This window comes from Lycium barbarum, chromosome 7, assembly GCF_019175385.1.
Source record: "Lycium barbarum isolate Lr01 chromosome 7, ASM1917538v2, whole genome shotgun sequence".
NCBI classification, from domain to species: Eukaryota; Viridiplantae; Streptophyta; class Magnoliopsida; order Solanales; family Solanaceae; genus Lycium; species Lycium barbarum.
This window is the reverse complement of record NC_083343.1, coordinates 126,376,148-126,489,871: the sequence shown is the minus strand read 5'-3', so window position 1 is coordinate 126,489,871 and position 113,724 is coordinate 126,376,148. Positions and strand designations below refer to the sequence as shown.

At 34.1% G+C, this 113,724-nt stretch overlaps 8 protein-coding genes, 3 non-coding genes and 2 pseudogenes across 15 annotated transcripts; 4 read left to right on the top strand and 9 right to left on the bottom strand.

The window, feature by feature from the left end:
* Positions 1-6,091: 6,091 nt before the first annotated feature.
* LOC132601911 (uncharacterized) lies at positions 6,092-9,232 on the bottom strand. Its single transcript, XM_060314961.1, has 9 exons — positions 9,141-9,232; positions 8,745-8,890; positions 8,462-8,541; positions 7,653-8,013; positions 7,397-7,527; positions 6,784-6,948; positions 6,605-6,714; positions 6,395-6,475; positions 6,092-6,263 (listed from the first exon to the last, which is right to left on the bottom strand). The coding sequence occupies exons 1-9, from the start codon at positions 9,230-9,232 to the stop codon at positions 6,092-6,094; spliced, it is 1,338 nt and encodes a 445-aa protein (XP_060170944.1).
* A 1,220-nt stretch (positions 9,233-10,452) lies between these two features.
* On the bottom strand, positions 10,453-13,540 carry LOC132604252 (large ribosomal subunit protein eL13z-like). The gene is made up of 5 exons (XM_060317678.1): positions 13,388-13,540; positions 11,836-11,948; positions 11,599-11,732; positions 11,018-11,176; positions 10,453-10,896 (listed from the first exon to the last, which is right to left on the bottom strand). Exons 2-5 carry the CDS (start codon positions 11,939-11,941, stop codon positions 10,675-10,677), a joined length of 621 nt encoding a protein of 206 aa, XP_060173661.1. The 5' UTR covers positions 11,942-11,948; positions 13,388-13,540; the 3' UTR covers positions 10,453-10,674.
* A 997-nt stretch (positions 13,541-14,537) lies between these two features.
* Positions 14,538-18,515, top strand: LOC132604250 (pentatricopeptide repeat-containing protein At4g38150). Of its 4 annotated transcripts, none has more exons than XM_060317673.1 (2): positions 14,538-14,670; positions 17,180-18,515. In XM_060317673.1, the coding sequence occupies exon 2, from the start codon at positions 17,275-17,277 to the stop codon at positions 18,301-18,303; it is 1,029 nt and encodes a 342-aa protein (XP_060173656.1). In that variant the 5' UTR covers positions 14,538-14,670; positions 17,180-17,274; the 3' UTR covers positions 18,304-18,515. The 4 variants fall into 4 exon arrangements, with proteins under 4 accessions (XP_060173656.1, XP_060173658.1, XP_060173659.1 ...); XM_060317675.1 differs by lacking the exon at positions 14,538-14,670 and adding an exon at positions 14,671-14,812; XM_060317676.1 differs by lacking the exon at positions 14,538-14,670 and adding an exon at positions 14,798-14,816.
* A 5,432-nt stretch (positions 18,516-23,947) lies between these two features.
* LOC132604718 (small nucleolar RNA SNORD96 family) lies at positions 23,948-24,039 on the bottom strand. Its single transcript, XR_009568821.1, has one exon. It is a non-coding gene; the product is annotated as a small nucleolar RNA SNORD96 family (small nucleolar RNA).
* Positions 24,040-24,946: 907 nt separating this feature from the next.
* LOC132604831 (small nucleolar RNA snoR143) lies at positions 24,947-25,116 on the bottom strand. Its single transcript, XR_009568925.1, has one exon. It is a non-coding gene; the product is annotated as a small nucleolar RNA snoR143 (small nucleolar RNA).
* Positions 25,117-27,691: 2,575 nt separating this feature from the next.
* Positions 27,692-31,919, top strand: LOC132604249 (ubiquitin-fold modifier 1-like). The gene is made up of 4 exons (XM_060317672.1): positions 27,692-27,851; positions 28,566-28,663; positions 29,588-29,620; positions 31,677-31,919. Exons 1-4 carry the CDS (start codon positions 27,781-27,783, stop codon positions 31,754-31,756), a joined length of 282 nt encoding a protein of 93 aa, XP_060173655.1. The 5' UTR covers positions 27,692-27,780; the 3' UTR covers positions 31,757-31,919.
* A 547-nt stretch (positions 31,920-32,466) lies between these two features.
* On the bottom strand, positions 32,467-44,861 carry LOC132604248 (protein BREVIS RADIX-like). 2 transcript variants are annotated; one of them, XM_060317671.1, is made up of 7 exons: positions 44,591-44,861; positions 43,923-44,015; positions 39,704-39,860; positions 35,079-35,428; positions 34,478-34,607; positions 33,662-33,924; positions 32,467-32,947 (listed from the first exon to the last, which is right to left on the bottom strand). In XM_060317671.1, exons 3-7 carry the CDS (start codon positions 39,797-39,799, stop codon positions 32,869-32,871), a joined length of 918 nt encoding a protein of 305 aa, XP_060173654.1. In that variant the 5' UTR covers positions 39,800-39,860; positions 43,923-44,015; positions 44,591-44,861; the 3' UTR covers positions 32,467-32,868. The 2 variants fall into 2 exon arrangements, with proteins under 2 accessions (XP_060173654.1, XP_060173653.1); XM_060317670.1 differs by having other exon boundaries at positions 43,923-44,012.
* Positions 36,074-36,158, bottom strand: TRNAM-CAU (transfer RNA methionine (anticodon CAU)). Its single transcript is given in 2 exon segments — positions 36,074-36,109; positions 36,121-36,158. It is a non-coding gene; the product is annotated as a tRNA-Met (tRNA).
* Positions 44,862-55,934: 11,073 nt separating the features above from the next.
* LOC132602592 (mitochondrial import receptor subunit TOM6 homolog) lies at positions 55,935-56,280 on the bottom strand (annotated as a pseudogene).
* An 18,124-nt stretch (positions 56,281-74,404) lies between these two features.
* On the bottom strand, positions 74,405-75,172 carry LOC132604246 (protein PAM68, chloroplastic). Its single transcript, XM_060317669.1, has one exon. The coding sequence runs from the start codon at positions 75,077-75,079 to the stop codon at positions 74,480-74,482; it is 600 nt and encodes a 199-aa protein (XP_060173652.1). The 5' UTR covers positions 75,080-75,172; the 3' UTR covers positions 74,405-74,479.
* A 1,652-nt stretch (positions 75,173-76,824) lies between these two features.
* Positions 76,825-84,283, top strand: LOC132604245 (cadmium-induced protein AS8). The gene is made up of 4 exons (XM_060317668.1): positions 76,825-77,018; positions 79,712-79,958; positions 80,399-80,671; positions 83,933-84,283. Exons 2-4 carry the CDS (start codon positions 79,718-79,720, stop codon positions 83,944-83,946), a joined length of 528 nt encoding a protein of 175 aa, XP_060173651.1. The 5' UTR covers positions 76,825-77,018; positions 79,712-79,717; the 3' UTR covers positions 83,947-84,283.
* A 2,515-nt stretch (positions 84,284-86,798) lies between these two features.
* On the top strand, positions 86,799-92,867 carry LOC132604244 (UDP-glucose flavonoid 3-O-glucosyltransferase 7-like; annotated as a pseudogene).
* A 5,311-nt stretch (positions 92,868-98,178) lies between these two features.
* On the bottom strand, positions 98,179-104,596 carry LOC132604243 (growth-regulating factor 4-like). The gene is made up of 5 exons (XM_060317667.1): positions 104,360-104,596; positions 103,757-103,997; positions 101,288-101,666; positions 98,769-99,238; positions 98,179-98,685 (listed from the first exon to the last, which is right to left on the bottom strand). Exons 2-5 carry the CDS (start codon positions 103,923-103,925, stop codon positions 98,678-98,680), a joined length of 1,026 nt encoding a protein of 341 aa, XP_060173650.1. The 5' UTR covers positions 103,926-103,997; positions 104,360-104,596; the 3' UTR covers positions 98,179-98,677.
* Between the last annotated feature and the right edge of the window lie 9,128 nt (positions 104,597-113,724).

Below are 113,724 nucleotides of genomic sequence, written 5' to 3'. Positions count from 1 at the left end.
TGGAAAATCAGATCACAACTGGAAAATTCATAAAACAGTTACAGATTTGAAAGTGAGTAAGAATCAGCTTTTGGTGGGAAAATAGTTACAAGTAGTTAGGCTTCAATAATTCAGTTTTCCTATAAGTAGTTGATTCCTATATGCATTGTATTCATTCAATTTCATATACATTGATTCTTAATACAAGAGTTCTACTTTCTTTGTCATTTCTATCTTTTCCATCAAAATTGTGCTAAGTCACTCGAGTTCTTCCATTGAACTCCTGTTTTAGCTGTAGATTTACTCGAATTACTGTGTATTCCTGTAAATTTAGTAACATTGGTATCGGAGCTGACTGATTCTCGGCATCAATGGCGAAAGGAACACAATCCAATGGTGATCCTAGCAATGAAAATACGACAGAAGGTATTGATCTGCGTGAATTCATGCAGAAGGTAGTTACAGAACTTGGAATTCTCACTGCAGAAGTGGCCAGTTTGAAGAAATTGGATCAAACAATTGCGGAATTGGAGGAACATATTGAAGGGGGTAGAAGTGAAGGATCTCCTGTGGAACATGTTGTCGGATCTTCAAGAGAAAGAAGGTCAAAAGAGAGACTAAATGCTGAGGAGGAACTGAGAGACAAGAACACTGCAAATTTCCACAATTAGGGATTTCCAGGTACTCAAAACTGGATTTTCCAAGGTTTTTTGGGGATGATTTGAAGTCTTGGTTATTCAAAGTGGAGCAGTTCTTTGATTTTGATAATATTGCCATAGACAAGAGAGTGGGGTTAGCTGCAATGCACTTTGAAGGAGAAGCAATCCAATGGCACCGGTCCTTCATGAGGTATAGGCAATATACTTATCCCCCTACTTGGAATCAATATATAATGGCATTAGTAGAAAGATTTGGGGCTGACTATGATGATCCTATGGAAGAAATTAAGAAAATCAAACAAACTGGTTCTGTGAAGGATTATCAAGCTGCTTTTGAAAACAAGATAACTAGGGTCAATCGGTCACAAGAAAATGTAATGAGTTGCTTTGTGTGTGGGCTTAAAGATGAGTTGAATAGTGCAGTCAAGTTGACAAGCCATACCACACTCTCTCAACTATTTAGAACTACTAGGATGCAAGAATCCTTCCTAGAGGCTCAAGCTAAATCTTACAGACAAACTGCAGTAAACAGCAGTTTTGGCTATGGATTTAAAAAGATGAATGAGCAAAGGTCCAAAACAAACCCTTATTACCTACTCCTATGGGTGATAACTCAATGGGCAATAAAGGAGTTGTTAGGAGAAGGTTAAGCATAGAGGATATGAATGAAAAAAGGGCTCAAGGATTATGTTACTTTTACCCAGAAAAGTATGTAATGGGGCATAAGTGCAAGAATTTGAAGCAACTTTACTTGTTAGAAGTGGAAGAAACAGTAGATGACAACTTTCATATTACTGAGGATAAGGGGGAGGATGCAGGTTTGGAGATGATAGAATTGAACAAACCTTTAGAACAGATGGAAATTTCTATTCATTCTTTGAATGGTTCTCTAGGTTTCAGATGTTTGAGAGTTACAGGTTATAGCTCAAGGAAACCATTACATATATTGATTGATACAGGCACCTCTCATAACTTCATAGATCCTACCCTAGTACAGCAGTTGGGTTGTGGTACCAGACCTACTACACCACAAATAGTTGTTGCAGCTAATGGAAATGACATGAGAGTGGATCAAGTATGCAGGATCATGTGGTTGCTCCAAGGTGCTGAGTTTTCAGCAGAATTTTTATTGCTTCCATGAGGATCATGTGGCATTGTTTTAGGGGTACAATGGTTACTCACTTTGGGTGACATCAAGATGAACTTTAGCAAACTAACCATGGAATTCTGGTACAAAGGTGAGAAACACCTTCTCAGAGGAACTGGGAAGAAAATTACCACTTCTGGATCTGGAAAGCTTTAGAAACTCTCAGGTAATCAGTCTGAAGTTTGTATAATACAAGTAGTTCCTTTTATGTGTCATAACTACAATGGAATGCATAAGAAACTAAGAAGGATAAAGAAGTAGAAAAAGGTCACTAGTACATCTTTTAAAAGAGTTTGTTGATCTATTTGTTGACCCAACCACACTACCACCTTCTAGAGGGGTCTTTGATCATAGGATTGTGCTGCAACAAGGGACTGAACCTATAAACAAAAGACCATATAGATATCCCTCAGTCAAGAAGGACATTATTGAAAAGTTAGTGAAGAAAATGCTAGACCAAGGGATTGTGCAGCCAAGCTGCAGTCCATTTGCATCACCAGTTGTGCTAGTTGGTAAGAAAGATGGATCTTGGAGACTATGTGTAGACTACAGAGATCTTAACAAACACACTGTTAAGAATAAGTTTCCTATTCTTATTATAGAAGACTTGTTGGATGAGTTGGGAGGCTCAACAATTTTTTCTAAGATTGATCTTAGAGCTGGTTACCATCAGTTAAGAATGGCTAAGGAAGACATACTAAAGACTGCTTTCAGGACCCACTCTGGTCATTTTGAGTATCTAGTAATGCCATTTGGCTTATCAAATGCACCAGCAATATTTCAAGGATTGATGAATGTTGTGTTTCAGGAATTTCTCAGAAAGTTTGTATTAGTCTTTTTTGATGACATTTTGATCTATAGCAAAACAGCCCAAGAGCATGTAGAGCATCTTATATATGTATTTATAACAATGAAGAAACACTATCTGATTGCTAAGGAGAGCAAATGTTTCTTTAGAGTTTAAAGGATTGAGTATTTGGGGTATTTTATCACTGAGGAGGGAGTATCTACAAACTCTCAGAAGATCCTAGCAGTACGGAATTGGCCCACTCCTACCACTATTAAGCAGTTAAGGGGATTCTTGGGATTAGCAGGGTACTACAGGAGGTTTGTTCAAAGTTTTGGCATCATTAGCAAGCCTTTAACAGATTTGCTGAAGAAAGACAACTTCAAATGGTCTTCTTCTGCAGATGCATCTTTTAATCAGTTGAAGAATGCTATGATTCACCTTTCTGTATTGGTACTTCCTGATGCCAATAAGACATTTGTTGTGAAGACTGATGCTAGTGGATATGGGATAGGTGTTGTCTTAATGCAACAAGGGCATCCTATTGCTTTTTTGAGTAAAACTCTATCAAATAGGCATGCTGCATTATCTGTCTATGATAGAGAGTTGTTGGCTATGGTACATGCAGTCACTAAGTGGTCTCAATACCTACTTGGGCAGAAATTTATAGTCAGAACTGATCAAAAAGCTCTAAAGTTCCCGATTGAGCAAAAGTTACACACTAATTCTCAGTTAATATGGTTAACTAAGTTAATTCCATTTGATTTCACCATTGAATACAAAAAGGGGTCTGAAAATAAAGCTGTTGATGCACTATCAAGAGTGACAGGATCAGAGCTAATTGCTTTGATTATTACTACCACAAGTTCTGAGCTATTCCAAGCTATTGAAGCTTGTTATACCACTGATCAGGAGTTACAAAATCTCATTACTCAGCTGCAAGCTAGTCCTACAGCAAATTCTCAGTTTACTTGGTCAAACAACCAGTTGAAAAGGAAAGGCAAATTGGTGATTGGCAAGGATGAGCAACTCAAGAAAATCGTCATGACACTTTGGCATTCTACTGCCCTGGGTGATCATTCTGGTGTGGATGCTACTTTAAAAAGGGTAATGACTTTATTCTATTGGAAGGGATTGAGAAATGATGTTAAATCTTTTGTCCAAAAATGTGATGTGTGCCAGAAAAGCAAAACTGATCTGGCTGCTTCTCCTGGTTTATTGCAACCCCTTCCAATCCCTCATGTCATATGGTTTCAAATCAGTATGGATTTCATAGATGGCCTACCCAAATCCCATGGTTATGAAGTTATCTTGGTTGTGGTACACAGACTTAGCAAATATGGTCATTTCATACCTCTCAAACACCCCTACACAGCTCAATCAGTTGCTTAAAACTTCTTAGATGTTGTTGTTAGGTTACATGGGTTGCCTGATTCTATAGTCAGTTATAGGGATGCAGTTTTTTTGAGCACCTTTTGGCAAGAGTTGTTTTCCATTCAGGGTGTGCACTTGAATATGTCCTTAGCCTACCATCCTCAAACAGATGGACAAACTGAGGTCTTGAATAGGTGTTTAGAGACTTACCTAAGGTGATTTTGTGCTGATGATGCTGCTGGATGGTTTTCATGTCTACCTATGGCTGAGTATTGGTATAATACTTGCCATCACTCTTCTATTGATATGACACATTATGAAGCTGTCTATGGAAGGCCACCACCCCTATATCTACCCTATCTACCTGGTGAATTTAGTTTTGCTGAAGTGGATAACACATTGCTCAATAAAGAGTTGAAATTGCAATTACTGAGGCATCATATGCTTAGGGCTCAGTTGAGGATGAAACAACAAGCTGACAGTCACCGGAGTGACACGGTTTTCAGTGTTAGGGATTGGGTTTACTTCAAGGTGCAGCCTTATAAGCAAGTTATTGTGTCTCAACATCCCTTTCACAAACTAGTTGCTAAGTACTATGGACCATTTCAAATCATCAGGAGGGTTGGAAATGTTGCTTATACTCTCTTATTTCCGAATGTTGTTAAGATCCATCCCACAGTTCATGTGTCATTACTAAAGAAGTGTCATGAGGTTCCTCCCCAAATTGCCTACCCACATGTTATTGACCTTGCTAGCCCTTATTGCTCAGATCCTGAGTCTATTTTGCAGAGGAGGATGATCAAGAAAGGACACAAGGTTGTTCCCCAAGCACTGGTCAAATGGAAGGATTTTCCAGCTGATGCTGCTACTTAGGAACTTGTTAATGTGTTGCAACCCAGATTTCCTAGTTTTGATCCTTGAGGTCAAGGATCTTTCACTGGAGGGAGTACTGATATAAGAAAGGAGAAATCAGAAATGACAGCTGGAAAATCAGATCACAGCTGGAAAATTCATATAACAGTTACAGATTTGAAAGTTAGTTAGAATCAGCTTTTGGCGGGAAAAGTAGTTACAAGTAGTTAGGCTTCAATAATTCAGTTTTCCTATAAGTAGTTGATTCATATATGCATTGTATTCATTCAATTTCATATACATTGATTCTTAATACAAGAGTTCTACTTTCTTTGTCATTTCTATCTTTTCCATCAAAATTGTGCTAAGTCACTCGAGTTCTTCCATTGAACTCCTGTTTTAGCTGTAGATTTACTCGAATTACTGTGTATTCCTGTAAATTTAGTAACAATCCTATTGATGTTATTGTCAAAATATTATAAATCTTCGAATTTCTGGTATTACGTAGGAGTAGATAAGAAGTTTGGTACCTTGTAATAAACCAGAATAAGCTTAGCTACGCAACAAGTTACAAGAAACATTTTTATTTTACTTAATTAGCCCACGTTTAAGCTGCATAAGATAGGTTAAGTGCAAAAAATAGCTCCTACAAATAACCACTCATCACAATAGTAAACCATATGCTTCATATTTTTGCTACAAGGAACCAAACCAAGGTTTGGATCTTGACATGTCCGTGGCTCTTAAAACCTTAGTTATTTCGCCAGGAAGTTGGTGGACTTATCTTGAATTAGGTCAGGTTGGTAGCATTTGTGGGCTCAGTGCGAAAATTGTTAGAAATTAAATCGCAAGAAACTTTTGAAATAAAATATGAGTTTTCCGTGGCGATTTGCCCACTTTATGTGGTGATTTTAGTCTCCAAAATGGTGTCATTTCTTGTAGCGCATTTAGGCATGTCTTGTGATGACCACATGAATAAGCAGTGGCGTAACAGTGAATGGTGGTCAGTTCTTCGAAAAATATAATGTGTATATAAATAAAAATATGTTCATATATAAACTTTGGATGCTCTTAGCGAAATTCCTGGTCTCGTTGCTGCTGAGAATAAACTGCTGGGATCTATTCAAGTTAGACCATTCTTTGAAACAATGCCGAGAAGCTTGGTCCAAGGGAAAATATTTACAAAAGTCAAAAAGAAAACTACAGCTAGAATTTTATTGGTTGTGTTCTTTATACAACTCTATAATGGTCCAACCAAGTCATCAATAAGAGCTCATGGTTTTCCCAAACAAGTCAAGGAACTAAGTGATCTTTATGTCCAAGAGACTTCTTCCATGATGATTCCAAACACAACAAGTGTAATTTCTCAACAAATGGCTCTAATATTTCTGACTCTTCTTCTGGTGCAAAGGCCATGCAAATGCTTAGCTCCTTGACTGATTCCTCATATTCCCTGTTATAATAGCTTTTCAAAGACTGTTATAGAATAGCATAAAAGAATTCAACTTATATACATTGATATTGCAAAAAATTAGTCACTCCATCAATGTAATTTAGTTTTGCGCAATATGATATGTGCTGTGACCTACTTAGTACAACATCATGCCATGGTCTCTCCTCAAAGACCAGTTGTGAGGCTGCAGAATCAGCAATCTTTCTGAAGCCATAATAGACAGCCTAAAAGATATAGTACCATCCCATATTACATTATGTCATTGTAAGGGACACATATTATGCACAGAATTAATGTTGTTAAACTAATAAAAGTAGTAGTAACAAAAACATAAAAGAGTACAAGATTGTTACATCAAATCTTGAGGCGTCAACAAATGTACATTTGAACTATCAATAGACCTAAGAGGAGAAGTCAGCATTAAACCATGATTTGCTCTTGAAGCACATTTCCAGTAAAGCCTCTGAAAAAGAAAGTAAAAAAGTTGAACTTATATACGCTGATATTTATACACAAGCTTCATTGATCTTACCATAAGATTTGCCAAAGCAATTCCAATAATATCTCTGTTCGTTGCAATCTCAAGCCCTGACAGTGAACTGCTATCGATATCTGAAGCCTTTGTTCTGGGGTCATTCACACACTCGCCGTTAACAATACCAAACAAGCTGTGACCAGAAGTAATCTTAAATAGCTCCTACAACAGTACCAAAATGTAGACATTTCAACGCACAGTGCGATATATAATATCAATATATTGTACTTTATGGATTCTTGAGAGAATATAGTAATTGTGATGTCTCTGACCGAGGGCAGGGTGACGAGGGCGGGCCAAGCAGAACTAGCAGACTTGTAGGCTAGCAAGCTTCTGAAGATGAGGTGTGCATGACACCATAAGCGAATCACACATAGGAATGGGAGAGGAAAATAAAGAGATTTATAAGGCATAGCTCAAGTTCACATGGTGCACCCGCTTTTGAACTCAATGATGCATAGCCTAGAGACAAATCCCTGAGATCTGTTGAGCCAAAGTGGATAATACGTGTCATGGGCTTGGGTCGTGACAACAACATAACTGAAATGGTAGTGGATGCACATTTCAGTACGAAATATAAGACATTGCCCGTGTGTTTAGATCAATATACCTCAGGGCTTCTAGTTTGAGGCCATATCAGAAAATCTTCTCCAACAGGCGATCCCACAATGGTCACATTAAGTCTTCTACAAACTTCAATGTAAATTACACTAAGCAAAATTGCTGTATGAAAGATGAGCACTCTGTCAGATTATGACATAAAACATCAAGTAAATAAAAAATGTTTGAAGTTTCGGGCTTGCAAAAGTACGAAAAATTGACGATGATAGTGGACCGGAGATGAAGATATACTACCACTAGTCCACTACAATATCCAGAGCTTAATGCTGAATGCAGGTAAGAACACTTTGAATCCATTAGAACAGAAGTCCTTTTGAAACCCCTTGACTTAAAAAGAACTGTGTTAACTGCATCCAGAACTTTAACCAAATTGCGCCTTATTTCTCTTGAAATTAACTCTGCTTCAACTTCCTTTGCAATAGCATCCAATTCAGTCATCCATTCATTCATAGTCTTTCCAGCTAGAAGCATAGCCTCCATACATGTCGACTCTAGTGATTTGGGTGGCATTGAAGTAGATTTCATTTCATTTTGAATTGAATAAGCATCCATCTCGTGGTTAAAAACCATAAATGCCTCATCCTCAGTGGCAACGTAAAGCAAAGCCTATGTCCAATAACAGACGGTTTAAGTTCTATGCACACATAAAAAGAAATGTTTTCTCAATCAGGGATCACTTACAAGGTAACTCTTGATGAAAATTATTATAGTAATTAGCAACTTAATAAAAATGGTAAGTAACGTGTTGTAATAGGTTAAATTACACTCATAGGTACATCATTTAAATCCATAACAAACGGCCAAACATAGCAACAACAGAGTAAATACAAGAATAAAGAAGATAGACGATGTGGTATACAATCCGAAAACATTCATGAACAGAATATCCGAAATTGGAAAAGAAGCTTAGGTCCTGTTTGTCCATAGAATTTGATTTCAAAACTTCAACTGTATTTTCATGTTTAATACAGCTTCAACTTCCAAATACCCTTTTTAACGTAACTTCAAATACTAGTGCTTTTTTTCAAATATCCACCAATTCGTGTTGAAAAACCTTTGCCAAAGAAGTATCTTTGTCCTTTGACTGGAAAGATACCTCTTGAGTGAACTTCTCCCTAGCATCTTTTTGGACCTGCCAAATTGTTAAAAAAAAAAAAATTAAAACAATGCACTAAATATATAAAACGTAAAATACTCGAATTCTCAGAAGGGATAGGACCATTTCCATATATAATGATTGGATTTATATATAGCAAGGTATCAGATCACTATTTTAACAGCAAGAAATGATTAAACAATTAAGTAGAACATATCAGAATCAAAAATAGTGCCAATCTCCTGATATTTTTTGGCCTTAGATGAATGTCCAGTTTCTGCAAGAGCAGAAAAATCCAGAGGAAAATTTCTTAACGTTTTTCTCTTGGGTGCATTTGTACTTGCAGTAGCCAAGTTCCTGCACCTTCTTTTCCCATTCATGGTCCAACTGTCGAAGACATAATTAAGTAAACAAAAATGTACCCTCTCTAATAGGTTAAGATAAGATGATCCACTCAAGGTCCTCAATTCAAGTCTCACCGCCACTCATTATAAAAAAAGAAAGTTTTCGCATGTTTGGCTGTGAAAAAAGAATAAATGGGAGTTACCTAATACTAGCAAAAGTACACAGTGAAACTAAACAAGAACCAAAACTCAACATTATCCAATTGAATTCTTGTATTGGAAAGTAAGATAACCTGCTGCAAATATCTAATGCCATAGATGCTTTAACAACATTACCCACCATCATGGGTTGCTGACACACCCTTTGCAATGATGCATACAGCATTTTTTAAGATTTAAAGATTCTCAAGCCTCCAAAACAAAAGGTTAATGATAATGGCGGAGCCACAATTTTCACTAAGGGATCCAAAATATAAAGAAGTAAAAGCACGAAATATCCAAGAGGAGTCAACTATTTATTATATATACATAAACAATAATTTTGATCTTGTATATACAATGCAATTAACCAGCCAAGGGTTCGTCATAGATAATAATATAAGGCCCCATATAGGCAGTGAAACTGGATTTGCAAAAAGACACAGAGACAAGACAGCAAATAATGATGATTAATACAAATAACTAAAAATTTTAATTTAAAAGCATAAGCATTATAGTGATGACACAGAAGAGCCAAAATTTAAAAAAAAAAAAAAAAAAAAAAAAAAAAAAAAAAAAAAAAGTGTGTCGTAAAATTTAATTGCTTGATAGAAAAGTCATTTGTTAATTTACTCATTTGAAGATTGAGGTATTAATAGTGTATTTCGCAATTCTTGTGGAGTATTTGACAATTTGGACTTTGGAGAGGAAATATTCAATTAATTACGTAAATTAATATATGATACAAGTTTTTGAGTTTATGCTGAATATTAAAGGCATTGGAAAATTTAAGTAATTTTCATATTTCTGTCATTTGTCAACTCAGAGAATGATTGATATATAGACCCGAATTGTATTCATAATTGGGATGCTGAAATCAGGACAGTAGAGTTATATTTCACTTTATTTTCACTTTAGCTTGTGTAACTCTTCAGATTTAATTATTTAGTTCTATATAAACATAGAGTGCGATACATTTTCTGTTCAGCATTGAGATCCTATAGTTTCGTGTCCTTTGTTTTCTTATGCTTCCTTAAAGTTTCGCACTATGTGAATCAAATTAAAACAAGAATACATTTATTTCAGCCTCTTAGAGCAATCAGCAAGTGGTAAATGTACTTCGTCTTATGACTTCTGGTCAAGTACTTAATCGACTCAAATTGATAAAATGTTCACCTTATGACAATTCGACTGTCAATATTTAACCACAAATGTAGATAAAATCCAATGTACAACCACACACCGTCAATATCTGTCACCTGGAACTGTCAGAAGATTTTTTTTTAAAAAAAAAAAATATGCCACGAAACTAAAAAGAGCCTTGATCTGTATGAAGCAGTACTAATTAGAGAAAAAAAACATGAAGCTGAATGTTTAATCAAACACAAATCATCCAAGACGGCCATCGAACGTTTAAAACACCTCTATTTGGATAATTATCAGTGCAGCGCTAGAATCAAAAACATCAAGAGCAATAAAATAACCACAACTTACGCTTTAAGGATACTACTACTATGGGAGTTATAGTTTGACTAGAGCATAACAGACTCCAACAAGTACAAAAAAAAGTAAATTCTTGAAACAATAGACTCGACCAAAAAATAGCAAATGCTATAAGACTATAATGTCTTATTTCTTCTCTTCCTTCTGTGCTTCAGCCGCTCTCTTCAACCTCACGCCGACATGACGAGCATTAGTACGCTCAATACGCAGCTTGCCATAAGCATTGAATGATTTCATTTCATCTGTGACCTTAACAAGCTCAACAGCTGGCTGCTCTCTAACAATAGGCAAGTAAGGACCCTGGACTTGAGTGGCATTGGCAAGTTCCTCAGCACTAGAATCACCAGCCTGTGCAATCATGTTGAAAAGATGTAAGTTCAAAGATAATCCAACAAAATAACAATAAGCAAACAATAAGTTTTTCATTGTCAATAGCAGACTGGTAGGATTACAATAGTTTCAGGTTTACCTTGACTTTCTTAGCGTGTCTTGGGAAGATGACTAGCTTAGCTTTGTATGTCTTGAGCCTCTGGACATTGGTCTGAAGACCTTCTAGGGATCTGTTCCTGCGCCTGTGATCCACAGCAATGCCTATAGTTGGAGCAAGTTTCTTGGGAATACCAGCAGCCTGAAAACAACAATGTTCTTAATATATGATTAAAATCTTTAGATATGAGTACCCGGTAAAGAAGATATTTTTTGGCAGCTCATATCGAATAAAAAATGAAGGATATGATCTGGAACGACTTCAAAAGTCATAGTTGCAACTTAAGAAGAGAGGTATAAAATGGAACCTGCCCCACTCAAAAGGATAGGTAAGTAAAAAAGCTTATTGACCCATGAACTTGATTGCACAAGAACCAAATTCTATGTAAGCTCGACATGCCAAACTCTAATATAAGCTCAGCATGAAACATAGATCCCAACAAGGAAACAAGTTCAATTGAACCAGGCACACATACATTTTTCCCATTTCAGGCAGGTTCTTTTTTCTTTTTTTGGGAGGGGGGAGCAACAATCTAGAGTAAGATTAGATAGAATGAATCTTACTTTCAGCTCTTCTAGAGAAAATCCCCTGCCAGCTCTGACTTTCATGTTGTATTTTAGTGTTTGTCCATGAACAATAGGTCGGAGGGATCCCACTGTTGGCCTAGGGAAGATTGTTGCAGCTTTATTCTGCCTAGCTGGAGTTAGCAAAAGCAAAAGAGGTCAGGAAATGTAGGTATTCTATTCTTGAGCCAAAGTTGAATTTGAGACTTGAAGCCATCAAAAAAATGGGAAACTCACCATTGCGTCTCCTTGTTTTGCGAGCAGGTTGGTTAAACCAAGTCTTTACATAGTTTTGCCAGTGCTTCTTAAAGTGACCATTGGGGATAACATTATTATGCTTCATGGTTTACCTGTATACACGATCGACAGGTAAATAATGAGGTTTAACAATTGGTAAAAAAAAAATTGAGAAATTTATAATGATGCCAAAGAAGCACCAATGCAAGAAGTAGGTCTATATGATTAGAGGCTGCCTTAGGAGGCGATATGAAAACATTATGATTCAAACAACAAGAAATTACTCAGGTATAATAGGGTAAACATTTTAAGAAGTTAATATTGAAAAGGTAAAAGCTTAGCAAACTAGTTTAACATTATTTAAAAGAAACAACAAGAAGCATTAGCAGTAGTTATGGTTCAAACAAGAAATATCTTTTTTAGTTTGAGAGCTGTGTGATTTCAAGACACTGACTCCTGAGCATTTCTTGTCCTACATTCTATCCATACAGAACAGGACGCACTTACAGCAGCTTCAAATACACTGAATACCAGGCCCTTTTATAGAACAAAAAGAGCAAGCAAAACATAAATTGCACCGTGACAGTAAAAACATTTTCCTTTATCTCCATCCACACACCAATATGACATCATCCCTTCCCATACAAAAGAAACTATATCAATATAAAGATGGCATTTCCTAGAGCAAAATGAACCAAGATAGCATAGAACTATGGTTGATTTATTAAGAGGATCCGAAAGAGCGGATCTTAAAAGGCTTATGCTATAGGCAGGGGTGGATTTACAGCCCATTGAGGGTGTAATTACACTGTATATATAAGGTATTTTTATATGTTTTATGTACATATATAGATTTCAAACACCCTGAACACAAGAGTAGGGGTTGGTTCAGTGGTTTAGGGGGGTCAAAATTCACCGTGAGGTCCCAAGTTCAAGCCTCGGGCACTACATTTTTATTTTTCAAACCCCCTCAGAAAATATCCCAGATCACCACCACCCCCCCTTTTCCTCCATCCAACTGAACTCAAGTTTCATAAATAGCCTAGTTTAAACACCCACCATTATTTACAAGCTCATTAATTTGCTAACAAATCTTACACTCCCACCACTCACTTTTACTTCTCAAGTTTCGCTTCCTGAGAGTCATCAAACCACATGGAGATGCATTTTTTTCCCATCATATTAACATGAGAAAGAATTACAACTTATAGCAATTTTTTCGTATAATTTCTGAATATCAAATTAGTCTAATTCAATTTAGCTCCAAAGATTAGTGAAACTGTTCGAGAAGTGAAACGTGACAAATAAAAGTGAACAGAGGGAGTCTATTTAACTAAAATAACATCTCAAAAAAAAAAAATACGTAGCTCATTAATAACAAACAGATAAAAATCACATATCAATATATTCCAGTATTTCAGTTTACATTTTTTTTTTTCAAATCGTCTAAACACTTCCAATCAGACAGAAACAATAGAAATTATTGAACGAACAAAAATTTGCATAACCAGAAAGAAAATGAAGAAATAATAAATCAGTAAATCTTACGTACTTTGAAGGAAAAAAAACAGGTAAAATTCTTCTTTCAGGATTTGGAACAATAAGGTGGGAGTAAAAGTTTGCTTTTTATTTGAGAAACCCTAGATTAGAGACATTTTTTGGGCTTCTATAGGCCCAGGCCCAGTATTTGTTAGGATGACTTATGGTAAATAATTTACGGGCTAGCCAGAGAAATAGTCAGAATTTGAAAATTTTGTTAAAAAGAGCTATTTTTTATGCGAAAAATCATGACGAGATCGAAAAACTTTATTATGTGTTTGACACAACACTTTTTTAGGTGAATGTGTATAATTAAAAGGAGATGATATATGTTTATGTGATTGAATTAACTATCTAATAGACGAATACAAGCAAAAAGAATTCAAAAAATTTGAACTGAAAGATCTATTGAGGTATTCAATTGGAATAGGATGTTGTTCAAATGTCTAAATAGAATATCCCGGCAAATTTAAGAGGCTGACTATGTAAGATATTATTATGGTTTTTAAACTCATGTCACTGTCATGAATTTCAACTTTAAAAATGTGAAACTCTATGATATTGTCTAGGATTTCACCCAGGATATCAAGATAGAGTTTCAATATTTAATGTTTGAAATCAATAACACTGTCATGAAAAGTAGCTACTTCAATGACTTTTGAATCTATGATTATTTTCTTAATTAATTGCAAGTTTGAAAAATGGGTTAAGTCCACAAATAATTTTCACGAGGGTGGTCTTGATTTTTTGAACCCGCTTAACCCTTTTTTTTAAAAATAGCCTATGCTTCAGAAAATTCTCTAGACAAAGTTTTTATTCTCATCCAACATAAATTGTGACTTGTGGACATAAAATAATTTAATGAACCGCTCAATTGATCACTAGTCATGCCTTATTAGCAATAATTAGAACTTATAGCTAATGGACAACATAGGAAACTTTTGTTGCCCATAAGGCATAACTTCTAGCTTTTGCCTACAAGGCAGAAGTTTAGGATATTCAGGACAATGAACCGCGCAATTTACTTCAAGTTATGTCTTATAGGCAAAAGTTAAAACTTATGCAACAAAAATTCAAGACCGGACACTTTGGGGACACCACACGTCATTTCCTGTTGGAAACTGGCTATTTTTTCAGTTTAACCAGGAATTAAGAGAATCTGGGCTATGATTCAGTAAAGGCCCATAACTAATTGGACTATTAACTCACACATGCTAGCCCAAATCCAACACTACTAGAACATTTCGTAATGTGCTAACTCCTCGTAACCTCTTTCTGCGAAATTCATCTGAAACTGTAAGTTCACTTCTTTATTTTATGCTTTCTTTGCATTTCTCTTTATAATAAGTAACCAAAAAAAAAAAAAAAAACTTGGGAAGAGATATTATTTTATGGCAATGATAAATTTCTCGTCTTTTTTGGAAGAAAGATAGAATTAGTAGGTCATTTTTGCCAAATCCAACAACGAATTGCAGTTTCTGATTATTTAGTTTTGTGTTTTGTATTTTATCACAGATTATTACTAAGCATAAAATTCTGCAGATGAGTTTAAATTATTTGACATACTTGAATTGGTTGTTGGATATTGTGTATAATTGCAACTCAAGCTTCTGTTTGTCTCTTTGTTACAAATTAGAGCCTGTTTGGATTGGCTTATTTTAGGAGGAAATTAGTTACAAAAATGAATAGAGGTACATGACCCTATGTATATATGGACGATTCTGAAATAACACAGAAGCAATCCTTAATGGACATTAGAGATGTTCACTTTTTTGACAAATTTAAAAATATCAAAAATGATCAAGTAATATTTAAGGGACTATTTTAAACCTATCACCAAAGATAAGAGATTATTTACAAAACCCTAATTCTCAAATCTTTCAGATCTCCCTTTTAACACACTTTATATCAACTATAAGGTAAAATCTCCTCTTCATATTACCTTTGTTGGGTCCATTTTATGTGTATCTGTTGGATTTTTATATCTGTTTTTTTTTTTTTTAGTTTAAATGGTGTTTTGAGTTCTTGATGATTCATTGGAGTTAAAGTTGTGATTTTTCTACATTTGGGTATTGTGGGTTTGACGCTCTTGCTCTTCATTAATTTGAGTTTATTTTAGAGGAAATGAATAGAGGTATATGACAACCCTTTGTGTATACATGGGCGATTCTGAATAGAGGTATACGTCCCTCTGTATACTTGGGCGATTCTGACATACTTATTTTAGGTGTTTTTAAGCCAAAATAGCTTTTAGGCACTTTTGTAGTGTTTGGATAAGATTAAAAAAAATGTTTTCTTAGCATTTGTTGTTAAGCCAAAATAACAAAACTAAGCCAAAAGCCATAAGTTAGGATTCGCACCTTATGTCTTTTGGCTTATAAAGTCATAAGCCAAAAGCCCATCCAAATAGGCTCTTTAGTTTACAAAGACAAAAGTTTGGATAGATAGGCAAATAAGTTTTAGAAAGAAAAAGGAAAGAAGGAGACTTTTCCCCCTTTGGTAAGGAGGTAAGTGAATTGCGAAAAGCCATCAGGTTTAGGCCGTTTGTTTGAGGGGTATTCTTGAGAAAAAAACAAATGTTGGGGTATTTTTAGACCCAAAGGTGTTGGAGGGTATTTGTGAGTCATTTTTCATACATGAGGGGTATTTTTGGCTCTTTTACAAATAATTTATGTAACACTCGAATCTAGAGATTATGACTCTCCAGTGCTGCAAAGTATGATGTGAATTACAAAACAAATGTGTGACCAAATAGATACATATGTCTTTCCGACAGTGTGTTATTATCAAACTAAATACCAGAAAATAAAAGGAATCAAGATCCTTTTTTATTGTTTATTTGTAGAACAATAAACCAAGGTCTAGATCCCTCTTCCGTTCAAATCTATTAAATGCAATTTTAGTCGAGATATGTATACATTCATTAAGTGGAAATCATGATCCTCTTTTCACTTCATGAATGTGTAATCGATTTCGAATTATACTCTTATTCTGCCGTTGCTTTACACAATGGTTAACATGAATGCTAGCAAGTTTATATGTCATATAATCTGAAAACTTGTCAATTTTGACTCTCGATAAGCAAAAGTGCCGAACAAATTGGGACTAAGAGTGTAGTTATCAGTGAGTACAATGTAATATTCTCCCCACCAATGTAAAACTATTATAACTGATTTGTTGATTGAAGTTATCTTTTTGTGGCCTTTTTGAAGTTACATCTCGATGATGTTTATTTTGAGTTGTTGGATTAATGTTGTCATTATCACTGGATATAAGCGGGGTATTGACAAAACATTTATTTTTAGATATATCTTAATTTGGCTTAAAAGGACGAATTCTTTAGTATTGCAATTGAATGAATCCAAATAGAGTAGAATGGAAACATACAATTTGTGTAGCCGACCGCTATTGGTTTTGAATTGAAGTGTAGTTGATTGATTAATTTAAGTGGAGACAAGTCACTTGTAGCGTAAACAATGGAAATAGAAGTAATTTGCTTTGTCCAACAGTTTTCAGGAGATTATATTGGTATTTCCATGATTTTGCTGGACTTGTATGCTCTTGGCACATAGTTGATTGATGTTTTGTGATATGCTATTTTGCTCATTTTTCCTTTCTTGTTATCTTCAACATCATCATTTTTATACTATCATTACAGGTAGTTAATCCTTTATCCATTTTTTAAACAATGCCCTTTGTAGGTGAAGAGTAAAAGAAAGTGCATAAGAGTGCTTTAATAGTTTAATGTCTTTGATTGCATGGTATGAATGTTTATTTCAACTGAAGTTCGTTCTTTGCTCTACAGCTGTCTTGTCCGGAATAGCAGGATAAAGCCATCTTTTGCTGCCTTGAAAATCTAGGTAACGCTGGGCGTTATTTTGGAGCGCGTAAATAAGCATTATGAGAACAACATTAGTGAGACAGAAGGGTGTTAGCAATTATTGGAAATATTACAGCAGTCTCTGTTGTCCTAAGTTGAATGTAGATGAGACACTTCCTTCAACAAAATTACGCTCATTTAGCAGCTCCAACAAATTCAGCAATTACTCTGATGAATCTACTCAATCCAACTATCCTCCTCCTCCTGAACCTATACCGAATAGGCCCTTAAGAGCTGATTCCAGAAGGCCCTTTAATCCATCCCAAAGACAGCGGCCTCCCATCAGCAGCAACCCCACCCATTCTACAACTTTTAGAAGACCTGGTGAGAACAATGAAAATCAAATGAAGTCCGCGGATAGCGAAGATTTTCTTAAAAGGTTTCAGCTTGGATTTGATCGTAAAGAGGAAAATCCAAACACTAACACAAAAGGTGAAAGGAGTGATGCTCCTGCCTCTGAGGCACCTCCAGCTCCACCAGAAGATGCAGATGAGATATTCAAGAAAATGAAAGAAACGGGCCTAATACCGAACGCTGTAGCAATGCTTGATGGGCTTTGCAAGGACGGGTTGGTCCAGGAGGCCATGAAGCTCTTTGGCCTGATGCGTGAAAAGGGTACAATACCTGAAGTTGTTATCTACACTGCTGTAGTAGAAGGCTTTTGTAAAGCCCAGAAATTTGATGATGCTGTGAGGATTTTCCGAAAAATGCAAGGCAATGGCATTATTCCTAATGCCTTTAGTTACGGTGTCTTAATCCGTGGACTCAGTCAAGGTAAAAGATTAGATGATGCCCTTGAGTTTTGCTTAGAAATGTTGGAAGCTGGACATTCCCCCAACTTAGCGACTTTTGTGGGTTTGGTTGATGAATATTGCAAGGAGAAAAGTCTTGAAGACGCCCAAAACATGATTAAAATGGTGAGGCAGAAGGGATTTATCCTTGATGATAAGGCTGTTAGGGAATATTTGGACAAGAAAGGGCCGTTCTTGCCACTGGTTTGGGAGGCAATCTTGGGAAAGAAAGCTCAACAGAGGCAATCTATTTTCTAAGTTTTGTTTTTCTTTTTTCCATTTGAAATTTTCTACAGGCTAATCAACATATGTAGTAGCTATGAGTTATTATCATGTTATTCAAATATTTAGTTTTGAAGTGACTATTTAGACTGTTTCCAAGTCTAAGAGCTTTGTATAAAACAGGTCATTTCAAGAACTTGTTTGGTTTTCAATATTGGTTCAAGTTTGTGCCATGTTCGCATGGTTTGCATTAGTGGCTTTGATGTCTTATTTTCTGAGTTTCTACATGATCAAACTCAGACGTTGAGCTTAAGAGATGCAGTTTTTGTCCCTCATAGAGATGCAGGAAGCACACAGAGTTACTGAGAGTGAATAGGTCAAAGAATGTTAGCATTTCTGTATATCATTTAATTAGATGGTCTAATACTTATGTTCCTTCGAACAGAGAACTTACAAATAAAATTATCATTAAGGGAGTGATCCAGGTATGCAGAGATAAAACTTGGAGTTTTCTTTGTCAACATCTTACATCTTGCTTTTGTTTCTACATTTCAGAAAAAAATTATTATGCATCTGGTATTTTGCCTCCAAAGGTGGGCAAGCTTTCTTCTCCCCTTTTGTTGTAGGACACATCTTGTTTAATACCATTCGTGTTGGCTTACCAATTTTCATATTGAAGTGCTCTAAGACACATTCAATGTACTTCTCGGACAGTATTCACGATTTTCTGTTTGCTCTATTGACAACAATCTCCATCCAATAATTGTTGGACCCAAGTTTTTCATGCCAAATGGCTTGTATCTACCTTATTTTAGTTCGGCATTACTTTTGCATCTACCTTATCTTCATAGCTTTTTACTCAAATAGTGTATTTAACTCATGCGCCTTCGACTGCCTATCAACGCTATTGTAATGGTGAAGTGATGGTACTAAGGGTACTCCTGAGTTTGCAAATTGCAAGTAAAGGGTGATGATGGATCTTGTGCAATATGGAGAATTTCTTCCGCACTAGGTGTCAAGTAAAGGGGAAGATTTATTCCATGATTATTGAATGGAGGTAGTTATACAAATATAGCATGAGCAATTGTGGTTGAGAAATTGGGTTTACATTGCTTAAAATATCTTACTCCTGACAAGTAACATTGGTTGAATGATAATTCAATGTACTTATCTTGCAATATTCACGATTTTCTATTTGCTCCATCTTAAACAATTTCTCTTACAATAGTTTGTCGTGTTGGACCCAGGTCTTTCATGTCGAACTTTCATAGCTTCTTCCTCAACTAATATATTTATCTCATGGGCCTTAAACTACCAATCAACATTATTGTTAATGGTGAAATGATGGTACTAAGGTGAGTCCTAAATTTGCAAGTTAAAGAGGATAATGATCTTGAGCAACACGAAGAATATCTTCCACGCTAGTTGCGAAATTGGGTTTACATTGCTTAAATATTTTACTCCTTACAAGTTGAATTGGTTGAATAATAGTTCAATGTACTTCTCTTGAAAAATTGTTGTTTGTTCTCTCTTGAACAATTTTCACTATTTATCGTGTTGGACGCAAAGTCTTTTATATTACTAATTGTATTGTATTTGCTTTGCTTTAGTAGCACATAACTACTCTATCTGCCTTATTTCCACAACCTTTTGTCAACTAGTGCATTTATTATAAGATCATTAGATGGAGATAGTTCAAACAACATAGGCATGACTATAGTAGATTCGGTCAAAAAGGAAGAAACTTTCGTTCATGGTTATTTTGACCATTGATCTTTCAATGTGCTAGTATCGACAACTCTCGTTGACCAATTGAGTTTACATTGGTTATCTTTTTCCTTAACAGTTACAATGGTTGAAATATATTAGAGAAGTGAATGTGAATAAGCAAGTGATAGCGCCATTCTGCAATAGGGGTGTACAAATTTCAATTTAATTGATAAATGTTACTTTTTCAATTTGTTTGTCTAACTTTCATTTTTGATCCGTTGTTACTCACTTCGTTTCAAAGTCACAAATAGACCCTCAAACTTGTCCATATTTTTCATTTGGACCCCTCAACTGAGCAGCGTACCATCTGAACCCTCCAAGAAGGCGTTTACTGTGCCATATAGACACATGTCACTGTGTGTGTTGCCCACTTTTTTTAAGGAGCGTGAAAAGCATTTCAAATGCTATTGATGTGGATCCCAGTTGACAAGTGTCAACAGAAAAACATTTAACTAATAAAAAGTAAACTTTAGATGATATTTTTATTAATTAAATAAAATAAATAAGAAAAAGAAAGGAATCAAATTGAAAGAAGAAAAATTATTTTCCAAATTAGCCCCTCCATTTTAAATTATCCCAACTTTCACCACTTTCTCTCTTACTGCTACTTTTCCATTTTTTCAATATCTCTCTTAAATTCTCTCTTATTTACATTTCTCTCCCTCTATTTTCTCCCTTTGATTGCCGGAAAATCCTTTTCCGTCCGATCACCGTTCATTTTCTCCTCTCTCTACAATTCTCTCACTAGATCCACATTTCCAAAAAAATTACAAAAATTAGCACATTTTGAAAAAAAATCAAGTGCTCGTAAATCGTAATTATTGTTAATCCCAACAGAAGGAGGAGATTATGTTATTGGTTTTAATGTTTGATATGCTAAGAACTTAGGTTTTTTTTTTTTTGAATAAAATGTTGAATAAAATCATTAAGCGAGGGCAGAAAAAGGTTCCGAAATCGGATCCATCATTGGATTTCGGGTCGGGTCACCGGAGATCCGGTACAAATGTAGTTGTCGTTAACCACTCTTCTAGATAGGGCTGTGCATGTTAACGGTTAAACCAATAACCCGAACCGGTTATTGGGTTATTGGGTTAATGGTTCGGGTTAATGGATTACCGATTCGGGTACCGGGTGGTGTTTTTGGGTTATTGGCTTATTGGGTCGGGTCGCGGGTTGACCATTTTTGTTAACGGGTTACCCGATAACCCGATAACAATTTAATTAATTACACTTCTACCCTTTCATATATATTAAGTCACTTACACTACAATTAGGATTACTTCATTTCATTTCATAAAACAGCCTCTCTGCCTCTCTTTAAGTCTCAAGCCTCTCTTTAAGCCTCTCTTACGTCTTACCCATTCAATTACAACAGGAACCATTAGAGTACTCTAACAAGAGGAAGCAAGCCCCTAATTTGAATGAAATATGCACTTCAATTTACAAAGATATAATTGACACATCACCTAACAGTTTGGGTCATTATGCAAATTTAATTATGCAAGCTCCATTGATGGTTTGCCTTTGTCGCTGCTGCCTAGTGCCCACACGATGCAGCAATGTTTTGAGTATGATAGAGCAGTAACAAATCATTAAATTTCTCGTAGTAGTAAATGCAATTTAAGATTATTCTGAGATCTTGGTACAAGAAGTAGTTCTCTGCGCATGATTTTGCTTGTACAAAGTGGTCAAGCCATTTTTTTGTTGTGTGAAATCTTAACGGTTAAACCGATAACCGAACCGATAACATACAACAACCGATTAACCGATAACCGATTAATCGATATTTTAACGGTTTAACATGTCTACAAACCGATAACCAATAAGTTAAACCGATAATTTTGAAACCCGAACCGAACCGACCGATATGCAGCCCTACTTCTAGAAGCACCGCCGGAATAATTAATGGTCCATGATTTCTCCATTAATGGACCAAAAAAATCAATATAAATTGGTAATTCCTATGCTCTATGATATCACTTCTTTCACTTTTTTTTGCAGCTTCGTTAGGTGGAAGAAAACACCAACGGTGGAATAAATAAGGAAAAAAATACATGAGAAATCCACTCAATATTTTTTCCTTTTATTGGTCTAATTGAAAGAAAATCACGCAAGATCTCTTCGAAGATATGATCTGGATGGCTAGTGGAGCAAGAAGCAAAAGAGAGGAAGGAGAGGGGTCGGGCGCGGGGGGGGGGGGGGGGGGGGGGGTTGGGGAGCTAAAGAAGATGACTATTTTTGTTTTTACTCTTTTTTTTTTTTGTAAAATCCTTTTATTTATTTATTTTAAAGCTAAAATCCACGTGGCTCCGTCTTATTTGTTATTTTTGCGTGTGAATTACACGCACCATTTGTGTGTTGTTGCATATTTATTTTGTGTTTAAATGGCACATTAACAGTTAAGTTGAAGGTTCATATGGTACAACCCTCAGTTGAGGGGTTAGAGGGTCTACATAAAAAAATCAGGACAAGTTCAGAGATTCATCTATGACTTTGACCATTTATTTATCACACTTTACTTTTTAGTTCCAAGCCTCCATCATCTCTTCCAAATTTATGTTTCAATATCTTCTTGTCATTTCTCCCCACATTCTAAGAAAATTGGAAAATCAAGCAAGGAAAAACCTTTTTTATTTTATTCTTCACGTTCAGGATTACGTTTGGAATGATTAGATTACGTCCGGAATGATTAGATAGGAATCCAAAGATGAAGAGAGAAACAAAAAATATCACTACTGTAAACGAAGAGTTTGAGACAATCCAATGCCCTTTCGTTTGGTCCCCTGGATACCTTCTCCGCACTTAAGGTGGTAAGCATTAAAAAAAATGCATCTTTTCATTTTTACTTCTTAATTCCAATTTTCCACGTGTTATATTTAAAATCACAAAATTAAAAAATATTTTGATAGATTCCAATGATTGTGTTTTTGCTATTGCCTAATTCATAGCTTACCCAATAAAAATATTTACTAAAAGTTGTGTTTTTTTCTTTTATTCCCACAATTTTAGAGGTTCCTTGTTCCCTTAGTTATATAAAAAGTTAGTTTTGGATTTCAAGTAGTTTTGTACTGTTCCAGTCCTACATAAGTACTTAAGATCCATGCAATTTTCCAGTCCTGTGTAAGTTCTTAATGATCCATGAAGTGAAAAAAAGATATGAAGAAAATGTTATTCTCATGGCCAGCCAATGTGGTAATTGCAGACTCTGCTAACCAAGGCAATGGAATATGAGACTGCCCCTTTCGGATGATTAAAACTTAGATTCTTTCTTCTCATAAAGAGAAGAAAAGACTCAAATGCCTTAAGAATCAACAAAAGGAGCTTGCTTTGTGATGATTTTTCCACTTTGGGTTATACAAGTACAACAATAACTTGCCCCAATTCAATGTAAATCATCAAAAATTGTCCAACAAACTGAAATAAACAGGCACAACATGGTATTACAAAGCAGTACCAAAAAAAATCAAGATAAAACTTGACAGGCATGAAGTGACAAAAACCACATTCTTGTGATACTAAGTTTTCAACAATCATAAAAGAAAAATCTAAGACACTAAATTATTAAAAAAGTTTACATCTTAGTTCAAGTGAAAAATCTTTTCAACACACAAAATTTTTCAACTTTCACATCTTATTAGTTCAAGTGATAAATCCTTTGCACTCACAGAAAAGTTTAAATTTTCAAGTAAATGCATGTTAAAACACAAACTTTATTTGTGGCGGTAAATTATCATAGTAAAAGCGGAAGTTTCAAGTTAAATTATTCCTATATAGAAATGTATCTTTCTTTTTTTCTTTTTTGGAAGAGACTAAAAAAGAAAAGCATATCACATAGTATTACTTTTTTTCAAATACCAAATTTGTATGTCCAAACACTTAGCTAAAAATAAAAGGGAAACAAATTAATAAATGGCCTCAGAATTGCAGAATTGACAACAAGGCCTTGAGGGCCATTCAGTCCCGAAAGATGGTGTTATTTATAATAGATTTCATCATAGGCCAAAAACATTCTATACATACAACTAAAATCAACAAACAATTAATACTAAACTAAAAAAATAAATATGGATTAAATGTATATGTATTTCTCATGGTCTGTCCCAAATAGTAATTGCAGAGATTCTGCTCTACAAGGCGATAGGATATGAGAACACACTCTTCGGATTAAATAACATGATTTTCCCTTTTTTCATAAGGAAAAAAAAAGAATAATCAACTGCTAAAATCTCAACAAAGAGGGCTTTTTATATGATGATATTTACACACTTTGGGTTATGCGAATACTGAATAAACTCGCCCCAATTAACGTGTACCATCAAAATAAAATAAAATCATTTCACAAGTATAAAATAAAAAAGTTCAAGACTAATAAATTGTTACTCACCCTGTCCCAATTTTACATGACACAATTCAAATTCCGAAAGTCAAATATTTTTGTAAGTTTTTTGAAAAAATAAATTACATATTTAGACACTATTTAAAAGACATACCAATAAATCGTGTTTTCTTCTTGTACTCTCAAAAAAACTAAAAGTATCACAAAAACTAGGACAGAAGGAGTACAAAATATAGAAAGGTACTCTGTCCTAAATTGTTTTGACACTTTTTACATTTCGAGAGCCAAACTTCTTAATTTTAATCATGTGTTTGAACATAAAACCTTTAATTTTTTTTAAAATAAAATTTACATAATTGAAAACTACGAAAAAGTACAAGTCACTATAATTAATAACTTAAAATAGTTTGAAAGGCATATGAAACAATTAGGGTCAAACAACAACTCGTTTAACCCTCCAAAAACGAAAAGTGTCAAGTAAATTGGGATGGAGGGTTTACTAATGAAAGAAAAGAGTGTAACATAACTTAGGACAATTGGAGTAATATTATATAAACAGAAAGAAAAAAGGATTAATGTGAGATGAAATTAGTAGACAGGAACTAATTGGAACCAATCTGTGGATTCATCTCAACGGTTGTCTGGCCGCCGCTGATAAATTCAGCTTTTTATTTATGCACTAATCGCTAAAAAGACTGCACTATTTTGATAATTTAGCGAAGCCTATATAATTGCAAGTGCAAAATGTATAATTAAGTTTAACAATCATCGTACCCAGTGTAATCCCACAAGTAACTACAACAAAACAGTATGCTAAGCGAATAACAAAAGACAACAGATAATTTAGCGAAGACTAATAAATATTTGAAAGAAATAATGTGAATAAGCTGATGCTTTATAGATAATAAAAAGGGCGGCCATTGAAGTAGCAGGAACAGAATTAGCTATGAAGAAAAACCCTAGGTCGAAATGGAGGAGAGTGAAGACGAGCTTTTATAGATGGGGTTCGGTGATTTAGGTCTTTAAACTGGGCTTACTTTTTTGTTCTCTGCTAAACTTAAATGTGGGCCGGTTTTTTCCAATTTTAGCATAGGAGACTCGGAAAAAATAGGGAAAAGAGTCAAAAAAAAAATACCTCTATACTTTAGGAAAAGGGCTAAAAAATATCATTATGGATTTGGGTCAAAATATATTCCTTCCGCCATTAAAGTTTTCAAATATACCTCTCTCTTAATGAAAATCCCCAAAAAAAATCTGATTTTATTTTTTAAATTTGTTCCATTATTTAACCCAATCCAACTAAATAATAACCCGATTTCGTTTCTTTGAGATAATTGGAGGGGAATAAGGGGATAGTATAGGTTATTATTTAGTTGGGTCGGGTTAAATAATGGAGCGGGTTTAAAAATGAAATCGGGTTATTTTGGGAGATTAGAGAATTTCCGTTAAGAGATGGGTATATTTGAAAACTTTAATGGCGGGAGGAGTATTTTTGACCCAATTTCGTAACGGAGAATATTTTTAGCCCTTCTCCCAAAGTAGAGGGGGGTATTTTTGACCTTTTGCCCAAAAAAATTCACAAAGTTTTGAGAGTGATTTGCACACAAGAGATACGTTGTCTATGATAAGTGTATAATGTTGTATATCGAGTGTATAAATATAGTTCCTAAAAAAAGTTGGCTATGAGGATGTAAAGTCGGCTGATAATGGTCGCATGCAAATCATGATAAACCAATAGGATGATATGCTATATTTAACTTAACTATCATATTGGATTGCTCACAAATCATACAAGATCTTGGTTCAAGTCAACTTATTTCCTTTAACAATGGTGGATTCTTAAAATTTAGCCCCAAAAATTATCGGATAAATAAATTCAGATGGATCAGTTATAGGGCATTTCATAATTTGTTTAAAACGAAAGACATTATTTTAATCTAAGAAGGCAATTGTGATTTGATAGGTGGAAGAAGGGACATTTTAGCTAGTATACCACAATAAGCAACGACAGTGATGGAAAAAGACTAAGATATAGAGCTGTTTTATGTATTTGTAATGGCCAGAATGTTGACACAAATTATGGTTTTCAAAGTTGAGAGGAAATCATTTGGAGTGTAGGATCGTATCTTTGTAATTAGAAAATTCCATAAAATCCATAAAGATCATCAGAGAGTCGTGTAAAATGAAAATCACGAGTGATAAGCTAAAAGCATACAAATGCCTAATTGTTGGAAATTATGGAGATTCTTCTAGCTTGAGGTGTGTCTATAATACTATCCTGAGGATATTTCACCGTATATGTGTATCCTCAAGAATTCAACAAGCTCTTCAAGAGAAAAATATATGTTTGATAAATAGTTGATAATAGTTCAGGCAAGAAAACTTAACAACTAATAGTTGAGTTGTGCTTTGATATATAGTTGATGATAGTTCAGGTACAAAACTCGCATAACTGATAATTCAGATAGAAACCTCACAAAAAATGATAATTCAGATGTGTTTTTGACAATTATCTCTATATATAAGGCAACAAGATATTATTCTAAGAGGTGTTAGGAATATAAGGCGATTTTAACTTTGTCTAAACATTAATATTTAATTCATAATTCAAGAAAACATTATTAAAATATATACAAGGTTAACAATATATTATTTTTAAATATTATCAATTTATACTCCCTCCAAAATCCCAATTTTTGTGATTCCTTTATCGTTTTCCAAAATTCAATTTGATTAAACTTTAAAACTAAATTGAATTGGATTAATTCAATATTTAACGATTAAAATTTATAAATTTAAAAACTACATGAAAAGTGTGATAGGTTGCTAACTTTTCTCGTATCAATTTGGTGAAAAAACTACATCTTAAAATGTTTGTCAAAGTTCATTTAGTTTGAATCCCGAGAAGTGAAAAGTATCACATAAATTGAGACAGATGCAGTAATTATTAATAACAGATACACGTGTCCAGATACTAATATATACTCCCTCCATCCCAATTACGTGGCACCTTTTAGATTTCGAGATTCAAACAAGTTTTTCTTTGACCGTATTTTCATATATCTCTAAATATTTTGAATTGTCAATTATATAAAACTTTTTACGTAGTTTTCAAATATATTAATTTTAAAAACTTAAAAATTTCATACTCGATTTTACGCTCAAAATTAAATTATTTAACTTTCAAAATCCGAAAAGTGCCACGTAAATTATAAATATCGGTTAGGCCTGCCTTACCAGGTCCAACTCTGAGATTAAAAAAAAAAAAAAACTAAATTATCCTTTTGGTAGTTAGATTAGAATTTAAAAACACAATAACAACAGCGTGGTACGCTGTGCTGTACTTTGCTTAATCTTTACGCCTATAAATCCAATTCCGTAACGCTTTTACCCGTCGCAAATAAAAAATGGCGACCGGTGGAGGAAAAGTTTCGTTCAAAGTCACTCTTACTTCCGACCCAAAATTGCCATTCAAAGTGTATGTATTACTCATCCAACTTATCTCAATTTATGTGATACAATTACGAATTTAATATTTTCGATCGCGATTATTTATATGCCCTTTAAATATTTTAAATTGTTAATTATTGTGACTGATAGTATTTTTTATGTAGCTCCCTCTGTCCAAATGTCTCAATTTATGTGATACTATTTGGATTTCGAGAGTCCAACAAGAAAATCTTTGATCGTGATTTATTCGCATACCCTTTGAATATTTTAAATTGTTAATTATTGTGACTTATAGTAATTTTTTATGTAACTTCTTCTGTTCCAATTTATGTGATACAATTTGGATTTCGAGAGTCAAAACAAAGAATTTTTTTATTGCGATTTATTTATATGCACTTTAAATATTCTAAATTGTTAATTATTGTGACTTATAGTAAATTTTTTATGTAGCTCCTAAGTTCCACTGTCCCAATTTATGTGATACAACTTGGATGTAGAGAGTCAAACAGGAAAATCTTTGACCTTGATTTGTTCGTATGTCCTTTAAATATTTTAAATTGTTAATTATTGTGACTTATAGTAGCTTCTCAATATGTAATATATTTAATAAACTTAAAAGATTGTAGGTCCGAATTCACGGTCAAAATAAAAAAGTTTGACTCTCGAAATCGAAGCTGTTATTTTGATTTCTGAAATTCTTGTTTGTCTTTGTACTTATTATTTGTGTGTTTTTTTAAATCAGTTTTAGTGTTCCGGAAGCTGCTCCGTTTACGGCTGTTCTCAAATTTGCTGCGGAGGAATTCAAAGTGCCTCCACAAACTAGTGCCATTATCACTAATGGTATATTTACAGTTTTAAACCCTTGATTACTTGTGGTTAACTTCTTTATCTGTTGAATTAGTTATTTTGTTTGTTTAGGTTAAGAAAGAATGATAAGAATTTGCTTGTATTAATGCAAACTTAGCTAAAGATACGATACATACGAAAACAAATCCATATAGGTGATAGCTACTAATTGAGGATAGGTTTTAGACTTGTGAGAAAACTTCAAATATATACAAACAACAACAACATACCCAGTGTAGTCCCACAAGTGAGGTATGGGGAGGTAGGATGTACGTAGACCTTACCCCTGCCTTTGTAGGGTAAAGAGGTTATTTCCGATAGACCTCAGCTCGAAAGAAAAGACAAGGATGTGAAGCATGGTATCATGAAAACTATGACAACAAAATAGAAAGATAAAAAGCAAATGTGACAACAAATAGTAATACACCTTGAAGAAAAAAAACTACGCGGTTACTAACTAATACTACTAATAAGGAGACCACTCGTCTACCTACTAACTTCGAATATATATATGTACCTGTTGTTGTTGCTTGAATCAAATCAAGAGCAGTAACAAAACTTGTAAAACTTGTATTTTGATCCAGGCGCCTGGTAGTTTCACCTATAACCCTGTAGAGGATTATTGTGAGTTTGTTAATCACCTCAGAGAAAGCAAAGAGTTCATGTTTAGAAGATTGATTATTTCGATTGGGAAAATAAAGATATCCTCCTTATGTGCTGTGAAGATAATAGTATATGGGGTTTATTTTTTACTATGGTTTTCTATTTATTAGTCTAATGAGAAATAGGATTCAAAAGCAATTTGGAATTTATTTTCTTACTTATTGCCAGTATAATTAGAAAAAAAAAAAGCATGGGCTTACTAAATGTATGTCATGTTTTGACACTAATTCTCTTTCCTTTTTACCTTATTTGCAGATGGAGTGGGGATTAATCCTCAACAAAGTGCTGGTAACTTTACACTTTACATGAACTTTTTAAAAGTTACTTCCTTTATGCACTTGGCCTGTGATGGTTTATTTGTTTTATGGATGATAAACAATCTGTGAATTGGGAGTTAATATATTCTCCTATGTGTGAGCGAAATTTAGTGCATTAAATAATGTCATATACTCATGGATTGAGCTCTATAGTATATTATTGACCGAATATATATAAGAAGTTTAGCTAATTTCTTCCTCAAAAAAAATATATATATAAGAAGTTTAGACAATCAATGAGTCGTTACTGAGTTAATTTTCAGAGTGTTGATGAAAGTGACAGAGAGTAGAAAATAGTCAAGAATCAATAGTCAATTCGAATAATCTATGTTTATAATGTGAAGTGCTAGAGTAAGCTTCTCATTATGAAGTTGTCTTCTTGAACCCCTTTCTTAGACTATGATCTGTTTGTTTCCCAAGTTTTTTGCACACTCTTTAACTGTTCTATGGGTAGTTATCTAAGTGAGCTTCGTGCCTTCTGACTTGAATTTATACTTAATTCAATGTCTGGTATGAGTGTGACCTTAAGATATATAAGATCAAAAAGAAAGGATTCTGATCTGTGAAGGATGCTTGCAGATGCATACTAGACCTTAAATTTAACACTTCACAGCTAGAAAAGGGTGGCTTTGATTCATGACATGACTTTTTTAATGCTAGTGTGAGAACCCAGATTACGTTCCAGGTTTCCCAGATATAAATCTACTACTCCCTCTTTGCCACTGTTTGGTGTTTATCTGCCCAAGATCTTAGTTCTTGTTTCTTCAAGTTCTGTAGTTACTTTCTGGATCTGAGCTTATGAACGGATATGTGTGGTACCTATTCTTTTTTCCTGTTTTCTCTTTATAGTAATATTTATCAAGAGGCTCCATCATTAAATTGCAACGACATTACTTTTCCTGTTGATTGACGATTGATAGCACCTTGATCCACTTGGGGAAGTTTGTCTTTTTGACTTCCACAGTGCATAAATTGGTGGAAAAGATTCTTCTTTCTCCATCAGTCTAACAGCCTCAAGTTATGCAAATCTTTGCAGAACAATTGATGTCCATTCCAGTTGTGCAGTCCTCCAGTTTTCTCTCCACCAAGTCAGGAATCTGACATCAACCGCCTTCTTTTAGAAACTTTCAGAAGGCAAAATCAGATCTTTCTATTTCTAGTCCTTTCCCATCTACAGGCTCTACATCTTGCCTCTCTACACCTCCAGAATGTTGTTTTACTTTTTGGAAATATTGGTGACGATTTGCCAGTCTTTGCCAACTAAACAACCTTTACTCTTAGGTTGCCTAGTCATACTTGACACACCTACAGAGGTTGAGAAGTACACAGAAAATGCATATAAATTCTGAGGTTGATTTGTGTAACATGCAAATATTCTGTATAGGAGTTTTGTGGAATATTACGAGTGCAAGGGGAATCTGAATTTAAAAGTCCAAATTGTCATTTGGAAGAGTTCTATGCCTGAGTTGTTTAGGTCTAGTCATGTTTTGTGTTTGCATTTACTTTAAGACTTGGTAGGTTCTGTTTTTGCTTTTCCTTTCCCCCCTTTGCGTATTTCTACTATGATGTATTTTGATTGTCTTACCTCCAAAAAAAAAAAAAAAAGTATCTTGATTGTCCGTGAAGTCAAAACGTGGACCACACCACAGTCTTATGAGTTACTGGTAAGTGGAGACAAGTTTAATTGACTATTGAAGAGAAAAACTCAACTTCCAACAGTCGTCCTGCCTAGTTACCAAGTAATCTTGCTTAAAAAGGCCTATGAACCTTATGTTCTCAGACCATGGTTCTCATTTGCTTACTCGGGTGACTTTATCTTTACATGTTTCTAACAGTGCAGTGCATATCACCTATAACTACAAGTGCATGCACTTGTGAAGTAGAACTTCTTAAATTCCATCTCTTTACTGCATTAATCCGGAAATTGATTTTAATTCTGACGGGTGCTGAGATGCTGCTAACCCTTTCTGTTATCCAGTTTGAGTATCTGGTTTTCTAATTTTATATCCACTCAAATGGCTTTTCAGGTAATGTCTTTCTTAAACATGGCTCTGAACTACGACTGATTCCTCGCGATAGGGTTGGTGCTTGCTGGATGTCAAACTGAGCATATATACCCGTGTATTTACATAGGCTTCTTTGCCCTGTTGAGTAGCACTTTATGTTGATATGTGCTGCAACTTTCGATGTTGTAATATCGAGTATAGTTGAATGTCAAACGAAATGAATACTGCTTTTCCTCCATGGACTAATAAATATATTTTGGATTACATTTTTGTTGAAAATTTTAATTGGTGTTCATCTGCAATATGATGTGCCATCGACAGTTTCACTAATAATTTGATGTATTGGTTGTAGTCAGTCTATCATTTAGATAGTTTTGATGCTTAGTGCATGGAGTCTACATGCTTGTAACTTTTTAGCTTGAAGCTCCGCTGGTTCAAGTAAGAAAAGTGGTGCAAGTTGCAGACTCACAGTATATTAAACCAGTAAAAGATTAATACTAAAATATGTCCCCTCCAAGGCTTCCGGTTGCAGACAAAAGCCTCGCATTTATGTGGAGAATCCATTAAGACATTTGGCTCTGGGGTGGCAAGAATCGTAACTGAAATCATCCAAAGTGCAGCATACTTTGGCACTTAGGAAAAAGGGAACAACTATGCCTTAATTCCAAATTAGTTAAGGTCATCTATAATTTTACATGAATCCTCAAACATTTATTTCATTCTATGTAGATTCGTTTCGTATCAATACCTTAGAAAATTTGAAATTATGAGATCCATGAAGGCATAAAAGTAAGAAACTGAGATAAGCCCCAAAAGGATTTGGCAAAGACGCATAATTAGAGATCAAAAAATGTCATGAAAAAACTGGGTTTTTCCGTGGAATGGAACCATTCCCCACTGAAGACTATGTACATTAAACATGTTCATCTCTTTTACCACTGAACTCACCTTGCATGGGCGGAGCTAGAAAGTTACGTAAATCCACTAAATGTGTACCAAAATTTAGCTCTGAACCCAGTTACTAACACCTGATGTTGCTATTCTAAAATTCAGAACTCACAAAGTTCAAATCCCAAGTCCACCTTTGTCAGCCTATCGCCTGTCATATCATCCAAGGTGATTTTAACTTTGCCTCGAGGATGGCGAAATATTCCGGTTTGAATATCCTGATATGTTGTGGAAAATACTGATAATTTAATATGGAATACATGATCTAAAGATATTGTTCTTGTATTCTCTCCCAGTTCTTCTCCCACCACTGTTTCGCGTTCGCCTCCCCAAATTTTTCACGGCTGAATAAACAAAGAAAAGTTAGAGAAATACCAGTCGAAATTGCAATGGCTTAGATGAAGGTTCTACACAAATTTGAGTAAGCATCTTTGAAGAAATCCCAAAACTTGCACTATTAACACGTAAACTTGTCCAGACTCTCTGAAACAAAGTGGCCAAAATGACTTCCATCATACCACGCATAAAAATGAAAAAGAGGTAAATTGAGCATCCTATTATTCACTTTAAAAAATGGAAGTTAAATGAAAAGCAGGCAGAAACTGACTTAACCGAGTTGGTCCATAGTAAAACATAGTATAGGGAAAACTTGAAACAGATTATAGAAGACGTCAGTATAAGGTAGCTGGATATATCACCATCCGGCTAAAGTGACCTTATGAGTGAAATAGCAAAAGATAAGTAACTTTTCTGATAAAAAGGATACAGAAGTAACTCTGTTCACCTATTCCAAAAGTCCAGTAACCCCCTATTCCAAAAGTCCAGTATCCGTTTAAGCAATAAACTCAGGAAAAGCTTAGAAACAGATTACAAAAAACTAACATAGATATGATAGAGATGAATCACAAAAATAATTCTTGTTTTTTTTTTTTTTTAAATATTTGGCAGTAGAAAGGACTGAGCAAAGAAATGTTTACTCCAGGTTTCCTATGCTAAATCTCATGTTCAGTTGAACTAATGTGGCACGACAGAATGAAAAAGAGCAGAACTTGAAATACCTGAATCTGACGCGGCGTAGCTCTCTAGTGCCATCAGCTAATTGTCTGATGGTTATACACACTCCAGGTTCATCTTGCTCTATCCATTCTGACTCCATGTCACTTGCATTACTTACAGAAACTAAAGTCTCGTCTCTGGAGGAGGTTGTCGTTCTTGATGCCTCACTACCCTTTGGGAAACCAGGTGCATGAGCACCTAAGCCAGCATTATATTGTTGGAAATCCCTTGCAGATACAGGCCTTGAAGAATAATTTGAATCTCTCTGCAGAAAAATACCTTAAATTTCAGTTACTTGCGCGTTATGATAAGTTATATTACAAGTATAACTATGTGTATTTGATCTTTGTTGAATATTCCAAGTTTCAGTAGCTAATTGAGAAAGTAATGGAGGTACTGCCGGAGGCGAATGTAGTCATTACTCAAGGAGCTCAATTGAACCAAGTATCTTCGATATAGAACATAGATATATACTCAACAAAACCAATAGACTTTAAGCAAATTTCAAATTCAAAACCCATATTTTCAAAGGCACAACGAGTCCAGTGCCAAGAACCTTCACTACAAGTTTAACAACTCGAGTTGTATTCAGTTTAAGGTAGAAGGAACACAGCAGTCAATGATAAAATTCACTTAGTAAGTTGATAGTTTTTAATATGACCTTCTTCTTTAACAGTCCACTTTTAACAATTGAACTAAGACTTAAGTAAAACTAACACCTACTTTCTACGAAAAGTAGATGCACCGATAAACTATGGCTGTTCATGAGTATAGTTTTAGCTAAACAGATAAATTACAAGAAGGTGAAGCAGCCATACCCCATCCTCAGACTGTGAGGGTGTGTGAAGAGCTTGCTTATTGAATCTCTGAACATTGTAAAGCTCCATAATTCTGTCATAATTCTCACCCCACCATCTTTGAGCTTGCCATTTGTTGAACACGTCCCGACTTCAAATTAAAATAACAAGTCAAATTAATGTCAAACAATAACGTATTGTTTCAACAAAGAACAACAACTACACTTCTATTCGAAGCTAGCTGGGATTTGATAATATGAATCTCTGTTACCCATTTATCAACATTATTCAGGGAAGATTGTTTCCTTCCATATCATGTTTCCCATGTTCTTTAGTTTACTAATATAAAATGATATTCTCTCTGTTCAATCTTATAGGACACTATTTAATTTTTGATCTATGCTTTTCAGTATTTGAAAGTTGTCCAACTCTAAACTTGCAATTTTACTCTTAAGGACATGTTCTTATAGCTATAGAAATGTCATAGCTTATTGAAGACCACAAGTTCTAAGGTTACTTCAGATATGTGCTTAAGATCTTCCGTTTTTTCTTAAATTCCGCACCTTGTCAAACACTGCCATATAAAATGAAAGCGGGGGAGTAAGAGACGATGAATGGATACCTAAATCTGATTCTTTTAAGATCATTTCCACCATGAGGAAGAGAACCAAAAGAAATCTGAATTCCAGGCTCCACTTGTGCTGTCCATTCTTTAGTCTCCTCTTCATCTTCCAGCATCACATCACTTAATCTAGAATCAGTTGTAGCTGGTGTTTGGAGATTACCAGTACTCGTAAAATCCCAACCTGGAGTAGAATTTGAACTTCCTGTTTGGTAATTGTATAAAACTCCCCCTGAGATAGCATCAAAATCTCGATATGGATATGGTCCATGCCCTTTGTTGTAACTGTTGTTGGCATTACTTGGCTTGCACCTATAAGCACCAGAGACCTTCAATGCTATGTCCCTTATCTGCAAATGATTAAAACAGAAGTTTCATAATAACATATAGAGTACTGAGCAGTAGGTCTCTAACAGTCAAATGAGGAAAATGGGTGCCAGAAGGGTGTGATCTAGCGGAGAATGAAGTGAGTGAAAGTTCAAAGGTTAAATTCTAACAGAAATAAGAAACAAATGATTTCTTTTCATCAACTTAAACCTTGGTGCAGATTTTCTCGGTCCTTATGCTAGTATAACTAACGTACTCAATCAAATTGTGCTCAAGCTGATCAGGATACTACAATTATTAAATAATTAGGAAGATGGGTCTTGATAAGATGACGAACTAGAGATATCATATCCTAAGGTTCTTGTGACAGTAAGGGACAGGTAGCAAATCCCATGGCCAAAATTTGGTCAAATCCATGTAGGAAAAAGGTTCTTGAATCACACAGTTGAACAATATCTCTTATAAGCATCTACTTAAACTTAGATTACACTAATGTCACAAGAAAATTGTACCTTATACTTATGCCATCAACTCGAATGAGCAACAAAGATGTTGTGATCGAAGTAGAATATATTTTCAACATTACAGAAGTAATCCTGAATTCAATAACTATGGCTAATGAAGAAAAAAACAAACGGTATTAAAAATAAGAAAAAGACAACGTTTTATGGGGTGAGAGAGGCTCGAACTCTCGACCTCAGGATAACTCAGAAGCTATGAGACCTACGCGCTAGCCAACTGCGCCACCACCCCTTGTTGTTTACTTTCAGGTATATCAAGATTTAGATGTAAATAGACACTTGCTGCACATGCCATCAAATTAACCAACAAAAAGCTTATACTCCCTCGTCTAAATTTATGTGATACCTTTCCTTTTTGTCTGTTCCAAAAAAAAGAATACATTTCTATATTTAGAAATAATTTCACTTAAAACATTCCATTTTACCCTTAATGAAATGATTTACAGCCACAAATATTTAAGGCTTGTTTTAGATCACAAGTTTCAAAATTCTTCCTTTTTTTGTTAAACTTTGTGCATAATCAAATTATATCACATAAATTGAGACGGAGGGAATAGCTAACAGCATTTCCCTGTCAAACTGAGAATACCAATGAAGCAATGTAGTCATATTGTATCACATACCGTCATCTTATTTTTTTTTTTTATTTTTTTTTTTTTGTTGATTTGTACTCCAACAGAAGTGGACTATACATTTTCTTCAGTAGGATTTCAAATCTTAAGTTACGGGAGATAAGAGCTTTTGTGAGAACGGAACTTTACATTTAAATAATACATCAAGTTGCAACAACTAATTAAGTTAATCCCTACAAACATAGAGCCCGTTTGGATTGGCTTATAAGTTGATTATAAGTTGCTTATAAGTTGTTTTCAGTTTTTTTGAATGTTTCGCTGGCCAGCTTAAAGTCATTTTGTGCTTAAAATAAACTCAAAAAAATAATTGGCCCATTTGACTTACCTTATCTAAAACAGCTTATAAGCTGAAAACAGCTTATAAGCCAAAAAAAATAAGTTAGACTACCCCAACTTATTTTTTTTTTAGCTTATAAGCTGTTTGCAGCTTATAGGCATAAGCCCATCCAAAAAGGCTCATACTCATTTTATGCTACACTTTGAACTTTTAAATCTATCTAAAAAGGAATAATGGCATTTTTATATTCAATAGCTATTTAGAGCCTGTTTGGATGGGCTTAAAAAAAAACAGCTTATAAGTTGAAAATAGCTGGGCAATTTGCAGGATTGCCCTTCGCTGGAGGTAGTCTTTAATTTTTACCCCTCAAAATGGTGGTCTTTAAAATTTGCCCTTCAGGCAGAAATTCTGCCCGAAGGCCCAAATTTTGCCTTAAGGCAGCATTCACATGGGCAGATTTGCAAAAATTCTGGCCTAGCGAAATTTTGGCTTGCGTTTTTTTTTTAACTGAGTTGGGGTTCGAACCCACAACCTCAGGGTGTTAGGCGAAGGGCAATACTTAAAGACCACCAATTTGAAGGGCAAAAATTAAAGACCACCCCAAATGAAGGGCAAACAGCTTATAAGCTATTTTTTTTAAGCTAAACCAAACGGGGCAACTTATTTTTTTGGACTTATTTTAAGCACAAAATTACTTATAAGCTATTTTCAGAACTTATAAGCTAAGCCAAACGGGCTCTTAATCTGCGCATTCTCATTTTACCTTTATTCACATGACTTATGCGGATCCACTGGATATAAAAACAGATTTCTTATTAGGCAAGAGAATAAGGGAGAGAACACATCAAACTCGTACCACATTTTAGGCCGACAAAAACTCTACCACCTAGTGTCACTAAAGGTGGTGAAATCAATAGAGACCATGGTTTAAATTACTGTGAAGGTTTACAAAAATATAAATTCTATTCATTCGTCTAAATCTTGTCGAATACTATTGCCCAATAAAATAGTCAAGGTGCCAAGCTAACCGGACATCGATTAACAAGGTTTAATGCATAGGTAGCTCTTTAAATTTGCCAGAATATTCCATTTAGACACCTGAATTAAGATTTGTTCCAATTGAACACAATAACAACAACATACCCAGTGTAATCTCACAAGTGAGTCTGGGGAGGATAGAATATATGCAGACTAACTCTACCTTTATGAGGTAAAGAGGCTATTTTCGATAGACCTTACCTCTTATATTGAACACCTCAACTTCTAATAAAGTATTCCAATTAAACACTTTCGGTTTAAATTTTGAAATGTGTTTTCATTTGTTTGCTAGGTAGTTAAGTTAACTAAATAAAAAATGTCATCTCAATTAATTAAACACAATTCACCTCAATAAGTCGTAAAACCCCAAGCATTTCCTACTTAAGGTTGATGCGTTCAATTAAAAGAGATGACATATTTTATCTGATAACTTAACAACCTAATTGACGAATGAAACACACACAATTTTTTTTCCAAAATTTGAATCGAAAGTGTCTAACTGAAACACTTTATTAGGAGTTGAGATGTTCAATTGGAACAGGACTTAGTTCGGATGCCTAAATGTAATATCTTGACAAGTTTAAGGGTTATCTATGTATAATTAAACAACGGAAAAGGGTCAAATATACCCCTGTACTATCAGAAAAGGGTTATACCCCTGTACTATCAGAAAGGAGTTAAATATACCCTTCGTTATACTTTAGGTCCAAATATACCCTTTCTCCGTTAAAATTGTCCAAGGTGGACATGAGATCAGACGTGGCATTGACAACTCGACGATAGACACCACATGACATGCCACCTCACCGCCTAACTCATTTACCCCTCTCTTCCTCTTCTTTTTCCACCACTACCATCTCCTCCTCCTCCTCTACAACCTTTCCCACCATCAGCACCACCACACAACCATTAGCACCACCATACTTGCTGATAACCATAAATGTAAGGGACTAGATCACCTCCCCCTATACCAAAATCTTCACTTAATTAGAGGGGCCATGTCCATCATTTCATGTGATAAACTTAATCATTGCTGCAACAAATTAAAAGCTGCTGATTTTAATTGATGAGATCTAGTGGGTCTATCACACCTATAATTCTTTTTTCAAATTTCTAATCCAGATAGCTTTGTCTGTGACTTCTAAAGGACAAGTAATTGTAAAATCCAACTAGATATATGTATATTTCACTGTTTGCCTTCGTATTAGGCTGTCATAAATAATCTTAGATCGATATCGAAGTAAGCTGTCATAAATAATAATATATCGATGTCGAAGTAAAACTTTTTTTTTTAATGTCATGTAAGATCTGACATTAATTTATTAGGAAAAGAGGACCCCTGTTTTCCTATTGTTAAAGGCAGAAGATTGTGTGTTATGTGTCAATTACTATGTCATACATAGTACTGGTTATGACAATTCAAACATATTATTATCTTAGTTGTTGGATAATGGAGATGGTGGTGCTAATGGTGGGAAAGCTATGGAGGGGCAGGAGATGGTAGTGGTGGAAGAAGAAGGGGAAGAGAGGGATAAATAGGTTGGGCGGTGATGTGACATGCCATGTGGTATCCATCTCACCGAGTTGTCAGTGTCACGTCAGATCTCATGTTCATTTTTGACAATTTTAACGGAGCAAAAGTATATTTAGACTCAAAGTATAACGAAAAAGGGTATATTTAAATTCAAAATATAATTAAGGATATATTTAATCGCTTTCTGATAGTACAGGGTATATTTGACCCTTTTTCCATTAAACAGTTACAATAAAAAACAGAAGATGAAAAGTGCTAGCAGGAATAGGGTAGGGGAGGGTGTAGGAGTAGAGAACCTGTGCCGTCAGGCTTTTGACAGAATCTTTAGTATTGGGAGTACCTTCTCCACCATCATCTTCTACTTTTTGCTTACATGTGATACATGTCAACATTTTAATTCCCTTCTCTTCTGTTCCTCTTTTCTACTCTGTGTATATTTTCCTTTCTTTCTAACTGCAAATGAAAAATAAAAAATCATATAAAACTATGATATTCATTTTGTGTGTTTTGCTGAGAGGATCAATTTAGATCTTCCATTTCAAATTCAAATTACAAAAATATAACTTTCCTTTCATGACAATGTAGAACTGTGAGATTGAATATTTTAGGAGATATTGAGAGAATATGCATTTATTTCCACTCACAATCTTTTAAGGTAAAAACATTATATAGCAATAAATATTATTTAAAACAGAAACGTTGGATAAACTTTAGATTTGTAAATTCAGGTGTGTGAAAACTATCCAGATTTTATGCAACTCCGTCCACGCTTAGACATTTAAGGACGGATTTGAAAGGAATGAAATCCAAATTAATCCCGTGAAAAAATGTATTTAAAAAATTAACTAAAATAAATAATTCAAGTATTCAACAAGTTAGTTATTAACGTACTATCTCACTTCATTGACAATTAAGTTACACTCTTTAATATAATTGGTGGTAAAAATTTATCCGCACCTGGTGACTGGTGTTACCCTTAATCTACTTTACTATAATTAACAAAATACGTAAGGTGAAATTGCACATTAATTAATTATAATCAAGTGATAAAAACATATGCAGAAGATATATATATATATATATATATATATACTATCATTGGTTTCATGTAAATAAGTTTTTACCATGATTGGGTGCAAGGACATTTGTAATAGTTCGGACCACTATGCTCACTTGTTCAAGAAGATAGCAGGTCAAGTAAAATAGGAAACTAGAGAAAAGGACAATATATATTGGACAGCATATATTAAGAGGAAAGTTTCCTGAAATTATCTTCCAAATCGAAAAGACTGAATTTTTTCATTCACACATGTTTAAAAAAATTAAAAACGTTTAAAAGTTTCAACGAAAACAAAGTAAACAAACCAGTTTAATATCTCGATAATAGCAAATTAGTAGTTACTGTGTTTATCAAGTTAAATCGTAATGCATAATCTAGAAATTTATTCTTAATTATCTTATAAGTGATCTGGTTAATGTGTAAATATAGGTTACGGTCGAACCGGGGAAGCAACCATTAATGCTTGCATTAGGGTGACTATCTACATTACATCCCTTGGGGAGGCGTGCAACCCTTTCTCATACCCTGCTAATGTGAGATGTTTCTGATGTATATTCATCACCATTCTTTTTTGAGCCCATTAAATTTAGTTGTTTAAAAATAGCCAATAAGTATTAAATGCTGAAAGTATTTTTAGATAAAACATAATTTTATAAATAATAAATTATATATTTGAATGAATGTGTTGAAATTGATAATAGACGGTTAGCATGTATGGTAAAATGTATTGATAAGTATTTTTCCTATGTTAGAAAATAAAATATTCTTAAAGCTATTTTTTTTATAAAATATCAAATCAAAATTGTTTATAAACTACATAGTTATAAATTAAAATGACTAACTTATGATTTTATCTATCAAAGGTGATGTGGAAAGAGGATGTTCAAAGCTATCGATCCAATAAGGACATTGAAGTTAGGAGGCCAATCCCCAAATTTTTTCTAATCGATCCGCAATTATAGCATATAAATACTTAACTTATAAGCACTGGGTCATTTGGTACACAGGATAAGATGGATATTTCAGAATCAAGTTTGACAGGATAAATTTATATCTTCTACCAAACAAAATATTAAATGAAGTCTAAACTTAATTATGAAATATCCCACTTTATCCCATCAAACATGAAATTAATTTATCTCACTTTCGAGATGGAATAAATTAGCCTCGGGACTATAATATCAGGATTATAATACATATACTGTATAAACTAGTTTTATCAACTTATAAATTTAGTCATACACGTTTTCCCCTACCTACTGGCTACAACATGGCACTATCGAGAGAGAAACTAAAGCAAGTAGAGGCAAGAGAAAGAGAGAGGGAAAAAGGAATTAAGTAGTAGTGGCAGCATGCAGTAGCAGCACTAACAGCAGAGTAGAAGAAGAGACGTGGAAGCTGATTTGGTGAATACCAATCGCTTTACAAATGAATAAACAGTAATTGTCGACCATTGAAAGCGGCCACTGAATAGACAAACAGACAATAACTTCTGTATTTAACAATTCCGTACTCTGTCGACAGTGACTAACCTAACCACAAAACTAAATACTAACACGTAATAATACCATCAAACCAAAACAAGCACAAAAGATTTATTAGGGGTTTGGCCATGCGTTTTCAAACACCCAAATCATTCAAAAATAAAAATAAAATATGATTAGGGGTTTGAAATCATGATTTTAATTTTTTTAAATATAAAATTTAATCCATAAATTTATATTTTGTAAAAAAAGATTCATAAGTTGATATATATTTTTAATAATTACCCCAATCAATCATTTATCAATCTTATTAACTTTCACCAACCTTTATTTATGTCTACCAACCTTTAATTTATGTGGAAGGATTATATTAAAAAGTAGTTACAGTACTATTCATGTTAAATTTTTATTTTTATTGAACTAAAATTTGATTAATTGATGTTGTATTTTTTAGAAAGGCCTTCTAGTAGTGTGCTAATTTTGTTATGAACTATGACTTGTTCATTTGGTAAGATTGTATAAGAATTGAGAATATTTTGATAGTTTTCACAATTTGTGATTTTTATGTCTATAAGAAAAAAAAATATAACTTAAAATATCCAAATTACATGTCCAAACATGATTTAAAATCATGATTTGAACCCATGATTTCAAACTTGGTTTTAAACCATGTCCAAACGGGGCCTAAGGTGAACTTTAAAAATTCGTAATACTCAAATCTAGCAGGTGAACTTTTCTATTGATTGATAGTATAAGAGAGGGACGGAGCCAGGGGCATAAGGAGGTTTATTCAAACCTTCTTTATCGAATAATTTATGTTATTTTTTTATATTTTAAATTTTAAATTTTCTTAGTAAATAATCCTGACTTCTGCGTGATGCAATTTATATGTGTTGCGCTAACCTGAGGTAGTAAAAACTCAATAGATTAATGCATGTAAGCTGTTTCAGACCATTATCTCATCGCCAAAGGATGTGGTGCAACGGATGAGTTGTTTCTTCTTTAATCAGAGGTTTCGGGTTCGAGTCCTGAGTATAAAAAAATTCTTGATAGGGAGCGCTTCCTCTCAAAGGGGACCCTATGCGTATCAAATCGGGATATAGTCAGGCTCCAATGAGGGGTACCGGACACCAGATGAAAAATCAAAAAAGCAAAGAAAAAGAGAGACCATTATCTCATAAAAATGGTGAAAAGGAATTACTCCCTCCGTTCCAATTTATATGGCACTTTTCGTTTTTCTCGAGTCAATTTGACCAAATTTTGAAGCTAAATTGAATTAGATTAACTCAATATTTTAAGATAAAAAATTATATATTTAAAAACTACATGAAAAGTACTATAAGTTGCAACTTTTTGCATATCAATTTGGTGAAAAAATACATCTTAAAATGTTGATCAAAATTCATGCAGTTTGAATCTCGAAAAACGAAAAATGCCACATAAATTGAAACAGAGGGAGTACGTAATATCATTACTCCCTCCATCCCAAAAAAATTGTCTTCTTTTATTTTTTAGTCTGTCTCAAAAAGATTGACACCTTTCTATATTTAAAAATAATTTAATTTTATGAGATGATTTACAGCCACACAAATATCTAAAGCTTATTTCAGATCACACATTTCAAAAGTCTTCTTTTATTTTTTAAACTTTGTGCTAAGTTAAACTAAAATAATTTTTTGAGACGGAGGAAGTAATATTTTAGGATTTAGTACTTCTCCCTTTCACTTTTTATGTGGCTGTATTTAGAATACGATATTCAAACTACACAATTTTTGCCCTTTAACGTGAATTCAAACGTAAGATTCTTCAAACTTTTTCAAATAAATTTAGATATTCAAAAACTAAATACTAAAGTAAGAAGTACTTAAGTTAGGAAAATAAAAAAGCGCAGTAATAAAGCAGTCTCTGTTTCTCTAAATAGCAATACAACAGTGACATAAAGTGAAATAAATGGAGTGCGAAAATTCATACCTCAAATGGCCGCTACTCGCCGGAGTTAATAATCAGCTAAAACTCACCGGTAAAAATGGCGTCCAGAGCTATAATCTGCTGTGCTCTGTTCTTCTTACATATTCAGAAACGAGATAAAAAATCAGCGGTAAAAAAAAAAAAAAAAAAAAACAGTTGGCGCTCTCTAAATAGCAATAGTATCACATAAAGTGGAGTTAAATGTAATCTTTCTATAAATTTTTTGGAAATTAAACAAACAAAACCATAATGCAGAAGAAGCAGAATAAATTCGAGTTCACTGAATTCACAGCGTTTCCTTAAAAACTTAATCCCCTCCTAGACTCCTAGCACCCGAGGTTTAGAATTATTTCCTTCTATATAATAGAACTGATTACGGTATAGCAGTACTTCAAACACCAGTTTCAGCAAATTCAAAGATCGACCGAATCACAGTTCGAGCTTACTATTTATTGCAGAAAGAAGAAGAGTATTTCAGAATTTCGGTATGTAAAATCTGAGAAACAAACATATATTTATAGCCAACGAAGGGTAGCGTTTAAACAGGGTGAACAAGTGTCATTCAAATAACATCATTTCACCTTATCTTTTTCGGAAAAAACACTTATTCATTTCTCATTAACACCTTTTAAAAACCCAACATTAAATAAACGGCGTAGGAAAATCCATACCTCAAATGACTATTAACCGGAGCTATTAATCATCTAAAATCCACCGGTAATAATGACGTTTAGAGTAATATAATTTTTTTTGCTCTGTTTTTCTCACATATTCAGAAACGAGAGAAAATGCAGACGAAAATCCTTAAACAAGTCGTTGAGATGTTAAATCAAATCAAATTAAATATTTTTCTTTTATTTTAAGGAGGAAACAAAAAAAAAAAATTAGAAATAGAGACAAAAGGAAGATAAAACAAGTAAACAACTCGTGGGAAGTGATGAAAGGAATTTATAGAAGGATGTGACGCCGTCGACATTTATTGTGTCGTTATCCAACGGAAAACGTGTATATAAACAGTGAACAAAAAGAGCAACTGTTGCATTGGGCGACTTGTACGTTCTGCATTAAAGGTTGGGCTTTTTTGTGGGATTAATTGTTGGACCTATTGGGTTATATGTGGTCTTGTTCATGGTAGGCATGGATGGTCCCAGCTGTCTAGTTTATTAGTTTTAAATGGTGTACTAATTTGGGTGGTTTGGGAAAGTATTATGTGACAAGATTTTAGTGGATTAGAACCATTAGGGTGGGGTCAACCTTTTTGCCCTTTTAATTAGGGTTGGATATTTATCTACTTTAGTGGAAAAAAAAAATTATCAAGAAATAAAGCTAGTAAGTGTTTCTAATTATATCCTTAGCATTAAAGAAGTATTAAAAAAACATCTAATGGATATGACTAGTTTGATAAACTTCACATTATATTTATTGATTTCTAACATGATTTCTGTTAGGATGACACTTATTTTGAGACTAAAAGAGTAATTATATTGATTTTGAGGGCTGTGCATTGGGCACCGGCCTTACATGAGTTTTTTTTTTACAAACATCACATTAAGAGCTTATTTGCTCAGACTTCTAAAAACTGTTTATGTTAAAAAAAATATTAAAATGATTTTTTTTAAAAACATTTGTTGGAGATAAGCGGTTGCGTTTGGCCAGGATATTTTAAAAGTTTTTTTTTTCGTATTTAATGAATGAATTATGCTTGGTGAATCTTTTCAAGAATTATTTTTGAGCGTCAGTTACGAAAATTTCTATTTATCAATAGATAAATGATATCAAAATATCATTTATAAAAGACTTTAACTTAAATTTAAAACATAAAATTAAATATATATTAATAATTTTAAGCAATATAAATATAGTTAACCAAATAAAAACTAAGGGAAGAAGAGGTGGGGGTAGTATTTATATTTGAGAGATATATAGGTTAACTTAGTGATAGATAGTGGTGAATGTAATGTTTACATAAGGTATTTTTGTTTTGGAAAAAATAATTTTTTACTCTGGATAGAAACGTAAAAAATTTGCAATTTCCCCTCAAAAGCACATTTCATTTTCTACCAAATACCTCAAATCTCCTCACAAAAAAAAAAAAAAAAATTAAGACAATAATTTTGTTTAGTTTTTTAGAAGCTTGACCAAAACAAATTATAAGTTGATTTGTATTAACATGTAAATTTTTATACTCATAGCAAGTTTGATATGTAAACATAGAATATAAAAATATATCCAATTAAGTTGTACTGACATAATTAAAAATTCTTTACAGTACTACGTAAACTCATTAAATATTTGGTGGGGAGGTATGATAAATGTTGAGTTAGTTTAAGCAAATGATCCCGTACTAGATCAGATAACAATCAAATCATTATGTTTCTCTTTGTTTTCTTTTGGTTAGTGCTTTGTCATAAAAAAAATCGAGATGGTGGTTGTATCTAATCACAATGTATCAAGATGATGTCTCCTTTTCGTAATTTTTAAATTTTTTTATTTTATTTCATTAAGAGTTTGAATGACATAACATAACCCATGTCTGCTGCAACTTATTTTATTGTTTTAGCTAATTAGATCCTTTTCATTTTAACGTAGGTAATCTTGTTAACTATCCTTTATAATATAGATATGCTAATTAACATGCTATTGTTTTATTCTCATATGATAGTAGTAATATACGTTAGAGACCGAATCGAAATTTCAATAAGATTAGTGTACTATCATAATTGGCGGACCTATGCATGTTTGGAGTTCAGCTGAAGCACCCATTGTGAATTAGCCAAATTGTATCTATGTATGCATAAATATATTTAAAAACGTCAATGATCATGAGCACCCATGTTTGGTTTATGATCATTGTAAAACTTATACCAGTGAAGCACCAACGACTCATAAATTCTAGATCCCGCCACTGAACACGATGAAGGGGTGGTTCTAAGATTTATATTTGACGGGTTCAATTTTTAGATTTTTATCATGAACTTCTTGTATTTGTAAAAACAAGTTTATACTTAATATTCTTTTGCAATTTCAGTGAATTTTAGTTTATGTGTCAAAATTGTTGGGATTAGTTGAAACCATTGACTATAGACATTAAGTTCAATTATACAAAAAATTGCAATGAAAATAAAAATAAAAAAGGAGAATAGAGATTTTAGTGTGTCAGACCCCATTGATTTTTAAAACACAAGAAGGGGCACTAGACATGCCTGCCAACATGAGATTTAAAAGCCAGTTCACTTCAAGAAAAAACGAAGAAGAATGGAAAACCAATAAATAAACGTGAGATTTGAATCCCCCAACTTCACTTGTATATGTACACTCAATAATCACTGTACCATAGAATTCTTTGAGTTTCAATGCTGACACTTGTATACGGTAAAAATTGGATATATGATAAACAATCGAAGATCGAGGGAAGAAAGAAGCAAGCACGAGCATGAAGACTTTCTTTCGGGACCGGAGGAATGCTTGAACCGAAGAAAGCGAAGAACATTGTTTGGTCTGGTTTCTCCATAGCCGAGTTGATCGTGGCCGTTGACCAGGTTGATCGTGGCCGTTGGTCCGGATAATCCGTTATACAATTGCCACGCGTCAAGACCGTTCTGCCACATTGTACTGCCAATCGTACGGGTGTCAGACCGTACGACCAACCTTATCCTTTTAGGATTTTTCTCTATTCAAAAGGGTTTTATGTTGTATGAGGCCCATATAAGGCAAAAATTATAAATAGGGGCCATTACCCTACTTTTAAGGGTTGGCTTCTTGAGTTCTAGAACATTGTAATAGCAAAATATATCAAATCTCTCTCTCATTCTCTGATTTTGGTCCGGATTCAGTGTGTTCTTTAGCTTTGTTCAATCAAACAAGTACTCAATATATTATTTAATATACGCATTCAATACAAAACATCGATTGCTACATAGATTATCATTTACATATTCATATTTATCTTTCTTCAACCAAATATATTAAAGTTCAACTACATATCCTATACCTCATTTACAAATTCAATTGATTATCCAAATTCGGGATAAACAACACTCATATTTAAGTAGTCTTAAAAAATATAGCTCATATTTAAGTAGTCTTAAAAAATATAGCATTGCCTATACATGCATGGCACACAGCGAGAAGCATCATGAGTGCACCACACCGCTCCACATAGACACGCCTCTAATAGTTATTAATGATAAAAGAACGTGTGTTTATATTAAATCCTGTATTAATTTTTTATGATTATATATTATACATTATCGTCTCCAGACCCACTTGTAAAATTATACTGGATTTATTATTGTTGTATATATAAAGGAGGAGTTAGAACTTTCTGTTTATGAATTATGTAATATAACTTTATTTTATTTTACTTACTTAATTCTGAATAAATTATTTATATCTACTATATGAGTTTTGCCAAACTCGTGGCAAGGAGCTAAAAGAGAGAGCAAATTGTCTAAAGAGAGCTAGATCTTGTTAGGCAAGAAAAGCATAATGAAGGTTCCAAAGTTTTCTTTCTATGCTTCCTTAACTCCTTGTCTGGCAAATACCCCATGTTGTCCAATGCCATTTTGGGGGTGGCAAACGGTCATTTGTTTCTTTGTTTGCTCCTAATCCAACACTCTAAGAATTGAGGACCACTGAGAGATGCATATTAAAATATCAATTTACGCATTTTAGCTCATTTTAAAATTATTTATACATATTAAATAAAATTTTTAACACATATTTGGATCAAAATTAGTGGATTTTGTCGTACCCATAACTGTAACGACGACCCCGCTCTTAAAAAAAAAAATTGAAAGTCTTGAGAATATTAAATAATTTCTTGGTAAGAAGCATTTTATTCCTTAATGAGTTTCCTGACACGAATTCAAATTAATTGAATTACCAAAAAAACTTTTCAATTATGTCAACTTTATATTCTCTTTTATTTACTTATGCAGATCTTTGCCCACGTTAAGTGTGACCAATAATGTGAGCGAAAGCAAAAACACACTGCGTTAGTCTTACTATGTTGTCTTTGCCTTGTGGCAAAGGGACCTATCAAAATACTATCATGTGCCCTTGCCAACATGTGCAATGTCTTTTACTTCAAACTTTGGTTTGGCTAATTGTAGTTTAGCACCATCATTAAGCAATGATGTGAACTTTTTCTAATAAAAAATTGTGTTGATGAAGTTCTTCTTTTAGTAATTTAAAATAACGTTTTTTTGGTGATTAATGTATAGTTTTTTCTATTCATTTTACTGTTTTTTATCTTGTCAATTTCTATAAATTCCTCGAGAAGGTCGGGATCAATTGCAGGAATTGCTCTAAAAGTGGAGGAAAGGTCTTAATTCGTGTTCAACGCATGCTTGACTAGTTCAAGAGGAAGCAGTTGAAGTGTATGAATGGTTTTAAATAATAGTCGAGTAATTTATTTTCAACAATAAGAAAAATGAATGATATTATGGATTAATTGTTCGTCGAGAAAATTATCAAGGATGACTTCTTTGTTGGTGGAACGAAGGGTCAAATAATGAGAGTGATTCTTTGAGCTGGTCTGAATTTCTAATACCTCGAAAAACAGATCTAGATAACTGAGAACACTTTTTCTTCCTTATCAATAGGGAAATCTTCTCTTGTGGCCTTCACCCCGCCCAAAAATAAAGAGCTAGGAAAGCTTGCCTTATTCTATTAAAGAAAGAGAAAACACTTTTTCCTGGCAAATAATCTTCATATATAAGACAGTAAATGAATAATGAGCCTGTTTGAATGGGCTTATGCCTATAAGCTGCAACAGCTTATAAGTTAAAAAAAATAAGTTGGGGTAATCTAACTTATTTTTTTTGGCTTATAAGCTGTTTTCAGCTTATAAGCTGCTTTAGATAAGCTAAGTCAAATGGGCTCAATTATTTTTTTGAGCTTATTTTAAGCACAAAATGATTTTAAGCTGGCCAGCCAAACACTCAAAAAAGCTGAAAACAGCTTATAAGCAACTTTTAAGCAACTTATAAGTCAATCCAAACGGGCTCATAATCATATTTGAGCTTTGAATCAACACTTTGATTTAGCTTTACATCAATTCTCTCTTTCATTTTCCTCTTTATTCTCCACCCATCACAAACAAACAAATCAAGTCTTCTTTTTTTTTTTTTTCAAGAAAAAAAGGACAATCGTGATTATGAAGCAGCTGAAGTCTTTTTCTCACGACACGAGGTCACATCCACGCCAACAAAGCCAAATCTAAATGATCTCATATAATATGCATTGTTGATGTAAAAAAAAAAAATTGTACAAATGAATCATTTATAAAGTAATTATATATAACTTTTTATGATAAATATTATTAATAGCATAAATAGAAATAACTAACATGCTATCATCGGCAAGGGCGGAGTTAGAGTGGAAACGGAGTTCGGAGGGGTCCCAACCCTTTCTTCGGAAAATCAACAGTACATATAAGGTTAAATTTTAACAACAAAGTACATGTTGAGAAGGGGAGTCTTGAACCAATAATAAAAGTTGCCTCTCATGTGTTCCCTATGGATCACTAGTTTAAGTCGTGAAATGATCAGCTGCAATTGATACTTTCGTTAGGATAGGCTTTCTACATATTATATCGACCCCTTCCCTTCATGCATTAGACTGTCCTTATATATAGTGTAGTAGATGTTGAACCCCATTGATAAAAATTCTGCCTCTTCCACTAATCATCAATAAGATAAAACTTTCTTTACCGTCACGTACTATATCTAAAATTATACTATCTAAATAGAAATGTACAAAGGTGTTAAGCTGGAGGGAACATGCATGAAAAGCAACTGTCGAGATTAGACTTTGTTCTAACGTTAAGAATGTTCCTTCTGTAAGCCAAAAAAGAAGAAAAAACAAACTTAAACATAACACAACATAATAATGCAAAAGTTTGGGGAAGTACTGATCTGCGGAAAATTAAAGCCCATGAGTTATTTTAATAAAAGTAGCAAGTGTTTGAAATTATTATAGTCTCTCAAGTCTCAATCTTTCCCCATTTCCCAATGTTTCTTTGATTATTCTTCTCTGTTGCTTTTCTTTCAGTTTTATAAAGAATGCTTGCTGTTAAAAGGAGAGACCAGGTGCCATACTCTTTTCCTAACCATCATCTCATAAGTTTAAGTTTTATGTACGAACGGTTTAAGCATTTTTAAACCATTAGATCACTTCTAAGATAATTTATAGGCAATTTTATTAAAAATTATTAGTATTTGGTAACCTAAATTAAATAATAAATAACTTGTTATAACAGGCCAAGTTGTTGAAATCAATTTATTTTGAGAAGTACTTTGTATATATAAAAAGTATTTTAATTTGCGGAGCCATTTGGTATGATGGATAAAGGAAAATAGTCATGGGATAAAAATTTAATATTGTTCTGTCTCTTGGTTGGTTACTAATCCCGGGATAAGTTATTTCAGGATTAAAAATAGTATCAGGATAAGTTATTCCTGACAGAGGGTGGCATAACAATCTCATGATTAGTTATCCCAGGATAAAAGAATAAAAATGACAAAAATAGCCTTAAGGTCCCTCAAACCCTTTTTCTACTAAATAAGGTGGAGGGTATTATTGTAAACAAATAATTTTTTCTTAGAAATTTTGCAATGCATATTACTTTTAATATGATAAACCAAACAATCAATAAGAAATAATACCAGAATAACTAATCCTAACATAAATAATCCCAGTATAACTAATCCCAACATAACTTGTCTTCAAACCAAACGACCCTGAGAGAGTAGCGGTCTATATTTGGCTAAATCTTTTGAGAAGTGTTTTTGCTAGTAGTTTGTGTTTGACCAATATCTTTTAAAAGTTCTTATAAGGAGTCGGTTGGTAGGAGGGATGTGATGAGATTATTAGTCTCACGGGATTGGAATTATCCAATATTTAATTTGATTGGTGGGATAACTCCTTTGGTATCCTACTCAATTCTATTTATATGGCGTAAAGTGTGGGATAAGTTATCTCATATAAAGAGTGGATAAGTTATTCCACTTATCCCACCCAATTGCATCTATTCTACCAAACGACCCCTAAGTGTCAAATTATGGAAAATGAGGTTACTATTAATTAATTTTGGTAAAGATAAATTTTTAATACGGATAATCTTGTCCTGAAAAATCAAAATAAAGAAGATACATGTAATATCTCAAATCATAAGAGAGGTTAGTGTGACGAATCGGAGAAGGTCTCTCAATTAAACCACAAGGGAGGTTACTTTCTTAATTATGTTTCTTCCTCTTTATTTTCTTTGTTGTCTCCAAGTCAACTAATGGGCTTATTCTGCACATTATAGATGGACACTACCCACTCAAAATGAGCTAGGCCCAGCCCAATTATGTGTTCTATTTGTTGGCGGATTTGGCCACCAGTATTTATGATTGGGTAAACTACGTATATATACATATTAAGGAGAAATATTTACGAAATGTGACGATAGTTTTCTATTTACAAAACAAGCATTACAAAACCTATACAAATACACATTCTACCAAAAAACCATTCCAACACCCAAACGGGCAGATCTGGTGGCCAGATCCTCCAGATCTACGAGTTCACTCTTAAATTTGCTATTCCCATTATTATTATCAACGCACATATTTGGACTTCACACTCTCTCTCTTTCTCTAGCCATTCAAGGGGTGCCCTGAGGTAATTCATTTTCTCTTTTCTTATTCAAAATTTCTGTTCTGAATTAATTTATGTTTTTCGATTTATGCGAGTGTACGATGCTCTATCATGGTGACTTTTGACTATTCATTTTCACGCTGATTGAGATAGCGGGAGTGGAGGCGTGGTGCTGTTAACGTTGTTGCTTCAACAGCGAAACGCCGGAATAGACAAACACGGCCAGATCTAAATATTTTCCGGTGAGCATGAAAAATATGTGTGAATCGTGTATGAAAGCTGTATGAATATACGTACTGTATTCATACACTTCGGCGTGGTGCTGTTAATGTCGTTGCTTCAACGGCAAAACGCCGGAGCAACGCCGAAGATCTGGTGGCAGAGGGAAGAGGATAGCGGGGGTGGCGGCATGGTGCTATTAACGGCGTTGCTTCAATGACGAAACGCTAGAATAGACAAACAGGACCAGATCTGACAATTTTTCGGTGAGCATGAAAAATATGTGTGAATCGTGTATGAAAGTTGTATGAATATATGTACTGTATTCATACACTTTGCAGAGAAAAATAAAATTTCTGGACTCAATATACTTGACTTCATACAGTATTCATACACTGTCAAGTTTTGTAATTATTCTTTATGTTTTGTAAATAAGAAAAATTATCGTCACGTTTCGTAAATATTTCTCCTTAATATATATATATATATATATATACACACGTAGTTTTCCCTTCATGATTTGGTTGTTCTATTGGCCAACTTACAGGAATAACTACTTTTTAAGTGATGTTAGCAATTAGTAGCTATCTTTTATCAATTCAAAATTCGTAGCTAGTTTATAGCAAATTCGCTGTATTTGAGTGTATTTGAATACACTGTTCAGTTGTATCCAACCTAATCTGGTTTTGCATGTATTTTACTGTATTTGAATACACTGTTCAGTTGTATCCAACCTAATCTGATTTCGCATGTATTTGACTGTATTTGAATACACGCAACCTTAATTTCTCTGAATACATGTGTATTCAAAATGATTGTATTGCAGTGTGTTTAAATACACAACAGAGTTGTGTATTTTATTGTATTTATATATTGATAAATCCTCTTGTTTTGGCTGTATTTGAATGTATTCGAGCTTCGATCCGCAATGTGACCACCAGCGTCGCAAAGTTGAAAAATTGTATACAAAAATATGTATATAGATCATTCAAACAATACATACAGTCAAATACATCTAGTTTGCCCCCAAAATACAATAAGCCAAAGACATATAACTTATATTTACACTTAAAAAAATAATAATGAATACACTCAAATATACTCAGATCTAAGATACAACAAGGAGAAGAAGCCATGGATTCTGGTATCCGTCAGATGAGAGAAGCGTAATGGCTTCCTTTTTTCTTTTGTGTTCTTTACAAAAAACTTCTTCCTCCAACTACGACAAATTCCAATTCGTCTTCTGACAACGAAGGAACACAAGCGCTGAAGCTCGTTAGGAGTGACGGCTATGGTCATCTGGTGGTGCTCCGACTAGCAACAGTGAGCCGTGGTGTCGCTGTGGCGGAGGCAGTGGCGTTTCTCAGATTCGGTGGTGTCGCTGTGGAAGAGGAAGAGGCGGAGCTAGATCTGACCAGATTTGGCCGGAGAGAGAGAGAGAGAGGGGTGAGGGAGAGCACGATGTAGTCCTTTTCTAAATTTAGGTGACAGTGTTCAGTGGCGCGTTTAAAAGATATGCTTTAATTAAGTTGAGGTATTTGGATGCAAACCAGTGAAGTTGGAGGACCTAACATCAAAATGGTACAAGTAAAAGTGTCTATAAGGCCAAAAAAGAAAGACCTCGTCATATAAACTAAACGTACATAATATAATTTCAACAAGTCATGTTAATTCTTATAAAAGTGTCACTGAAAATCAAAATAAATATGTTATGATGAAGTTCAATATAACATATGTGCATATGTGCGCTCATTAAAGAACAATCATCAAAACAGTTTCACTATATAATGATAGTAATATTTACAAAGTAAAATAGCAAACGTAGTTCATATTGATGATATTTACATTAACAAAAAGCAAGTCAAACCCATTGCCAAAATCCCAAAACTCAACTTCTTATCCAATAGTGGTCCCAAAATAATGAAAGAAAAGAGCATCATCAAAAGTCTCACTATATAATCATAGTAATATTTACAAAGTAAAATAGCAAACATAGTCTATATTGATGATATTTACATTAACAAAAAGCAACTCAAACCCATTGCCAAAATCCCAGAACTCAACTTCTTATTCTATAGTGGTACCAAAATAATGACAGAAAAGAACCTCTAAGGCACAGCATTGGCTAGCCCTACTTCTTGATATCTTACCTAGTAAATTTGCTGCAATCAGACTCTCATCCTCTAAACCAACCCCAATACAAAGAGAATAGCTGACGGCGACGGAATCACCGGCCTGGTTATCATAGAGGACTGGGAATTAATGAATTTCTTGAAGGAATTAATTAGTCCAATGTGATACCCTATTAGTATATGATATATACCACGTGGGTATCATAGAGGACTGAGAAACGTCTTTTTTTTGTTTACTTTTAAGAAATGATTTGTATTTTTCTCGAAGAATTGAACCAGTCCTCTATGATACTCTGTCAGTATATGAATTATGTCATGTGATTATCATAGAGTGTTATCTATTAAAAGAATGAACGAGTCATTTGCGATACTTTGTTAGTATATGATATATACTATGAGCCCATTTAGATTAGCTGAAAAAAAAGTGATTTAGCATAAATGCTTAAAGTACTTTCTAAGTGCTGAAAGTTATTTTATAAATAAAAAATTACGTGTTTAGATAAAAGTTTTCTCTCCATCCATAGCTACAATACCTTCTCTCTCCATAGCTACAATTCCTTCTCTCTTGCACACTGTAATAAACCCTATCCCTATCAGTCATGTATCCTGAGCCATTTTCGTACGAACAAGCCGAACTGACGGCAACTGAGTACCAACAATCCCGACTAGAGGCAAGTAAGTACCAACAAGCCGAACTGACAGTCATACTCAGAGGGGACGCAGCATCATTCGAGAACCTAACACAATGTCCAGTGAAGAACAATTCCAAGCAGAGTCGATCATTAAACTCATGAAGGAGAACGAGTAGATTAGGATCGTTCTACTTCATGAGTTTAAAGATGGACTCCGCTTGAAATTGTTCTTCGCTGGACATTGTGAGCTTGAAGATTAGGCTCTCGAATGACTGCGTCCCCTCGGAGTATGGCCGTCAGTTCGGCTCGTTGGTGCTGACCTTTTTTTTTTTTTCGAAGATAAACGTATCACTAAAACCGACAAAGGAAGAACGGTTTACCACAACTAGGTTACTGATCTCCAATTACATTACATGTCAACAAATTTCAGAATAGTGTCTCGCGTGAATGAAAGGACATGAAAGAAATAGGCAAACTGAGGAAGGAGATGTTGACAGAGGCATACTTCTGAACAATTATTTCTCGTGGGAAAGTGAGAAGAAAGAGAAGGTGTAATCTATAAGTCGAGTTTGAGTTCTTCGGTCTGATCTATATATGGAGGATGTATGGAGCGACCCGAATAACGGCGACCCAAGTACCGAACAGAACCACGTGGGTCTTCAACTACTTCAAAGCAGCTGCCTTGTCAGGTTTACGCATGAACATTCCTGTAAACATTTTTGCTTCTGAGATTTGAGATTGAAGTTGAGAACGCTAGATTCCAACTGAGTCGTGAGTATCGGTGAGGGTTTTAGGTCGTTGGTACTGACTTGCCTCTAGTTGAGCTTGGGCTTGTTGGTACGGAAATGGCTCAGGATACATGACTGATAAGGTTAGGGTTTATCAAGTGTGGAGAGAGAAGGCATTGGCCTACCATCTGTAGCCTTGGCATGCAAAAACACACCAAGCTTTGAAAATCCATGTGCAAAATTCCCATTTGTTAATAAAGTAGCAGACGGACAGCTAACCTAGCAAACAATTCCCATGATATCTACCGTTAACACCAACCAAATTTCCTTAGGAAATAAACATGTATAGTTCATGCTCGCATTTTTTGTACGGTAAAGGGCCAAACATACCCCTGTACTATCGAAAAAGGGCCAAATATATACCTCATTATATTTTGGGTATAAATATAACCCTGCCGTTATACTTTTGAATCTAAATATACCTCTATCATTATACTTTGACAAAAATATACCCCTTATTTTGACGGAGGGACACATGTCATCATCCTATTGGCCTATTTTAAATTATCTCTTAATTAATTAAATCCAACCCATAAATTATCTTTTAATTAAAAAACCCATACCCATACCCGAAAAATTTGAGTCAAGCTTCTTCAATCAGCTTTCTCTCTTTCACTGAAAAATTAATCTGCTTCTTCTCTTTCAGTGGCTGCTTCTTCTCTTTCAGTGGCTGCTTCTTCTCTTTCAATGGCTGCTTCTTCTTCTTGAATACAAAGCAATGTATCCACGGTTTTGTCTTTATCCTTTAGATTTTACTATTTCTTTTCATTATTTTCTCTTTAGGTTTTTTTTTTTTTTTTTAAGATGAAAAATTTGAAATATTAGCTAATTATTTTTAAATTATAAAATATAGAAAACGAAATAAGTAGACTACAACAGGAAGGAATTAAGAAAAGACTAAAGTCCGTCATTTATTTATTAAAATCTTAATTAATAGAAAATATATTTTTATGAAAGTAATTATTTTACAAATGAAAACAAAAATTATATTTAAATATGACCATACCTTTTTTAGTTTTTCTCAAAATTAAAGTTTGCTAAAAATGATATAAAACTAACATACTAAATTTTATTTTATTTTATTTGTATTTTTCTTTTATAATTTTTTTTTTTAACAAATGAAATTTTCATCTATGATATCATGTCAATATATGATATATACCATGTTAGTATTATAGAGAATTAATAAATTTCTTGAAGGAATGAATTAGTCCAATGTGATATCCTGTTAGTATATGATATATACCACGGCGGGTGTCATAGAGGACTGAGAAACGTTTTTTTTTTTTTTTTTACTTTTGAGAAATGATTTGTATTTTTCTCGAAGGAATGAAAGTCCTTTATGATACTCTGCCAGTATATGAAATATGTCATGTGAGTATCATAGAGTACTGAGGAGTGTTTTCTTTTAAAGGAATGAACGAGTCATTTGCGATACTTTGTTAGTATATGATATATACTATGAGCCCGTTTGGATTAGCTGAAAAAAAGTGACTTAGCATAAATGCTTAAAGTATTTTTTAAGTGCTGAAAGTTATTGTATAAATAAGTAGTTACGTGTTTGGATAAAAGTGCTTAAAGAGTTTTTAGAAGTAAGGGTAGTATTGGAATTAACAGAAAATATAAAGGATAAAAGGGTAAAATTGTTAGTCAAACCAAAATGGCTTTTAAGCCCAAAAAAAAAAAAAAAAAAAAATTGGGGTTGAGCAACTTCTTGGTTTTGGCTTATTTTAAACACTTTTTAACTTAATTTAAGCTGTTTTCTATTTTACCAAACAACCAAATAAGTTTAAAAATAGCTTATAAGCTGGTTTGACCAGCTTATAAGCCAATCCAAACAAGCTCGATATGAGTATCATAAAGGATTGAGGAGTTTTATTTTTAGAGGAATGACCAGTTGATACTCTATCATCAGTATATATATATACAGACACACACCTTGTGGGTATCAGACGATTGAGATTTTTTCTTTTTAATTTTGAAGAAATGAATTTTGTTTTTCTTGAAGGAATGAACCAGCCCTCTATGATACTCTGTCGGTATACGAATACACCATGTGAGTATCATAGAGGACTGATGAATGTTTTCTTTTGAAGGAATGAAGAAGTCATTTATGATACCTTGTCAGTATATGATATACCATGTTTGTATCATAGCCCGACATACCCCTCGACCGAACCCCTTCATCGGTGATACCATCACAATATATTTATATATCACAACGGTATCATGGAGGACTAGGAGAAGGATTGAAACAGTCCTCCATGATACCATCTCACTATATTTATATACCATGATGGTACCATGGTCCTGAGGAGTGTCTCGTTGAAGGACTTACTTATTAGAAATGAAGAAGATACTGGAAAATTTCTGTTGTATTTCTTAATCCTCAAATCTGTACAAGACTGTGCATTTATACACTACCTAGAGCATCTAAGAATATTCAAGGAATATTGTATTGATTTGTACTACTACACCTGTCCCTATACTATTTGTTGTTGTCTAACAAACCAAATGAAATATTTACAAGTGTCTACTAAAATAAAATGTAAATACAGAAAATAAAATATAGGTTGTGTACATGTTGTATTTTGTTTGTATCTTGATCTGATGGACATGAGCCTGTACTGTGTTGCTGAGACTTGGGCCAAATAAATCATATGTTGTATCTGTTGAGACTTGGCCCAAATAATTATAACCCAAAGCTGTGTAGGCCCAGGAGTATAAATAGAAAATGATGCCTCAATTTCAAACCTAATGTTCCATCAAGTACTACGAACTCAAAACAGATCAAACACTTTGTTCTTCTTCTGTCTTCTTCTCTTTCCCTTTAGCTGTAGCAGTTTCCATTTTCTCTTCTTCTTCATTTCTGTGTAAATCGTTAATGTCACAGGAATATGACATATGTATGGACGGATTTTTTTGGTATAATCTTCGATTTGATATTTTCTGTCGAACCTAAATTATCAAACAACACTTTTCATTTACTTTTACTATAATTAATATGACATACAAGCCGTATTTATATTTTTTAAACTTTTTGTCCAATCAAACTCGTTACATAAATGAAAAAGGAAGGAGTATATTTTATAATGTGTCAAGTGGTATTGAACTTGACCAAGTCGAGCCAATAGCGTAATTAACTGCTAAAATACATAGCTGGATGGCCAAGCTTGATAAATACTAGCACTCTTTCCCTACTTAATCAAAGGTACCGACAAGTTTTTCATTATCAAATTAAAATACCCTTGAACTTAGTAACAACTAAGAAGCAACTTAAGAACTAAGAAGCAACTTGATTTACTTTACCAAAAGGGTGAAAGAAATGTCATCAAGTATGCGAAATTCATCAAACTTACCCTTCGTTCGTTAATAACAGTTTGGCCTAAAAATGTTCCTGTCGTTATTTAATTGGGTCAAAAATGTCTTTATATCACATAAAGCTACAGAAGACTAATAAGAGAATATTTGGACCTAAACACTTACTTTAAGGGCATATTTGGTCTAATTTAGTTTCCAACTATTAATTTGTACGTGAAGTTGTATTTATGAAGAAATTTGGTTAAATTATAGTGAATATTTCACCAGTTTAAGGTATCACATAGACACTTTATGAACCATTTTTAAGCTACTTAAATGTGCCATTTTATACAATATAAATTAGAACTTATAGGTAAAGACACAACAATCATAACGTCATAAAACAATAAAACTCACTACCTTGTGTTTTGAAGCATATTTTAATTTTCTACTCCAGAAACTATCTACATTTCGGAATGTGTATGTAAATTTGAGATTTCATCAAATGCCACTTATAATCGCTTTCTTCAATTATGACTTATAAATTGCTTTCGCCAAGTTTTGGAGGATTAGGCGACAGTTGAAAGAGCTGCTTGAGAGCTTGATCAACAAGCGAAAAAAGCATATATGTTCTATTTTCTTAGCTTAGAGCTAAGGGCTGCTATCTTGCAAGTGATCAAGGGCCGGAAGGTAGGGCGCTATTCGGCAAAAAAAAAAAAAAAAGATTTTTGCGACTTTTGCCTTGTATAACCAATTCGCCTGTCTATCCTTATGCCTTGCATATTTGTGATATTCTTATTAATAATAACAAATCATTGGAACTTTTTGGCCCAAAATTAAGTTTTACATTTTGAAGAAAAATGAATCTAGTAGTTCGGTGTTTGTTAGCAGTTGGACGAATTTTAATGTAGTACTACGTATTATGATATCCACACTTTTAATTTGTCACATCTATGTGAGAAGATGACGAGAGGTCTTAATTTTAAGTAAAAGTTGGTTTCTCTTTCTCTTGTAGTATTTTTTGTTCACATAGCACAATAAAAGCTCATTAGATAAGATTGAGTTAAACGAAAAGTCAAATTCCTATATTTGGGATTAAATAATACTCCCTCCGGCCGCCGTGACGGTCTTGAAATCCATCAAATTGTGAAAACAGCCTTCATAAATAGAGATTTGGAGGAAGAAATTTACATGGAACACCTGAAGGGTTTGTAGTTCTCGGGAAAGAGAAGAAGGTGTGTCGACTTGTTAAGTCTCTTTACGGACTAAAACAAGCACCCAAATAGTGGCATGCAAAATTTGACCACACAATGCTGTCAAATGAATTCAAGATAAATGAGTGTGATAAATGTGTCTACATTAAGAACACTCCGAACCACGTCATCATTGTTTGTCTGTACGTGGATGATATGTTGATAATGAGTAACGACATTGCTAACATAAATGCTACTAAACGCATGCTTGCTAGTAAGTTTGATATGAAAGACTTAGAAGTTGCCGATCTAATTTTGGGAATTAAAATCCAAAATACTTCTCAAGGTCTACCATTGTCTCAATCTCATTATATTGAAAAGGTACTTGAAAAGTTCAAGTATTTGGACTTTAAAGTTACAAAGACACCAATTGATGTGAACCTTACTCTTGCTAAGAATAAAGGTGAAAGTCATTCTCAATTGGATTATGCCAGAGTGTTGGAAAGTTTGATGTGTATCGTGAACTGTACGCGACCTGATATTGCATGTGCTATAAGTAAACTAAGTCGCTGCACTAGTAATCCCTACCAAAATCATTGGTTGGCAATGAAACAAGTTTTGAGGTATTTGAAACATACTCAAAACTTTGCTTTGAATTATAACAGGTATGCTGTAGTTATTGAAGGATACAGTGATACAAATTGGATCACTGTATCAACTGAAACAAAATCCACAAGTGGATACATGTTTACCATTGGTGGAGGAGCAGTGTCTTGGAAGTCATCCAAACAGACATGTATCGCCCGCTATACAATGGAGTCTGAGTTCATAGCTTTAGACCAAGCCGGTGAAGAAGCTGAATGGCTCCGAAATTTCTTAGAAGACATTCCATTTTGGCCCAAACCGTTAGCTCCTATATGCATACATTGCGATAGCCAAACGGCAATAGGAAGGGCCGGGAGCGTTATGTACAACGGAAAGTCTCGCCACATATGACAAAGACACAATACCGTTAGACAACTACTCTTTAGTGGAATTATCACAATTGACTACGTAAAGTCAAGAGATAATGTGTCGGATCCACTAACTAAAAGCCTAACTAGAGAGGTGGTTAAAAGATCATCAAAGGGAATGGGACTATGGCCGAGGACAAGTCATCGTGTAACTCTACCTAGAAGACTGGAGATCCCAAGATCTAGGTTCAAAGAGATCAAACAAAGTCATTGATGACGGTTCAACATTGTCAAAATAACTTCTTTTTTGGTCCATTCTCGTGATGAGACAATGTTCAGTACCAGGATAAATCATTAAGGCTTTTTAATTGTTTCTAAGTTTGATACGGGGTATATCAAATAGTGTATCTGTGGGATAACACATTTAGGAATCACCTATGTAAGTGTGAAGTGTAAGCCACTTCAAGGAGAATTCTGTGAGGCCAATTCTCTACGTACTTATGAACCAGACAGTGTTCATGGCTGAAACGAACAAAACAATGAGAACCAAAGACGGTTAAAGGGTTAATTGTGTGACATGTGGTTGTCTAGGTATACGCCAAAGCTCGACGGATCAAAGATATCAAATTTACTGATTGACCGAATATATCCGACATATGTTCACTACGGAAAGTTCAAAGAGAAAGCTACTTATCGAGATGCGATTAATCCTTGCTTACGAATCACACAGTTTTTTGTCATGCATGTTTTTCATCATATAGCCATTCCCCATTCACGTGGGGGATTGTTAAAGCTAGTTAATAATTGAAGCTAGCTAAGTTGGTGTGAATGAGAAATGGAGGGAAAAGACAATGAAAGCAAAATGAAGTTTAAAGCATAGTTCCTTTGGAAAGGAGCTTTGTACCACATTGGTGGTAGAAAAGGAAAGTTATGTGCTTATATTATAAAGCACTTCTTCTAGCTCTTAAAGGGTTGAGAAGAGGATCCCTCGCGCCGTCATCGTAGCTCAGCTCGGATTCGGCTTCGGCTTCGGATCCAGTCTGATTGATTGATAATCTTTTTAGACCAAATTTATTTAAAGTCAATTTTCATTTTCTGATATTATTTTTCATTTCCGCCGAAAATATTAACTGATAATTAAATTTCGCGGAATAAAAAGAAAAATAAACTCCCAACGTTCTTTTTTTTTTCCTGAAAAGGCAAGGCCTTTCCGAATAGTCACCAACCTGTTCTGAACAAGTATTTTCGCGGCTATATAAACTGAGGCAATGCCTCATTTTTAACTATTGAAATTTTTCATACTCTGCATTCTTTTCTGAAATTAAAAACGAGTCTCTGTGTGTGATTTGTTGCCTAATTTGAGTTCGACGAAGTCGTAGAAGTTTGAGGTACCGCTACATCAGCGACATGTATATCCGTTTTATCTTGGAAGGAAGTAATTCATAACCTTGGGTACAGTGAGGGGATTAAATTCCTTAAAAACACACAGTAAATTCTGTGGTATCGGGTATTTCTTTGTTTCTGCATTTTTTTCGAGTTTTCACAGTTTCTGTTTTATCTGTTTTATGGTTTTCATTTTCTGGTTTCTGTTTCTAACTTTCTAAACACAGAATACTAACAATTATATCATATTATCAATTGACGTTAGTCGATAAAACATGCACTCTTCATGTATCTTAATTTTTTGTGTGATCTTATATTAGTACTCCATATTATTTATGTCGCATTCCAACTGTTGCTTGTCATTTTTAATTTTGAGTCTTATTAAAGTGAACTCGTTTAGCCGCATCGTTTCATTATAAAGTTGGTTTTTAATGCACTGCATTAATCACAGACAAGTTGATTTGACACTCATTTAAGATACTAAGTTAGTCAAACTTATTGGTGATATATAATATTTAGAAATTCAACATTATTTCGATTTTATAACTACACCAAAATTATAAGATAATTGAAAAAGTCGCAAATTTCAAAAGATCCATACCCACACAAATACTATACTATATGTCTTAGATAACATTTTTAAAAGTTAAACATTTTTTTCTTAAACTTCGTGTCGATTAGAAGTTCACCGAATTAGAAGTTCAATTTATTTTTTCAAAAAACTAAATCTAGAGATCTTAAACAACAAGTGAATATAAGACGTGAGAATTTTGTGATCTTGAAAATATTCCATCTAAGAGAGTAATAATAATCAATGAAACGAGTTGTAAAATCTTAGTTATTACGGGCTGCTTTCATTGACCCTGGATACCAGTAACTGCCCAAGTATCAATCATGCGCTTACATCGAGCATCAGAATTAGGCAACGTGGAAAGGTTAATCTTGTTTTTACAATATGGGGCAATGCAAGCTCTTCTTGGGGTTTTGAATTTGTCCCTTATGCATTAGGAGTTGTACATAGGACCCAAATAAGGAAAAAAAATCAACTTTGCCAATTGAGTTTTTCTTTTGTAAGGTTAAATCTTGTTTTTACCAACATGGGGTGATGCAATCTCTTCGTGGATTCTTGAATGTGTGCTTTATGCATTAAGGGTTGTACAAATCACAAGTTCAAATAATGAATTTGCGGTATAATGGAGGTATTTAACTAGCCACCTTTTTCAATTGGGGTTTTTATCAACATGGGGCAATGCAATCTCTTTTTGGGGTTCTTGAATTTGTGCTCTATGCATTGAGAGTTTTGAATTTGTGGTATAATTTAGTTATGTCAATTGTTTTTTTGGTAAAGGTTAATCTTGTTTTTACTGATACGTGGCACCAGTGGTGAATTTAGGGAGTAAAAATGGGTCACGTGGACACATGGTCACTCAACTAAATTTGGTATATTATGTGTATAATTCTTAAAATATATCTAATATTACATTTTGGAACACAACTACAAAAGGCTTGGTGGTGCACTTGGTTGAAAGCTAAGTTATTTAGCTTGTGGTTCAAGGATCAATCCCCACTTGAAGCATTTTTTTCTCCTTTTTTTTTAGTAGTAAACTCATCTTTTAGAAATCCTAGATTCACTTTTGTGTAGCACTACAATCTCTTCTTTTGGGGTCTTGAATTTGAGCTTAAGCATTATGGGTTGTGAATTTGTGGTATAATGTAGCTTATGTCAACTGGGTTGTTTTTCTTTTCTTTCGTTTTTTTGGGTAAAGGTTAATCTTGTTTTCTTACCAATATGTGGCAATGCAATCTCTTTGTGGGGTCTTGTTTTTTTTTTTTTAACCCCTCTCCCCAAGAGCTCCCCCTTTGCTCCCTGGTGACTCGAACTCCCAATTTTCGGGTGAAAAATGGAGGGCGCTTACTATCTGTGCAATCCCTCTTGTCAGGGGGAGGGGGGGGGGGGGGTCTTGAATTTGAGCTTTGAGCATAATGGGTTGTGAATTTGTGGTACAATGTAGCTATGTCAATTGGTTCTTTTTGGAAGGAAGGTTAATCTCTATGTTGCTCGTACTCTTCAAAAATATTAACGGGTGTCCATCAAAAGTAGTGTATTTTTTAAGGCCCCGACACGGGTGCGACAACATTTTTGGAGAGTTCTAGCAACATAGGTTAATCTTGTTTTTATCAATATGTGGCAAGGCAATCTCTTCTTGGGGTCTTGAATTTGAGCTTTAAGCACTCTAGGTTGTACAAATTCAAAGTCTTTAATAATTAAGTGGTATAATGGAGCTATTTAACTAGCTGAGCAAATTAAAAAGAAACACCTTTTTCAATTGGAGTTGTTTTGTTAATATATGTGGTAAATAAATGTCATTTATTTTTTTTACCAACATTTACCTAAATATCGGAAAATTTAAGTGACGTTTTATATATGTCGTAAATAAATGTCGTTTATTTCTTACCGGCATTTACCTAAATGTGGGGAAATTCCCGACACTGAAATTTACGACATTTGATGCAAATGTAAATTAAATGTCGATAAATGAATTTGTGACATTTAAACAGCTTAATATGACATTTATATAATGTCGTTATATCTCTACTTTCTTGTAGTGGATGCATCCACACTTAGAGCCCGTTTGGATTGGCTTATAAGTTGCTTATAAGCTGTTTTCAGTTTTTTTGAGTGTTTGGCTGGCCAGTTTAAAGTCATTTTGTGCTTAAAATAAGCTCAAAATAATAATTTGGCCCATTTGACTTAGCTTATCTAAAGCAGCTTATAAGCTGTGTTTCACAGCTTATAAGCCAAAAATAAATAAATTAGACTACCCCAACTTATTATTTTTAGCTTATAAGCTGTTTTCAACTTATAGGCATAAGCCCATCCAAACAGGCTCTTACATAGGATTATTTTGCATGTGCTTTTATACATCATATAGTTATGAACCCTCTATCACCTCTCTTTGTTTCCATTTCCTTAAATTTTTTCTTCTTTTTGATGACGTGGCAACCCACAGCCTCACCCGATTTCGGGTGCGCACAGGGTAAACCCTGCTCGTGTGCAATAGCTCGCAAACCACACAAGAGAGATAACCCATACTAGGCAAGCCCCGTGTGACGAGCTCGACCCAGAAGGCAAATCTCCTGCTGTCATAGGCAGGGGCCATTTCCTTAAAATTAATGTATTGAATAGAATATGTTACTTGTAAACATCGATTTGTGATTGATATGCCACTTGTGGTCATGATCCGGTTTCCCTTTCTTGGTCCTATTTGTTCAGGTTCATTTTTGGTTTATGTAAATTCATGAGTTCCGTCGCATGAATCTTAAAGGTGCATTATTCATCAAAAGTCAAGTCTACAACACGTCTTTTGACTTTCAGGTTGAAGGGACACCCGAAAGACCAAGATTATGTGTTTTCCGTTCCAGCAAGCATATTTATGTTCGAGTCATTGATGACTCCAAGATGCACACACTGGCTTCAGCTTCAACGATGCAGAAACCAATCTCTGAGGAATTCGACTACTCTGCTGCTCCCACTGCAGTAAATTCTCAATTACATTTTTCTCAAAACGGTTAAAAAACATTATCTTTTAAGGGAAGTATATCTGAGAGAGTGAGGCGTAGCAAGAGACGAAATTATGGAAAAAAACAACTATGGAGAGGTCTCCTGAATCAGTTGGATTTGAGTTGTGTTCCTAGAATTCAAGGGAACTTTTCCCTTTGTGCTCTGGAGTACATATTTTTTGATCTTCTGTGTTTTATACAAAAACTTGAATGAGTAAAATCTCTTGAACTGAGAACTGATAAGTGCCTAAATTCCTGATTCATTTAGCATTAAATTTGAAAAATACATAAAAATGTCTTGTTAGATCGAGGTTCTGAGAAACGAAATATGCAAATAGATTCTGAAATAGTTTGACACTGAGTATTTCCTTTAATATGCTAAAATAGTTTGACCTGTAGTTCAATGATCTCAAGCTACTTTTATCATCCAAAAGAGAAGTAGAGAGTTGAGTTGAAATTCAATGTCCTCAAGCTAAGTTTATCATCAGCAAGAGAAAGCGAGAGCAGTTTACTTGCATAGATGTAAGTACAGGAAGACTTAAGGAATTAGGATTGGTCATAGATTACGATATACAAATTATTTAACAAAAAGTACAGGATCAATATAATGATCACAATTAGAAAATGTAAACTAGAAATAAGAGGAGGACATATGAGCAAACCTCTCTCAAGTGAAAAGGGCAGAAAGAATATGAAGTGGGAAAATGAACACAATCAACATCTTTAGTAATTGGCAGCAGTCGCGAGTTCTCTGTCTATTTGATTAGAACCTGATGTAAATAGAAGTAAGCTACAGAATGGGAGTAAATAACTGTAAAAAATGTAGAATGACTAACTGATCATAGCAACTTAAAGAACATGGGTAAGAAATATAGAGTCGCAACAGTTGAATGCTTTACTGTTAATATGATGAGAAAAAAATATACTTTCTTCAGCTAGAAAACTAAATAACTTGCTATTTTGGAGATTGGAGCAGAAAAATTAGAGAACTGGCACAACTTGGCAAGAAAAGTTCAACCCAAGATTTTTCACTTCATTCCTGGTTTTGCAGTATAGAAGAAGAAAGAATATACCTATGATTATTTGAAGTTCTTCAATTGTCTGTTGTGATAGAAAGCGTCAGATTGTACGACAAATACCATCCAGAAATGTTGCTCTCTCTACAATATGGTTGCATGTAAACTATTCAGTTTATATTTTTGTGGTGGAGGTGCAATTACAAAAACCTGCCTTCAGAAGAGGACCTTAACTGTAATTTTAGATAACCTGCCCCTTAGAAGAGAAATTCCTAAACTTTCTCTTTAGTTGTTTGAATACTTGTTATGCTGTTTGTAAACAGAAGGCTCTATTTAACAAGTTTTTTTTGTTAGCAGGAAGTGGCAAAGAAAGTAGAAGTTATAGCTAAGGCCTGTCTAGAGAAAGGGAATACTAAACTTTGAATCAGAACTTGGATTCCTTTGTACTTCAACTTTGGCTTTAGTTGTTGCTGTCTGATTTAGAGAAACTTAACTAAAGTAATCATGGCTAATATGTTAATACATACCTCAGTTATATTTATTTGGAGATTGTTGGGATTTTATGAATCGGTGTGAATGGTAAATGGTCCTTTGCACCTTTTCATGGAAAAGACTTCACATCTTTTCATTCCTTTATTTTATTAGCTATAAATACTTCATTTTCATAAGATTTTCCAGTAGAATGAATTTTCTGATCTTCTCTTCTCTTCTTCTTCTTGCACTTCATAAAATATTCGTGTGATTGACAGCCGTCGAGTGAGTTCGCTGTCACCGGAGTTTGTTGTACCGCTACAACGATGAGTAAATCGTTCTATCATGGGAGGATATATTCCAACATCTTGGATACATTGAGAGGAATAATTTCCTTAAGGACACACTGTGCATTCAGTGGGCTCGATTTAATTCCTTATATATTTTAAAATATTATTCTTCTAAGTTCCAGATTCTGCTTTGTTTATTTTTCAGTCTTTGGTTTAAGTATTTTTCCGAATACAGATTAATAACAATCTTAAGGAAATTACTAATTTTATATAATATATTCTGTATTATGTTAATCTACTAGAATCTTACTCTTTTGACAAAGAAGAAAGTATTTTTTTTTTAGAAAGAAATGTACTCTTTTCTGAGTTATAAAAGTATTCTTTCAGAAATAAAAGTACTTTTTCAGTGATTTCTACCCCGTTTTGGAGACTAAACCTGGATAAGATTGGAGAAGAAAGTTACTCCTTTCAGGAAGAAAATTACTCTTTTCAAAAGAGTAAAAAAATACTCTTTTCAGAAGGAAAAAAATACTTTTCAGAGATAAAAAAAGTACTATTTTCATAATATAAAAATGTATTCTTTTGGAGACTAAAACTTTTGTGGTTTTCAGTCCCCAATTTAGAGATTAAAATATGTGTGATTTTCTACTCCAAGTTACTATTCAGTTTAAAGAATATAAAAACTTTACCGATTTAGTAACTTTTAATTGGCTTGAAGTTGAAGATATAAAATCTCCGTTGGTTGTTTATTCAGTTTGAAGAAGATAAAAACTTCACCATTTTATTAAATCTGTTTGTGTTAGAGATTATTCAGTTTGAAGATATAAAAACTTCGCCAGTTTATTCTCTGATTAAGAAAACAGGTAGATAAAAATCAAAATTTAATTTCGATAGACGACATTAAACAAAACTGTTTGTCCACGGAACAAGTTTCTTCATTGCTGTATTAATGAGCTTCCTGACACGAATCCAAATTAATCGAAGTACGGGAAAACTTCTCAATTGTGTCAACTCTATATTCTCTTTATTGCCTTATGCAGCTCTTTGCCCACATTAAGTGTGACCAATAATGTGAGCGAAAGCAAAAACACACTGCATTAGTCGTAGAATGTTGTCTTTGCCTTGTGGCAAAGGGACCTAACAAAATTCTGTCATATGCCCTTGCCAACATGTGCAATGTCTTTTACTTCAAACTTTGGTTTGGCTAATTGTAGTTTAGCACCATCATTAAGCAATGATGTGAACTTTTTCTAATAAAAAATTTGTGTTGATGAAGTTCTTCTTTTAGTAATTTAAAATAACGTTTTTTGGTGATTAATGTATAGTTTTTTCTATTCATTTTACTGTTTTTTATCTTGTCAATTTCTATAAATTCCTCGAGAAGGTCGGGATCAATTGCAGGAATTGCTCTAAAAGTGGAGGAAAGGTCTTAATTCGTGTTCAACGCATGCTTGACTAGTTCAAGAGGAAGCAGTTGAAGTGTATGAATGGTTTTAAATAATAGTTGAGTAATTTATTTTCAACAATAAGAACAATGAATGATATTATGGATTAATTGCTCGCAGAGAAAATCGTCTAGGATGACTTCTTTGTTGGTGGAAGAAGGGTCAAATAACGAGAGTGACTCTCTGAGATGGTTTGAATTTCTAATACCTCAAAAAACATATCGAGATAAAAGAGAACACTTTTTTCCTTCATCCTTATCAATATGAAAATCTTCTCTTGTGGCCTTCACTCCACCTGAAAATAAAGAGCTAGGAAGCGCCTTATACTATTAAAGAAAGGGAAAACACTTTTTCCTAGCAAATAATCTTCATATATAAGACAGTAAATGAATAATATAATCATATTTGAGCTTTGAATCAACACTTTGATTTAGCTTTACATCTAGCTTTACATCAATTCTCTCTTTCATTTTTCTCTTTATTCTCCATCCATCATAAACAAATCTTTTTTTTTTTTTTTGGGGGGACAATCGTGATTTATGAAGCAGCTGAAGTCTTTTTCTCAAGACACCACATCCAAGCCAACAAAGCCAAATCTAAATGATCTTATCTAATATGCATTGTTGATGTAAAAAAAAAAAAGGGTTGTACAATTGAATCATTTATAAAGTAATTATATAGAACTTTTTATGATAAATATTATTGATAGCATAAATGGAAATAACTAACATGCCATCATCGGCAAGGGTGGAGTTAGGGAGGTCGGAGGGGTCCCGGCCCTTTCTTCGGAAAATCAATAGTACATATAATTTTAACAACAAAGTACATGTTGAGAAGGGGAGTCTTGAAGCTATAATAAAAGTTGCCTCTCATGTGTTCCCTATGGATCACTAGTTTAAGCGGTGAAATGATCAGCTGCAATTGATACTTTCGTTAGGATAGGCTTTCTACATATTATATCCCTTCCCTGTACTCTACATGAATACGAGATGCTTCGTGGATTAGACTATCCTTATACATAGTGCAGTAGATGTTGAACCCCATTGATAAAAATTCTGCCTCTGCCACTAACCATTAATAAGGTAAAGCTTTCTATACCGTCACTATATCTAACTTAAATTATACTATCTAAATAGAAATGTATAAAGGTGTTAAGATGGAGGGAGCATGCATGAAAAGCAACTGTCGAGATTAGATTTTGTTCTAACGTTAAGAATGTTCCTTCTGTAAGCCAAAAAAAAAAAAAAAACTTAAAAACAACACAACACAACATAATAATGCAAAAGTTTGGGGAAGTACTGATTTGCTGAAAAGCCCTTGAGTTATTTCCATAAAAGTAGCAAGTGTTTGAAATTATTGTGGTCTCTCAAGTCTCAATCTTTCCCCATTTCCCAATGTTTCTTAGATTATTTTTATCTTATACTTGGCTTCTCTGTTGCTTTTCTTCCAGTTTTATAAAGAATGCTTGCTGTTAAAAGAAGAGACCAGGTGCCATACTCTTTTTCCAAACCATCATCTCTTAAGTTTAAGTACGCCTTGGCCATAGAAACCAAAAAAAAATTCAATTTTTTTTGGAAGTTTGGAGTTGGAGTTGTGTTTGGTCATAGTTTTTACAAATAGAATTTTTTTTGGTTGAAATGTACTTGTTTTGATTGTGAAGTTTTTCTTGTTTTTCAAATTTCAAATACAACTTCAAGTTGTATTTGGAATTTTCATGGCCAAACACTAATTTTTGAAAAAAGTACGTGAAAAAAAGTGAATAATTCTTATGGCCAAACGGGTCCTAAGTTTTATGTATGAACGGTTTAAACATTTTTAAACCATTAGATTACTTCTAAGATGATTTATAGGCAATTTTATTAAAAAATATTAGTATTTGGTAACTTAAATTAAATAACAAATAACTTGTTATAACAGGTTAAATGCTTATTAGGCCAAGTTGTTGAAATCAATTTATTTTGAGAAGTACTTCGTATATATAAAAAGTATTTTGAGAGAGTAGCAATCTATATTTGGCTAAATCTTTCGGGAAGTGTTTTTGTTAGTAGTTTGTGTTTGACCAATATCTTTTAAAAGTGTTTTATAAATGTCAAATTATGGAAAATGAGGTTACTACTAATTAATTTTGGTAAAGGTGAATTTTTAATATGGATAATCTTGTCCTGAAAAATCAAAATAAAAAAGATATACATTATATCTCAAATCATAAGGGAGGTTAGTGTTACGAATCGGAGAAAGTCTCTCAAATTAAACCACAGGAGAGGTTACTTGCCTAATTATGTTTTGTTGCCCTTTATTTTCTATGTTGTCTCCAAGTCAACTAATGGGTTTATTCTGCACATTATAGATGGACACTATCCACTCAAAATGAGTAAGGTCCAGCCCAATTATGTGTGCTATTTTGTTGGCTGATTTGGCCACCAGTATTCATGGTTTGGTTGTTCTATATAGTTTATTCTTGTTAAAGTGACCGATTCCGATTGGTGATTAATCTAGCTTGTTGTGGCATATTTTAGGTTAGTTTTTTCATATTATTTTGTGTGAACAAATCTGATGCATAAATTTTAGTTGCAACCAAAAAAAAATAAAAAAAATAGAGCATAATCGTAAACAAATATTAGCCTTGCAAATCTAAAAATGGTCGTCTTATCTAACACTAAAAAAAATATGACATGAAGTCAAACATGGAGTAGGATTAATGATAAAGGATCTGGCTTAAACATATAAAAATGACTAAGCTTCAAAATCTTGTATGTCTTCCATATTATCAAATTGTATTTTAAGAATAGGGGGCGCGGGGTGGGGGTGGGGAGGTGGTGGTGAGAATTGGAGGAAATGGATAGAGCCAATCAAATTCAATGGCGGAGACACCCTTTAGCAAGGAGTATCGTTCAAAACCTTTATCATAACATTTTCAATTTTTTCCATGCATAAATAAAGGACAGCTCGGTGCAAAAAGCATCCCCTGTTAGCAGGGTTCAGGGAAGGGTCGCACCCAAAAGGGTGTGATGTAGACAATCTACTAGGTAAATAAATTATATATATAGACACACACTATGCAAATATTGAAAGTCCTATATACTTCTTTCAATATTGATGAAGTAAAGCCTTAAAATCACCGTAATCTTAGACACAAACAATTTAAATGTCAACTTTGTGATAATCGGTCGACACCATTTGAGAGAAATTCTACATACTCCACGAAGAAAAAAAATACCAACTAAATCTTAAAGAATCAGTCTTCTAAGCAAGAAGGTTTATAACAAGATCAAAATATAAGACATATTTAAATAGATGCATAGCCAAATGTCCTTACTTCTTTCAATGTTAATTTCAAACATAAAGTAAAACCGTAAAATCACCATTATCTTAAACACAAATAGCTTAAAAGTCACTTTGTGACAATAGGTTGAAACCATTGTTACAAAATTCTACATATCCCACGAATTAAGATAACACCTAAAATGATAAAGAAGCAATCTAAATGAGAATTTTATAACAAGATCAAGATAAAAGACATTCAAAGAGAGATGCATATATAGCCAAAAGTCAAATACTTTTTTCTTGATCCACCACCTGAAATTGAGTGCCCAAAAAAAAGGCCAATTCTTCTTAGCTTCATTCCAACCCAAGAGTGAAACTTCTCTCATTGGATCCCAACTAGATGAAAGTACTATCACATAACTAACTCCTAATAAGGCAGTCCCAAAGAAAATAAATGACACAATAAATGGCGCCCATGTAGGTACATCAATCTTTAATCCAACCTTAAGATAATAAAAGAAAGGGGAAAAAGAAAAAAGAAAAAAAGCCAATAAACAAACGGATACCTACTTAAATTAATACTCCCTCCGGATCAATAAAAGAGTCCACTCAACCATTTGCACACCCCTTAAGAAACTACTCACTCCAAGAATTTTTTTTGACTAAACTACCCCTAATTAAATAGGCATTGAAATTTGATCACATGACACTTAATAGGGGCAAATCCGGAAAGATAAGATTAATTATTTCATAATTTAATAAGTGGACACTTTTTTTTACCCAAGAAAAAAAAGCTAAATAGACACTTTTCCTGATCCGGAGGGAGTACAAAGTAAATATTAATTTTAATGCTAATTTCAGACAGGAAGTAAAGGCTTAATATCACCATAATCTCAAACACAAATACACAAATACAGTTAGACCTCTCTATCACGGTCATTCTCTACAATAACAATTCATTAGAACAATTAATTTTATTTTTTTTAAACCGGTTTTTCATGTTATGTTATATCATATGTTCTTTATAACAATATTTCGTTATAGCATAAAAAACTATCGAAACAAACGACACGTTATGAATAAGTTTGATTGTAACTTATAGTCGATTTGTACAATAAACCGACGCCATTTGCGCAAAAATCTATATACACCACGAATCAAGAAAACACCTATAAATCACAAAGAAGCAAGCTAAATGAGAAGATAATATAATAAGACCAAGATTTAAAAGACATATTCAAAGAGAGATATTGCATAGCCAAAAGTCCTAATACTTCTTTCTTGATCCACCACCTGAAATTGACTGCCAAAAAACAGGCCAATTCTTCTTAGCTTCATTCCAACCCAAGAGTGATCCTTCTCTCATTGGATCCCAACTAGATGAAACTATCCCATAACTAACTCCTAATAAGGCAGTCCCAAAGAAAATAAATGACACAATAAAAGGTACCCAAGTAGGCACATCAATCTTTAATCCAACCTTAAGATAATAAAAGAAAGGAAAAAATAATAAGCCAATGAACAAAGGTATACCAACTGATAATCCTATTCTGCTTATCATTCTATTAGTCACTATCTCTGGTATAACACCTCCTTCTTGATTCCCATCATCATGATCATCATCTTCTTGATCATCATCATCTTTATCTTCATATTCTTGTTTTGGTTTCTTGTTTTTTTTGGTAATTTTCTTAGGGGAAGGTCCAAAACCTTTTGGAGAATTTATAGTTGCAAAAAGAGGTGTCAAGTTTGAAGTTTGATGTAGTTGTTTGGATTTGGAAATTGGGAAGTGAAAGGAGTGTTTGTTTTTTGAGGTTAATGGAGTTGGAGATAGTACTAGTCTTGGAAATGAATTTAGTGTTTCCATTATTCTTTTTCTTCACTGTCCTGTTTACAACTTCACTCTTCACATTGTTCTAATTGGTTGGTGGTGGTGAGGCCTTCCTTCAAGATTTTTGGAGGAAGCTTATCTATTAGCTGAGATGATGTCCCTTTGGTAATTTACTATATTGCCCATGCTGGCAAGTTACTCCCAAGTGCCCATAACTAGGAGCCTGTTTGGATGGACTTATGCCTATAAGCTGTTTGCAGCTTATAAGCTAAAAAAAAAAAGTTGGAGTAGTCTAACTTATTTTTTTTGGCTTATAAGCTGTTTTCAGCTTATAAGCTGCTTTAGATAAGTTAAGTCAAATGGGCCAAATTATTTTTTTAAGCTTATTTTAAGCACAAAATGACTTTAAGTTGATCAGCCAAACACTCAAAAAAGCTAAAAACAGCTTATAAGCAACTTAGAAGCAACTTATAAGCCAATCCAAACTGGCTCTAAATTGTTATAAGGTCCCAAAAAAGTATCACATGATAGTGTAAATATTCTTTTATTTGGTTATAACATATCATTAATTTTTTTTCTTTTTTGCAGGTTACACGTTTATGCTTGGTTTAGAAAGTTAATTTGGAAGTTAGAACTAGGAAAGATGGATTAAAAGGGGGAGGGGGGATAAAAAAAGAAATATACCAAGGGTTGAATTGGTGATTTCCTCATTCAAGCTAAGATATACCCATTCGCCAAAGACAAAAAGGGAAGGTTGCTATACTTTCTTTTAAAATTTTATATAATATAGTTTGACGAGATATGAAAATTAAAAGAATAAAGAAAAATTTGAAACTTATGATATTAAACATAGCATTATATTATTATTTGAGTGACTATAGAACTTTTGAAAATTATGATTTTAAACTTATCATAACATTTGTGTGATTATAAAAATTTGTATTAAGGATAAAATGAGAATTTTTACGTTAAATTATTTCTTAATTTAAAATCTATTATTCTTTTTGAAACATATTAAACTAAATATGCCACATAAGCTAGAAAGAACTGAAGTATAAAATTTAGTTAAAGGGATAAAGTATTTACCAATTATGTTGGGATGATATTTCTGCTCCATTCTTAACTAGAGGTCTCAAGTTCGAGTATGAAAATAAAACATCTTTTAGCTGGGAGTGTGTTAATGTCTAAAGCAGACTTTTTAAAAGCAAATTCAAATTAGTCAACTCAAAACGAATACAAGACGTAGGTGAAAACCCCCAAAAGCATATATTTTTTAAAAAGAAAAATTTGCATGACGTAGCTAACTCTAAGAGGTATTTATGGTTAATAACTACTATTTAAGTTAATTACATTTCGTAGCCACAATTTTCATTTCGTAGCTATATACAATTGTATATATGTATTTGAATGTAGTTGGTTTACGTACTGCAAAAGGTGAATACAATTGTATGTGTATTTATATTCATATGTATATGGTTGAATACATATTTTGACTGTATTATTACTGTATGTTTGTCAAATGAATTGAATTTTTGATTTTGTGTTATTTGTTTCATTTATATACATATGTATATGGCTGAGCAGTGTATTCAAATACACTCAAATACACACGGGATACCTAAAATCTAGCTACGAATACAACTGAAAAATGCATTCAAATACATGCGAATACACCTAAAAATCAGCTACGAAATGTAAATATACAAAACATAGCTGTGTATTTTTGGAAATCATGGGTAATTTTTGGAAAATTTACTCTGTATATTAATGACCAACTCATAAATGTGGATAGAACACATTGAATCAATTTTGGCCATAAGAGTTAGTACTGTTAGTTTTGATAGCCAACAAGGGCTGGTATATCATTACTCCCTGTTTTACCCCAACAGAATATTACTACAATATTCCAATCAGTTTCAGGATATGTCCCCTCCAAGACTCGAGAGTATTGCACTGACACTACCTTACTGAGCAGGTATAACCTTAAATCTCTTTACTCCTTTTTTTTTTTTTTTTGGCTTTTACTTTAGTATATCATGTATACACACTGACTTGTCCATTTCATTTTTAGTTGTTTCTGCTTACTTTGAGGTTTTATTGCTTAAAGAATGCTATTTTGTGCTCTTTTGTTCTTGAGGGGGGGGGGGGGGGGGGGGGTTTCTGATTGTTGCTGCTTGTTTTAAAGTTTCATTGTTTAAAGAATGCTATTTTGCAATATCTTTTCCTGGGATGTTCTTTAATTTTTAAGGGCATAACTTGTCTGAATCAAGGATACTGATTTATCCATTTCATTTCTAATTGTTGCTGCTTGTTTTAAAGTTTCATTGTTTAGAGAATGCTATTTTGCAATATCTTTTTCTTGGGATGTTCTTTAATTTTTAAGAGCATAACTTGTGTGAATCAAGTATATTGATTTATCCATTTCATTTCTAATTGTTGCTGCTTACTTTGAGGTTTTATTGTTTAAAGAATGCTCTTTTGTTCTTTTGTTGTGGGGGGGGGGGGGGGGAGGAGGCGGGGTGTTTCTTTAATTTTTATAAGCATAACTTGTGTATACTGAGTTCTCCATTTGATTTCTAAGTGTTGCTGCTTACTTTGAAGTTCCATTGTTTAAATTAGGCTATTTTGTTCTTGGGGTTTTCTCTAATTTTTAAAACCATAACACTTGTGTGAATCAAGTATACTGATTTGTTCATTTCATTTCTGATTGTTGCTGCTTACTTTTAAGTTTCATTGTTTAAATTTGGGTATTTTACCCGCAAGGTGGCTCAGTTGGTTGAGCATGGGGCTTTCATAATGGAGGTCTCAGGTTCGAAACCCCCTGCCTACGAAAGTAGGGGATTTGCCTTCTGGGTCGAGCTCGTTGCACATGGCTTGCCTAGTGCGGGTTATCTCTCCTGTGTGGTTGGTGGCTATTGCACAGGAGCGGGGTTTACCCTGTACGCACCCAAAGGGTAGCGGCTGGGGGTTCCCTTGTCATAAAAAAAATTAGGCTATTTTGTTCTTGGGGTTTTCTCTAATTTTTATAAGCATAACACTTGTGTGAATCAAGTATACTTATTTGTCCATTTCATGTCTGATTGTTGCTGCTTACTTTGAAGTTTCATTGTTTATATTAGGCTATTTTGTTCTTGGGGTTTTCTCTAATTTTTATAAGCATAACTTGTGTGAATCAAGTATACTGATTTGTCCATTTCATGTCTGACTGTTGCTGCTTATTTTAAAGTTTCATTGTTTAAAGAATGCTAATTTGCACTATCTTTTTCTTGGAATGTTCTTAAAGTTATTTTGAAGAGCATAACTTGTGTGAATCAAGGATACTGATTTGTCCATTTAATTTCTAGTTGTTGCTACTTACTTTGAGATTTTATTGTTTTAAGAATGCTATTTTGCTCTCTTTTATTCTTGGAGTTTTCTCTAATTTTTAGAGCTTAACTTGTATGAATCAAGTATATTGATTTGTCCATTTCATTTCTAAGTGTTGCTGCTTACTTTGATGAGGTATCGTTGTGTATTTAAGGTTATTTTGACCTCTTTTGTTCTTGGGGTTTTTTTCTCATATTTTTAAGAGCATAACTTGTGTGAATCAAGTATACTGAATTGTCCATTTCATTTCTAACTGTGGCTGGTTACTTTCAGGTTTCGTTGTGTAAAGAAGGCTATTTTCCGCTCTTTTGTTCGTGAGATTTTCTATAATTTTTAAGAGCATAACTTGTGTGAATCAAGCATTGCTTAATTGCCCATTTCGTTTCTAATTGTTGCCACTTACTTTGAGTTTTCATTGTTTAAAACATGCTCTTTGCGCTCTTTTGTTCTTGGGCTTTTCTCTAATTTTTTAAGAGCATAACTTGTATACTGAATAGTCCATCTCATTTCTAATTGTTGCTGGATTTTTTTTTGCTTCGTCAATTGTTGCTAATTACTTTGAGGTTTCATTGTTTAAAGAAGGCTATTTTGCACTCTTTTTCGTTCTTGGAGTTTTCTCTAATTTTTAAGAGCGTAACTTGTGTTTTTCTACTTAGTTCGTTTAACTTTTAGCGTTTCATTTGCCAAGAGAGTAGCTAGCAAAATCTTCTGGTTTGTGAATAAAGGGCCACGGAGAGAACTGGGAATATAGGGGTTAATTTTCTGGTTTAACTTTCGAATTATTGAAATAGCTCCTTTTTTTCTCACCACCAACTTGATGGTTAACTGGGATTAGTGGGGAGAATTAGTACAAAGATGATAGAGACAATACTCCTTCTGTCCCAATAGTTTAATACTTTCCTTTTTGGTATGTCCCAAAAAGAAAGTCATATTTAGCAAAAAATAACTTTAAACTTCTCATTTTACCCTTAATGTGATGGTTTATAGACACGTCTATGATTTGTTTTATACCACAAGTTTCAAAAGTCTTTCTTTTTCCTTGAACTTTGTGCCCAGTCAAACATCGCAACATAAACTGGGACGGAGGGAATAGGATATAGAGCCCCCGAAGAAGTAAATATTATTCCATTATATTCTTCCAGTCTGTTAGAGAACTTTGAGAGGATATCTTGCAAAAATAACATAAAATTTTACCTTATTGCCTAATGAGAAAAGCCTGTCCTGACTTGGGATTTTCCGATTTGGTAATCATAGTTCTCTCGCAGAATTTGATAGACTTACGGGGCTTGTGATTAATTGTAGGTAGAAATGATTATAAAGGGCATGCTCAGACGATATGAAAGATGGAATCCAGTGCATCCTACATATGGAGCCTTCTGGGGCATGGGAATAGGTATTGGCTGTGGGGTCGGATGGGGCCCTGGATTTGGTCCTGAGGCTATTGGTTATGTTGGATCTGGTTGTGGTGTTGGGTTCAGCGTCGGCTTCTCTCTGCTTGGCATTGGCATTGGCCTCCCTGCCAACTACATCTACACAGTTCCTTACAACAGTAAAAATTACCAACTTTTCATATTCAGCTTCTTAATAATTGCATACCTTAGGGGTCATTTGGTTGCTGGTTAGACTTATGCAGGTTTAAGTTATGAGTTTAATTATTCATGTATTACTTATTTCATCTTTTACCCTGCACAAATAATACATAGATTCCCCATAACTATACATGTATCAGTTATGCGGAATTGTAAACTGGTAACCAAACCCCATACTTGGTTTGCTGATTTTATACATAACACTTAAAATGCTACCAAACGTGGTACTAGTTATGCTTGTTTTAATACATGAATAACTCACTTCCTAACCAACAACCAAATGACCCCTAAGTTTTCTGTTCTTTTTTATTTTTATTTGACCAATATTGCCAACTATATATGTGAGATTTGAAACTGCTGTTGAAGTTGATTTACTAATTTACTTGTATATTCTTTGTAGCCTTCACAGCTACCAGAAATGGTGCTATAGAGATGGCTCGATCCACTGATATACAAAGCATGAGAAACATTGTAGAAGACAATTGGTGTTACCTTGATTCAAGTATTTCTGGGCTGCAAGAAAGGGTGATTCAGACTTTTTCAACCTTAAGGGGCAAAGAATCGTTAGGGAAGGCGGTAGATTTGTCCGAAAAGTCGTCCAAAATGTCCTTTCCTGATCAATGCATGGATCGTCTAAAACAAGGCATCAATGGCTTATTTCGTCCTTTAAAAGGTATGCTACATCGTGCTCACAAATGGATGTAGTACCATTTTGCAATTTAACCATGATTAGACCTTTCACACCACTTTGTTCTAATTCTTAAAAACACAGTTTAATATTGGTCATCAATCTATGTTCTACGTGTTGGTCATTTTGCGGATTTTGCTGCTAGTCCCTGTCATATCTGTTCCTTTAAACTAATGTAGATAAGTTTGCCAATAAAGCATCAATTATTAGGTTCCAATGCTGCTCTTTGGTTCGAAGATGGAATTAAATGTGATTGTTGACGGAAAAGGAACTTGATCTACCCTCAGTTAAAATGGTTATTAGTTCATATTCGTGTGCAATTTGCAACTAAAATTCTATTTTCAATTTGCAATCATTTTAACCGTTTTTTTTTTCATCGTCAACTCTCTCCGACTGCATCATGTTACTATGATTAAAGAAGTACACACCAATCATATTCATTTTTTTGGAGCACAAAATTACTTATAGATGGCATTTTGGAGATAAAAGTGGGAAGAAACAAAAAGTCAGAAAAAAGAGTGTGTGTGGGGAGGAGTGGGGGATATAAAGGATTAGGTGGGATAAGGAACAAACCATGACTCCTAAGCAGGTATAAATTTTATAATAGACATACTTGGCAAGATTTTGTATTAGGTCTAGATCCTTACATATTCTGAATACCTGGTGTAATCTGATTATCTGAACCTAAATAACGATGTTACTGTTTTATCGACTTTTTAGAATTCCTTCAATCATTGGGGATAAGGAAGTTCTGTTCTGATATACCTAATTTTTGGGACCTTCTCGGTCCATCTTTTACTTATCAAAAAGAAAAAATTTAATAGCCTATTCATTTCCTAACATTGGAGTTATATTGACTGCAGCAGACCTTTTTTGTCAAGGAAACTCTAGAGCTATTTCCTTGGGATAGAAATAAAGATCTCTAGTGGTCAGTATATGAAATTTTTACGAATGGTTTAAAACGTTTTGTTTAATGGTAAATGGTTGTATGACGAAGTTTATAACTGATATTCGTTATTATTTGAGTTTCTTTAGTAAGCAATTTACGGTGATCTGACTGTTTCTCTGTTTCCACAGTAATTTTTCTTGAAGTAACAAAGATTGTAAAAAAGAACTAGCAGAGATTAAGAGACCAGTAAGTGTTCTAGGAATAGATTTAGTATCCATTCTAAATAGCATAGATTTGGGAGGAGTCGGCCCGTGACAGTACGTTGAGGGATGGAAGTACGTTGCGAGGGCTATGTTTGCCAATGCCATGGGACAGCCATAGGCACATAGAAGAGGACCGCACATGACGAAGGCCAAGGATTGGAAGTTGCCTACTCGGGTGCGACACAAGGCAAGTGTCAAGCTTGAGGATAGGACTGTGCGCGCATGAGCGACGCTCAGTGCCAGGCGAGGGACATGCATGTCTGTAGCCAACCCATGGGTTGCGCATAGAAGAGACCCAGCATATGAAATGCGCCACAAGGGTATGGAAACAAGACAAGGCTAAAGCCTTGACATCAAACGGGCGGCACAAGGAAAGCTAAGCCTCTGAGGCAAGCTTCATCATAGGCATCGGGTCGTGCCAAGAAAACCTGGGATAGAGAAAGGCTGGCTTGTAGTCAGGTGGGACTACAGGCGCCACACGGGCTATTTGTGTGCCGCTGCTCTTAGGAGGAGTCGGCCCGTGACAGTTACGTAGATGAAGAATGGGCTACTTCCTCACAGATTTCAGACTTTAATACCTTTTAGCACCTAAAATGCTTAGAGTTCTAAGATTTTGACACTTGGTGATAATAGAACTATAGCGAGTGACCTACTATATTTCATCCTTACGTCAAATAGTTCATACAATTGAGCTACTTGTGGCTCAATTAGGATATGACTAGATTTAATATAAGGGTGACACGATTCCTGTAGAGGAAATGTTTGGGAGGTAATCTTGCGTGTAATGGTAATAATGTTACTAAGATGTATCCAATGGTGCGGCCTGGTACCCAATGAAGTGGGTGCAAACCTTAGAGATCATGGTTCAAATTCGAAAAAGACAAAATACTAGGTGATTTCTCCCATCTGCCTAAGCCTTGGTGGGCAGAGTTACCCGGTAGGCCGGTACCTATACTGGTGGGAGGTAGCAATCACCGGATGGAATAGTCAAGATGTGCGATGTCGACCCAGACACCACCGTTATAAAAAATGAAGTTACTTAAACTCATGAATTTGGATAACCAGCAAACTGCAAGTACAAGGACGATAAACTCAGAAAATTGTTTTTATTAAAGATTTAGGGACAGGAATGGTAATGGTTGTTTGCGCCGAAACTAAAGATTGAAGATGGAAATTCTACAAGTGTCAGAATAATGCTATATGCTTTTGGCCCTGCAAATCTTCGTTAATCAAAATATTCTCTGGATAAGCCTCTTACACTTTTTTGTGGAGGGATTTACCTTAGGATGCTAAGGAGTAAATTGCTTATATGGTCCTTGTCTAACTTCCAGAATTAGTAGGGAGTAGTAGGGACCGTCTAAAGCAATTTACTTGGATGCTAAGAAAAGCCTGGAAGCTGGAACTATCAACATGTTCTTTATATGTTAGATGTCTTTATCATATAGTTGAATCACCAAACTGTCCATTCATATATCAGCCTTACTTGTTGTCTTCAAACCTACCTCCCTTTTCTTGGCTTTTCTAAAATTCCTTTAATCTGGCTTTAACAAGAATCTGCGTGATTGGGGATCGTTGAACACAGTTACTGTTTCTTTCTGGTACACTGAAACTGCCTTATAGTCTTATCCAGAATCTGTGTTAAGGTTCTTGAATATGGAAGCTGGGACACTATTTGGAATTATGTGTTCCGATAAAACTAAGAAAAGGGTCCATAATAGAAAATTGAATGTTCTTGTCAACGTTCTCTTTGCTGACACTTCGATTTGTATTCACACTAATATATAATGTGTTGTCATCTCCGCAATGCTATCATTTAGAACCGTTGCCTTAAATTTGTTTATTTGGGAAATAAGTGTTCTGGAACCATGACCTACCGGTCAGTGTTGAGTAAGGTGTGATAAGAGTCGTGCAGATCCTTCAGAATATACTTAAAACTAGAACAAAAGGAAAACTTGATGTCCTCGTACTAGATACGTGCACAGACTTGTATCTGATATATACCATAAACGAATCCGTGTAACGTATATGTATCCTCCTTTTGAAGTACGGAGAACTTCGAAAACTTATCATGTGTCGTGTATTGACTTCGTGCAGGTTCAAAGGATTAGCAGCATGAAGGGAAGCACAATGTTTTTCCAGCCCAGAAGTGTCAATGTACACATTATAGTATTGGCCTTTATTTTTTACCTCACAGCATTCTGTTGGCTTACATAAACAACTATTATGGAAATCCACCCCCACCCTTTGTTTTTTTTCTTTGCTAATTTCTTTTTGTTCCTCTTCTGGGGATGGTGGGTGAGCTTGTGATAGTAGGGAGAGTAGGTAGAAGAGAGAGGAGTAGTTGAAATTATTAGGCTGCTGCTATATGTGTAAACATATTCTGATTTCTTTTATGTTGGAAAACATTGTTCAAATGAAAGTGAAAAAGAATCTGTCTTTTTTTTTTTTTTTTTTGTAGTACCTGATAATATTACTCTCTCCGTTTCAAAATGTTTGTCTTACTTTTCTTTTTAGTCTGTTTAAAAAATAACGTCTCTTTCCTTTTTTGGCAACTCTTTAATTTCAACTTTTTACATGGAATGTTCAAGACCACATGATTAAAGGGCATTTTGGTACATTCTAAATATTTTTAGTTAACAATCACAAGATTCAAAAATTTTCTTTATTTTCTTAAACCCAGTGCCAAGTCCAAACCAGACAAATATTTTAAAACGGATGAAGTATGTAGTCAAATTCTATGCATCATTACAAAATAAGTCCATGTTGTTCAAGGTTTCAGTAGCCGAGTACCCGTTAGTTATAAGCAAACAACAAATAAGAGTCCATTTGATTCTTTGCTGGTGTGAGATTCCTAAGTACTTGTAAAATTAATCGAGTTGCAGGCAAACTGGCTCGAATACTATTATTATAAACACATGAGAGAATAATTCTAGAGGTGACAGATTTACTAGAAGTGGAATTGTGTGCGGTGTATGATTCCTCCCACCAACCACCCCCAAAACATGTGGTGCAGTGGATGAGGCTACTTCATCCTTAATCAGAGGTCTCAGATTCGAGCCCTGGATTAGAAAATTTTTGATAGGGAGCGCTTTCCCTGAATGGGTCCTACGCGACGCGAATCTGAAATAATTGAGCTTCAATGCGATACCGGACCCCGGAGGAAAAAAAAAATCCTCCCACCAACCACTTTCCAAATATAGGCTTGTGAAAGTGCCAAACTTGAATGGTGCGTCAGCATATTAGATGATTGTCAACACAAGTACTATATTTAGGCAGTTGTGGGCATGACACATCAAAGGCCTTCATTAAACATCTCCAACAACTTCACATATGAAACTAAACATCACGACACAAGTATGCTGTTAGTTGAAGTAACCCATCTCGTGTCTCTATGGAATAAAATAAAATCTCAAATTAAAATTGACAAGAAAAATAAATTATATATAAAATGTATGAATACTCTAAATAAACGTTTTGTTGGAAGGATTTGAAAAATTAATCCTAACATAAGTTTCTACATAAAATAATATCGCTTTTGGTTCGAGAGATTAGAAAAGTAACCCATGAATAACTTAGTAGCATTTGATTGGCCATATCAAATATTACCCACCAGCATAAAGTTATTCCACAATCTACATATTATATTATGCGGAATAGAACGCGTAATAAAAATATATGTATTACGAATATAATGAGTCCGGAGCCAAAATGAGTTATTTTTGTAGTTATTAGGCCAAAATAGTATGCTTTTTTTTTTTAGACCAAAATGGGTATTTCGTTGGATAACCAACGAAATACCCACACTCACACTGTTCCGGTACCGAATGAATTGTTGCATTTCGTTGTGCAATTCACGAAATGCAATAATTTTTTTTTGCAGTTCGTGAAACTAATGAAAAAAATTGCTTTTTTTAATTATTTTTTTTGTTTTGCATTTCGTTGTGCAATTCACGAAATGCAACAATTTTTTTTTTTTTTTTTTTTTTTGCAATTCGTGAAACTAATGAAAAATATTGGTTTGCATTTCGTTAATTGATCAACAAAATGGGTTTTTTTTTTTTTTGCATTTCATGAAAATAATGAAAAAAACTGTTTTATTTTATTTTATTTCGTTCATCTAAAAACGAAATTGGAATATATATATATATATATTTTTTTTTTTGCATTTCGTTGGTAGATCAACGAAATAGGATAATATATATATATATATATATATATATATATATTATTTTTTTGCATTTCGTGTATTAAAAAACGAAATAAGATAAAAAAAAAATTAGTTTTATCCTATATGTTGAGAAAATTAGTGAGCTTTATTTTCAAAAATTGAAACCACATAAGTGAAATTGACATTCACAGCTACATTACTCCGAAATTTTTATGTTGAAGTCTATTGCGCATCATCATATTATAAGTAAAGAAAACTAAAAATTTCCCGCCAATTTGGGGGAAAATTAAAATTGGAAGGGAAAAAAGAGGTTTTCTAGAAAATCGGCCCGGCCAAACCGCCTTACGGCCGTTTGCGCTGCTAGATATCGGAAAAATATGCAAAATCAAATTTTTTTTTGCATAAATCGGATATCCGAGCGCAAAGTTATGACTGTTTAAAGTTTCACCAATTTACAACTACTCTTTCACCAATTTACAACTACTCTTTCTCCTATATTTTCTAACTATGTTTTTATCTAATTGAATTAGATTTATATTCAAAATAAAGTTATGTTTTGATTAAAAAATAAAACACTTAAACAGTTCATTCGGCACCAGAACAGTGTGAGTATGGGTATTTCGTTGGTTATCCAACGAAATACCCATTTTGGTCTAAAAAAAAAAAGCATACTAGTTTGGGCTAATGGCTGCAAAAATAACTCATTTTGGCTCCGGACTCCGAATATAATGATCAAAGTATTTAAAGACAATAATGTCTTTAATGTAAGTAATCCATGCATAATACAAGCCCTTAATTCATCATCAACTATGATATAACATTTCATATATCAGCAATCATAACAATTCCTCCATTGTTATTCACCTTTTAAATAGTTCATATATTATAAACACATAACTAACAAGTATGAAATCTTTTTGCAAGAAAATTATAAAAACAAAAGTATTACACCGTATTAAGAGTCTTATCTTCTGCTAACTAACTTAGCATAGAGCATTGTTTTGATAACGTTTTGTTGGAAAACATGCATAAATAAGAGAAATAAGAAAGCCAAAGAGGAACTACACCAACAAAGAAAAAGTAACCAAAGCTCACAAACATGGAAGAGGCTATTGGTGAGATTTTAGTAGTGCCATTCTTTGGACAAGGCCATGTCTTTCCATTAACAGAGCTTTGTAAAAAACTCTCCATTTTTTATTTCAAAACTACACTCATTCTTTCTTCTGATATCTCCTCCTCCATCTCCTCCTCCTTGCTCCGCCACCCGTTTGTCCACGTGGCAGCCGTTGACGCCCCCCTACCGCCACCTCCTCGACCAGAAAAAATTGACCCTCAGTCTCTTATGTTACATTTCAAGCAAATGAGACAAGGCATGGAAAGTATTTTGAAATCTAACATAGCTAAAAACAATAAGTGCACAAAATTTAAAGTTGTTTGTGCTATAGTTGATTCCATGATGTTGGAACGTATTGGAGATGTTTTCACAAAATTTCAAGTGCCTGTTGTGGCTTTCTTCACTTGTGGTGCTGCTTGTCTTGCCATGGATTATGCTGCTTGGAAAGCTGATGTAGAGTGCATCAAACCAGGTTAGTCGGTTGATTCGGAATTTAAAGTTTGATGAGTTATTTTTAAAGTTTTAACACCAAACTTATTGTGCTGGTATTCAGGATCTAATATGGCCCTACAGTTTATAATATCAAAGCGAAATAATATCAAGAACTATTTTTAAATACCAAGAGAGATATTTATGTAAAGAATTATATCTCTTATGAAAAAAGTTAGTTTGTAGCCAGGGGCGGATCCAAGTGTAGATCAGGGTGTTCATCCGAACCCCCTTCGCCGGAAAATTCCATTGTATTTGTAAGGTCAAATCTGAATATTATGGATATATGTGCTATAATGAACCCCCTTAACGCATTTGAAAATCTTAGCTCAATGGTTAAGGGGGTTCAAACTTGCCGTCAAGGTCGTTGGTTCGAATCTCGACACACGCAATAATTTGTCGTTTTTTTTTTTTCTTTGCTTTGGCTTTTCCACACAGCAGAGACGGAGATGACTCAGTTTTTGGGCTCAAATTCCCCTAACGCAATGAAAAGCCTCATTAATTGTGGGCTCAATTTGCAGCTTTACTCTTCTACTTCTTTTTTTTGTTATTTTTTTCTTCTATTCTATTTCTCCTTCTTCTTTTTTTTCCCCTTCCATTCAGAATGAGTAGGAGATTGTTATTCTTTCGTCCTTCTCAATTTTCCTTTGTTCAAATTTATTAGGCATATTCCTTTTTATTTTTGCCTTTTATTCTTCTTATCTTGATTGCTCATTTTGTTTCTACGTAACTCTCTTTGTATGTGGTAACTCGAAGAAACTCTTTAAGAAAACGATGAATTGTTATTAAACTTGAAATTGAGATAGAATTATTTAAAAAAAAATAAGGTTAATTATTTTTAATCGAATAAAGAAATTTAAAAATTGTGAAGATCCTTTAATCAAAACTGTTTAATTAAAGTTACTTTCTTTGGTTTCATGGTATTTCTTTCCTATATTTTCTAATTCTATTCTTGAGAGAGGAAAACTAGAATTATTTTAAAAAAAATAAGGTTAATTATTTTTAATCGAATAAAGAAATTTAAAAATTGTGAAGATCTTTTAATCAAAACTGTTTAATTAAAGTTACTTTCTTTGGTTTCATGATATTTCTTTCCTATTTTTTCTAATTCTATTCTTGAGAGAGGAAAACTTAACTAAACTAAACTTCTTTGATTTGTTCGTCATTTGTCTTTTTTTTTTCTTCAAATGAATAACCTAGTAAACTGAACTAAACGAACTCAAAATCGGCGATGCCATTTAGTTAGCCTATGAATATGTATTATAATATTAGTAATCCAATCCCTACACCGTTTTAAAGAATCTTCGCGATTTTCAAAGTAATATATGATTGAATGACCGCTAATTCATAATAAAAAAAATTAAAAAAAGTAGAATACTGCAAAGTAAAAGTGAAAAAAACACACGAAAATTTAAGAAGGCTCGATGGAGCAGGGTGAAAGTAGGAAAATATGCTAAATGGCGCATGATAAGGCAAGTTAAATTTAGCGGGTTAAGGTTAGTCTTTTCCTTTCCCGCCTCACTTGTAGTTTTTGCGTGTGTGCTTCTTTATATTTGAACCCCCTTAGCAAAATTCCTGGCTCCGCCACTGTTTGTAGCATTTCAAGAAAGTAACAACCTTATAGTATATTTGAAATGTACATGTTCTCGATCTATAACAAGAGTCGTTATTCACTACTTCATGTCGGTCCCTTCAAGTTCAACTATTAACAAGTTCTTGTACTTCAAAGAAGCGTTGTTTTTATGCTAATTTTGTAGATAGACGATCACTCTTTTGAGACAGTAATTATAATGTGCCTCAAATATTTTCTTCATCTAGTTTCTAACAAATATCTATTAGATTCACGTGAACCCGTAAATTCCAATCTAGACTGGACATGCATGTCTATATTGAGAAACATTTTTAATTCTTAAATTTTTTATCTTTCCATTCTTATATATATAATAGTCGCTCCACAAGTTCTAATATACTTTTTCTATGTGATAAAGTCTTTATTTTTTTCTTAAATTTAACCTTCTCTTAATTTAGTAGGTGAAACCCGGTTTCTTCCGGGTTTACCTGATGAAATGGGCATGGATTACGATGATATAGTAAGGAGATACAGCTCAGAGGAACCATCAATTGTTGCTGAGATTCCACGTACCAAGAAGAAATCTTTTCCAACACAACCTGGTGATGAGCCACCATGGATCCAAGCGGTAATATAATATTAAAACACTACTCCGTCAATTTCAATGTATGTGATACAATTTTTCGTACATCAATTTAATGAATATTGGATAGTATGTGTTTTCTATACTCACGTTTTATAAGTGGTTAAGTGATATATATTCTCGATTTAAATTTAGTTATTATAGTTAAATTGTGTGGTTGGTGTAAACACTAAATGTATTTACCTTTAAATTGTGTAGTTGGTGTAAACACTAAATGCGGATAGGTATTTATCTTTCTTATTTTGGAAATAATTTCATTTTAAATTATTCACTTTACTTTTAATAAAAGATTTATAATCACACAATTACTGCTGACTTATTTTAGATCGCGAATTTCAAAAAGAAAAAATTAAAATTTATATCCAATTAAACAACACAACATTAATTGTGACCGAAAGAGTATCTAATACTCTCTCCGGTCCATAATAAATGTCTTTTTGGTCTTTTTGTTTTGGTCCAAAATAAACATATTTTTGCATAATCAAAAAGGTATTAATTGTTTTCTTTTAAATTTACCTCTATTTAAATAAGTGTGTTTTTATGTAATAAAAAAACTATACTCCCTCCAGATCAAAAAGAGTGTCCACATAGCCATTTGTACACTTTTAAGAAAAATAATAGCTCCTAGGCAAAAATAGGTAATTTAACTAAATTATTCCTAATTAAATAGGTATTGTCATTTGATCACTTAACACTTAATAAGCGCAAATCTGAAAAAATAAGGTTAATTCTTTCTTGATTTGGTAAGTGGACCCTTTTTTTAACAAAAAATTAAAGGCTAAGTGGACACTCGTTTTGAATCGGATGGAGCATTGAATAAGTATCATTTAATTAAGGGTAAGTTAGTCAAAATACTTATTTCTTTTAGGAGTTAATATTTTCTTAAGGGGTGTACTAAAGATCAAAAGGTTCCTTTCACTTTCTTTTCTTTTCTTTCCTTTTCCTTTCCTTTCTTTGAGCCAAGGATATTTCAGAAACAACCTCTCTATCCCCACTAACGTAAAATTAAGGTTTGCTTACATCTTATCTTCCCCAAACCCTATATGTGGAATCACACTAGATATGTTATATTTGGCGGTGGTGTACCAAATATCAAAAGGACACTTATTATGGTCAGGAGGGCTTAATTGGGAACAAGCAAGCAGCAGGTCCACAAGTAATTAACTATTTTGCCCATCATTGATCAAGTATTTATTAGGAGTATTAGTTATTGGTTTGGGACCTGAGAATATCAGTAATTTCATACTCTCTCCGGATTAAAAAAAGAGTCCACTTAGTCATTTGCACACACTCTTAAGAAATTACTCATTCCAAGAGAAAAAAGTAAATAGATTAAACTATCCATAATTAAATAGACATTGAAATTTAATCACATAACACTTAATAGGGGCAAATCTGGAAAGATAAGGTTAATTATTTCTTGATTTAATAAGTGGATACTTTTTTTGACCCAAGAAAGCAAGGCTAAGTGAACTTTTTTTTTATCCGGAAGGAGTATTAAACAATTTGCATAATTTAAAGCGGCTATCGTATCCCGTAGAGATTTATCTTTATTATTCCTCTAATCAAGCATACAACATTATTCCTTCTGATTTAAAATAAATGTCTACTTAACTTTTTTCACATCCCTTAAGAAAACACTAATTCATATAACAAAACTCTAACTTCTAGAAGAAAAAAAAAATAGGTGTTTTAACTAAATACCCTTTATTAATAAGGTTCTTGTCTATTTATTGTTTTAAGTAAATAGGGTAATCTTGAAAAATAAAGTTAATTCCTTCTTGATTATGTAGGTAAACACTTATTTTAAACCGAGATAAAAAGGCTAAGTAAATACTTATTCTGAACCAGAGAAAGTATCTCTTTAAGAAAAGATGTTCTCACACCTCAAATCTTTTCACCATTATATCTTTATTCTTTCTTTTTTTCCCTAACAGGTAAAGGTTACAATAGCCATTCTTGTGAACACATTTGATGAATTAGAGCAAAAATTCTTGGACTACTTAGCAAAACAAACAGGACTTCCAATTTGGGGCATTGGCCCAATGCTGCCAGAAAAATTTTGGACACTCACCGCCACTAAATCCCTACTTCATGATAGAGAAATTAGAACATCTTCAAGTCACAAAACAAATTATTCAGAAGATGAGGTACTAAATTGGCTAAACTCAAAATCTCCAAATTCAGTAATTTACATTTCTTTTGGTAGTGATGTTGTACCAACTTTACAAGAACATGAAGAGATTGCAAAGGCACTAGAAGAGAGTACAAGGCAAAATTTCATATGGGTAATTTCCAAAAATCAAGATTATTATCCTAATGGTTTGGAAACTAAACTTGGGAAAAGGGGTTTGGTTATAAATGGATGGGCCCCACAATTATTGATTTTAAGTCACTCGTCGACTAGTGGATTCTTGACTCACTGTGGATGGAACTCGACTATGGAAGCGATCGGACAAGGTGTTCCTTTATTGGCTTGGCCAATTAGGGGTGACCAATTTTATAATGCAAAGTTAATAGTGTGTCATCTCAAGATTGGTCACATGGTATCATCAATTAGAGAAAATAGTGGGTTGAAAAGGGTTAAAAAGGAAGAGGTAATACAAGGGATTAATGGAGGATAAACAAGTTCATAATAGAGTGAAAGGTTTAAGTGGCAAATTTAGACATGGTTTTCCAGTTGGTTCAGCTACTGCTTTGCATGATTTCAAGGATTTTATTATGCAAGCAAAGTGATGATCGGAGATTGTTGAGGGGTTGTTGGCCGGAGTGGATCTAGATTTGAAATTTATGAGTTTTGGGTTCGAGTAAAGCAACCTCAAGTATTAGTAATTGAGTTTTCAATTTAATTTGTGATGTACTTAGTAAAATTTTAATGCATTTGTAGAGTCTGAACTAAAGCTATTAAGATCTATCAGACCTATATTCAGGCTTACGTTCTACATCCGCCCTGGTTGTTTGTGCTATAGAGTTAAGCTAGCTACCTTCTTTTTGTGTATTTAATGATGATGATATCTTTAGGTTTTTTGGCAAAAAAATAAATGATATCTTCAGGTTTCATTTACTAATTAAGGCCTATTAATTGATTTCTTATATTACTACTATATATAAGAGATAATGTAATGAGTTTTGTAGTACTTAGTTACATTATAACTATTTAGTTGGCCCAACCAAAATGATTTGCTCTTTCAAATTACCCTTGAATTTACTATTTATCACTTCATGTACCCAAGTATAGTTCCAATAAATCTAGATTCGAATCCTTTTTGATAGCATATATTTTTTCTATGTCTTTTTTCGCCCCTCTTTATTTTATTTTTACTTCGGTTGATATAATCAAATTGGTAAATATAATCAATTTGGAGCCCTTTAAAAATGCTTAAAAAGTTGTGAAAAGTGATGATGTCATCTGATAAAAATAACTATGCACAAAAATAATCTAAAACGGTGATGATAATAACTTTGAAGAACTCATTTGGTACTGGAAGAGTACTCGGTCGATTAAGTTTTCTTTAGTAATTCTTAATCACCACTAAATTTCTCTTGATCTTATTTTTAGTAAAAAGAAATTATTCTGAAAATATAAAGTTAGATTTAATGATATAATACAATTATACAATAGAAAATAAATTTTAAAACTTCTTAACAATTAATAGATTAAAATCTTGGAAAATAAAAGAAAAAACTTTAAATTTTATTCAATTTGCTTAATAGTGGGATAGAAAAGAAGAAAAGATGCTTACCAAGTGATCAACTCCTCAATATATTGATAACGGCATCCTGTTTTTGTTACAAACAATTTAAATTGTCAGAAATCATGTAGTCCTTAATTGGTTGAGTAAGAGAATTTTCTTTTAAGAATAAAGCATCAATGAGTTAATGACAAACTAAATTAATTCTTAAACTTTGTTTTAATGAATTCAATTCTTTTTAAATTTCATCTAAACCTAGACTTTAATCACCATATTTGTTTTAGCATAAACCATTGTCACATGAAATTATGAGTAATTAATCAATAAATACCAAAATATGTTATTCCTGCCTCTAACTAAAAATTATATGCTCACAAATTCATAAAATATTAAAATGTCCTTTTCAATTTATGATTATAGTCAGTTCGAAATCATTTTGCATACTTTAAATTATATTACTAAATATCAAGTTATCTCTATCTCTTTGATATCTGTTTATTCCCTAGCAAACTTGCTTTCTTATAACAATTCTTTCAGTAAATTATCTAATTATGTGATTAAAAACTTGAAAAATGAATAATACATGATTAAGAAGCTATCGTCTTAAAAAAGTTGTGCCCAAGAAATGTTCACAAATTATTATTTTTTCAGTTAAAACCTATGAAGTGGATTATCACCTTGATCTTGGGCCCGGGCTCAGCAGGGGCTTTACTGGACTAGTCAACATTAAACGTGTGAGTTTATATTTTATACAATAGGTAATGATATAAAAACAAAATCATCTATCGGGTAATTATAAATAAATATCTTAATAAGTACTACTTCCTCCGTCCCATAATAAGTGTCACCTTAATAAAAAACATGCATATTAAGAAACCAATAATGCAATGTGAAGTTTACCAAATTACTCTTATATAATAAAAATAAATTACTTTCCCTCTAGATTAGAGCATGCGCAAGTAGTGAACCTTTTAACATTGGGAATCCAACAATATCAAGTTACTATGTAGCTTTTCCAATCATCATTTAAATATTACTTTAACTTGTTTTTTTATCTAAGGGTAAAATTGAAAAAAACTAGTCAATTTATGTCTTGGTTTCTTAAGATGACACTTATTATGAGACAAATTTTTTTGACTAAAGTAACAGTTATTATGGGACAGAGGGAGTAGTACTTAGTAACAGTAAAAATAATAAATACCTTGATTTCACATGCTAAATTACTGTAAAAAATCTTTACATTACCGACGCATATAACTTAAATCCAAATTAAATACACCATTAACCCTTCATCTAAAAGAAAATACTTTGTACACTCAACATAATTCTTTATAATTTGAATAGAGAATTTTTTTTAAATGTTTTTTGATTTTTTATTTTTAAATTTCTTACGCATATTTTTTTTTTTCTGTGTAGCGTTATGCGTGTACGTGTGACATTTTGTCCACATAGAGTGTAGTGCATGTGACATATGTTAGGTGGCTTGAGAGGATAATAAAGAGAGGGAGAAAATGACAAATTAGTAACACTAGAAAAAGAAAGAGGAGCAACATTTTTTTTTTTTTTTGGTTAAACAGTATATTCTATTAATAGAAAAAATTAGTACAATAAAGACCAGGAGCAGCTTTTGACTGTCTACTCCACTACACAAGAACAAAAAGCTGACTCAATCCTACCTGCTCAATCCAAAGTAACTGGAGAAAGTAACAAAATACATCAAGTCATCACAAATGAAGCTAACCATTTAGCTAAGGAAAAAAACATTTGAGGTGTAGCAATTCTTGCTTCCACTTGATTAATAGTCTGTTTGGTCAAGCTTATTTTTTTCTAAAAGTGCTTATTTTTAAAAGATGAGGTATTTAACCAAGGTTTTGGAAGAAAATAGTGTTTCAGGAGAGTAGCAGAAACAAAGTTTTAGAAACTAGAAAAAATAGTTTTTGCTTAAAAGTCCTTTTGAAAAAAAATATACTTAAAAGTATTTTTTATAAACTTGATCAAATATTAATTATTGCTCAATAGTATTTTTTAAATTAATTAACAAAAAACAAATTATTTTTTGCTAAAAGTACTTTTCAAAATAAGCCGAAGATGTAGCACAATGTCTCATGTGATTATCTTCAAAGCTAGAGTTTTGGAACCTTATTTTATTCCTTTGTCTCCAAACTAGAGCACAGTTAGCAATAGCAATAGCACCAGCACCTGATTTTCTCTTAGCTTGCTGGTAGGCCCATTGCTATTCAGATTTTCAATCTCCAATGGGTAATTTGCACGATTGTCCTTCTTTGGGTGTGGTCTTTAATTTTTGTCCCTCAAATTAATGGTCTTTAATTTTTGTTTTTCGTCTAAAATATCTCTAGGTTGTGGGTTCGAATTTCAGATTAGTTATAAAAATAAAATAAAAAATTTTGAGGCAAGACTTTACGAAAAGTTTGTCTTATCCTTGCATAATTAAAAGTCTGTCGGATACGGCAGATTTTTAGTTGAGCCTTAAGGAAAAGTCTACCTTATGCGGCAAACTTTGCCATATAAGGCAGACTTCTAGTTATGCCTTAAGGCAATGTCTGTCGCATAAGGCAGACTTTAGTTATGTCTTAAGACAAATTCTGCCGCATAAGGCAGAAGTTTTGCAAAGGGGTCATTTGCATGATTTCCCTTCAAAGGCATTGGTCTTTAATTTTTGCCCATCAAATTGTTGGTCTTTTATTTTTAGCCTTTACCTAATACCCCGAGGTTCTGGGTTCAAACTTCGGCTCAGTAAAAAAAAAATCGCAAAACAGAGGTTTGTAGTAAAATTAGGCCTTAATGCAAACCTCTACCGTAAGGCCTAACCTTGCTACAAACTTCTGCCTTTACAATTTTTTTTTTTAATATTTGACTGAGCGGGGGTTCGAACCCGAAACCCATGAATTTTAGGCGAAGAGCAAAAATTAAAGATTTCAAATATGAGGGCCAAAAATTAAAGACTAGTGTCTTTGAAGGGTATTTCGCTCAAAAAAAATTGCAAAGCCTTGCCTTGCAATTTTTTTTTTTTTTTTTACTAAGCGGGGATTTAAACTCAGAACCTCATGGTATTTTCGGTCACGTTTTTAAGCGAAGGATAAAAATTAAAAACCAGCTATTTGAGGGACAAAAAATTAAAGATCAGTGCCTTTGAAGGCCGATCCGCGCAAAAAATTGATCTCCAATGACCCCGTTAAACCTCATCCATGAGCATAGCCTGGCCCATAGGTGACGTGTAATTATGCAATCAAAAAATAAGTGACTAAGGGGTTGTTTGGTTCAAAGACAAGTTATACATGGATTATTAATGCAGAAATTAGTACTGTAGGAATTAGTAATACAAAGATTATTTTTTGTTGGGTGTTTGGTTCATTGCACTAAAATTGGACAAAAAAGATACCATTTGTATATTTATTTATTTATTTTTGAAACTAAAAAATTTCTTACAATTATACCCTTGGATGCTTGGCCTTTATAGGTTTTCTGGAACAAAACAAGGCTAATTTTGTCATTTTAATTATTTCCATGTATAAGCTATCCATGGATAAGTTATCACATGTGGGGTGGTCAGTGGCAGAGCCAGAATTTTCACTAAGGGGGTTCGAAATATGAAGAAGTAAATACACGAAGAGGCCAAAAGGGGGTTCAACACCTACTATATATACATAAAAAATAATTTTAACCATCTATAAACAGTTTAATTTTTCGCCGAAGGGGGTTTAGATGAACCCTTAGGCCCTTCTTGGCTCCGAACCTGGTGATGGTGGAGTCTTGTGGTGATGGTATAAGATAATACAACCTATAGTGTATTAAATAATTCAGGTATTTGTTATACATGCCTCAAATAGTCAACCAGACATGGTACAAAACAATATCACATATAGTACCATGACTATTTTAGCTAATACCTCTTACCATACGAGGGATAAAAGTTTTCGTTGCCTGTAAAAGTTTTCATTGCCTGTCCACAAAAGGCACAGTCCGATCCGAAGGGACTTGAATGCCAAACTTCTGAAGCATATCTACTATGGCTAGCCTTTGTTGTGCAGATAGCCTAAGTGTGAGTTTGAACATGAATGTTGGCTTGCAAAGTTATGCTCTTCCATTCTGTTCTGGGGTACTGTGGCAGTAACTTTGTGTACATCTTCTTGATGTAAAAGTGATGTAAGATCGAGTTGAGTTGAAGAAGCAAAACAGTTGCAGTTCAAGTTAGTCCATTTCACAAAGTTAGCTAGGTGGTTCCGGAAGTTAGTTACAACTGTTATAGTTACAAGCTGTTAAGTCTGTAAATTGACAACTAGCAGTAGCAGTTGGGATTCAGCCTTATTTTGATTCTGTGTTGATATATACACAATGTGATTGTAGATGTAATTCACTCATCATAATAATACAAGTTACTCTTCTTCTCTCTAAACTCTATTCTCTCTTCTAACTTAATTCTCGGTTGAACCCGTGAACAAGCAATCATTTTCTTCGAGCTACAAGCTCCTAGACTAACTAATTCCATTCGAGATCAACTTTGTGCATCAAAAAGGCCCACTGCAACAAATTTATTACTCTAGTCTCTTTGTGATCCAAGGAAAATTCCGGATTACCTGCTCTTAACGGCAAGCCCTTTATTCTGAATTAAAGATTTTAGAATCAATCAAATTTCCCCAAGTAGGATAGAAATTTGTACAAATATACATCACAACGCCGTATCAGTATAACTATTTTTTTGAAACAGTATTTATACGCTCTTATATATTATTATAAAGATGACAACCCAATAAAGAACACTCAAGCATAGGATGATGTTTACACAAGAACACCTAATAAGAACTTGTACCTATGATATCATCCTTATTTGAAACGTACATTACATGATTTGCAATCGCTTAAACTGGATCCCAGAAAGTGAAGACATGCATTTATCTATTTTCTTTATATAGCAAAACTTGGGCTGCATTTGTCTTGCAAACCATCTCACTTAAAAAGAGTGTTGAAAATCCACCACACAGACAAGCAATGGTATCGGGATTCTCCAGCAACTTAATAAAGTACATAGGTTACTTTGACATCCGAGGCCGGGTCCATCCACTTGACTCGTACTGATGAGAAATTGACTAGCATAACTATTCCTCCACACAGCACTGGAAACAGCTTATTGCAATGGCAGCATCCTCAAGCATCTGCACCCAATACAAAACCAAAGTCACGGCTCCCTTGCTATCGAATGCAACTTTAATTGGACAAACAGTTTTTATTAACTCACCTTTTGTGGAACACGAACTCCTTGAAGAGAAGTCAGAAGGAGCCATAGGAATGGATATGGATAGCTGAGTAGTGGAGAAATTATTTTTGTTGGATCCCTCGTCATCAAGATTGGACCATGATTCCTTAGTTGTAGGCCATTCGTCAAAGAAAGGGCGCATTGAACGTTGCTCCTGTTTTGCTGTCCCATGAGAGCCTATGTCACTGCTGAAAAAGCAATGTTGGTGTTGCTGTGTTGAAATAGTTGCATCATTCACAGGCTCAAATGGGTTAGGCATTTGTATTTGTGGCGAGCTATCCAGCAACTGAGAATCATTTTTTGGTTTCACCATGGGGCTTGAAAGAAGTTGTGGAGGCATCAGACACCATGTGTTGTCTGTGTTAGATCCCATGCCTAAACTTCTCATGCCTGCTGAAGCTTCTAGAGAGAAATTCTGCTCATCAGCTTCAGGAGCCGTTCCATGGAAATACCTGTTTTACCAATTTGCATTTCATGAAACTGGATGTTACACAACTTATAAGACAAGTGTAGCTCAATTTGCAATATAAAAAATTTAATGCATTTTGCCAAACTTTCGGCTGGGAGTACAATAGTTACTTTTGTAGATTCCAGTTGAAGCAACATTCTCAATGTTTAGTTGCAAGTCATGTAGTCTAGTATTCCAGTTTCAAGTAAGCAGATGATTATAGGCGCAAGTCGTTCATACTTATTCTGGGTTCTTGTGATGACACCATTTATTTCACAAAAGACAGGAGAGCCAAATAGACACATCCAACTGCATCAGCACTCAAGAATAGTATAAAACATGAGTAGGAAGTAGGAACTACCTATGTTACCAAACAATATACACCACAATGTTTGGAGAGCAAACAATATCTGAAACGATGCATGTTTTTCTTATCTGAAATAAGGCCTGAAAGGGCGACATTTCTTTAAATGTCAAGAGCTTATCCTCAGCTGCCTTTTTACTGCTTCATTAACAATGCAAAATGAACTCCAAATATTCACGCATGCCAAAAGATGCAGAAAAATTATATAACACAAAGAAGTATGAACGCATTGTAAGCAAGGGAAACAAATCCTTTTAGTGGCAAAACCAGTTTCGACCATGCAGAATACTTTTGGTGGAAGGCCCAGGTCATCATTACTTAAACAGGGTATCATTTATCAGATCACCATAGAAAAAAAAAAGACCATTTATCTGAAACATAGTCCAGAGTTTGATCGCTAAATTCTGTTTATACGTATGTGTATAAAAAAACACCGCTTATTTAAGACTTGATATGGATATATGTAAGAAACATTCTTCTATCTTGTTCTTTGCCTAGTAGACAACATAAGATTGTGACCACAAAAGAAAAAATCAATGTGATCTCTAGTAGACACCATAAGATTGGAGACTGCACAATGATGTGCCATGCTCTCCCTCTTGCATTCAAATCTTGCTCTATCTTGTAAGCAAAAATGAGTGCAATAAAGAACCCATTAGCATTAATTATGTTCTGCATACTTAATATGGGCAAATCTTATTTGTGTTGCAATGCTGCGTCGCTTACTTTGCTTTTGAGCCGAGGGTCTATCGGAAACAGCATGTCTACCCCACAAAGGTAGGGCAGAGGCGGATCCAAGATTTAAAATCTATGGGTTCAATCTTAAGGTTTTTAGTATTGAACCCATTATATTTTTAAAGTTATGGGTTCATATCTAATATATATTACAATTTTAATGATTCTTTTACACATAATTTATGCTCCGCATCGAAAGTTAGGGGTTCAATTGAACCCCCATATAATGGTGGATACGCCCTTGGGTAGGGGTAAGGTCTGCGTACATCCTACCCTTCTCAGACCCCACAAGGGTATGTTGTTGTTGTTGTTGTATTTAATATGGGCAATGATTACATGCATCAATGAATTCAAGAGCTTTTTGAAGCCCCTTCAGATTATACTCAGATGCTACAATCTCTCAGGTTAAATATTGAAGTCCAAATCACACAACAAGAGATAAATAACAATACTCATCTGACTGCAGCAATGACATCTCTCAAATAATGTTCCAATGATATAATCATGCTTACTGGTATCCACTCGGTGCTCATGAGTCGTGACAAAAGTTTGTCAGACATTTGCATATGAGGTACCACAAGGATATACCGAAGCAGGGAAAAATTGTATTTCAACAAGAGTAGGTCTACCATTTGGAAGTATTAGCTTAAAGAAGAGGAAAAAAGGGATATAGTGTCCAACATGTCCTATTTAGCTCCTTCCTAGTGTAAAAGATTTGGGTGTAACATTTTTATCTTTACCCAGCAACAAAAACACAGATCATAGAAGCAATGATTTCACATGTAACCAGTATTGAACATCACGATGTACAGCCAAAGACCAAACTTTAATGAACACTGTTATGAGTCATTTGAAGGAAGATCCTCTTATCTAAGTAACAAAAACTAATTGATGAAGATCAGAGGAAAATGCATCTAAGAATAAGAGGAAACATAGAGGAGAAAGAAACGTTACCTGTACGCCTTGTTATCTATCCCATAGGAGACAGGCTCCATCTGCATTTTCGGTGTGGCGCTTCCATAACTCAGTCCTTCTGAATTAGCAGCAGAATATAGTGGCGTGTTCTGGAAGCTTCCACTGCTGCTACGTTGGAAAATCCCGCTTGTTTTGCTGCTCCCGGTAATATTCTGCGACATACTAGTCAACAAGGACTGAGAAGCCGATTGAGATTCCACATGCTTTCTTGAACGGTTGCGGCCTCGGTTCATGTGCCGCTCGCAATATTTTGAGTCAGGATATGCATCTTTGGCGCACCTCCACTTCTTTCCATCTGTCCTTCTACACCTTCCTGGCTCGGGATTGAACTTCTTCCCATAATAGGAACAATAAGCCACTGATAGCAGAAGATACAAACTAATTAGCTCCATATTTAGCAAATACAGTAGGGCTGCAACACCCCTCCCTCAAAACCCCTAAAAAGAAGAGCTTTATAGCACAAAAGAAAAAAAATTACTAGATTTGATTAGGTGGCCAGCAGTCAGAACTCCAATAGATAGGAGTACCAGAATGGAGATTGGAATTTATTCACTTCATAGCCATTGAAATATAATGCAGCTTAGAAATTCCTTATCAATTATGGCATAAAACCAAAATAAACACGAGATAAGCCTCTGGAAAGGCAACAACATGCCACCTCTTACATTTATAATACATTAGCAACCTACTCAAACCCAAAAGAGACTTATCCTACATTCCTACCCAATGAATAAATGAGAAATGTTTCTCCTAATTAAAGAAATAAGCTGAAATGAATGGATCAGCAGATCTTCAAACAAGGAAATGGAATGAGGTGAAAACAAAATGAAGGCTACTAATGATTGGGCTACTTTAACAAAATATTAAAACAAAAAAGAAACTATGAGAAAGCAGTTCTCTTTATCTGCATGCTCCAATATCACCATCAAAGTGTGGTAATCTTCCCTTCCCAGAAATGCAGACATTTCCACCACATTACTTAACTAAAAGAAGCTAAAAGCAATAAATATAACAAACAAACAAGTCAACTTACAAAAATGAAGGAACCTTTTCAGTTAAATCAAAAAAAGAACATGTGATTTCTTCCCATCGGTCTAAACACATAGTTACAGGATATGCTCGTACTGGTAGGAGGATGCAGATAAGGGATATAGTAGTCAAGGTGTATATGCAAGCAGAGGCAGATATTATTGAACCCAGTTTTTTTTTTTGATAACTGGGTGTCCAGGCTAGCTTGATCGCACCTCGACTAATTCCAAGGGTTACATGTTATCTCCCACTGATACAGGTACCCGGGTAACTCCGTCTACCAAGGTTGGACATATGAGAAGAAATCACCTAAGGCTCGTTTGGTTGGGGAACAAGTTATCCCGGGATTGTTATCCCACCCTCAACGTAGGATAAAAATAACACTACAATCCCGGGATAACTAATCCTGGAATTAGTTATCCCGGAATTCTATCCCAACCAAATGTGGATAAACTCATCCCATTAATAATAAATTATCCCTTATCCCTCGTACCAAACGAGCCTTTAGTGGTTTTTGCTATTGCACCCAGTATTTTTTGAAAGTGGATGATAGATATCTAGTGAAAACACAAAAATTACATTTTTAACCCACAATCTTAAAAGTACAGTGAACTTAATGCTAAGAACCATAAAACTTAAAACCCATCAAGCTTAAATCTTGGATCCGTCTCTGCACGCAAACTTAGCAAGTACCAACATCATTATTATTCAAAATAGTTGACTACAAGAAGAAAGAGAGAAACATACAGCTAGGATGATGGATGATGATATCAACTGAAAACCTTAAAATTTTCAACAAGCATTAGATTTTTGCCCATAAACTTAATATTACAATAGATTTAATGCTAAGAACCATAAAACTTAAAACATATCAAGCTTAAATCTTGGATCCATCTCTGCATGCAAACTTGACCAATACCAACATCATTATAATTCAAAATAATTGACTACAAGAAGAAAGAGAAACATACAGCTTGGATGATGAAAGAACTTTGCAGAGATAGAGTTTACAGAACCCGTATTTATTTTGGATAACCGTGGTGTCCGGGCCATCTTGAACACACCTCGACTAATTCCATGGGTACCTGCTCCCTCCCACCAGCACAGGTACCGGTTAACTCTGGCTACCCAAGTTTAGACAGACAAGCAGAAATCACTTAATGTTTTTCCTATTGAACCCAGTAATTTTTGAGAGTGGATTACAGATATATACTGAAAAACTCAAAATTTTCAATAAAGATTACATTTGTTACCCATAATTTTAAAAGTAAAATGAATTTAATAGTTAATACTAAGAACCATAACACTCAAAACCCATCGAGCTTAAATCTTAGATCCATCTCTCCATGCAAACTTAGCAAATACCAACATCATTATTATTCAAGAAAATTGACCACAAGAAGAAAGAGAGAAACATACAGCTAGGATGATGAAAGAAGCTTGCAGAGATAGGTTCAAAACTACGTCGTATAGGCACAACAAGATCCATAGGCACAGGTATACCAGCCACCAAATACTTGTATATCATAGCTTGATGCTCCAATTCTTGCCACTGCACAACCGTGAAAGGTGGCCTTGCCTCACTCATCTCCACCCAAAAATGAAATCCCAAATTGACCCTCTCTTCCAACTTAACCACTTCACAATAAAAAAGCTGCACCTAACAATTATTATCACACCTGAAGTTAATATAAGGGTGACAAGAAAAATTATCACAACTGAAGTTAATATAAGGGTGACAAGAAAAGGGTTGCTCAGATACCCTCTTCTAATTTAAAGATTGTGGATTTGAGCCACTGATAGAGCGAAAAGGAAGCTTACGTGGGGGGTGGAATTTTTTTTTATATAAAGGTGACAAGAATGGTTGCTAGGTAAACACCCTCAACTTTCACTTTCAACCAGTTCGAGTCATCAAAAAATAATAAAGAAAACTTATGTGAGGGTAAAAAAAAAAAGTTAAAAAGGTGTTTCAGTGTGTGTGTGTTTGTGTGAGTTAAAGAGAGCAAAGGTTGTTGGAGTTACCTGATAGGGGGACAGATCTAGGGGTTTTGGACAAACATTGAAAGTAGTAGTAGTAGTACAGATATGAGAACTGCTAGTCTGGTAGTACAGTTTGGTTAAGGGGGGTGATTAACTAGTGGTAGTACTTTCATTTGGCTAAGTGAAGATTTTTGAGGTTGACAGGGTTGTTTTAGCAGGTTTTGGGGAAGCTAATGAATGAGTTTAAGGTTTGCAGTGTGTTGAGGTTAAAGGAAGCATTGGGAGATGGGAATAACGAAGTGTGGGGTTGAAAAAGAAAGGGTGATGGTGGGGGACCTTAGAGAGTGGGATGAGATAAATTATGTCTTCTTGTGGTCCAATGATGTAAGTTGCAAGATCTTCTTTTCTATTTTTCAAAAAAATTATTTAGGAGTCGTTTGGTCACGAGAATTAATCACTTTTCTTCAAAAAAAAAAAAAAACTTATATAATCGTGTATAGTAAGTTTGAATTCTTTCTTCAAATGGTCATGTGAATGAACCATGACATCAAAGATGCAAGCTTTGTCCTCGAGGTTCAATAATTATTAAGGATGGTTACCGTAAAAGGATTTGCATTTTGTTTAAGTGAGGGGGGGAAAAACTCTTGTAACTGAAGTCTTGAAATTTTGGGACCAAAGAAATTTTCATTTTCAAGTTTCACCCATGTGCAAACTGTGAACTTTACTTTGGTTGTCACGTGTTTGTTACCATTTTATCATGTTTCCTTTTTTATTGCTCAAGAAAAGTATCATTACTAATTAAAAAAGTGATAGATATATCTCAACAAAATACGGACAGTTTAAGAGAGAGGGAGAGAGATCGAGTTTAATAAAGGAAGGGAACTATATATAAAATAGATGTTGGAGTTAATTAGCATTATAATATTGAAAATATCACATGGCCTTTCATATTAATGACTATCATGTTGTCGTCAGTTGCAACAATTTTTTATTTTAATACTTGTATGTATACTGATTACCTTACTAATATTCTAGTTAGTCAATGATCTAACTAATTTTTACCTCGCTAATAATAGGTATACTGCAGCTCATAAGAGATCTGAAATGTCAGTTTTTTTTATTCAAATTGTAAGCAGTGTTTTAAAAGGCGTTTTTGAGGCGAGCCTCGGGGCGAGCCCCGGGGCGGGGCGTACCAAAAATGCCTCGGGGCGATGGGTCGGGGCGCAAGTCCCCAAAGGCGTACGCCCAGCAATTTGGGGCGTACGCCCAGGCGTTTGGGGCGAGTTTTTTTTTTTGTTGGGGCGTAAGCCTAGGCGTTTGGGGCGAGTTTTTTTTGTTGGGGCGTAAGTCCAGAAAACTTCTTCAAACTAAAACGAAATTTGTTAAATAAGTCCTTAGTATAATGCCCAAATTTTCAAAAGTCAACATGTAATTACTCAAATATTTTAAAAAGGAACTGAAACATTAAATTTAAAAGTCAAGACCTTTTTTTATTGCTAGAATGCCTAATATATGCTCTTTTCCAATTATTTATCTTGTTTTCTACTATCTCAAAAAAGTAACGAGCAGTTACTTATACTTGTAAGTACGTATAATAGATTGTTCTAATTAGTTTTTTTGTGGGGGTGGAGTATGTATATGTGTGTGTATATATATATATATATATATATATATATATATATATATATATATATATATCACTTATTTATTGTTTTCTTCAATTTTTTACGTTATTTAACCAATTTAAAAGTATTTATTATAATTATATCATTTTATAAAATACTAAAAATTAAAGTCCCATGAGGCTTACGCCTCGTGCCTCGGGGCTTACGCCTCGCTGAGGCAGACATAAAACGCCTCGCCTTACGCCCCCGCCTTTTAAAACACTGATTGTAAGTAGGCAATAGATCTCATTTCCTTCTTTCCATGTTCGTATTCAGTCAGATCTCTCTATAACGGTACCCGCATATAACAGTACCTCTCTATAACAGCCAAGTTTTTTCGGAATCGAAATTTTATGTTATATTTTACTTCTTTATAACAGCATTTCACCAATAACAGCAACAACCAACTTTATAACAGTACGCTCTTTGTAAAATTACCCCTCATATAACAGCTATCTTCTTTTTTTTGGTAATATATTAATTAACTTTTTTATAAAAATAAAATATCTATGATTATCAATAATAAGTGTAGAGATTTTAACCAAATATTTGATCATTTAATACACTATTTATGACAAAAAATATCATATGAATATATATATATATATATATATATATATATATTTTCATCATTAAATGATTTTCCTTCGTTATACAAAGTGTGATTAAGCTTAGAATTTGACAATTGAAAATGAAAATTAGATTTTATGCATTTTTTTTCCTATAACAGCGAATTATTATTTAAATGTCAATGCTGTTATAGGTGTATAACAGTCATTCTCTATAACAGCTGAAAAATTTCGGACCCAACGATGCTGTTATAGAGAGGTTTGACTGTAACTCTATTGCTCACAAAATGCTTATTTACTCCGTAAAAGAATCTATACATCGGTATGTATGAGTCATCACTACAAGAAAGTATAGAAATTGCAACAAAAAAATTTATATTTGGCAACAACTTAGTTTTATTGTTGGCAAATGATTTTTTTGTTGCAAAAGAATTTAATTTTGTTGCCATAGTATTGATTATTGTTGCAAAAAGTACTTTCGGCAACAAAAAAAAATTGCTGCACGTTGTTGCAATAACAGCCGTTGGGAAAAGTTCATGCAACAAAATATTTTTTGTTGTTGCCAAAAATACTTTTTACAACAATAATCAATCTATGGCAACAACAAAAAAATTGTTGCAAAATATAATTTTTCTTGTAGTGCATTCTTCTTTGTGACATATACATGAAAAAAGTTATGCAATGTGTGTGAGAAGAGTGTTGTCAAAAGAAGAAAAAAAGTTATACTTGACACAGGTGTTTCTGTAGTTGATTTTGGATACATCAATGTGTTTGTGGTTTACTCGAGTGATTCAACATTGTTGGTCTTTTGTATCTGGGAGAGGATAAGTTAAGATATTGTTACCAAACGAGTAAAAATATTCATTTGTTTTGATTTATATGACAATATTTATTTTTAGCTAGTTCTGAAAATATTAACATGATATTTTTATTCTAATATTTTAATTTGAACTTTTAGTGACGCATTAATAAAAATTGACATGATCTGTTTAAGATTATTAGATTTTGAACATGAATGAAAAATATGTCACTGATAATTTCAATCTCTCAATGTCAGTTACACAAAATAAAACGAACAAATTAACTACCAATTAATATGACGGAATGATAAAAGTCACTTCTTCCTTAACAAGAAGTATTAGACTCGAGTTGTGGGAAAGTAGTTCTCTCCGGTAGAGAACGCTAAAGCCTCATTATCTCTATAGTGGATTTTCTACGATGTGAATTCGAAATAATCTAACTTAGTAGGTTCCTAACTTCAGATGCTTGAAGAAAAGTAATAAAAGGGCTTGTTTCCCCTCTGAATTGACAAACATAGATCCACACTTGCACGAAATTATGTTCTCCGATGCCTAACTTCATTCATACACACACATGAACATGTTCAAGATCAGTATTTTAAAAGCCTCCGCCTATACATTTTTCTCATTTACCTTGATATGAATGACATATTATATCCACGTCACTCGACATGTCAGGATTATCTCCATCAATTAGTTGTTTTCCAACTTCAAGTTGTATTTGGAATTTTCATGGCCAATCAATTTCCAAATAAAGTGAAATAATTTTCTGGAAAAAAGTAAAAAATTCTCATGGCCTAACAGGTATAAAATAAACCTTTTTTATCTAGTTTTTTGTTTTCTAGATAAACTTTATTATTAGTTTATTATTCCACCCTCGTTTTTCTCTCTATAACCAAATAGCAGATGTCTACAATGAGAGCAAGCTTGTTTCATAAGAAGTTATATTTTAGTTTAGTGTCAAATAGAGTGAACGTAAGATATGGTAGGGAATGAAAGTGAATTCATCATCTTTGACAGGATTTTTCGAACAAAATTTCAAAATGAAATCCTGGGCAAAATTGGGTACATAAATTTAAATTATGAGTCTTAAATGTTTTGGGAATTGTGAATCCAAAAAAAGATAAAGGTACTTAATGTTGCAAATATACTTGATGTATCATAAATTATGTGATACTTTTCGCTTTTTGGAATTCAAACTGCATGACTTTTGATCAATATTTTAAGATATATTCTTTGACCAAATTGATATGAGAAAAGTTGCAACTTATAATACTTTTTCATGTAATTTTAAAAATATATAAATTTTAATCTTAAGATATTGATTTAATATAATCCAATTTAGCTTCAAAGTTCAGTCAAATTGACAAAAGTGAAAAATATCATATAAATTGGGACAGAGGGAGCACAAATTATTACAGTTGAAAATAAAAATAAAAATGAACAAAAACAAATAAATATTTTCAGGCTGAGGCGCTTATATCTCGCTCTCTTTAAAGAGAAACAAGCTCACTACGTTATAATCTTCACCGGTCCAACAGTACAAACTCTTGACTTGTTCCCTCCAGCATACAACAAACCGACAACGTCGTGTGATTCAAACAACTTTATACTAGTTGAAGAGCCCAAAACTCTGCCAATAAGAACATTTTCCCTTAATATAAAATTACTCTCAGGTCTTAACTTTTTTTTTCACTGTTCTAACCTCACTACACACTATGATATTTTGACGGAATAGTCTGAGAGACCCCTGTACTTAACACTTTTTGACATCCCGGTGTTTGTACTTACATATTTGCCAACTGAACCCCTTTACCCATCAAAACTGAGCATTTTAAACCCCTCTGACATTGTATGTAACTCATTCGCCGGTACACAAAGGACATATCAGATCCACCTAGATAAATTAATGCCATATCATCATTTATTTTTATAAAAATTAGCTTTGTGAAAAAAAAAACAAATTTATTCCTTTTCTTAAAAATAAAATCTGTCTCTTCTCTCTCCACCCTTCCATCTCCCTCTTCCACTCTTGATGTGTTTTGGCAGGTTTTAGATTTAACTCTTTTCGGATTTTCAATTAATGTTATGAATTGGGTACTGAGTTTTGTTGTTGTGCTGTATTGATAGGTTTATTGTTGAAAGAAGCTTATGCAGAGATGGGTTAGGATTTTGCCACCATCAAAATTGCAAGAAGAAGATGAACAAGGGTGAGGGCTGAGATTTTTCTTTTACTGAGGGTGAAAGAATAGTTCCTCTTCGTTCTTTTTTTTTTAATCAATTATGATTTTGAGAAGCAAATAAATCAATAGTATTAGTCAAGCAGCATATATTTGATCTTATGAAATCAACGCAAGGAAAAACGAATAGTCCTTTTTTTTTTCTTTCGTTTTTGACAATTAGTAACGGTTGACTGATTTTTTCTTCAATCATCCTAAAAAGTTGATTAAGGGAGAAGAGAAAAATATATGGGGGAGTTGGGAGAGGGTGAAGAAAAGAAAGAGACAATTTTTTTTTTAAAAAAAAATTCTTTTAGTTTTTTTTTATTTAATTTAATTATTTCTTAGTCCAAATCTTCATCACGCTCGTTGTACGCATGAAATACAGAACTGGACAAAAAGAATAGATGTAGAAAAGAAAAAAAAATGGGGAAGAAATTTGGAGATAAAATCATGGGATATAGCTCAAAATTGGTTCAACAATGGTGGTTTAATATTTGGAGAAGAAGGTGGCTTTTAAAGGGCAAAAATTGACTGTTAATGCCTTTTTACAAGGCCTCACTCGGCTAAAGTGAGTGTATCACGCGCACAACTGAGTCAAATGCCACATAAGATGAGAGGGGTTTAAAATGCTCAGTTTTGATGGGTAGACGGATTCAATTGGCAAACATATAAGTACAAACACCGAGATGTCAAAAAGTGTTAACTATAGGGATCTTCCAGACTATTCCGCCTAATATTTTTCACACTTCTCATATTTCTCCTTACACAACTCATGAAAATAAAACCTCTATATATAGGTGTAAGAATTCGTCCATAGAATAAATTAGACTTTAATGATATATTAAGTGAGGTAGAGTGAGAGGGAGATAAACCAATGCACCAAAACCCTAATCCTAGCAACTAATTGCCGTCAATATGGCCAACATGGCCGGCGGCCAGCCTCCTCCGGGTACCGGTCAGCCACTGAATTTGGATTCCACATCAGAGTTTCCTTTGCTGAATACCCATAATGCCAATCAATTGACAATAGGTCAGGATAATACTCAAAAACCTGCGCTATTGAAGGATATTATTCAGACTGTTGTTAAGGTTGATCCCATTGAACAAAAGCTCGTTACATATGTTAATGGGATACCAAGGGTTCAATGGACGGAGGGTGAAGTTGCAAGAATGAATGTCATTGAAAAATTGCAGTATGCTGTTGTAGGAAAATTCTCCTATGGATGGCCCGATATTTAGGAACTAAGAACAGCAATACCAGCACAGTGTGGTATCAAGGGAGAATGCAGGATTGGAGTGTTTAGATTTCGACATGTTTTAATACGACTTTCATCCATGGAGGATTTTATAAAATTTACATCTAAAGGATCGTATTTTATCAATTCGAAAGATGGTTATTATTATCAAATGAGGCCTCTAATATATGATCCTAGTTTCAAAGTTGAGGAAGAAACTACCAAAGTAATGGCGTGGATCTCTTTTCCTAATCTCTTACCCACATATTTTGTAAAGGAATCCCTGTTTCCCTTGGCCTCAGCAGCGCCAAAATTTGATACGCTCAAATTACACCTATTAATGATGTAAAGCGGACGTTGTCAAATATAGTAACCCAACAAGGTCGGGGTCGAATCCCACAGGGAATATGGAGAGAAAAGAGTACTAATCGTATGCGATACTAGTCTTTAAAGGCTTTAACCCTATTCCTGATAGTTTGAAATAGTTGTTGAATAATGTAATTAAGTGTTTTGACTGAAATTGTATTTAATGCGAAATAAAGACTAAGGTTGAGTTCCCCAATTTGATTAGATATTATGCTTCAGATTTCAATGTGATATACTCCTAATGGTTGTTCTATGAATATGCACTTGGTCTCTGAAGAACTTCTTAATGTTTTCCAACAGTTAAGTCGTATTTCCTCTTTATGATTCTTCCGAATGTAAAAGAGTTGCAATCGAAGAATGACCAAAAATGCCAATTTAGACTTGTTCTCATCCCTAAGTTAGTCTATTAAACGAGGGTTAACGCCTCGAGTCATTGTCATTCAATCTTACCAATACTAACTTTCTTTCCCAAGAAAAGTTAATATAATGGCTTAGGATAATGCTTGCAATCATCACCCAACGCTAAATCACAAAAACTGAATGAATACCAACAACCATTATGCATATATCAATAATAGAAACCCATTCACATAATATCCATCATGGGACTCACAACCTTAGCTTTAAAATTAGCTACTCATAATCTTGACTAATAAAGAAAGCTTAAAAGTTGACATAATGTACTTACAATGCGATTACAAGGTGGAATGGAAGTGAAGTAGTTGCCTTAAATGCTCCAAAAACTTCTAATATGAAAAACCTAGAGTTTATGCTCTCAAAAATGAATCTGGCTGCTGAATTAAAACCCTACATTAAGTATTTATAGAGCCAAAAATCGCGCCAAGTTTCTAGACAAAAGTGCCCTTACGCGGCATAGTTACGGACCGTAACTCAGGTTACGGTCCGTCCTTCATTTCGTCATTTGTCCGCTTGTTATTACGGCCACCATGCGACGGACCGTAACCTGTGTTACGATCCGTCCTTCTGAAGCGTAACTTGTGACATTTACTTGGCAACTCTCTGGAATTTTGGCTGATGTTACGGTGAGATGTTACGGACCGTAACCTATGTTACGGACCGTCGACTATGTTACGGTCCCTGTGTTAGAAATGAACAAACTGAGTTACGGTTTATGATACGGACCGTAACGCGTATGACGGTCCGTCGACTGTGTTACGGTGCCTGAGCTAATTGAAGTCATTATTTGAACCAATACACTGTGTAATTGAATAACTTCTCGTGTATTATATCTAACTTTACCTTACACAGGTATGGGTAAACCACGGCAAGCAAAGAAGGCTTCACCTAAGGTTGCGGAAAAAGGAAAAGGTCGTGCTGCAAGTAAAGTAACCTCAAGGTTGCGCGACGACGATCTAATCAATGACGCCAGGACTACAAAGCGGCCAGTCGCACCTAGCAGGCCAACCCCACCAGTCGCACCCAGCCGGCCAGACCCACCATCAGAAAGTTCCTCCTCGGCTGAGGAGTCGAGTTTGTCTAGTTCGTCGAGCCAGAGTGAACCCCAGCGGGCGGTCACACCAACACACAGACCTCAACCACCCATTAGACAGCCTACGGCGGAGGAGCACGAAAAAGAGCGTGAGCAGGAAAGGAGACAAACCGACATTCGGATACAGGCTATGTATGAGCAGGACCTCCGGTTTTCTGCAGAGGGATCTGAAGACTTGTAAAACAAGGGGTGTGAGCTGGTAAATAATGAGGGGACGGACCCAAGGCGGAGTATTTTCGAGGAGAGAAACGTCAGTTTCGACGGTCTCGATGGTTATCCAGGCATCCGTGACACTATCCGCTTCCATAAGTTAGAGTTTCTGAAAAACTCTGTGGGGTCTTACATCCCGGTTTTTGTTCGGGATTTCTACGCTTCGCACGGGGCTGCTATATTCAAAGAACTAAAAAAGGGGCAGCGCGCAAGTCAAATGCCGGCAATGACCGAGGTAATAATACGGAAAAAGAAGATAGACATCTCTCCTACGGCTATCAATTGAATACTATTCGGGGAGGATTATATAGAGCCTACATCAGCAGAAGAAGGGGAGTTTGTATATAAAATTGAACAGAAAGATACAATCTCCGCCCGAAAATGGGTGGCTTCAGCTATTGCACGAACAACAGATCCCGAATGGGCCATGGTGCCAAAGTTGACAACCACCGCGCGAATTTGGAAAAACACCCTCACGCCAAAGGCAAAGTTTTGGTGGCAGATTGTTCTATTTCGCATCCGTCCTACCCAAACAGATAATGTTTTGACTCCGGACAGGGCTGTTCTTGTAGCTGCTATTATGTCGAGGTATAAGATCAACTTCGGACGACTGATAGCAGCAGATCTCCGAGAGAGAGCCACCCAGCCGGTCACTTCCCTCATTCATCCATGTCTGCTTACGCTATTATGCTTGCGTGTAGAACCAGAACCCCTACCCCATATCGATCACAGTGTGATCGCCAGAAGTATTTATGACATCACAAAGGGGAAGGATGATGTGTTGAGCCAGGGTTCAATGCCATCTGCATCGTCTTCTGGGGTCCCGGAGGG

Coding starts and splice junctions, on each gene's coding strand:
- LOC132601911 (XM_060314961.1), bottom strand. CDS start 9,232: ATGCTGTATGCATCATTGCAAAGGGTGTGTCAGCAACCCATGATGGTG. Junction 8,542..8,744: donor TAAGGCCAAAAAATATCAGG/AGATTGGCACTA, acceptor TAACAATTTGGC/AGGTCCAAAAAGATGCTAGG. Junction 6,476..6,604: donor TTGACGCCTCAAGATTTGAT/GTAACAATCTTG, acceptor TATATCTTTTAG/GCTGTCTATTATGGCTTCAG.
- LOC132604252 (XM_060317678.1), bottom strand. CDS start 11,941: ATGAAGCATAATAATGTTATCCCCAATGGTCACTTTAAGAAGCACTGG. Junction 11,733..11,835: donor CAAAACAAGGAGACGCAATG/GTGAGTTTCCCA, acceptor TGCTAACTCCAG/CTAGGCAGAATAAAGCTGCA. Junction 10,897..11,017: donor GACACGCTAAGAAAGTCAAG/GTAAACCTGAAA, acceptor ATGATTGCACAG/GCTGGTGATTCTAGTGCTGA.
- LOC132604250 (XM_060317673.1), top strand. CDS start 17,275: ATGAGAACAACATTAGTGAGACAGAAGGGTGTTAGCAATTATTGGAAA.
- LOC132604249 (XM_060317672.1), top strand. CDS start 27,781: ATGGCGACCGGTGGAGGAAAAGTTTCGTTCAAAGTCACTCTTACTTCC. Junction 28,664..29,587: donor TAGTGCCATTATCACTAATG/GTATATTTACAG, acceptor CCTTATTTGCAG/ATGGAGTGGGGATTAATCCT. Junction 29,621..31,676: donor TAATCCTCAACAAAGTGCTG/GTAACTTTACAC, acceptor ATGGCTTTTCAG/GTAATGTCTTTCTTAAACAT.
- LOC132604248 (XM_060317671.1), bottom strand. CDS start 39,799: ATGTTGACATGTATCACATGTAAGCAAAAAGTAGAAGATGATGGTGGA. Junction 35,429..39,703: donor TCAAAAGCCTGACGGCACAG/GTTCTCTACTCC, acceptor AATCATTTGCAG/ATAAGGGACATAGCATTGAA. Junction 32,948..33,661: donor CTACGCCGCGTCAGATTCAG/GTATTTCAAGTT, acceptor TTGTTTATTCAG/CCGTGAAAAATTTGGGGAGG.
- LOC132604246 (XM_060317669.1), bottom strand. CDS start 75,079: ATGGAAACACTAAATTCATTTCCAAGACTAGTACTATCTCCAACTCCA.
- LOC132604245 (XM_060317668.1), top strand. CDS start 79,718: ATGATTATAAAGGGCATGCTCAGACGATATGAAAGATGGAATCCAGTG. Junction 79,959..80,398: donor CTACACAGTTCCTTACAACA/GTAAAAATTACC, acceptor TATTCTTTGTAG/CCTTCACAGCTACCAGAAAT.
- LOC132604243 (XM_060317667.1), bottom strand. CDS start 103,925: ATGAGTGAGGCAAGGCCACCTTTCACGGTTGTGCAGTGGCAAGAATTG. Junction 101,667..103,756: donor CTTCTTTCATCATCCTAGCT/GTATGTTTCTCT, acceptor TTCTGCTATCAG/TGGCTTATTGTTCCTATTAT. Junction 99,239..101,287: donor ATAGATAACAAGGCGTACAG/GTAACGTTTCTT, acceptor TTGGTAAAACAG/GTATTTCCATGGAACGGCTC.